The sequence below is a fragment of the Mugil cephalus genome, chromosome 13 (assembly GCF_022458985.1).
Source record: "Mugil cephalus isolate CIBA_MC_2020 chromosome 13, CIBA_Mcephalus_1.1, whole genome shotgun sequence".
NCBI lineage: Eukaryota > Metazoa > Chordata > Actinopteri > Mugiliformes > Mugilidae > Mugil > Mugil cephalus.
The window spans coordinates 25,154,562-25,290,575 of NC_061782.1; the positions used below are offsets into that span (position 1 = coordinate 25,154,562).

Sequence of the window (136,014 nt, forward strand, 5' to 3'; positions counted from 1 at the left end):
CTGGCAAGTGAGTGTATTTAGTCAATAATATCACTGTGTCTCAATATACGTATTCATTCCAGATTTTGTAAAGCATCTTGAGGCAATGTGTATTGTGATTGGTGCTATTTAAGTTAAATGGACTTAAAGTGAATGTCATTTCACTTTTGTTGATAGCTATCTTACCATTATGTGGATGGAGTGATTTGTGATCTCCGGCACTAGTAAACGCTTCGTAGGCACCCTTTGTAAATGTGTTGTTTTCTGAGTCAGTGACTTAAAAGATGCTTTATGGAAACTCAACAATGTGTCAAGTTTGTATGACAGTCATGTGTACAAGATAAAGTCATTACTTTCATGAAAGTCACTCAAACCCCTAACCTGAAACACTGAATGTGTCACAAAGGCACACAATTGCCCATTAAGTGCGGACAGTGTGATCTAATGTGTAAGCTGAACAGATACGACAGTTTCTGATCTAATAGACAGCTTCAAACAATTATCTTCTCTCGGCTCACATTTATGTAGCTTTCGTCTAATCTTTTGCAGTTTATAAAATCATTACCACTTTTGTATTTTATTGTATAGTAACTAGCATTTTTATATTTCATTCTTTTACTCATGCAAAGCATGCTTGTGCTATAGAAATAACTGCTAGTATTATTAAACAAGGGGATTTGTTCATTTGCTGTTGAGCTACTGGAAACTATGCACAGCCTACAGTTACCATCCTAGAAAGATAGAAATATCAAGCAAAAACAGCCAATACACACTGTACGACTTTGTGGGCCATCGTTTTGATTACCATGTCGAATCTGTTGCATTTATAGGAGTTTACAGTATCAGTGTTGTGCCTGCAAACACACAATGCTACAGCTACCACCACCTCCAACCGTAGTCCTCTTGGAGCCATGGTAAGGGGGCGTTTTCAGTGGATTTTCCCTCTACTGAATTTTTCCCCTTCGCAGCATCAGTAGCACAGAGCCAGCCTCCGACCAGACTACGTTTTCCTGCTTGCACATTTTTTTTTTCTAAGGTTGGGATTACGCACAGGGCCAGCAAATAAAGAGAACCAAAACAAAACACACGGTCTTTCACTGTGCATGAGCATCTCAGGCTCGCGCTGATTCCCGTGAAAAGAGGACAAAAACAGGTAGAAACTTTGACCTTTTTTCATTTTTCATGCCTCGGCGCATATCCGGATTGACGGCAGAGCTCTCCTTACTTCCCATGTCTGATGTGATTACACACATGCCGAGGATTGGAGGCCAAATGGAAAAAGAAGGGGGCGGGCGGGGGGTCGAAAGGGAAATGGGTCGTTGTGGTTAACGTCGCAATTGTACAATAACAGACGAAAGTGCTCTGCCGACTGTGCACGGAATTAATTTTTTTAACAAGCCAAATGCAGCCAACACGTCGAAGCTAACGTTATCTAGCGGCTATGTTCAATTCGTGCGTACAACACACATTTAACGCATGTCTAGCATCGCAGTGTCAGGATTTTCAGCAATAAAAATAACCGAAAAGTCCGGCTTAACGCCTGCGTAGCTACGGCTAGAGTATTGCTCGCTCTCCTGTACCGCTAAGTCCGGTACAGGAACGTTAGCCTTCTTATCTCCGGTCACGTTCCCGTCTTTTTCCATTCGCTGCGCGTGCCGGTCACCACACGCGCACATCGTATCCTACAGTTTAAACGCAAGCGGTGAGCTCGAGCCTTAATTACTGCATCCATGTAAATGACGTGTGATCCGAGCGGCTGCTGCAGGCCGCAACCTATCACACCGCTCAGTGCTGCCACTGGTTCACATGGAACCAGGGGGTGTTTACCTTTCCCTGTAACGTCCTCGGCAAACATGTACCTTGAGGCGACAAAAGTAAAACGGTGTAATTCAACAATAACACATTTGTATGTACACACATACTTTCCTGTGTTTCGCTGTCAAGCTGAGTCAAAGACACCAACCTGAGGATATGTTTGTTCGTTTGCCTAATAAAGTTTCTCCAGCAAACTATATTTAAATAAAGACTTAAAAAATAAAAAACAAACAAGAAATTCTCTAAAAGTCTTACCATCAGGATTCATTTTTCAATTTGGTTCTGGTTGGCAGAGCCTTCTGTCCAGGAACCAGAGGGGTAGTGGTTCTATCCCTGCTACACAGAGGACATGCCAGCTGTCCTTGAGCAAGACACTGAACCCAGAGTAATTAGGTGCTTTGGTGTATGAATGAACTGTGACTGTACCAATAGGTAGAAAAGTGCTATGGATACAAGAGCATTTACCACCGACATTTTATTTTGTGAAAACGTCGTTTTTTTGTAATTCCACTGGTTTATGAGACATCAAAAATGTGCACCATAATGTGTACTATACTGCGCATGACATATTAATAATGATATTTTTTAAAAACGTCTACATATGGATCACATATCCTCCCAAGATGAACCCTTCCTAGTATTAATGTGCGAAACTCAAAGTGTTTGTTATTACCAGAAATAAACATCCACATTAATTGGCATTCATTGCAGAAAACCCCATCTCATAGAGCTGTGATGTTGGAAATTGAAGTAACAACTTGTGTGTTTGTGGTTATCTCCAGATTTTCAGCCTTGACTTTGACCCAGAATCCAGAGATATTAAGTCAGTCAGTTGTAAAATTGTGGTGTTGGTCTTTGTTTCCTTGAGTCACAGATACACTTGCATTTCCCATCTGTGATTTGAAGTAATGGTCAAATTCTCTTTGACATCAAAACTGGGATAAGGGCACTCCGTCTCTCCCCAAATTCCAGCTGAAGTAGGAAACATGTTAAATATGCTCCTGTCCACTCACTCTCTCAACAATTCATTCATTCAGTTGGCACTGAATGAGGACACTTTATCAGCCAAATTGATAAGTAGTCATTCTTTCTAAACTGAGTTTGCTTCATCACAGATACACATTTCTAAGTTCAGTGTTTTTACATGCAAATACCCTATAATGTTATATGGTTATTTTGCATAGCTTTTATTTTTTCCAAATCACATTGTTGCATCACGGTGCATGGCCCAATAAATGGAGAACTATGTCAGGGACAGATGTTCCCAGATAAGTTTTAAAAGTTTAGTAAAAACTGTTTTTTTTTTTGTTTTGTTTTTTTTTATCTTTTCATTCATGATTTTTTGTGATTAATAATCTGTTGAATCTATGTGTGCCATTGTGATTTCTGTTACTCACTTGTTGCGCTCCCATTGTGTGTCCAGAGCAGAATGTCAGCCAGAGGAGGAAAGAAGAAGGCCACCAAGCTGTCCCGTTCAGCCAGGGCAGGTGTCATCTTCCCCGTGGGGAGAATGATGAGGTATCTGCGCACTGGCACGCACAAATACCGCATTGGTATGGGGGCGCCCGTCTACATGGCAGCTGTCATTGAGTACCTGGCAGGTAGGGTGGCGTCACATGATTATAGCAGCATACATACCAGCTCATTGTCTGTAGAAGTGTGTAGTTCTCTCCATACAAACACTCTATATCAACACATCAGTGTGTTGTGGCATCTACAGTATGATGTGACTTGAGGTCTGAGAAATAGAACTTGATGGGGGGTCTTATAATGTGTTGCTCCTTTTGGTCCACTCACCTACCCATCCAAAAGTAACTGGCCAATGGTGATGTATCACTGTAGAGACCACCCATGTGATGATTTGTTGAACAACTGAAACTGAAATATGAAGTAAAATTGTAAAATTCTTCAACTTAAATTAGAAAAAGTGAGGGAAAAAGATAAATTCCTATAAGTGAAAGAAAAGCGAACACCTTTTTAGTTGAGATTTCATCGTAAGTTCTTCCTTTGAATGTACTTGACACATAAACTGGGTGAAAGTGTATCATACAGTGGTGCATCATATAGTGTTGCTTTTAATGCGTTTTGTATGATGTTTGTATTGTCACCCTTATTTTTGACAGCATTCTCACTTGTAGTAGCTAAAACATTTGCACACTATTAAATCAATAAATAGTTACATATCGCAGGTCCCATTATTCTGTATTGCATATACTGTACAAAACACAAGTTTTATATGCATTTCACTCACACCATGAAACTATTCACAAAAGTAGCATTATGATCATAACTTATACAAATTCCATGTTTAAAGGGAGTTTTTGCCACCGTCGCCTTCAGGCTTGACTGGAGGTTTCAGACCAGATTCTGTCAAGTGTCTTGAGACAATTTGTACTACTATTGGCATTATATAAATAAAATTTATTTCAACAGAGTTTGAATACTCAGTGCTGCAGCGATCCCGTTTTTTCACTGGAGTGTGTTGGATTTAATGTTCTGGCCTTTGCATTAATGCTGCTGATGGTCAGAGGACTCACAATGTGGAAAATAAATCTGTTGAAATACAAGAAAACACTGCACTGTTTGCCTGATGAGTTTCCACACTCTGTTTCCTTTCTTCTAAGCGGAGATCTTGGAGTTGGCAGGAAACGCAGCCCGGGACAACAAGAAAGGCAGAATAACTCCCAGGCACATCAAGCTTGCTGTGGCTAATGATGAGGAACTCAACCAGGTAAGACAGTGCTCTACAAGAGGCAGACTGGTATTTGTGTGTAGATATGTGACAGTATGAAAATGGCATCATGATCCTAGTGACCAAACTTATTACGGTTGTGAGTATTGTTGCAGTACTGGTAACATGTGCTGAAAATATATAAAAAGCAAAAACTATCGTTGCAAGTGATTATTCCAGGTTCTAAACCCTCGGCAGAAGGAAGCAGCTGAATCAGCAGTGAGCAGCATTCACTGGCTTAAAAGTCAAATCCTTCAGCTAGTTTAATGATGTTTAACGAAGGAGTGAGGTCTTTGTTTATCTTGACATAAAACCTGTTTATTTAATCACCATTGTGCTGTTACCCCTTTTTCTCACAACGCCACTTGCTCATTAAAAATGTCCCCAAAGTTTAGTAATGTTTAGAAAAACTGTAATGAATTTATGGGCAAATATGGACTTATATTGACTGAGTTCAGAATAGTTTTACACACATGTCAAGAGGAACTCTTTAACTTTCAACGTTACATTGTTGTAAGACAAGACAAAGTCTCCAAGTCATTATGGCAAGGACAAACTCCCTTTAATATAAATTGCAGAACTCTCATTGAGGGGATTAATCTGTTCAAGGCCAGCTGGTTATCAAGATAAAACAGATGGATGTGCAACAGTAGAGAAGGAAATAGAGAGAATTGAAAAATGGAAGAAAGCAAACTATACATCTATACATCAAGATAAAGCATACATATATATATGTATGTACAATACATACAATATACTGTATGCACAATATATATAATAGATTTATAATAGGTGAGAAGGATGGATAGACCCAGCATTCAAAGTTAAAAAGCACAGTGGGTATACAATGTGTGCATAAATTTACTGTTAAAAGAATAAACAGGAGCGCTAAAGCAGAACTATGCCAGTGATGATAGTAATTATATTAAATATGTGGAGGCCGATACAATGTATGACTGTACGACATACAATAAGCGGATCTGAAAATTATTCATAACAGTTAAGTTGGAATGAACAGCTGTCAACAATGAACACTGGGCAGGTTTGTGAGGGAAGCTGGATGAGAGAAAACCTTGACAACAGATACATTTCACTGAACCCACATTGAAAAAGAGCCTTTTATGTGTGCTTGAGCATAGAATAATTGACAGCTTTGTCCGGGAGGATTCGAAATCAGGGGAAAAACGACAAAGTGACAATCAGTGTTGGGCATAAAATCCAATTATCAGTCGGATAAATGTTTCAAATGATCAATTGAGAATTTCAATGAATAATTTTATTGTATATTAAAAATATCTTTAATCAATATTCACATCAATATTCATTAAAGTTTGAAGGATTGTGGAATTCTACACAGTAGAGGTTGGCAACGTTGACTCTTGTGCAACATTAAACATATGAACTGTATTGAAAAGATAATAGAGTCACACAATATATGAAGTCTAATTAGACTGAAAACATATGGCGTGTGTAAGAGAATTTAGAGGTGTGTGAAAGTCAGCGTGATATTAGAAAAGTGGGTATTGGGTATGTTACCATCTGAATGTGCCTTTATTGAAAAATTGCTACTTTATAAGTGCAGATGTTATGACAACTAGGGTTGTATTTCAGGAAGCCTGGGTCTCTGAGAGACAATACTTTTTTTTTTTTTTTTTTTTTTTTTTTTTTTGTTGGTCTTGAGACGAAAAGGTTTGGCAATTTATGTGAGCCCAGTGCTGTGTAGAAGCAGCTGCTGCTGAGGAGACCACCCTTAATGAAGTAATGAAAACCTCAAAAGCCCTGTTCGCACGGGAGTTTTACCTGGGGACCTCCGGTAATTTCTAATAATCACAGGTTGTCTCTCATAACACAGAGGTCCTCTGATAATACTAATCACCCCTAAATCGATGTCTCTGTGATTTAGGGGTGAACTTTTACTTTTTAACGACTTTTGTTTGATTTGCGGCTTTTTTGTGCCTCTTGTCGCTTAAGAATTATTAAGGATGTGCTATAATTCAAAGTTCGGACAGATGTTAGTCGAAATGTCGCCGAACTATTCGCCTGTTTTGACAGATGAAGCCATTAAATCAATCATTAATGTGTTTGTTGGCAAAGGTGGAGCTGATTTAGATACCGCCAGGTTGCTGGTTATTTCTTCCCCGGGACAAATGGTAGCAAAAATATATTTTTTATCATCCATTATAATTTGCAAAGTAATTTAAACTGTCTCTGATATTAGGTGGAATGAGAGTTAAAGACATAACAACAGATCATGAATTTGAGTAAAACACAGTTTGTTTATCCGGTGTAAATGTGCCACATGAAACACAGACGTAGGGGGTAGTGTCTGGATCACAGGACATCCTCAGGTAAAACTAATCCCGTGTGAATAGGGCTTTGGCATATTTCTATTTGCCGTCATCTGCCAGTGTATTAGTTTGCCTTTAACCTTAGTTACACTGCCAATACTGGTTTCACTGCTGTAAACAGATGGTGTACAGCTGAGAAGACAACATAGAACAATGGTGCAGACTGTACAGTTTCAAAATATATCAGCTACATCAGAACAATAACATAATGGCATTAGATATCATATTTTGTGTCTTCTTACGTCAGTTACCTACCACTCTTTTCCTGCCTCATATGCCTCATCCCTTTTTCTTTTCACTCCCATTAGAAACTTCTCTCCTCCTCTTCCTCCGCTAGCCTACTGCAGTCAGTCAGTTCGTCTTGATCAACTTTCTTATACTGGTTTTCTTGGATGTTTTTATTCCAGGGTCACAACGCAGCGGTTGTGAGCATGCACACACACTTGTCTAGTTTAACTCCGATTAAGCCGTAGGCCTACATGCCTACATAAATTGACTTTCAATCGCATTATCTGGGTTTTAGTCGAATACGAAGAAGTGGGAGTTACGCGTTTACGTGCGCTTAAATTGTCCAGTCGTCCAGGATTAAGGGCCTTAATCATTAAGGCATTAATTCGGTTTCTTCACGTGCACGTGAATGTACTAAATACCTCCACTCCGCCACCACTAGCCATGTGTACTTCTTTTACTGGGGTGAACAGGCAGCCTGTAGATTAGTTTGAGCATTGCTGCCACCTAGTGCATGGGGGCTTGTTAAGCGTTCAAGCATGAACCTCCAATCGAACGGCCGCATCTATTTCACATTCATTACAGAACATCATTCATATCAAGTCAGTCAGTATACACCCTATCAAGCATAATATTATGACCACCTGCCTAATATTGTGTAGGTCTCCCTCCCGAAATAGTTGTGACTCATCAGAGAATGGACATGGGCCTTCTGAGGGTGTCTTGTGGTGTCTGGTAACAGAATGTTGTTAGTGGGGGTCTTTGGGTCCTATGAGTTGAGGGGAGGGGCCTCTGTGGATAATCCCATAGATACTTGAAGAATTTGGGATCTAGTGAATTTGAAGGCCAGGTCAACACCTTGTGATGTTCTTTGTATTTTTTTAGTTGTTCCTAAAGTTTGTGTGTGTGTGTCAGGCTGCATCCTGCTGCCATCAAGGAGTGTCATTGCTATGGGTTGCAGTTGCCTGGTCTGGTCTAGGTGGGTGGTACATGTCTAAGTAACATCCATACCAATGGACACCAGGTCCAAAAGTTTCCCAGCAGAACACTGAATTGACACAAGATGGTCAATGTTATTTACTTCTACTGTCAGTGGTCATACTGTTATGCATGGCCAGTGTATTTTGAATGCACTGTGACAGTACACAGTCTATAAATAGGCCTACCTTTTATTTCTGATATTTTCTCTCCATCAGCTTCTGAGGGGGGTGACCATATCAAATGGAGGAGTTCTGCCTCGGATCCATCCAGAGCTGCTCTCCAAGAAGAGAGGAAGCCGGGTGAAAGTGGACAGCCAGGCATCTGTCCCAGAGAAGCAGGAGGGACGCTCAAAGGGCAAGAAACCCATCAAATCACCCAGAAAGGTTAAAGGCAAACGAGGCCGCAAGCCAAAGGTCAGTCTGCTCAACAGAACAAACAGAATACACTGGGAGATGGAGGGTGTCACCAAGACCTCTGTATTTTTTGCAAAAAAAATTAGGATAGAGAGTTAGAATTAGCAGTTAGAATTGTTAATGGTCAGTTGCATTGATTTGATTTGTGAAGAAAAAAATGAAAAAAGCTTGTTTATCGCTGAGTTAACTGCATTAATATAGGGGAATGTTTGGCAGAGACATTAACTTTCTGCTGTAATGTCACTGTTGTGAATATCACGGACTAGACATACTACTGGCACCACTTCATCCAGACCTTCATTAGCATGTGAGCTAATTAACATATTCAGCCTAAAACAGCGGATCAAAATCCACAAAAAGATGCATAACACTCATTACCATAATATAAATATGTTCCTCGACTTCCTTCCTTCATGAACCCATTCTCTGTAGAAAACGGAGCAGCAGTCTCTGTGCAATGACCATAGACTGTACAATATATTTTATTGTGCCTTTATTCTGTCTGTGGCAACAAATAGCACAATGACAGGGAGTTTGTAACAGTCATATTCAAAACAGTGTACAGAAGCAGGTGTTTTGAAACAATGGTGAATGAGTATGTAGATGGAAATACATTCTTCACTCGACACTGAGCCCCGTAAATTGAGTTCTATGTATCTTCCTTTTCATTTCATCATCTTTGTTTTATAAATGTCACAACCCAACTCAATGACTGCACCACAAAGTGGGAACCTACATCAGAGTAACAAAAGCAGATTTATGTCTGTCCATTACATAAAAAAGTGCTGACAGATGACAAAAGTGACTGTGCTTTTACAGTTAAGAAGTGGTTTCTCTTTAGGTCTTTTCAGCAATGCCTTTTATCCACAGCTTGTCAGGTGGAGCTGGTTAAGGTCAGTGGGACCAGCCAAAGACACTTGTACTGCCACTGCAAAGCTAGTAGGGATGCAGAGGTGTGTAAACACTATCATTACTATTAAAAAGAGATTTTGCTATTCATTCAGAATCGTAGAGATGAGAATCTTGATGTGATTGATCATGTGAGTCTGTTTTTACCATTAAAACCAGAAGAACATACTTATCAGATTGTTGCATGAATAAGAAATCACCTTTTGTTGGAAAGGTGTCTTGTAGGCAAGGTCACACAGAATGTATGTTGTCTCCCCTGTGGTAACGCAAAGGTTCATGAATCTTAGGATGAACGATAGGGAATAAATTCACTCACATGGTACAAAGAGATCTCTATATAGAGAGAATGAGTCTTTATACACAATGTTGCAGTAAGCATTGTTTGAATGTTTGTGTTTGTGAGGTTTACCTCATGGTGGCATGGACTGTCTCAGAGACAGAGACGGAAATAACTCTTCATACCAGCACATGCCATTAGTCTGTATTCACTATGCAAAACCACAAGAGCAGCAATTAATCAACATGCTAGTGTTGGGCTTTTATAGGAGCACATATGGTTATTGACAACAATGAATAATAATTGACATGATTATTAATTAATACAATAAAAATGATTCATTTATTCATAGCTGAATGAATCCCTTGGCAACAGGGACTAATAACCTAATAGTAAGTTCAGCCTCAAAGTATAAGCAAGAATTTGAAAATCAGATTATTAATTATATGATAACTAGAATCAAACTTACCGATCAACAGTAAGGATTAAAGGATTTGGAATTCTACAAAGTGGGCAATGTTCACTCCAGTGCAACAATAAACACACCAGCTCATATTTCAGTCTAATCTAATAAAAAAAGGGTGAGTGAGAGAAAGAGATTGTGTGTGTGTGTACACTACCAGTTACTAGTCAAAAGTTTGGAAACGCTTTTCCATTGAATTAAATGAGAAGGTGTCTGGTAGTGTGACTGTCAAGGTAAAATAATTTAACGTTAACAGTTCACTTTAACACCACAAAGTGGTGCTGCATCTGTGGATTTCAATGACGCAAGACTAGGAAACTAGAGCTACAAACCATTGAACAGAACACCAGGTAGTTTCGAAAGGACAACACATTAAATCTGTAATAGACCAGAAAAGACTGAACATGCTAACTGTTAGACCACAGCTGATACAGGCAAAACAAAGAAGAAGAAAATGACATCTTTGATTTATTGTCAAGCAGTGCACATAATATGACTCCACACACCAGTGTGTGGCAGTGCACCGTGCCCTCCATCTGGCCCTCACACCTTGCAAGTAATTATCAATATTACAATTAATATGTGTTTAAGTTGGACATTCTGTTGTGTTAAATGAACCATTTCTCTTCCATCCCACAAAGAACACTGACAACGACAAAGAGTCCGTACCAAACTCCACAGTGGAAGATGGTCCTGGAGATGGATTCACCATCCTGTCAGCGAAAAGCCTGTTCCTGGGACAGAAGGTAACCTGATACCTGTGTTAGACTGACTAAGGGCCAGTGCTGATTCTGGTGATCTGAAGCTACTGACAGATCATAAAATCAACCCATGAGAGCACAATCATCCTAAGGCCTAAGGGAAACCTGCATACAGTATCATTCAGCAGTTACACCAAGAAAGAAAACAGAAGCTGTCTTAACACACTGTGCTGATGTCTTTGTGAACCCACAGCTTTCACTAACAGAGAGTGAACTCAGCAAAATTGGAACCATCAAGGTGGAGGCAATAATTAACCCAACAAATGCAGAGATGGACCTTAAAGACGGAGTGGGTAAGGAGGACGTGTTCACGCCTGTTTCATTTCCTATTTGCCACTTGTCAGACGTCCCTGTGCCTGTCCTAGCTTGTGCTCAGCTGCTGTGCTATTCTTTCAGGCAACGCACTGGAGAAAGCTGGAGGCCGAGAGTTCCTGGAAGGAGTTAAGGAGCTGCGGAAAGCACAGGGGCCTTTGGAGGTAGCATCAGGTACAGACTGCCTGCACAGAGTCGCCTTACTGGGAAAACTTTATCAGAAAAAAATATCAGCACAGCTCTCAGCTCCCATAGAGCCACGTCCATACATGATTCACATAGAATGCAGATAATAGATGATCATAGTAAATATTTCACCGTATATTAACTTGACAATATGTCAGTCTGGACTAGGAACTGGACAAAGGAAGCAGAATTTTATATTCAGGTTTTGACTTTAGTGTAACTGCCAAACTGCCCGAACTTGCTAAATAAATTGTTAAATAAAAAATTGTTAAATGTTGTTAAATAAATTCACTAACACTCAAAGCTAAATGTTATAAAGCAGAACGTTAGCAGCTTAAAGAGTAAGCTGCTGCTGCTGCTGCTGGATGCCACATCGACCATGGGGGCTGGCTGCTGTAGTGGCAAAATATTCATGTCACAGGTCACATGGATTATAATTAATAATTCAAAATAATAAATGAAACCTTTTGGGGGCAATTCAGGGTGAAATCAGGTCACGTGTACCAGTTTTCCACTTTCCCACCACTGAATTGTTAAAAACAATAAGACTATAATGAATCTGAAGGCTGGTGAGTTGATTGAAGGAATGAAACAGGCTGAAATGTGGTTGGCTCAGAATGTGTCTCTGCCTCTCTCAGTGGCAGTGAGCCAGGCCAGTGGGATGGCAGCCCGCTTCATCATCCACTGTAACATCCCTCAGTGGGGTTCAGAGAAGTGCGAGGACCAGCTGGAGAAGACGGTGAAGAACTGCCTCTCAGCTGCAGAGGAGAAGAAGCTCAAGTCCGTGGCATTCCCTTCACTTCCTGCTGGACGGTGAGCTCCACCCTGACTCACGCTCACCTCTGATCCTTGGTGTGTCTTACACTAGAGATCGGCTCACTTTTGGCAAAACCACTAGAGTTTATCTGCTACCGGCAGCATGACATAATCCTTTAATTTAGTGCAGATGCAGGATATGTGGTCAGATTGAGAGAAAGACTGGAGCAGCCAAAGGTTAAAGCTACTACCAAAGACATCTTGGTAGAATGAAAGAATACAATGGAATGACACAAAAAAAAAGAGTTTCTCCCAGTGTATGAACAAACCACTCACTATCAATTTAGAAATAATGGTTTAAAGGATTATCTTATATAATACTAAATGTACACCGATCAGACACAACATTAAAACCAATGACAGAACAGGACTTTTATTTTATTTGTCACATGCACAGTTCTACACAGTACAATGCACAGTGAAATACATTTTAGCACCTGCAGCCAGTAGCCAGCAAAAAAACAAACAAAAAAACAGTAATAATTCCAAACAGCAATATATAAATGTATATAAGTATAAATGTATAACTGTAGAAAGGCAGTAGAGAGTGTGTCCGGTGTGGCTTCGCTGTAGGATCTTCTTGGCCCTTTGGAGTTTGGGGGCAGGGCAGTGATCTGATGGTCCACTCCTCTGAACGGACCCCCCTCTTGAGGGCCAGGAAATCCTACCTGGTGCAGTTTCTCATCCAGTTGGTGATGCTCCCACACAAGATGAAAGTAACCGGGCACCTTAAGAGCGAACTTTAAGTCTCTGAGGGGCCTGAGGTGGTACAAGTGCTGTCTGGCCTTTTTCAGCATGGTGTTCAAGTGTTGAGTCCATGACAGGTGCTGTGAGATGGTCACTCCCAGGTATCTGAAAGTGTCAACTCTTTCCCCCTCAGAGGCACCGGTAATGAGTGGATGGAAGTCCCTCTGCTGTTTCCTGCTGAAGTCCACAATCACTTCCTTTGTTTTGCTGATGTTCAGCAGGAGGTGGTTCTCCCCGCCCCAGTCCTCCAGGTGGGACTCCTCCCTCCTTTAGGCTGTCTCGTCATTGTGGGACATTAGTTCCACGACAGCGGTCTTGAACCACCTGTGGTCTGCTGGTCAGGAAGCAGCTTAGAGACCAGTAAATGCTGAGCTGTAGTCACATCGTTTCTCTTATTAACCATCTTGTTACAATTCAGTGTTCTTTAGGAACAATTAAAAAAACATGAAGAACAGCACGAGGTGTTGACCTGGCCTCTGTGACACAAAGCTGCCCATGTCCATTCTCTGATGAGGCACAACTGTTTTGGAGACATGAGGGAGACCTATACAATATTAGGAAGGTGGTCATAATGTTATGCCTGATCTTAGACTTTAATGATCCACAAGGGAATTTGCTTGGTCACAGTAGTTTGTTAAACTGAGAAACAACAGATAGAGATTCATTCATCAACCTCCTTCTTTCCCACAGGAATGGATTCCCAAAGCAGACGGCTGCTCAGCTCATCCTCAAGGCCATCTCCAACCATTTCGTGTCGTCCACCAGCTCCTCCCTGAAAAACATTTACTTTGTTCTGTTTGACAGCGAGAGCATTGGAATATACCTTCAGGAGATGGCCAAGCTGGATGCGAAGTGAGGATTCCTAGTTTTAGGGGGTTTGTTTTTCTAATTGTTGTTCGTCACTGATGGCGTAGGTAGGTGACACGGCAGCAGCGGGGTTTTGATGTGGAATGTTTCTTGGTTAAAGAGGAAAACAATGTTTGTGCGTGGAGTGCTGTTCATATTTATGTTCCTCTGTCCTTTCAAAAAAGATTCTTTATAGAGTAGATATTTTCAGTCCATGCAGTTACGGCTCCTTGTTTCACTGATGTTTTTACATTCCGTGTACAAATATAACAGTTTTTTCCTGGCCTCTGTAGTTTCTGATACAGTTAGTTTACTAAAAAATAAAAAAAAAAATGTGGTTCTCATTCTGCTTTAAAATAAAACAAAGATGTTTTACACCAGAGGTCTACTTAGACTTCCAACGCCCATTTCTACCGTTTTGTCTGAAAACATCACAGATGAGTTTTACAGCACAGATAACATGCACACACACTGCAATACACAGCCTGGCCAAAAAAACACCTGGATTTAACCAACCATCCTATTGGATAATTACTGCATGTGCAGTTATCTTTCAGCTGACAAAAAGTTATTTAACCCCAACTGATGCAATGAGTAGCTTCTCTTTTCTTCATTAACCATGTGGAAAGTCACATCTCGTGGTGGTGGAGAAGATGTTAGTCTGTTTGAGAAGGTTCAAATCATTGGCTGCATCAAGCAGATGAAACATCTAAGGAGATTGAAGCAGATTGGGTTAAGAACTGTCCAACTCATTATTAAAAACTGGAAGGATAGTGGGAACAGTGGTCTGATGAGTCCAGATTTACCCCATCATGCCTAGTGTCTACTGTACCAGCCTGTGGGGGCAGTGCTATGATCTGGGGTTGCTGCAGTTGCTCAGGTCTAGGTTCAGCAACATTATGTCCAAAGAATGAGGTCAGCTGACTACCTGAATGACCAGGTTATTCCATCATTTTTTTCTTTCTTGATGGAGTGGGTATATTCCAGGATGACAATGCCAGAACTCACTGGGCTCAATAATGAAGTGGTTCAGGGATCATCAGAGATCATTTGGACACATGGATTGTCCACCACAGAGTGTGGACCTGAACCCCATTGAGAATCTTTGAGATGAGCAGTAGAAGACTTTGTGCAGTGGTCAGACTCTCCAATCATCAATACAAGATCTTGGTGAAAAATGAATGCAACACTGGAGATGATATCCTCTCTGAATATAGTTTGTTTTCCAAAGACTAAAAAAACAAAAAAACAACACAAATGTCAGCACCTTCTTTAGATTATATTTATTCCATAGTAAAAATTATGTTATTTAATTATATATATTTATATATATACACACACATTATATTCACGTTACTTTCCTGTTCAAGCAAGAATCTGCTCCTGATAAAGAGTCCCGTACAACAGCTAAACCCACAGCTTACATGTTGGCTTTAAAAGGCTGTAGTGTTACTGACTGACACACACACACACACACACACTACTGTACTGCAGAGCAAAATCCATCTCCTCTTACCCAGTTCAATAAATAACATTCAACACCACTTAGAGAATGCCAGGGTCTTTTAGAATAAATCTGAAGCTTTTAGGCCACATCTACACACCTCAAAGACACTGTTTGGCATTAATTGTTGCACGACTCAATTTGTCAAGATTACGTGTTTTGGTCCACAGGGCACAAGAAAGGGCATGCAAGAAAGAAGTCAGCACACATCTGGGGAAGCAAAGTCCAGCAGCTGATTAAGAACTATGATCACAACTGAATAAGCACTGCAGGAATATATATATATGAAATACTGAATTCTGAAACCTGAATGATTTGCTACTGTGGTGTTTTGGTGATTGAAAGCAGTGGCCCTGAAGTCAATCAGTGGGTTTGGTGTGGTGGTGATTTTTACTGCTGCTTCCCTCCTTGGTATCTCATGATCTCAAACATATGAGCACAAACAACGAGCAGACACAAAGATAGTTGGTGTGAGGTCACTACGTGAAAAAGAAAATGGCAAGCTCACCACAAACTTCCTTTAACTCGTCTACACTTTTTATGCATCAGGAAACGTCGCTCTGTTCCCATGAACTCGGGTGATTCCTATTGAACAGAGCTCTGGAAACAGAAAGCGGATCAAGACACCCCTGAGTTGAACCGAGGTGCCTTCGAACGAGCAAAAATGACGTTAAGGATTCAAAAAACTGAAGGTGAATGAAGGCGATCTCTGTCCAATGACTCAATGTAAATCATGCGCTGCAAATAGAATAAACACCAGAATTTAACATGGTTTCCCAGATCCTACAAAGTGGTATCAGTGGTAATCTGATTTCAACATGAAGCATTGGTGGTGTTAACTTAGTGTTCTTCTGGGTTTCCGTAGATTTCCTTGTAATAGGAGAGCATTCCATGAAGGGGGTTCTGGGGATTATTCAAGCTACACAAACATTGTACACAAATATGCGTGAAAAAAAGAAATCAGTACAGGCAATGTCTCTGTGGCATGGTCATGACCGAACATAAAATAAAAAACTGACAGCTATATAAATAAGGTCATTTATTTTGTCGTTCTGTACAATTCAGAAACAGACACTGATCCCCGATGATGTGATATCAGTAACAGCTCTGTGAACATCCGGCTGGAGTGACAGCTTTTCTCTAATCAACAACATGCACAACTCCTAACTTGTACGAATCTTTACTTTCCCAGCTAAATCTCTAGATTATTACGAAGCACAGGCATATGAGCAGAGCGGTGAGGTCAGCCTGGTCTCGTCAAGTTAATGCCTGGGGTAGGGTATCATCTGAGGAGCCTAGACTAAACCCTAACATCCAGTCTGTTATACCACACTATGAGTCGTATGACTTCACCGCATCATTTCCTCCCATTTGGTTGATAAAAGCTTCAGTGTCCCACTCTTTTAGTCCATTCCTGCTTTTGGTCATTTTAGGAGATTTTAAGATAGTAAAAAAAAAAAAGAAAAGAAAAAAAAACACCAGACTTAGAATTTAAAGCCTTCCTCACCTCGCCAAGAATAAAATTGGTGGGGAAATCCAGTTGTTATTGTATTAGTCTAAAATATACCCAACATGCTGATTCTAAAAGTGCTGGAATCAGCCACTAAATTGCTCATAGGTGACATAACAAACTGTCCCCAGGTTATCAACACACCCAAATTGCCCCTCAAAAATATTGATTACACAATGACAGCACTGTCAGTGCTACAGATTTGCTCATTTTTATTTACAAACCCACTATACTTTGATCAGAATTAGATTTTTCTGCTGAATGTTTTGTTGCCACATATCTGGGCATGTTGTCGTTATTTAACCACTGGAAATAGAAGGTGGCAAAAAAAGGCAAAAAGGAAAGAAGGTGGTCCAGCAAACTATGTCTTTAAAACAGTGTCACACGTTGAGGGGAATTCTTCCTTTAAGTCGAAGGTGCCATCATCGTCCAAGTCGTCTCATCACACATATAACATCGTGTCAGACTTGGTGACAAGCTGCTCTTGAAGTTATAGTTGGGTCCAGTCGTTGAAACGTGTGGCTGGGGGGCAGATGGGTTTTCACTTGACCTCGTCAGAAGGACTCGTGGGTCTGGGACCGGGAAGCAGCGGTACAGGGGAAGTGGCTTCGATGAGGGCAGGGTTCAGGATGATTGGCAGGGACATGGGCGGGACCCCAACCTGCAGGGGGGAGGCCAGGGGCTGCAGGATGAGGGGGGACTGGCTAAGGGGTGAGGGAGCCTGGGCAGGAGACATTGCATGCACTGGCATGGGAGGAATGGAGGGAGGGACTGGAGATGACCGATCTGGTCCTAGAAAACAAAACAACAGACATGTCAACATGTTTCAAGCTCAGCTAATGGAAAACAACTAGAAACTAGAGCAGACTTTCAGATCTTGTTTCAGCACTTGAGGGGTTTAGGCTAGGATGCAGTAGGACTGTACTGATGTACTGTAGTGTTTCAGTTCAGACCAAGTCCCAGCCACTAACATGGTGGAGCTTATGACCTATACTGCAGCCAGCCACCAGGGGGAGCTCTACTTGCTTTGGCTTCACTGTTTAGGATCTGAGGCCCTTTTTGCTACAGTCTATGGCTACAACGTTTTCTTCTTAGTCTTATCTGCCATTTAACTAAATATCTTGGGGAAGTTTTGGAATGTTGCAAGAATACAGTACATCTGATAATATTTCCTTGAGCTCTAGAGACATTTTAACCAATAGACAGGGAAGCTTCTGCACTTTTACCATTGGCACTGGCTGGGGACTCGTGGGGTGATGCTGGCCGACTGGATGTCAGAGCCTCTGCAGGGCTGAGTGGAACCGGAGAAGGTGGCTGGGCAGGTGGTGGAGACGCTTGAGGGGACTGAGGCTTTCCTGCTGGGGGTGTCGGCTGTGCGGGCTCTGCTGGGGGACTGGGCACTGGATCTACATACAAAGAGAATACACAGGAAACACCAACATCAAGCCCCTGAAAGCAAAGTGCTAATATACACATAGCATCAGGTCAAAGCAACTTCACATTGTATGGAATGTACTTTAATACTGCATACCCTGAATGACTGTCTGTTTGAAGAGCTCCTCCCTCAGATTAGGCAGGAAGCAGACGATTCGTTCCCAGGTTATTTCCCACAGGTCTGAGTATCCTGTCCTGGAGTCAGCACTGTGGAATATGCCTGCCGTGTCCATAACCAGCAGCATGTTCTTCAGAGACTCGGGGATGGCCTCCAGCTGTACATATAAACACAAATGCATCTCACATCAGCCATCGCACAACACCAGGCTCAGATCCTGCAAACTCCTTCTCTGCTCGGGTGAGTTTGTTTTGATACTGTTAGGTAGCTCATTCATGCTTAAAGAATTAAAGAATCTGTCTTTCTTCCAGTCTTTGACCACCAAATCTTTACCAGACAAAATAATGAGACATAAGTCATAATGTTTTTTTATTACTACAAAATGAAGAAAAATATCAGTACAATGAGACGCTTGCAACAACTCTAAGTACCTCTAAGTAGCTTAAAAATCTTGAAAGTTGTAAGAAGTAATCACACTAAAAGTTAATCAAAAATGGCATGTATCTCTACTACACTATAGAAGATGTTGACTCTTAAACAGCTGTTCCTGATGACTGATTAGAAGACATTTCATGTTTTTGAAATAAACTTTTTAGGATAGGAAACACTTATGCTGTTCCCTTTCATATAGAAGAAAGACAAAATACAGTGATATTAAGACAATTCTCGCTGGTTTAGCAATGCCCTCGAATGTATGCTGATCCTCGCCTTTTCAAAACCACTTTCCAGAATAACACAGTAAGTTATGTTAGAGTGTGGCTGCTACGGTATTCATGGCACCACCTTTTCTTAAGTGCCTAAATCTTTTGGAGAGCAGTATCTAATTTAGTTGTATAGTACAATAGCATTATGACTGTCCTCACCAGTAAGTCACTAGACCCTGCGTGCATGTACTTGTCCATGAAATCCAGAATAGTGAGCCAGAGGGCAGCAAAGGTTGGCAGGGACAGGAGAGGAGACAGATGCTGGAGAAAAACCTGGCAAAATAAAAGGAAACAGAGTGACAGGGGCATGAGCTCAATTACACCTCACTGGCAGATAAAAGGAGACTTCACGTCATACCATTACTATTATACTACACTCCCCAGGGCATACTGCACTACAAAGAAACCTCACATTATACAAGACAAATGTGAAACAACCAGTTCATCCAGATGTTGTATCCCTTTCATTTGGAATGAATCTATGACCAGACAATTGGTTTTAAGAGTTATATGTTTGAACATAAATACCTCCTTACCCACTGGTGATTTAAACTTAATTTCCCAATGTGAGATGCCTACTTTGACATAAAGGACATATGTGATTGTTGTTGTCAGTGAGTGGCTCTGTGTGTGGTGCTTGAACCTTTGACAGCAGTGTGCAGGCTCTCATTCTGGTCTCCTCCATACCGCCCACATCTGCTGGGCTGATGTTGTCAAGCAGCTTAGTCAGCAGAGGGAAAAGCACCTGCCAACACACACATGTACACAACTGCTAATACACACATCATCAGTTTGCAAGTTAATGCCACAGAATCTCCCATCATCCAACATTATCGGCAGATTTATGTTGTACTCTTCTTCCGTACCTTGTTGAAGCAAGACTCCCACTCAGTAGCATCGAGAGTCTGCAGGTCATGGACAAGCAGGGCTCTCTGCAGATAGGTGAGGGCCTGCATGCGAACCTGTCGCCTGGCATCACAACACAGCCAAGCAATGCCTGCACAGGGCAACACATAACGGATGTTCAAGCTTCCTTCACATTATGTGGCATACAGCTCAGTGTATACATGAGTACAAATGGTACTCTTTGTCAACACAAATAGTATTTGAGATTTTACATTTGATTCAAATAGTCTATTGATAAAATAGCAACAGTAAATGTGAAACTGGTTTTAAAATCATTTAGATTTTCAACCATTTTGACTTGTGGAACGGTATCCCCAGGCAAATATGTGTACTTCTTTTTAATAAAAGCCTATTCTAGTGTCAACGAGCTTTGTCAAATTAATACATCTATTCCAGCTGAGCATTGTTTTCATAGGATCAGTTTTATCATATACTGCTAAAGTGCTAATTTCTCTGTCACTATTACTTGGACGTCATGATCAGATTTTTGATGTTTTATCCAATATAATTAACTTTGGAAAAATAGCACAAAATAGTAAAGATTAACATGAACAAAAGCAAAGGATTTATTTTGTTTAGTTAAATAAGTGGTAGAAGCCTTTAACATTGCCTCTCTCATGAGTCATTGTTGTGCAGGCTCACCTTGGAGGAGGGGGCACCAGCAGCTGGTCCACAGAGTCTGGGAGTCAGCTTCGATCTTCCTGCCTGATGCCTCTAGATGGCGCTGCTCCTCCGCCCAGGAGCTGTAGATGCTGGCTGCCCGGGTGTGCAGGGTGTGCATCAGGTCTAATAGCTGCACCACCACCACAAGAAAAAAACAAAAAAACAAAAAAACAGCGTTTGGACAGAGGTTCCATCATTTACCACAATGATGGACTCAGTTACTGATGTTCTGTACATGTTTGTCTTTAAAATAATCAGGCAACAGGACACTACACTGCTGTATAGGCTATATAAAAATTACATTATGAAGCTAAAGAATGGCTGAACAAACCTGTGGGTTTATCCTTTAGTTTGTTCTATCCTTCCTTTAGATGTGAGGTTAATCATGTCTTAACAAACAAATGTTAATGTATGTTGCCTGCCATCTCTCAACCACATACTAGTATACTATAGTGTCATAACCAGCGAATCTGTTTGTTTATGCAAGCATGTGGAGAGAAAAAAAATCAATTTCAGACCCATTCTACACAAATGAAAGGATAATAACGTATTCTGCATGCCATTCAAAAACAATGACACTGATATGTCAATCTTATGCCAGTTTCTTTTTTTACATTAAAGACAGACCAACAGGACAAACACATGTCAGGATGTTTTAAGGTTACCATAAAGTCCCAAGCTAGCTCTAAGTTACCCAAGAAGTTTGCCATTAAATCCACAGTCCAGTTATAATTGTCACAACTGTCACCATTATCACCACCTTGTTCACACTGCATTTGTCTGTCAATGTCACTGTCTTGTCTCATTGCACAATTAAAAAAAAATCTACCATGAGTGCAGCCCAGCATGGAGAACAGTGAGATGAAAATGGAAACTAAAATGTACAGTTAAGGCATACTGCATGTGATGACAGTGATTGCAATTATAACAAGGTGAAAATAAACAGGTATCCTTTAACCTCAAATTCTCATCCAAACCAACAACAGAAACAAAGGAAAAATGGGATCCTATTGGGAGGGGTGTAATAATGACTTCATGACTAACTGGATTGTAAATGCTTCTTTGCTTTATAATGTGTGAATGCAAAACTTTACACTTGGCAACAATAAGTTACACCCATCCTAAAAGTCCCTCTGGTACCCAAAGTCATTCCCAAAACCATCTGGATGCCACAGACACCATCCATCCATACTGGGTAAGAAACATGCAGGATGATTTTGGGACAGCTGGGTATAAATGGACGTAAGGTAGAAGGGTAAAGAGGGCCGTTGTACTTACATCCTGACTAACCTGTAATGACACAGTGTGGTAGCTGGCTGGGACACCCTCCTCCTCCTCATCATCGCTGTGGGAACGTGCTGGACGGTGGCTGGATGTCCGGCTGCTGCCTCGCCTCGTACCACCTCCATTGTCCTTGTCTTTCCCTCCTACTTTCTTTCTCAGCCGGGACTTGGAGGAGTCGTACTTGTGGCTCTTCTTCTTGTCATGGTTCCGGTAACCTGACGAAGCAAAATGTTGTGAAAACTGTCATTTAGGATCTAAAACCAGAGAGGTAGTCTTGACCCTCCCATCCATCTCAGCGTTGATGTTTTCTGATATCAAGTGTTTAAGGCACTTCCACAGACCTGTTTAATTCCTCTGTCACCATCTCCTCTTTGATTCTTTCATCAATGTTTATCAATGTCAGTTTAGATCTGCTATACATTTGAACCCTTTGGAAACATTCAAAGTGTTAGTCTAGGGATGCTATAATATCTCCCATTCATATCTCCCCTTCATGTCTGACACTTCAACAGGCCAGTAGCACTTCTTATATTCCAAGTGGAGTAACAATTCAAACCTTTGTGTGTGGTTTTAGTTGTCTACAATTATTACAGGAGAAAAATAGAAACTTAATCTTCACCGACTGAAGCACTGAAAAAGACTTAATCGCTAACGGAAAAACATCAATCATCACAACACCCTGTTTAAATGACATGAGGCAATTGCCTACAACACTATGTTAAGTGCTACAGTCTATAAAGGGGCCATTGGCAAAACTTTCCATTTACACTGAAATCATCTTTTACAAAAAGATTTGAAGGCAGACCACAGGAGCTCAACAGAGTAATAGCAGGTTTTGCACTTTCTATAAGTGTCTCATACAGATTAGCGCCATGCCTCAGCCCAGCGCTTTGATCGACCCATCGCTCTTGTTCGTCTGTGTAAAGCTCTGTTGACAGAATGGATCCAATGGCCTAAAGCACTGGGACAAAATGAATAGGCCATCACCTATGCAAAAAGAACAAGAGCGCCAGTGCTATTTCTCAACCTTAATCCCTGCCTGACTGTAGATCAAATAAACAGCACAAGGAGGAATGAATGGAAACAGGGAGAAGAGGTTTGAAGGGCAGATAACACGGAGGATAAAAGGCAGAGAAAGGAAGAAGAAAAAGAAGAATGTGGAGGAAACACAAAGGAGAACTAATAAAAAAACAAAGCATTTTATAAAGCCCAACCAGAGTGCTGAATTTCTAGATCATGTCACTTAACAAAATGACTGTATGTCATTGTATGTCAAATGTTTATGCAGAGAAATGAACCAGTCTAGGGAATACTTAATTTATGAAGGATAATAGTGGCTGCAACATTTGATTGTCTTGTCAAAAATGGGTTTAATACTTTGCATGAAGTGTAAGACATTAGGCCAAAAGCAAGACAATTCAAAAGGCCATTTGAATTGTCACAAGATCTCAGCTGGACATGAGTATCATTCTTATGTGAAAATGAACAACCTGTCTGGAATGCTACAGCTTTATACTGCAGCATAGCAAACTTCAACCTTTCTCTGGCTTTAATATTTCATTAGCGGCCTCTTATGTTGTTTACGTCAATAAAATAATTGCATCAGGATTGGTTTGCTACTACTCACTAGTGCCATCCCTATATCATGGTGACCACGTTCTTGCGTTATCTCATTTCTACATTTCTACTAAAAAGTTTCTATTCCAGTGCACTTCGATGTCTCACCTCCATTGAGGCTGGCCTCCACAAACACTCGTATAGCTCTGACACAGAGTTCAAAGTTGTCTGGAGTGACATGGGCAGCGTCACGGACGATGAAAGACAGCGTTTCCACACATTTGATCAGAGATTTAGTATCGTGCTGGCCCAGGTCCTGACCCAGTGTCAGACTGTACTGGTTGACGAGGGGGTGATTGAGTTGAGCTTTACAGCTTATTAGATGGGTCTTACTTGACTCCAGGTCATCTTTCCCAACCTAGAAAAAAGGACAAATCCCAAGAATGAAACGCGCATAAGAACTGGATCCTGTAGTTGGAATATTAGTCTTTAAAAAAAAAAGAAAATAAAAGAAAAATGATATAATATTCTTAAACAAAAATTAGAAATAACAGTAATACAAAATTCTTTTCTGCCGTGTTTTCAAAGAATATAAAAGGTTATGCATATTTCTTTACAGTTAGAGTAACAAATGTATGTATGTTTAGGCATGTGATACTGAAAACATATGACTGGAAAATACAAATACAACAGGGAGTATCGTCTATCTAAGCACGTGTGTTTGCTTACCACAAGCCATCCACTATTTGCCACATCCACATCAGTTGTGGAGCGAGGAATCCTGGTCTTGTTGTGCTCTGTGTATACTTCTGAGTCAGATGTGTAGCCCCGGTCCAAACTCACTTCACTGGGATGACGAGATGACAGCTCACTATCTGACTGAGCACCTGCAGACACAAAATCCACGCATGTATTTTCATTCATTCATTTTCTCTGACGTTTCAGCTTTTCAGTGGCTGTGTGTTGTCTTTTATATCCCACTCAGAAATGTACTTGTCATCTACCTAATAAATTACTTGTCAGAGCCATCTGCTGAAAAATTAGACAAATTCTCCGTGTGATATATTTTCTTATCTCCCTTTCAATGGTAGGAATAGAACTCTGGTGAATAATAGGGATTCATTTCTTATTATTCTTTTGTGTTTATCAGCGTAGATGTGGCTCAAACTGTGCACTGTCCAAAATAAAGTTGCAAATTCATTTCCAAGAAAACCTTGATTCCAATGATACTGAGAGAAACACTCAACCTGTGTCAGTGTCAGCAGAAGTGGAGGTGAGCTGGAAGGAGGCAGGAGGCTTCACTCCGGCTCCAATGCACTCCAGCAAGGAGAAGAGCGTGTACCAGTCATCTGTACAGTGGATGTTGGCTGCATTAGTCTTTAAGAGCTCATGAAGACCGAAGGCCACTTCCCTGCTGACCCGGGACAGGACATGAGGTTTCATCATCAGTAAGAGACGCAGGGAGAGAAGAATCTGTGGGGTAAGAGACCATCAGTGTAGGGTGAATATTTTACAGTGTTAACACACGGGTTTAATTTGATAGTGATACCATTACTATTAATGCTAATGTAGTGAAACACTGAAACCGGCAACACCACCAGAGTAGCCTTCAACCACGGTGTCATGACTTAATGAGGATGGGGCATTTCAGTATGCTTCAATCTAACTTTACATGGTTAACATATTTCTGCTAATTCTAGTCTTGCTTTCTTTGTATTTTTCTGAAGTGCTAAACCAATCTGGTTTTAACATCACCTGCATGTACTATTGTATAATGCTGTACAAAGACATAGAAACAAAATATGAAACATTTTTTATCCTCATTTACTAGATGTATTTAATGTATTTTTTACTATAATACAAGCATATGTTTAAATTGGAGGTGACTAATTGGAAAAGTCAGATCCTCTCTTAAATGTGTAAAGTAAAATAAGGGAAGTAGTCACTCTAAACTCTTCTTCTGTGAAACTGGTTTCAACCAAGCAAACAAACTAATTAGGTTCAGTAATGGTTCGAGGAACACAATTAAGTTGAGAGGTTGATTTCTCCAGATATACACCGATCAGACATAACATTATGACCACTGACAGGAGACATGATTAACACTTATTATCTCTTCATCACAGAATAAACTAGGCAGTAAGTGAAAAATGTTGGGAGAATGTTGGAGAAATAAGCAAGCATTAAGATTAGATTGAGTTTAACAAGCCAAATTGCCATTCAACTGAATCTCCAAAACTACAGCTCTTGTGGGGCATTCCCAGTCTACAGTGGTCAGTATCTATCCATCTGCTAATGGCTCCAAGGAAAGAACAGTGGTGAAATGGCAACAGGGTCATGGTGAGCCAAGGCTCATTGATGGACTTGGGAAGCGAAGCCTAGCCTATGTGGTCTGATCCAACACAGTGCATCACTGTTTGCTGGATACGGGGCCACAGACCAGCCAGGGTGTCCACGCTGACCCCTCTCACTGCCAAAAGCAGCAACAATGGACACCTGAGCATCAGAACTGGACCAAAGAGCAATGGAAGGAGATTTCATGGAAACAGTATTCTCTGATGGCTGTGGCCTCTTTCAGAATAATGCTCCCTGTCATGAAGGAAACATGGTTCAGGAATGGTTTGAGGAGCACAACAATGAGCTTAAGGTGTTGACCTGGTCTCCAAATTCACCAAATCTCAATCCAGTCAAGCATCTGTGAGATGTGCTGGACAAACAAGTCTGATCTATGGATGCCCCATCTCACAACTTACAGGGCTTGGATCTGCACCTTCGGGTGTCTAGAGGAGTCCATGCCTCAGTGGGTCAGGGCTGTTTTAGCAGCAAAAGGGGACCAACACAATATTAGGAAGGAGATCATAATGTTAAGCCTGATCGGTGTAAATCCATTCCAGCCTCTGTGGGATGTGCCAGACAAACAACTTGCAGGACTGAATGGTTACCACAAGAACAGCCTGCTGAGCTGAAATGTTTTGGTGTCCATGAAGGTCAGTGCATGTATGTGTTGTGGTGTACCTGAGAGCTAATGTCTTCTCGTCTTAGTAGGCGGATTGCAAGTCGAAGGAGTCCCACCACAGCCCTTTCCACCAGGAAGCAGCTCTCGTTGGCATGAACGCAAAGGTGGCAGAGGTGGTCACGTACTGTCTGCCACACACAGACCACACGGTCTCTGCACATACAGACAGACAAAGAGATGGTTACTGGGTCAGAAATAACAGTCACCTTTTTTGAAAAGGTACGCCACATGCTGAAGGATCCTTGAGCAAGACAATGAACTCCCCAGTGTGTGAGTGAATGGGTAGATGTGTCTGTGACTGTAAAGCGCTTTCTGTATCAATAGGTAGAAAAGCACTATATTAAGACCCTTTACATTTACCAGCTCTCCTACCTGTTTTCCAGAACAATGCGCAGCAACATCTCTAAACAAAAGGCAGCGTCCTCTTCGTCGTAAGTCTCTTCGTCTGGAGTGACGGATATCAGAGCCTAAGGAGGAAACATAAATGTTACATAAATGTTGTTTATTAGATTAATTTTATCTAAAACAGAGCCCTACACAGATCCAGTTTATCAATGCCTTGCAATCACATTCAGTATTATAACCAAAAATATGTCACACTCATTTAAATGAAGATTAAAAGCATGGTCCCCAGAGTCACATACTTTAAAGTGCTGTATTCTTTTTTTCACAAGAGAATCTCAAAAAAACAAAACATCAAAGTTTTGATGGAAAGCAGTGAAAATGATTGTGTTTCTCACAGGTTTTTTTATACATCTTCAAAATTAAGGTCCATAAAAAAGCTTCGAGCCATAGGTTTATTGGACTTTAACAGACTCATATAACAAGTCGCACAGAAATACAGATTTGAAGCATAATTATTATTTGTCCGATTATGTAATTTGTTCTGTTCCTTTTTATTTCTTCCTATCTGCTTACCCACTTTGGGGAATTGCTGATATCATATATATGTTAATATTGATTTACACGTTACACATTTTTGGAGTTACTCAGCAGGTAGGAGTTGTAGGATTATTATCATAAGCAACATACAAGGACCTAAGAAAAATACTTCAGCTTCATTAGACAAACAGCACACAGGTATTATATAGGTATAATTAAACGTAGATGAGAAATAGTGGTAACAAATCATAAGAACCTTCATTAGCTCCTGGAGAGATTCCAGTTGCAGGAATTTACTCTCGGTGATCAGCTTCTCTGGGTCACATTGCTAGAAAGAAAGAAGTACAACTGTATATTAAATAAAATAAAATAAAAGCTTCTGATAGCATAAGACCATTGGGACTGATGTAAAACAGAACTAATTAACAACTAATTCTACAAAGAATTAAGTATTACAAAAAGGTCTACACTGTCCATGAAGACAAAAAAAAATGCTGTTGCAACTGGTAATGATTGGAATCAAAAGAGATCTATTCGACCAGAGATCAGAAAAATCTGTGGGTGATCCTGACCTAGAATTTAAGGTTACTACTGCACAGAAACAGGAAACAATAAATGAGAACAGGGATAAGAATTAGTGGCACAAAGCCAACAAGGTTCTTAAGCTCCACTGCTTGGACCACAAAGTGTTGGGTTGAGTTTGTGTTTTTAGTTGTGATAATTCTTAATAATTTCCTCCTTATTTACTAAATATCCATATCAAATATGTCTATTCAAAGGATAAAACAAAGGATAAAATGGATATATGTCATATATATGATTATACGTCATCTTAAGTTCAGATAGCGGTACAGAGGTATCGTGGTGAGTGTTCTGTACCTTTATGCAGTGGATGGCAGCCTGCTTGGCTTCCTGGTTTTCTGTGGATGGTCCTCGGAGTCCTGACTGCTCAGCTCCACTCAGTGTCAGCCAGTTGACGAAACTCAACACAGCTGACTCACCACTGATAAGGAGGAGAAATTAACTTTTACTCTTGACTAAACAATCATGACCAGGAGGCCAAGAATGATGTGGAAATTTCTTAATATAAAAGTCTGGTCTCTTTGAGAATGTTAATAAAAACACTTAGTTCAGCCAAGCATGACTGTATATGACTATACTTAAATACACACAAATACACATCATCTCTTTAGGATATATCTACAGATAGAGGATGACTGCATACCGATTTGATGGCGTTTCCTCTCTTTGAAGAGATATTTTCCCATTTGGCTCCACAAAATCCTCCACCTGAGGCAACAAACACAATACTGGATACTGAACAACAGAGGGCAGCACAATTAATGAAATACTTTTCCTTTTCACAAACTGCCACCCACAAACTATATGTGCACTTTTACCACAAAGCAGCCATTGCTCATTCACTGACAGAGTGGAAAGAGTGTTTAGAATTTAGCAATGGAGTCCTGACCTCAACCATGGCTTTGGGCAGGAGCTCTGCTCTGAACAGCTGCAGCATGGAGTCCATGATGTTCTTCCAGCCCTCCCTCAGGATGTTGCCATGCCGGTGGGCAAGGTCAAACACGGTCTTGGCTGCTGTCTGTGCCTTACTGTTGCTGCCAAATACTGTCGGAAGGTTTTCCACAGACTGGAGAAAGACCAACACTTAGACATTCTGATACATTTTTTTTTAGTTACAGAAAATGAATGATATTTACGACACATCATTCTTTTCACGACTTTATAGATAAACCGATTGTCTTCACTTCAACACAATGTGCAGTTTTTACAGCATGCACATCATTACGCCATCATGCCATGTCTACATAAAACACTGATTCTTAATTAGGGAAACAAAATACTTAGTGAGGTAAACACTTCCTTTCAGATTGCTGTTTCACAGAGGCACATGCAGCATAATCAAGTTTGCTCACAGAATAATGGAAAAGACTAAATATTGACTGGCTTATTTATTAAAACAATAGCTTCTTTGCTGTTACTAGAATTCTTTGTTTTGTGTCGCTAAAGTATATTATCAACATTATCAAATTATTAAAAGTATGGAATCGGCCAATAATCAGTGTTTGCTCTCTTTTTGAGTGAAAAACAAACTGGATCCTGTTACAAATACAATGGTGTGGCTTTTTTTAAAAGTGTCCTTACCTCACTACTCAGAGTGGTGAACTTGCAGAGGGAGATGATCAAATTGTCGAACACATCATTAAAGCCATAGTGAGCTGCTATCATTGCGCATTTTCTGCAAAGACAGAGACACATGACTGAGCACCCTGAAAATACACAGAACAGAACACAACATGCTATCCTGAAGATTTAATCACATTTCATTTAATATTTCCCAATCTATAGTTCACTTCACAAGTCACTGTGGAGTTTTAAGCAAACTGCATTCATTGCAACACTCATTTCTTAAACTGTAAGCTCCAGTGGGTGGGTTTGTTCGATAATAATGGACAGGCAGCCAACTTGTAGACCAGGACATCTGACAATGTTTTACGCTGTCTGGCTCAATTTTTAAATCTTCATTCGAACTATCTCCTTAGAAGCAAAGTTGTCCTTCATGTACCCTGAGGCCAGCCCATGCTACATAAGAGGTGACTCTGTTGAAGCCTTCCATAATCACATGTACTGGTCCTGGCCCAGTCTCCAAAATGAATGGAGAGAAATCCTCCATACACACTAAATATTACACAGTTGCTGGGTATTGTGAATTGCATACCTGAAACCGGCAATGGCCTTCTGAATGATGTTGTCATCTAGGCTCTTGTCAAAGACATAGGAGAGGGCAGCAATGGTAGGACCCCAGGTCATGGTGAACAAGTCGTGGTCGTAGCTGCCAGGTGGCAGGTGGAGGAAAAGACCTTCTGGTGTTGCGCCGCGGTGTAGCAACACACTCCACACGTAGTTCTCCTTCACTAAACCTGTCTGCTCATCTGGCATCACAATCTCCTCGTTCCTACACACAGAAAACCATCTCGGGTGTGACTTCAGTTCTCTTTTGTCAACAAAGGTCACTTTCAAAATTTCACTTTAATTCTTGGCAGAAGCCAAAATTCCAAAATGTTCAATTAATTTTAAAAAACCTAAAAACAAGCAAAAGACCTGAAATGAAGAAGAGCTGAAATGATGATGTCTGTCCAACATGTATCATTTCCAGCATCTCCATCTTTATCAATGGAATATCTTAACAATTCGATCATAACAGAAAAGATCAGCAATTTGAAAATATTTTTTACAATTTTGAGAAAGGACGAGTAATGTGGGAATGTTAAGGTCAAGTGAATATTGCAGAGAAATCATCTGTTACAGCAGTACATGGGGGCAATAACATTTGTGATAATACATGACAGATAAAAAAAAAATGCAAAAACAAGATAAAATGCTCTGTTGTTTTGGTTGACTAAATGTGTCAAAAATCTAATCGCTAAAATGTTTCTACATCTAATTAATGTTTTTGTGAGTAGATTGGCAACATCATACTTGATAGCATTGTAGATATCCTCCAGCATGTCCTGGTCAAAGTCTTTGTTTCCATTTACTCCCTTCAGATTTTTCTTGAATTGCTGTTTAAAGACACAAAACAACAGAGTTACAGTATCTGGAGAATGACACACCTTTGATTGCAGCCAGGACCTTTATTCAAACTGTCATTTCCACTCTCCACCATCAACACGTCAGTCACTGGACATCAACGCGAGAGCTTAGCTCAGACACAGAAGCCTCTGGCATTTAGAGCTTTGTTAACTGAGCATCTACCCAGCGAACAATTAAAGTGGCCTCGGCCAGAGCCCCACATGTTATGTGTCACTTAATATGCTTTAGTTGCATCGTTAGGAAAACATGGATTAGAGCCAAGAACCTCCTGTAAATAAACATAACCACCTGGTGATGACTGACAACTTCAAGGCTTGGCAGGGTTTCTCCTGCTAACAGGTATAGAGGGGAAACAAGAGCTCCTCTACAGGGACTCACAGAGAAACAAACATTGGCAAAGACAGACATAGGAGGAGGCTACTGTGGATCAGGCAGCTATGTATTTGTCAGGGGCACGTACTCTCAAACCTGTGCATATAGTCACACTAACGGTCACTTCTAGTGAGAGTTGCTTTGGGAGGAACACGTTGTGTTTTACAGACCATGTACCACATGTAAAAAAAAGTCATGTAGTCATGGTATGTCATTGTCAAAGAATTGCATCTGATTTACAGGCAGTGATGCTGGGCATAGCTTTCCCATTTCAAAAATAACCCCAGTGCCAACACATGTTGCGGTGGATGCTACACATTGCAAGCTGCTAAGTAAGTCAAGTGCTAGGCGCCACTTTTATTGGCCCTCTTCAGTCTATAGCGTGGAAGCCTCTGCCTGTTGTCTGAGGCTGCAGGTCAAGCCTTCTTTACCAAACCGCAACTGATCTTTTGGGAATGTCTGAGGATAATTTAAACATAACAGAGGTGCATGACTCAAGGAGGATCAATTCTATAAAGTATGTGTACAAAAAGAGAACAAGACGGACAGAAACAGAAAGCAAGTGGCTGCTATTGTGCGTCAGTGAGAATGGCCCACCCACAACTGTTCACAAGCTGCCTACACTGTTTAGTCTTCAGTCATTGTCAATCAAATACAGAAAAAACAGAGATGGCAGAAACAGCAAGAGACAAAGAGAAACCCCGCCTCTTCGTAGGCCCTCTAGTATGAGCTCACCACTCAGACGGACCACCACTGGCTACAGCTGTTGGCTATGGGCTTTCTGAGCCGCCAAGTTGCACCATTGCAAATGCAGGCAGACTCAGAGGAATGTCACACCATCAGACACAAATGGTGGCAAAGTTCCAGTAAGAGAAAACATAGATATATGATCACAGTGCAGTTTTTTTCTCCCTAGCCTGAAGTAATATGCAAAATAAGACTTTTATCCTGTGTACAGCGTCTACCCTAGCTTTATTCTCAAACCACAAGTACAGGATTAGAAGCACCCGTGAAAGCTGGACCACAACAAAATACAATGAAGTTCAATAAAACTTCATTTTACTCCAGTACTATTTAGTTTATTGAATCCAAATACTTACAGGACAAAGATAAAATAATTGGTACATTGGTATAATTGAAAGGGTGTACTGCACATTGAAACTGGAAATATATGTATGCAAAGGAGGAAAAGCAGAAGAAGCAAATAAATAAATGCATAAAAAGAAAGGTTTTGGTCCAAGTACACTCATAATAGCCCTACAATAGCTTGGCGACTATCGGGGCACACATCTGTGCCCCTTTAGGGATAGATAAAATTGTGAAATGTAATATTAATCCAAATAATGATCGATCAAACCAGGATAAAAGTGATGGGCCTAGTGGTAATGGCAATAGCCATAATAATATGTAACAACAGTATAATTATGTATAAAATATTATGATAATGATTAAAAATGTGATATTGGTGTAATTTAACAATTACGGACCATAGGAATAGAATATCATCAGTGGATAATGACTGACATTATACCATATTTGCTATCTTAGATAAACAGCTTGTTCTTCTTGGCTGGTGAGTTTAGCTAAAATCTGACCTTTGAGAGTTACACCTGTGTGTGCATGTGTGTGCAGTCACATGCACACCACATGTACACACATCTTCAGAGCTGCGTTGTACTAATCACAGACACACGTGTGGGACTTTTAGGAAATAATCAAATGTTTGTGCCGTGACCTGAGGTAAGGACGTGACCAGAAGGGAGAGGGAGAGAGAAAGATCATATACCTCGACAGTCATGGGGATATTCTGCTTGCGGACGTTGTGATTATGCTGGTCAGTGTTGAGCATTATGACAGCGTAGGCCAAGGCGAAGCCTGCGTCGTTGGTCATGAAAGGAGAGCCATTCACTTTCTGAAAGCAGAGTATCACATAATATATCACATGATTAACAGTTAAGTTTCTCAACCAAACACCAATCAGTTTTATATGTTACATGACCGCTAACGTTAGTTTCTAATCGGAATCTGACCTTGCACATTCTGCTGATATCATACTGATTTATGATTTCACATATACTGCTTCAAAGCTGCTATCTCTATGCAAGAGGCTGGCCTTATAAAAAGACATTACTAGGAATAGTTTCCGAGTCACATGGTTTCTCAGGCTATTTTGAGTTAGTGAAACGTTCCCCCCAGTGGAGTGTGTCCTTTAGCCATCATTACGTAGGTGTGTAATTCTGTGTTAACAGTTACTGAGAGCATGACCAACTTATTGTTTTACAAATACAAGTTTGTAGAGGAAGAAGTCATACACAACTGGGTCCATACACAGCATACATTTATGCTTTAGGAGTTACCACTTGTTGACGTGTAGCCCCTTTTTTAGGGGTCAAAAGTAATTGGAGTTTCAAAATTAGTTTATTTTCCAAGTCAGTCATGAGAAGACTTCATGACAGATATACAGAAGACTCACCATAAGGAGCAAACATGCAAACGTACATTTAAATAATGCCTAATACAGCATGCAAGGATTCCATAGACATTGGGCCACTAGCAATAGTAATGTGACAGAAGACAGAAGCACATTAATGGTGAGGTGCTTAGGAATATAATGTCTGCACAGAATCAGCAAAAGGGATCAAAGCTAACTTGACAGCTTTTTATAGTACAGATGGACAATGTCCCCAAACCTACCATGAAAATAACTCATGAGCTTTTAAAAGCAAAGGAGCAGGATATTCTATAATGGCAGAGACACTGGTTTTCAAATCAACTGACAATTTATTTCAACTAAAAAGAGTAATAGCCACAAAACAAGAAGTGAAATAGTGGCTTCCAGATGCTTTGCAATATATCACCATTGTGTTCATTGCCTGCAAAGGACTTTCAACAAAATATTTAAAAGTAACATTTGAGACCTAAATGTTACCTAATTGCAAATATGGGGCTGTGTGGTGGCTGCAATTTCAAATGGCTTCTGTGTTAAAGCTCAACTGTGTTGTGGTGGTATACTGTCAAAATGATGAATAGAACACAGGAGTGTTCAACAAACTATTGTTAATGTTGATGAATCCACCATCAGAAGTAAATAGTCATGGTGTGATGGCAGAGTGGAAGGACAAAGCCACTGGTCTCCAAAAAGAACATTTATGCTGGTCTGCAGTTTGAATAAAATTCATGTGGACAAGCCAAGAAGACTAGGAAAGGGGAAATGTTTTGCTCGGTTTAAAAAAGAGGTTCACGTATGGAAGTAAACAACACTGGCGCCCAGCATTAGAACCTCATCCACCATGAAATATAGGAGGAGTAATGTCCTTGTTTGGACCAGTTTTGCTGCATCTGGGTGGGGAAAGCTCACCATCATTGGTGGACCAATGAATTCTGACCTACAAATTGGCACTGTATATCCAAAGTTATAAAAGTTTCTTACATGCCAGTTGTCTGTGAAAGTTTCCAGGAGTCTCTGAATGACAGGAGCCTCTCCTGGTAGTCTGAAGGCCTCCAGGTAAAGACGGAGGGCCTCATCAATACGAAGACCCTGGAAGGTGAATGTGCTAAAACAAACAAACAAAAGATTCATATTTAGAAGTGTGTCTTCCTAAAACACAAAATGTATTCATAGCATTGAAAAGACCACTGCCTAATGTTAACCAAAACTACTATATCCAAGATCATATAGTATAATAATTATCAACAAAAAAATTCCAGTTCTGTTTACTTCACAAAGCTGTCCAAGAGTTCCATGTTCTTGCGATCGCTGATCCACTCGCCAATCATTTTTTTATCCAATCGGGGGTTTTCTCTGAGCCACTGGGCCACCTGGTTGTTGTCCATGGGGTCACTGAGCAGGCCTTTTTCCTGCAGGAACTGGATTCCCTTCTTAGGCTTCTGGTTAAACTGCTCTGTGCCTGTGATTAGAAGCTGAACACCACAAGAAAATCAGATTGACAGAGTGGTTGTAGTTTTTCAAATTGGCTAAGGGTTGCAAACTAAGTCTAGATAAATTTATATCACTCACCTTTTTCTTTGTTCTAATTTCCATCAACTCCTGAGAATCGGGTAAACATGAAGAGAAACGTTGAGGCTTTTTGAGAGTCCTCTTCTCAGCTGAGCAAGGGAATAAAATGTATATGTATATATTAAACATCAATTATTTATTCAATACTTATGTAGTATTTGAAGAAAAAAGTTTTAAACATCTAAATCTAACCAGCATCATTGTCTCCTTGATCCTGTCGACCCAGTCTCATCTTCTCTGCCATTAGATATCCACTAGTTGGTGGACCCACTGGCGCCTTTTCAGCTTGTGGACTCAGCACATTGGTACTACCCAGTCTATTTAGATCTGAAGAAAGCATGGAAAGACCATTGCAGTAAAGCACAAGTTGTAACCTGTTAAGTGACAATAAGTCTTATAGATATGTGCAGGGGTATGTATACCAGTAGCAGAGTCTGTTCCGTTTTTGGTTGAACCTTCACCCTCTGCCAAAAGTGTATCTGACGGATCTTGGTGAGCAGTGCTGTTGAGCACCTTGGTCTGGCAGTGTGCTTCAGTACTGTCAATCACTGTAAGTAGGGCTTCCAGTGACAAGAGGTGGGTCGTGTACAGCTGGCCTGACACTGGGAAGGCGTTCTGTAGATTCAAGAAATATAATGTTACTCTTCACTCATGCAAAAGTACAGTGTTTTTTTAAATTGTCACTGCCCACTTATATGCAGTCTGAAAACTGGCATGCATACAGAAATCAGTGCATAAAGTGCAATCTTGGAATTTAATGTTGAAATAGCAAACCTTTATACAGAAGTATTTGCATATACTGATTTCCACAGAATTACTGAAAATTTAAATTAATTAAAACTTGATCTTTGCTTAATTCAACATTTGTCAATCAGGCCTTCATGAGATTCCTACTGTAGCATTAGCACCACTACTGCCTAAGACTTTATTTGATAAGTAGATAACAAAAACAAAATGTTTTGTTACATTCCTTAATAAGTTTGCACTGTTTCTTGTTCTACAAAATGATGGTAGAAAATATTTTATTTGCACTGTCTTTCTTCTGACAGAGAAAGAGGTTGGATACACAGCTCATAAAGGAAAAGCCAAAGCAACTCAAGGGCCTATGTACAACAAATGTCTTATGTATAACAAAGAAATACGTTTTCAATATTAAGTCATTAATAGATTATTAGTACTGTTAATTTCTCATGAAGCAATCTCATGACTGGATACTACCTTGGACAGGAGCTTGGTGAGGTCCTCAAACAGATTGGAGCAATAGAAGTCACAGTCGTAGTTTATATAGAGCTCCGTTACAAAGCTTGGGATCCTCCAGAGCTGAACCAGTGCCTCTAAAGCCATCTCCTTCATCTCATAAGGCATCTTAATGTTCTCTGACATGATGATGTCCATCAGTTTCTTCAGGTACATCTGTCAGGTTAGCACATGGGTTGATGATTATTAAGTCATCAGGAGGACATTACCATAAATCTGCATTGATTGGAACTGTAGCAAAATTGGTTGCGTGTTTACCTCCAGCTGAAACTTCAGATGTCCTCTCATGCTTTCGAAAAGCAAGAAGCATGCTCGTATGGAGGAAGCGTATAGGTTCATACGGTCCACACTGAGCAGCTGAGGAACAACACAGACATGATAAACCAACAGAGACATTCAAATATTATCCATTTTGTTTTTATTTTGTCCTAATGCCAATTCTGCCTATTCACACCTGGGTTGCATCTAACTCTCTTGCATGTTACAAAGACACTGTACAGCAGCTGTAAAATGCAAATATGTCTGAAAGTTGTCAGTCAACCAGGTCATGGTATATTAAAGACATCATGTAAGTATCTAGTCCTTAACAAGCACTAGTCATGTGAGTTTCTGACGTGTGACACCTAGAAATGTTCCTGTTTTAACCTCATCTCACCACCAGTGCTGAAGAACTGAAGAAGCTACTCAAATGAAACGTCTTCAAGAAATTCAGCAAGTCCAGTTGCCTTTCTTTAAAGTTTTTGGGTTTAATACCAATAAATCTCACAGGCATAAATTCAACAATACACAACACAGGTGCGTACATACAACCTAACCCTTACAACTGTAAAAATCATATGTGTCTAAATTCTACTTTACCTGAAAAAGATGTCTACAAAGCTCATCCTTGACCAGTACTAGTAAAGACTGGTAGTTAGCAATGTGTGCCGACTCAAGTGCTACAGTCAGCAGCTGCAGACCCATGTGCATCATGGTGTCGGTGTTATGGCGATCATGGGGGTTGGTCAATGAGATCAGAAAGCGAAAAAGCTCCCTCAGACATGGCAGGCCGTAGGGGATAAGGGATGCTCCTACAGTCCAACACAATTGCAAAGGTAAGTTTTCTCACCATGTAAAAAAACATACAAAAAAAAAACCACCACTAATAAAAAAAGGTTTTATTCCCTTCTGACAAGAACCACAAAAATGGGAGCCGACGTAAAACTGTATCACGATAAGTTTAGAAATCACAAGGTTAAAATCCTTCAGTATCCTTACCATCTTTTTGTGTGGACTGTGTGAAACGGACTCCTCGAGGATTGACGTAGTCCATGTCATGGACAGAGGCGTTATCTGACTGTTCTGTAATGGAGTCCTTGTCTTCTAAAACCTCAGGGATGGACTCTACTGAAACCGATTGAGCTGTTCCAACCTTCCCATCCTCACACTAAATGCAAACAGAAACAGAGCACAAGCTGTTAAATACACAAACAGGTTCCACAGAAAAGACTTAAGATGTCCCCACAATTGATTAAGTACATAAGACATTACATAGTTAACCAATTATGGGGACATCAGCAGACAGAATTCCGAAAGGGAACAGAGGTATATAAAAACACATCTCCACCTTCCACTCATGCGGTAGATAGATGTGGTTTACAACAGAGAACAGCTCCTGAGCCTTAGTGTACGGTCCATCCTGTATTCTTCATTTTAATTTTTCATGTTGGCTACAAACAATACCAAAGCGGCTGCATTCGGACTTTGTAATAACAATATTAGCCAACAACAGAAATTGAGTGAAGCACTGTACCTAGAAGATATAAAAGTAAGCCTACTTGTTGCTTTGAATTCTGTTTTTATATTAACACAATGCCAGGACTGCAGCTAAAAGAATATGCATAAACCGCCACAGACACAACAATACATCAGTGCAACACATTAGTTTAATGGAATAATTATATTTGTGTAAAGTCAGAGCTACTACGTCCTTAACTATGGTGCAGAAACTATTTAGTAATAATATATACTTGATCTGATGCCTCAAACATTCCTACCTGTCCATCCAGAGAGCCAGAACGAGGGAGCGTGGAAGCAATACTAGGGGTGGTGGCAGATGAGCTACACTGTTCCAGGTCAGACAGGTCTTCTCTTGAGGTGGCTTTTGAACAGGTATCCAGACCACTATCTGTGGTTGTAGGGCTGGAAATGGATGAGCCAGCACTATCTGAGGCTGGAAGGTTAGAATTGGACAAGCTTGGCTCAATGAATGGGACACCACCTAAGGGAAACAAGACACCGTCATACAGTGGTGAATCATGGTGTGTCTCCATTTAATTGTTGAATGTACAATAATGAAAACTAGAAAATTCCCTCTGGGACATTTTGAAAGGGCCACAGGGGGCTACTGCCATGGGTACCGTCACTGTCAATATGGGAGTTAGCACACTTAACCCACATTTAGCACAGTTAGCTTACAGTTAGCATAGTTAGCCTACATTTACTACAGTTAACCAACATGTCGTTCAGTTAGCACACTTAACCCATGTTTGTAATAACATAAAGTTACCTGAGTGTTTGTGTGTGTTTGTGTGCATATGTGGCCCATTACACGTGTGTGTGTAATTGTAATAACATAAAGTTACCTTTGTGTTTGTGTGTGCATGTGTGTAGCGTGCGCGCTTGTGTAACTGTATTAGCAGAGTTACCTTGGGGGGAGGAGTGTGTGTTGGTGTGTATTGTTGCAACATAAATGTATGGGAGACAGGGATCAGCAGTATTAACAGCAGAGACATCAAGAGGAGTCCCTGATTAATGAATTGGTCTCATCTGTGACTCAGGCCTGTGGGTCAGGGGTTGCCTGGCAACTCTAGGTGGTCGTCAATGACGACAGAACCGCACTGAGCCAGGACACAGAGAAGAGGTGGATTTTGTCCCTCTTGGCTGGTCTCACATTTGGGCTTACTGTGACAAAACGGTAGCTCCTATCAGAAAAACATGCAGACCGTGGGGGTTGTAAGACCTTCCTGATATGTCTTTTTTCTATCTAGAGTAAATATTTTGGAAAATCTTTGCATTACAGTCAATGGAGAAGAGACAGGGACTTGACTGCGAACAGAGGCTCGCAGTTTAAATTCTGTACATCTCACTGCTTTGCCGAGCACATTGTGAGAGATATTTACGTGTTGTGAGATACATTTTAAAGTTTAAATGAAGTGTCTTTATGAAAGTATGCCTGAGAGGTAGACCATTCATTTTCAATGGGAAATTTTTCGCAGTTTTTCGCGACTTATGTTGGGAAAAATTTGCGGCCATTAGCCCCGTGCCCCTAACACACTGTAAGCTCAGGAAAGGTGACTAATGGCTGTGAAATATTAACAATATTGTGCGTCTCTTACCTGAGAGGTTGTTGTTACTGAGAGTGTTAGGTTGGCTTGGGTCAATCTGGCTGGAAGGACTCCGAACCATGTGTCGAGGAGGCCTCGGCGAGCGTTTCTGCTTCTTCCATTTTGATGATTCACTCATTCCACCGGCACGCATCTTCAGCTGGAGGAAAGGGAGCAGATTACTCAGTATGGCCTCTCCAAATATTTATTAATGCTGATCCTTCATTACCTATTACGGCCACAGTCAGATAGGAAGGTTAATGTCCCTTGAAGTCCCTTGAAACCCCCCTCAAACATACATACATAAAATGAGGTCCATATGTTTCCATTTTGATTTTATTATACATGAAGGTGGTGTGGAGCTTCATCTGAAAGAAAGCTATAAGCTTGGAGTAGTATTGAATATATTAAAAAAACTCTAGCATCAGGTGTGTGAAAGTTCAAGTAAGTTGGATGTGAAGTCCGAGGGCCCGTTCAGACCTGGCATTAACATGTGTCTGGAGGGATTTAACTAGCTGTAAGCAACTAAGATGCATTGAGGACACATTTGGACATTTTCTTGGATTCTTTAAATAACGTGAACAGACTGTGCATCCTGACCACAATGACAGCTCTTTTGTGTGACGTGTTGACATTTTGCCTCATTCATTCAGAAAACAACAACCACTACTATATTTGATTGCTAATTGACTGAAGACAAAAGCCCCAGAAGTGATATCTGTGAATTAGAAGGGAAAAACTTCCCAAGTATTTTACAAAAATTGCCATGTGGAATTAAGATACATATTTCTTCATTAGTTACTGACGTCCCTATTTACCTTTACTGCAAATATGGAAGCTTCAAAGCTTCAGATATAATCTGAGTTTTAAGCAGGTCTTGAAAATAACTAAAGCCAGAACAGAGACAAACTTAAAGACAAACCGATGGACTTTACAGCTTATTGTGTCTGATCATTTCCAACAAATAACATGATCTCATGTAGGGACACACACAAAACAAAAAGTGCTTTTTTTTGTGGCCCTGTATTGGTTTTCAAGTGGTATGCATTTTAATGCCAGGTGTGAACAGAATACTCCATTGTGAATCTGACAGTGCTTTAAGAATGCAATGCAATGCAAAATATGTGGTGTCCTTTTTAAAATAAAACACTATTTCAAATTAAACACAGTTTACACTTATACCTGCAACCTTGTACAACAGCTATTACCAACATGAAGAATCAAATAAAGGGAAATCTTTTGCTCAAGCAAATGTGTTTATCATCACTTGTCATAACCATATGGAAATTAACATTCAACATGCAGAGACAAAGAGGGGTAGAAGCACATAAAAACACCGTTCATAAAAAGGATATTCTTAAGTTACTAGAGTAACTTTGGTTCTCCATGAAGAATGTAGTATTTCACTTTGAAGAGATACTTAAATAAGGACGAAGCTAAAATGAGAACCTTCTATTTGATCTAAGTCCAGAGGCCTGAGCTTCAAATTAGCCAGCAGATCATATTATAAAACAATGAACAGAAAAAATAAAACATGCATGCAAATTCTGAGAACTAAGGGTATGCTTGGTGCTGACATTCCAAAAGGCAACGTTCATCACGTTTAAGTTGGTTCAAACCATATAATATAGGAGAGTCATTTAAACATGTTTTGCTACAGTTGAGATAGTGTGTGGAATGATATGCAGGTGAGATGTATGTATAAGAATGTGAAGCCAAAAGAATTCAATTAATAACAGAATGCAATAATAAAACAAACGCAGTAAGAGTAATCACAAGCACAACTAAGTCACAGAAAATGTAACATGATTAAGTCTGTCCACGAGCATCTACACGGATTGCTTTAATCTTCAGTAACAGATGATAACTTCTAAACACAGTACATGCTATGTTCCTCTGTCTAGCTAGGTTTACAGAATAAAGGAGATTAAAGTTAGTGAGGTGTTAAAAAAGAACAGAGGGAGGGTTACAGGGAGAGATTATCCAGCCTAAATAGCTGAGGTCATCTTCCTTACCTGCACACGTTTGTTTTTCCACAAGATATTGTAAGCCTCAGAAGAGAAGGGGAGCAGGCAGGTGCCCATGATTAGTGATGGGTAACATATCAGCAGTGGGATTGACACATAACACACTCAAGGACACACACATCTATGTAAAACAGGAGGGTATAGGATCCAAACAGGGCAGAGGGTCTTGAGGCATAGGCACAGCCACTAAAGGCTTTAACCACTACAGAATGAACAGCCAGCTAATACGCAGGTAGTGTGAGTGGACAGGCAAACAGACCATGCAAAAAGTACAGCTCAATATTCAGGTCTCACATAGTACTACATAAAAGCAATAAGACAGCCATTTACACACAACCGCAAAACAGGGAAATTAGTTGTTTCATTCAAGGCATGGATACTGTTTTGAAACTCTTTTGGATGTTACTTAAGTTAACCAGCTAGTCCTCATCTCTGAGTCTTTTCTCTTGTAAAACCAAAAGGTTAAGTTTAAAACAAAAGGTAAAAGATAAACCTCTGTGTGCCTTATCCAGGCTTGTTTTAGAGTGTGGAATAAGCTGATTGCTGACCCTTGTGACACTTATCTACTATTCTCACAGATGGTATAGACACTACATAGGGGCAGCTATGAACCAATTCAGGTTAGCTATCGTCAATCGGTTGGGGCAAAAAGGCCACACTTTAACAATTCTATGGATAAGCCATGGAAAGCTGGGAGTCATGCTTTATCACTCATGCTTTTCACCCAGTATGTTCTGGTTTGACAAGAGAAGGCTTCAATGATGATAACTTCCAGTTCACACATGGCATTAACAAGTGGACAGGTCTAAGTACATGTATACACATCTGGCATGTTTATTTATCACCACCCCTGTTTTAGTTCAATAAGAAATGGAGAAAGCTGAGATTAATTAAGATTAATTAGAAACATCCACAGGTACAGCAATGTCTCTGTCACAGTCTGAGCTATTAGATATCAACGTGTCCCCAATGTTTGAACTATGAGGAAAAGCAGTGATTATAAAAGCTCATAGATTATAGAAGAAATCAGGTGGCTCACATTGTTTCAATAAACTACTAACTCGCCTAAATCCAGGAAAACACTAGTGGGCTGTTATAGTGGCTACCAGCTGTCATAAATGTGTTTTTATGAAGAAAGCAGTATCTCTTGTTGACACCCTACAACAGAAGAATGGTAGGTGTTCACAGCAAAATCCACCTCAAGAGGAGGGAGGCTGGCAACCAGCGACCAGTCGACAGGCTTCCTGTTGAATTTGTACTCATGTGATCAGACGGCCCAGGTTGCATGTTAATACCAGGTCTGAACGGGGCCTCAGAGTTCATTGCATCCTTCTACATCTCTAATGTCTGAGTCCATTCAGTGGAAAACACCTGAGACAGTCTTATCCTCTGCACCAGAGTCACAAATGCTCCAAAATTCTAACCAGGGTCTTACACAAGTATACATAGCAATTTGTGATGCTCAGTGTATTCTAGGACATGTCTTTTTTAAAAAAACAAAAAACCCTTTTGTAGTATTTGTTTAAATATTTCATTTAATTTTTCCTCATTTAACCATGAGATATGGGTTATCACCTCAAGTTTGGTTGAAGCGGTTGGCCTTTAAAGTCAAAGTAAGTTTGGAATATCTTTATGGCAAACACACCATCTCATGGAATTTAAAGAGAAGGTGAGTCCAAACGTTTGACTGGTATCATATACTTTATGTGACATACGTACAAGTGATACAGAATATGTCTAAGTAGTTCATAAACTTAACCCATGGCACACGCTAGAATACACTGTGGTAGAATACAGAAAAACAGATTAAAGTGTTGATTATGGATGTAATAAGATGAAAAGGTGTGAGGAAAACCATTGTTATCTCCTGAAAACCAACAAAGTTAAATAGTAGCCCAAGGCACCCTCATGCACTCCCACCAAGAAGCCATGCTAACCCTGCCAATGACAGTGAACCATGGCTGAGGGGCAATCAAGTGGGCCTGTTAAGGACCCTCTCTAGTACCCTCTCTTTCGCGTTTATACGCTGCTTTGCACAAATAAGATCCTGAGTGTCCAGTATACAGGATGGGGTCTGTGGGAAGGAAAACAGGCACACGTACAAATATAGAAAACTGAAAAAGAAAACTTGAAGTTCCAAAGAACTGAAACTATACTGAAAATAGAGGAGTTAGAATGGCACAGTTACAGGTTTTATGCAGGAGTATGAGAAGCATACAATGCATATCAAAAGTTCTCTCATATTTTGCCGTTTTAAAACTTTTTTCCTACACAAAGTAGTGCTTTAAAAGCTTCTAGTAAAAAGTGTTTGGTTACTACTTGAAGACTGAAATAATTAATTTACATAAATACTGTGACTGCTCACTTGTCTGAAAAGATGATCTCAAATGTTCTTAGAATTGACCAACAAGCTTAACAGTTTTCTTTTGAAATATGTCCTATTCGTCTGATGAAAATCATTTAAGTTGGGATGTGTAGCATCAGTGCACTTTCAATCAAAGCTCTGACTGGACCCTGCAGGACTTTCACTTTGAAGTTTCCCAAAGTCACTATTGTGTTTTCTTGCCATTATGTCTATTGTCTAAATGTAAATCTTGTGCCTGCCTGAAAACTTTTTTCTTAACAGTAGTTTGTGTACTCCAACTGACCTGTGCCTTGATTATCACAAACTGACTCATTTTTGCTCTGACTTCATGTCAACTCTAAGGTCTTACAGACGGGTCCTTAACTGTGCACAAATAAAGTTTTCTGAATATGAATCAAATCAAGTACACCTGAAGTGCTGAAACAAGGGGTCTGAATACTTATTTAAATAGATATTTCAGTATTTTATTTTGTAGAAATTTACAAATTACTATGTACCGAGTACAGTACATATATTAATTCTCTTTTGAGATGAGTCCAAAACAAAATGTGGCACTATGTGTTGTAAATAGGACCGTTGAGATTTATCTAGTCTATGACCCCTTAATGATAAAATGAAAATGCTTCATCATCAATTTACTGAAAATATGATGAAGAGAACTAGTGATTACATAATGTAGGATTGTTTGTTGGCACTGTGCATAGTGCTCACATTTCTTGGCCAGTTAAGTGCTACTATTCATAATTAGGTGTAATTCACAGCCACAGACAATATGTTCAGACAGGCATCTAACTCAGCCAACAATGGGAAACACAAAGTCAGTCAAAGTGGAGGGAAAATAGGACAATGACAATGGAAGGATCAAATGCACATTCAACATCTTAGTCATGTTACCTTCTTCATGTTGGCACCAACAAAACACTTGGCCTCCTCTTTGAACTGTGGGAGTCTGGAGGAAAAAAAAATCAGAATTGGTAAAGTCAGAAAATTCAAACCTGTTCATGTGTAATAAAACAGGAGGTTTGGTGAGGTTTGTGAGCTGTAGCTGCACTCATGTAACGCAAATAGTTTTATTTGCATCATTAACTCAAGTACAATAAATGTGGTGTACACAGAAAAAATATTTAGGCTGCCTCCTCAACTACTGATTTGCTAAACTAGTTCAGTATGAATAAAGCAGTCACTCCAAGTCCTGGGTAGCATCATAACACTGTGGGACACTGTGTGCCATTCACACAATTTCTTGTGGCAGGCTTAAACAAGGTGATTACGTTGTATTTTAATCTGTTGATTTACAACATATTCATTCAAACTTATTATTCAAACACTAACACCGAATTAACCACCTCTACCTAAGTGTAAAAATAAACAGCTAGAGTGCACATTAAAAGTATTTTATTAACTAAAAACATATAACACTATTAATACACAGGAATGGTACAAAAGGAATGAAGAATGTATCATAAGCTGCTTAAGAGCCAATATCATGGTGGGAAACGACAATTTTAAGAGCCCCAGATTTTCCAGTGTTTGCTGGCTGTGTGTGAGAGAATGTGTGTTCGTGTGTGTGTAAGAAGAGGTTTCTGTGGACACCTACAAAATGAGATGTCACTGCCACACACACATACACACACCGACAAACAAAAAGAGGAGCCAGCAGTTCCCCCTGACATTAACTCCACGTTAATAGAGTGTTGTCTTGCAAGCATGATTATTGGATGATCTGTGGGTCCAACAGATTAACATGCCTAATACTTTCAGCAGGCAATCTAGGACTCTCTCTGAAGAGCCCAACAGAGCTGCTGCTCATTATTGTCTGAAGAAGGGTGGGGGCCAGCCCAGACACACTCACATCTCTATTATCTAGGGTTTGTGGACAAGTGGGGGGTGGGCGGTAGAACATGAGCAAAATGAAATGTTGGTCAGTGTGTGTGTGTGCGTGCGCGCGAGTTCATTGACTTTACTGGAGTCTTGATGGAGACATACATCTTTGGAGAGGAGGTGAATAAGCGTCATTTTCCTTTGAACTCTGTTTGTTCTGCAGGTGTGCTCCTTCACATTCAGATGAGCTTTTTGTAGCTGATTTTCCTGATTGCTTCTGTTTGTCATCACTGGCGATGCTGATTCTCTGTGTGTGTGTGTGTGTGTGTGTGTGTGTGTGTGTGTGTGTGTGTGTGTGTGTCTGTGTGTGTGTAGGTGGATATGCTTCTTAGTATTTATGGAGTTGGAGGTTTGCTGTTGAAAGAGATCAGCTTCATCTATATGCAGATCATACGGAGTGCAGCTCAATTGGCTCAGCCCCTTGTCTGTGACTGAATGTGACTGGCACTTTAATGCATGAGGACTGGGTGGTTTGCAGGGACAGGTTTTGTGTGTGTATTTGTGCAGAGTATGGGTAGGAGTCAGGAGGATTTTATACTAAATGCCAAAGGAGAAATCATGTTATGGCACTGGTTAATGAGTGGTCCACCGAGCAGGTGCAGAGTTCAAAATTTAAATGCTGAGCTCCAGGGGGAATACTGAAGACTAAGACAGAGATGTATGCATTTAATCTCTAATCTCTAATCCTGAGGTGTTGAAGGACTGCAGCAGCAGTTTGACCTGCTCCTATGGTGAGCCAAGTTAAGACTTGGAGTTTGAAACTACACTCTGAAGCTATAATCCCATTCACTTTTAGAGTGTAATAAAAATATATAATATAGAATATAGTATAATAATAATAATAATAATAATAATAATAATAATAATAATCAAATATTCTACGAAAAAGAAAAATCTTTTGTCAGCGTTTGTTGAACACGACAATAACACGTACAATTAACTGGACTCCAGACACATAGAACAACTAATATAAATAAGGTGTACTATGAATCAGTCACAACATCAACAGCCAGCTTTTAACAGCCAGCCACATTTAATTCAATGAAAAAAATAACACTTTGAATTCATTTAGTATGAGCAGCTGCATGGGATTTAAATACTTTTGAAACTGAAATTGATTCCAAGTGGAGAGAGCAGCAAACTCACTCTAAATGCTCTTTTTACCAGTTTATTATAGACTCGAGAGACAGATAGAAGGAAAGTCTGGAAATGAAGATGTAGGTTCACCCAAATGGACTAATCACATATATTTACCTTAAACATATAGCATTTTTCATCATCACTATCCCTTACACTTACCTGGAGAACAGCAGCTGTACCATTTCAACCAGAGTATGTTCAGCTGACTTCCTGAGGAGCTCTGCAAACGCAGGCACATGAAATAGACATTAGCATCAAGACCAAACAGAAAGAAAAAGAGGAGACCTGAAGTGTGACTTAAGTGTCAGGCTAAATGAGTGCTATGAGTGTAGGTGTATGCAGGCTGTTTAGAATACAATACTTCTGAACTAAATAACACAAGCATTCAGTCATTGTGACCATTAGATGCCGATAAGAACACTATAGCATCCAAACATAGTGATTGAACAGAATTAAGAATAATAAGAATAAAAATTCCTCTTTTTAATCTGTATCGGAGTGGGCTTTAGTGTTTGTTGAGTGTTAAATGTTACTCACCACTTAGGCGCATCTCAAAGCAGATCCTGAAGCAGGACTGCATGATCTCACAAACGGACTCATTGGTCAGATGGGCTCCAACTGGTGTCAGCAGCAGAGTTCTCAGGACCTGAAGCAGCATAATGGCCGTACTAAAGTCCATACTTTCACAGTTTCAAGTGTATCAAATATTACTAACATTATTACTATAATAAAAACTTATATACTATCAAAATTGCAGAGGAAATACAAACAGTACTTTGAAAAATGTATAGTTAACTGACAACAAATATTTAGGGAAAATACAGCAATCACGTTAAAGTGTGGGCACTTATTTGTGGAGGAAGGTAAAAGAAAGTCAAAATAAAGAAAGTTTGCAAATATTATTTTGTACATCAGTTTGCTTAAGATGCCTGCATGGTTACTACATGTCTGTGCCGAGTTAAAGGGATTTAGGGTTAGACAGCTTTGGGCAAAGCGGGCAATTCTTTACATAAAGAAGTGATGTTTAAACCAGACTCAGTGTTTGCAAACTAACACAATTACTATAAAATATTATCTGATATTATCATCTATTTTAAACTGTAAAAACATATTATGAATTCAATTATTAATATGGGCTTAAACAGAGCAGACTTTCATCTTTAATTTGAAGGTATTCACATGCACATTTGAGGAAAGATAGGATATCAGATAGGTCATACCATCTGATACACAGTCCATTTTTTTCAGGCAGTCAAATGTAATACAACAAATTAACATAATCATGAATACTCACTTTTGATACTTCCCCTGCTTATTAACCATGGACATCACCAAAGAATACATTCCTCCTTTGGGATGCTTTGCCTTTACTCTACCTTTAGTGTTGTTTTCAGCCAAGAGAAATGAATGGATGATTCCATTAACTTTACTTAACTTGGCTGAATATGAACTGAATTTATATCCCTATACACTTCAGAAATCATCCAGCTGCTTCTGCCTTCCGTCATATCATCAAATATGACTAGTGCCCCACATATATGTATACTGGATTAATTTAACAACATAAAGCTCATTTGCTGGGTCATTTGGGTCAAGCAAGATCACTACAGCAGTACTAATAAACATGTACCTGGAGAATTTTCATAAGGACGACTTCATCACTGGCAGGGTCCGTGCCCACAAATCTAGCATGTGTGACTGCGTCGGCCATGTTCTCAATGGCCTCTGCTGCTGATTCATGGTTAGAGTCTGTAAACAAACAAGAAATTTTTTTTGTCAAATGTCTGACTCAGAAAATTTAATAGCAAACTCCAGGACAAACACCATCAACTTGTGTATGTGTCACAACTAGACTGCAGCATATTAAACCCCATTCCAGTTGTTCTCTATACTTTGACAACATCCCATTACACTGACAGAAAACTTATTTTAAATACTTTGGTAAATTACGTGAGAATTATGTGAGAACTATTCACACATTAATCATGTATTCCATTTTCATCTGTGCATACTAAGGTCAATGCGGAGCCAATCCCAGCCTTCATCCCAAAGGTCTTTGGGTCACGCTCTCCTATGGATCTGGTTACGTTTAATCCTCCACTTTTCTCCTCTTGTGAGCATCAGCGTTTGTATACTCTGTGTCCAGTTTGTGCGTTGCAAATGTATGAATGGAACGCAGAGGCAGAGAGCGTTTTAGATATTGTGACCAGTTATTTGATTTCAAACATCTTTCTCATGGATAGTGGGGCCTACATGATCATGGACTCTCTTTGAGGGAGTCTCCGTCACTGGGCTTTGGCCTGAAAAGTTTCTGAGGGAGGAGGTTACCCCATCAACCCTGGCACACTGGGCCCTTGGTGCAAGCTCTTCTCAGAGTATCAAGTCTCACTTCTAAAGGGCTGCCGAACCACCCTCCTTGCTATAGAAGCGAGGAAGAGGCAAGTTTGTTCTGAATGACAACACGGGAGGTGCTCACATGGCAAGGATTATAGTCATGGCCTTAAGTTTTCAGTGGCATTGCATGGGATGCATGTTCACATTAATGATGCAGAAGTTCTGATATGATTTCATTTTGTTTCAATATATACATTACAAAAATCGTCTGTTTTAACGTGGATGTGTTGATTTTTTTTAAGTCCACTGTATGTAAGTGCAAGAGTCTAAACAAAAAAAAAATCTCCATTCCAGTGTCAATGTGAATGTAGATTGTGAGAGGGATAGTAACTAACACGTGGGGGCCAATGATAGTCAGTAAATTTAGCAACTTAGGTCTCCAACAACTCAATGTGTGCACAAAACTAGACACATCTAGTATGGTCCACATTGTCCTTCAAATGCTGGGATCTAATAACCAGATGGGGCCCTTTGTTGGAGGCATACTAGGACAAATTGGCTGTCAGAGCAACAGGAGCCGTGTTTTTGAAACCCGAGCGGCTGGGCGGCTATCTGCCTGGAGCCAGCCTGTTTTTCTTTCCCATCAGCCTCAGCAGCAGCAAGTCATTAACTAATAAACAGACGAGAAAATAGGAATGGAAGGATGGTGGGAGAGACTGAGGGCAGGAGGTACAGATGAAGATTCTTCACGTAAAGAAACAATGCAGCCAGTCAACATGACTGACACATGGAAAAGATGGGCAGCTCAGGGTAATCTTGGCGGTTTTATGTGTAGATGAGGCTTAGACAGTGAAATGCAACCTCCATTTGTGCTGAAAAGATCCAATGTCCCGATGTAGAAACACATGGGGAACTAGGATAATGCCTTCTTCTGGCACACAGTCCATACAAGCTGTGTCCAAAGTGAGTGTGGGGGTGGAACACGGATTGTTAAAATAGCACTGTGTGTGTGCCTGAGGGTATTTGAGCAAAGTCAACAGAGGGCTGGACCGGCTGCAGCATTAAGTAATGTAAGTATATCAAGCTCTGGTCACAAAAAATAAGGAGTAAGTGAGATAGGGCAGAGAATTGCACAAAAGCTCCCAATGCCTCCAACAGCCAACAAATCTTTAGAACCCAAACAAAGGTACTCCTGCTTTGTTCATGACCAGAGTAGAAAATGAGTGTGTCCACCTGTTCATTTTCTGAATAACACAAGATCACCTTTCAGTTCAGACAGCCCTGTTCACAGCATTAGCTACAGTCAGCTTGCACAGTGATCCTTTACTATGGGATTTTGGTTTCTTAACTGCATTATCTCCGAGATGTGTTTCAATTTTCTAGTAAAAGGCAATGTATGCCCCCTGTGTCTTTTAGCATTCACAGTTTTTTTCTCCAAGCAGTAACCACTGAGACACCGATTTGGAGAACTAGTTCCTAAAAAGGCCACTTGAGACTGGTTCCAAATGAGACTTCATCCCCATAGAACCCTAATGTTACCAACTCTACACAGAAAAGCATGTTGTATGAGATGGTACAAAAATGTTTTAGTTCCTACAGCTATTGTTTTCTTTGTTTTTTTTTTTTTTGTTTTTTATAAAAGTCACCTTAGTTATGCATGATTTAGGGAATGGCTGACAGATGGCTACCGTCAAATTTTGTTAGCCGTCTAGGAATGCCCCGCCTGCTGCCAGAGCTCCACTTTAACTTCACCTCTTTACCTACTTTTGAATTAGCAGGGGTTGGGCTCCCCTATTTGTTAACCTGACGCAGAGATGATGGAAAGATGGAAAGACCTAATAAATCCAGTGGTTTAATATATTCAAACTTCCTCCCAATCAATACACTATTTTTTACTGTTATGATATGCCTTTATAATTTTTTTTTTTTAATTTATTAAAGAATGAAAATTCATTCAACCCTGAAGTCACAGGCAGACTACAGCTGGATTCTAAGATCATCTGCTGTGGCAGAGACTGCAGCTTAAGCCTCAGCTGAGCCACACGCTGAGCCCTATGAGGTCTAGTGACTATAAGGCTGCTAGCTGCACAGTGAGGGACTTTGCTGACTGTGCTGTGTAGTAGAATCAGAAGAACAAAGGAGGAACAGGGGAGGAGTCGTAAGCAGTGAGGGAAAAAAATAAGGCAAAGCAAAGTTCTAAATATCTGTCAGCTGAAAGAATAACTGGAAGAAATTATAAATATGAAATATATGTATGTTGTCCTTTCACATTGTCTTGGGTTTACAGACACAAAAAAAAGGGTTGTTGCAGGGGACACGTCAGCAAGACAAGAGGGAAAAGCTATTCAATGTGACACACTAAAGAGGATCACATTTAACAAAACATCCGGGGTAAAGAGGAACACAATCACAGGGCTGGCTCGTTGCAGACGGCTAGAGAGATGACGGTTTAAAGTTTGACAGTGCAAAATGATCCTGAGTATCAACACACTAGCGCTTTGTTAGAAGCAAATGGCAACACCTATTATTGGAGTGTCAAATGAATAAAGCAGATAAATCATGTCCAAGCACAGAGGTGCGTGCAACATCAATCTTATTGTAGGTGAATTCATTTGAAAAAGTGGTACACAAGCACACATGATGCCAAGAATAATTTTGAGAAAATCTGAATTTATACAAGATAGGCATTTTTAAAGCTTTTCATCTCTTTCCAGCCAGGAGATGGCAGTACCTGACAGGACCAGTATGGATTGTGGTTTCTGTCCACTCATATCTGCCTTGAAGCAAGCTTTCCTGCTTTCCTTTGGTGGTTTACACACACACACACACATATATATATATATTTGTTGAATTTTTACATATACATATAAATGTATCCTGAGCTGCAGTTGTCAATCAACAAAAGTACAGAATAATGCAGCACTCACTTTTATTGGAATTTTTAAACAAAGAACTAACTGCCAGCTTTTGATATTCTAAAAAAAAAAAAACATAATATAGTGCAATAAAAACTATTATCATACCATGAACTACAGCATAAAAACTGGGCGTGGACAGTGCAGAGACTTTGTTGAACTGACAACTTAAAAGTGATGCTTAGTACAATTCAACTCTGCCTGAAATCTAAATCTTAAACAGTTATTGTACACTATCATGAGAAAATACACATTTCATCTCCTTTGGGGGCTTCTGGCCAATGCTTCAGATCAAGTTTCAATATTTTTTGAAGACACATTCAATATTGTGCGCTCCCAGAGTCACCCAACCCCCAGTACTAGAACAAAACGGACATATGTCTAAGAAAAACTCGGGGAGAGGCAGCAGCGTTAACTGGCAGCTGGAAAATTTGTGCGAAAATTAAAACCAAGATGCAGCAGACTTACTATATTTGTTGAGCTCTTATTGTAAACCAATAGTTTTAACCCAAGCTGCATTGCAGCTGTTCTGTATTCAATAACAGTGTTGATAAGAAGCTGGTAGAGGTGCCTTGGTATCAGAACGAAGGGTTGTAAAAACTAAAAGAACTGGTGTCAGCTCTGGAATAATAGACAGATGCTCTGAAACGAAGCATATATGTGACGGCCCTTTTAACTTGTACTCTTCAGAAAACCTCAGTATGAGCCAGGAAAGCAGTGTTTGGGCTTCAGTTTGACTGAACATGCACAAATACTTCAACACTTCAGTGTTGTAGAAAATGGTCCACTTGTACAGTGCATGCATGGCATTCGGTTTTAAAGAAGCTTCGATTCCAACATGAAAACTATAAAAATATAAACAGTTTAAAAGACTATGAGGGGACACTCCTGGTAGAAACAGTGTTACTTACACTGCAGCTGTTTCACCCAAATTGTAACACTGACTCAACTCCTGCTATTTAGGCTAACATCTGGTGATGCATGCTCGTTTCACACTTAACAAAACAATTGGCAGACAGTGGGCCGTATTTCCTTGATGAGGCTAACGAGGACAGACAGTCCTGCTTGTACCCTAGCACAATTCAGCTTCTGCATCAACTATGAGAACAGAACATTCCTTGCATTCCTGGACAGATGTGACAATGAGCAATAGCGCTGGCAAAACAGCACAGCTTTCAATTATGTATAGGAGCACTTCTAAACAGACATGGTGTTGCTGGGTGAAATAAATCATGTCTAATTTTTGTATGATAATATTACTGTATGTTTTAATTAACATACATTTTAAATTGTCAACTTAATAGGAGTTTTGCAACATTCATTCTTTTGCAATTTCTCTTCATTAAATAGAATTTGAATTTCTTCCAGGTTCCAGACCTCTTTTTGTTCGTGAAGATAACGAATAATGCCTTTTAGTGGATGGGCCTTAGCTGGAGGCAAAACAATCCACAGGAATATGTGACTTAACGTGGACTAACAGCTTCTGACAGTTTGTTCTTGACAATGGTGGATAAAAAACTAAACGAAAAACTTAAAGTTAACATTTAAAGATGGGGCTACATTGGCCGAAGCAAATGCAATAACACAAAGGATGCTACTCAGACAGACTTACCAGGACAGGATCTGGTGGTTCAAATGTTCATACTCTATTTGAAACCACATGCCAGAAAAATTCTGTTCAGTACATACACACAAAGATAGGGCAGTGTAAAGATCCCTTACCTATAAGGCCATAGGAAAGAAATTTGTTGACAGAAGTAAGAGCGAGGCCTGTGATTGGTCCAGTGGTGTCCTCTGATCGGACCACTTCGAGAAAGGGCCTCAGAAAAACGTTGGGTTCAACATCCGATAGCTCTGAGGAAGAAGAAATACATTCAGAATTACAGCATGTAGCAACCGTTTGAAGAAATATTAAAACAGATTACATGGATACTTCGAATGATGATGACAGTTAATATTCAACAAAAAATGAAATATGGCACAAATCTAATAGTAATTTTCTCTCTCTTTGTATCTCCTTTTCCTATGAGGTTACTATGTGGCTTTAGTCTAGGATATTACAAAAAAGGAAGAACACAGTGGTCAATAGTGCACTCTATGGTCTGTGTGAACAGCAGATCAGCGAGGACATAACGGAACAGAAGACTGGAATCTCTGTGCTGCTCTACAGAGAGACAGTGGCATGTAAATGTAAAAGGGTTTTATAGGAGCTGAAGTGTAGCATTTGTAGTTCAGAGATATGCGGAGGCATCTCAAGTGTGTTACAGAGTCAGGATGTAGTTAGTCCAGACTGGAACATGCCACACTTGTAGAACACATACATCAAGTATCCCAATACCTTAATAACTAAATGAGCAGAAATGATTTGTGAACAAATACATGACAAACTTGTTTTAACAATTCAACAGTTTAGGTTTTTTATTAAGTGATACTTGATCCAACATTAACCTGATATCACACTATAATGGTGATCATAGTTAAACCTTTCATACATCAGCATTATTACTATTGTACATAGCACTGTTATACATCCAGAACTGACAGCCTGATGGTGGACCGATTAAATGGAGTAACTGGGCTGATACACACAGCTGATGTGGTCATATACATGTGATAGAAAAGAGAAAAAAGGTCTGCAGCTTTTTAGCAACAAACAAAAAAATCAAAATGAAGATAATGAAGTTAAAATGAATACATTTTAACCTTAAATACAGTGCCATTAGTGAAGTGCCCACAGGAAAGTAGCAACCATTAGCAGCAAAGTGTAATCGTACGTGTCATTATAATCTCAAGTCACACCAACTGAGTCTTAATTCTTAAACCCAGCTGAAGAGTTGCTGGAGGTCCCTACTCTCTACTCTCTACTCTCTTTCCACCCTGGGAAACCACATAGTCCAATCCACTCTGACTTCAACAGTCTCTCCCTCTACTGAACAGGGAGAACAAGAGTGGAAGCAAAAATACAAAACAGGTAAAATAACAACAGGGAAAATTAGTGGAGTCACGCAAGCAGCTGTGAAATGTTGTGCCAGATAAGTGCTTGGCACATCAATACCGTGAGGATTATGGCTTTCTTAAGAGGAGCTCTACTACAGAGAAGAAGAAATAGCTTGGACATCCAATGAATTTCCAGAGGTGCACATGGGACCGATGTGCATTAGTGTATGATATCCAATACCCCTGAATGAAATATGAAATTATTTAGGAAGTCACACAGTCCCTTTTTTGGCCACCAGATTGTTTTAAGCCTTACTCAAAACCAAATCTCTCCACAGTATTGAATATGTCTTCATCTGGTGTTCCCTTTTTAAATCTGAAATATGTGATATACAGACAAAAACTGAAACTTAAAAAGGAAGCAAAATAAAAATCTTATTAACTTTAGACAGTGAGACAGCTGTTGGTCTGATCGGACCATGAGCTGCGAGAAAACTTTTAAAGAGGGTTTTAGTGTCCCATTACTTTACAGTGTGAAAAAAAAACATGTCGTATGGGTGGAAGGAGACTGCTCAAATGAATCTGTCAATAGATCCTGATGAAGACTTCATCAAAGGCGATCACCCTGTAAGTGCCATGGCTGCGCTTCCAAAGACCACAGAATGGAAAACTCAATTGTGTTGTATTGATCCAGCTGGCCATCGGTGAACACAGGGCTGACTGGATTGGTCTGTCTGTGGCCAACACCAATCTTCTTAAATAAAGCCTAAATACAGGCTCTACACTTCAGCTCAATCTACGGGGCTTGTGGACTGATGTGAAATAAATAACGATGGCCGTGGCAAGGGTGAAGCAATCATTCTATAACTAAGTTGACCTCTGGCTGACATTGACCAAAGCTGAAAAAACGGAGGATTAAAGAGGCTCACCCAGAGGTACACGCTGCTATCTAAAGGCTGAGCTTGCTACGTAGAAGACCTGATGTAAGAGAGCATACAAGTCCAACTCAAGTTAGACTTAATTGGTTTAATATATATATATATATATATACACACACACACACACACTCGCATGCACGCGCACACACTCACACGCACGAGCGCTGACATGCGTTGACACGCGCACACACACACACACACTGTGTTTTGTGAAACAGTGAGACTATCCAGCCATGTGTGGATTACCTCTCAAAATGACCCCGGGAAAGAGAGGGAAGAGAGACAGGGGTGAACCTTTGCCCCCAGGAGAGAACCTCGAGATGAGGCCAGCTCACTGCATAACAGCAGCCATCTTTAACACATGCACATTTATTGGCACTGAAGCAGAAAAGGCTTAGTACACATGGAGCAACAAGGGATGAATCTGACCTGCAGACATACTACATTGTTCAGACAACAGGAGACTAAAATTGCAGAGAACATCAACTAATGAAACACGAACATGCCTTCCAAAGAGTCACGATATAGAGGAGCTGAGCACTGGAAGTCAATTTTACATTCATTAGATACGGTAGGTACGTTAACATAGATAACAACTGTTGTTAATCATTGCATGGCCTATTACTACATAGTGCAGGTTAAAATGGACTTTCTTCTAGGACTAGGAGTGAAACTAAATAACTCAAATCTTCTGGGGCTTCACCTCCACAGTGTCAAGCACTGAATTATTTTTGTCTGGTTTGTATATATATTGTTTATTTTTTTTTTATTTTTTTTTACGAAAGTGGGCTCATACAGTCAACATAGTTCAGTTTTTGTGGTGCTTTCTCCCCACATTCAAATGTTCCTTCAAAACATGTAATCCTGACGCTACTTGTGCTGTTCCAAAAGTTCCTTGTCACAAATGTAATCCTATTCAAAATATTAAACTTCAACTGGGTTCCCAAAAAAGGTAACATACATTAATAATGAAATGTTTGTGAGGTGGGAGTCTAAATGTAATTGATGTGTGTGATTGCCAATCATCCTTTTTTTCTTTCCAAATGGATGTACAAAAAAATGAACTAAGTGAAATTCTTTCTCACATCATATAAATACAACATAAAAATATAATAAAAATAATCAACCAAACTAGCTATAGAAATGATCGTGCATGTTTACACAATGGAGCAACTGCTTCAGGAATTACGATCACAGTATCATAGTGCTGATGCAAAGGGAAACTAGTCACAGTGGGTTTGGCAACTCATTTGTGCTTTATTGTGTGTAAAACTGAATATGCCACTCTAATGTGTCACATATCTGCTTCACTGAACTGCAACATGCATTTCCACCGGACATGAAATCCGACGTTTATTCACCCAGTCAAACCAAAATGCTGTTCTTTTGCCATTGTATATCCAATACGATGAATGAGGTCCTTACATTTTTGGACATTGAAAACATTGTTTTGTTTTGCTGCCAGATCAGTTCTGACAAGAATTTCTCAGCTTGGATTGGCATTCATGGCATACAAGGCTGGATTTTATCGATGATAGGAGAGAAGGCAGAAAAAGCTAGATGAATTCTACTATGAAGGGATATGGTCTGCTCAGATTCAGAAAAATACAGCAAAGACAACGGAAGGTGCTTCAGGGTACAAAGATCCAGGAAGTTTTTGTTCAAAGAGAGATCAACCCACTAGACGATTAAAAACAAACTAAAGGCAGAATGACTCAAGACTGCTGCAGTAAAGGCCTGGTAAAGAATCACAAAGGAGGAAACCAAGCTAATAGAAGCCTTGTCCAAGGGAATGTATTGATGCAGAATCAGGATCAAACTGTTAATAATGTGTTATGTATTGCATATCAAATAGATTTCACAAATAAAATCCATTTATTTTCCATAAGGAATCCATGTTTCATAATCAATACAAATTCAAATGGATGTACTTTTTACAAATTTCCCCACCCTGAGTATGAAGTAAGAAAAAAAGGAAACTGTTATATCTCTGAGACATCACAGTCATCACAGCATACACTTGCCCAGCAGATACACACAGATCTCAACACTGACACAGATCACAGGCTTCTACAGAAAATAGACAAAATGGAACGACACTTTCCACTAGGTGTAACAGAAGCAGCGAAAGTAGACGCGCATATAAGGGAGGTGTGAATCCCCCCTCTCTGACCGACGCAGTGGCCCAAAACCAAACACTGATGGTTATTGATCTGGACTCCTTCAGCTGCTAAAATTAAGAGTGAGGGTCCTTGGTTGCAATGCCAAGGCTTCTCATGCTGCGGAGAAAGGTGACGCTTTAACAAGACCAGCAAGGCTAAATGAAATCCAGGGAGAAATCGGCTGTTCATCTACTGAACAAAGTCTTGCATGACAGTGTTTTTATCCATCTGTTGGGAGAAGTTTGATAAATGTCAGCCCTCCTTAGCCTCCTCCGTTGTTTCACTCATTCTTCTTTTTGCCCTCTGTCTATTCTGCCCATGGTCCCTGAATGAAATTGACACTTGTAGAAGGGGGCAATTAGGATGTAACAATGCTATGGAGCTCTATATGGTCATTTCATGGGGCCACAGTGGTATTTTATAGATGCACGGAACAACCTAAACAGGCAATTTGAAAGCCCTCGAGAAATTAAAACTTTCAAAACGCTGTACTAGCTACAGTAGGAGAGTGTTTCCTTAAGGGCTATGTTGAATATAGTTTGCATTTTTATTAACAAGACCACTCTTTCTGGGTTGTTGAAGGAAGAAGAAAAATCCACAAGCAGAGAAACAAAAGAATTCTAAGCATAGGCTTTTAAATGTTTATCTACTTAAACTAATTACTGACCTCTGTAAGTACTCATTAAGGTGAAAATAGGAGAAAGTTTTTGTTTGTAAGTTCACTTGTTTTTTTGTGTTTTAGGGCGGCTGTGGTTAAGTAGGTAGAGCAGGTTGTCGGTTAGCAGGTTAGCGGTTCAATCCCGGAATGTGCCACATGCCGAAGTGTCCTTGAGCGAGACACTGAACCTCCAGTTGCTCCCAGTGCACGGTACTGGTGTGTGAATGTGTGTGTGCTTGTGTGAGAGAATGGATAGATGCATCTATGACTGTAATAGGCCTTGTTTACTAATAGGTAGAAAAGCACTAGATAAAAGCAAGAACATTTACCATTTACCATGCTTATATTGGACCCCATCAGTTGATTTTGTTTCCTTTTTTTTAATGAATACTGTGGACTGCAAGTGATAAATAATCCTTTAAGCCAATCTATTTTTTTCCATTAAATTTAGTTTAATATTTATTAACTTAAATTCAACTGTTTCTAAAGTAATATTGCAGCTGTTCTAAGATGCCTTTAACATTCAGGTCAGGTGTTCAAAAATATCCAGTAAAAAGGTGTTTCACCTAAAATGTTAGATTACAGTAAAAGACAAATTCTTCACTCAAAAAGAGTTTAAATAATGGCAAATGGAGTTTTGAGAATTTGTTTCGCGACTCACCCGACTCATCCTGAGCTTCCTCAGTTCTAAGGGATTGCTGGGAAGTTTGAGGTTTAAATATTCTTTAAGTAAGTTCCTTAAATGTGTTTCACCTCAAAAAGTCCAGCCTCAATAAAGTGGAGCTAGTAAAATAAAGCAAGTGCATTCAAACAGAATGACTTCATTACCAAACCTTGCCTGGGCCAGGGCAGGCCAGCCACTTGCAGCTTTGCACCTGTTATCCTGTACATAAAATGTATTTTCTATGCTGCATACTTTGCACAGAGATCACATTATTCCAGCAGGGAGCTGGCTGAGCCCCAATACTCACTAATGTGTTTCACAGCCTGCTGTCTTTTCTGTGATGGATTGGCATACTTTACGCTTAGTGTACTTATAAATAACGGATGTTTTATTATGCTGAACCTTCATGTGTGGTGTTTAGGAAGGTAATGGTTTGTATCACTATGAACCTGACAAAGTCATTTATCAAGATATCATGTAAAATAAAATTATTCTTACACTAAACATATGTCTTTACTGCAGCTGACAAAACATTAACTCGTTATACATTTCTTCAGATGACCTGACTTGCCATAAATGCAGCCATCTAATCCAAATCATTCCATTTCATTTTGATGCACAAGTGTTTGCTTATCGTGTCACACTGAGGTGCCCTTCAGATGAGGCAGGCTCATATTATCACCTCTATTTCCAGAAAAACAAACAGTGGAGACCAAGGCGCACAATTTCCATCCCATCCTTTAACCAAGTACCCTTGCTAGTGTCAGCATGCGTCCTGGTTAAGATGCAACAAAGGAAAGCAAAAGGTGGAAAAACAAAAACAAACAAACAAACAAAAAAAAAAACAAGAAAACCACCAAAGGGAAACAAACAGCTCGGGTAGTGGGGTTTGAAGGGCTTGATACTGGGTACACAAGAAGGTGTGGATGTCCTACATTCAGCAGAATGAACCAGTCTTCATGCTCAAGCTCTTGATATAACCACCCTGTTGAAGTACCGCAATCCTTAGCAAGGAAACATTAAGAAGGCCGCAAGTATGGAGAGGTAGTGATGGAAAACTGCAGTGATAATACTTTTTGCAAAATGCGGTTAATATAGTAAATTTGACCACCTCATACATAGAAATCAGGAAACTGCCCTGAACAGCTGAACCAATTAGTTAAAATTTGATGGACAAATTTAAAAGTGTGTAATGTACTTTAAAAAGCAAACATTGATATGACTGTTGGCCATACTGTGAATATGCACTTGAGTTTTGTGTTTTATCGGTTCCTGGGTGTAACGTGAATCAACTTACAAGTAACTGTAAGTGCAGTTATATTTTAAAAGGTCTAACCATTTTTAAAGTACACCAAATAAAATGTATGCTCAATCAGGGGTGATCACGTGTTTTACAGGTGAGATGTTCTAGAGGCCCATGAATAATTTGCATCTTGTGACAATCTCTTTTTATTTGCTCTCATGAAACCTTCTCTTTATGGCAGATGCAAATTAAAGCCAAGCGTCTGCACTTTCACATCATATCTATCTTAATCAGAATATGTTTTGGAATAGATTTCATAGTTGGTTACTACTGCCATTCACGTAACCAGACTTATCAAGTCATTCTTCTTTTAACACAGAAATTAAACACCCAATAGTAGTAGAGTTACAACTTTAATGAGAAGTTAAGTTAAGCTTCAGTGCAAAATCATTTCAGATAATTTTAAGAAGAAGACATGTATCAGTGACCTCTGTAGCTTGTCCTGAAGCTAAATCTGCTTTCTGTGTCCTATTTAATTTCTTTCTGGTCACTGTTTTTTTCTGACTTGTGCTGCTCTAACATTTGAATTTCTCCAATAGGGATCAATAAAGTATTATCTTATTTATATGTAAATATAAAACAGTTCCTCAAGGTTAGTACCATCACTATTTTGGCTGTGTCCGATAAAAAGGGTTATCAAAGCTAATGTGAGTAGTCGTAGTAGTGAGGAGATGGCAGCTCTTACCTTAACACAGGAATGAGGTGGTCATCCAAAGCCATAACTCTGTAATAACCCTCTCTGGAACATTAAACTTTTCTCTTTTAAACACAGCAGTCAGTATGTTTTGAATGACGATCTCCTGCTACCATCTATCCACAGTACCATATTTTGTTTTCATGTTTCTTGCATTTTTAATATATTTTATATTGTTATGTTAGTCTACTTGTAATTTACCTCCTTGCAGCTGTCGCATTATGGCGGCAACTGCAACTAAACAATGCCCTTGAAGGATTAAGTATTCTGATTCTGACTGATTCTTGTCAAGTCTGACTTTTCAACACAGCAGACACCTCGTGATTTTGATTCCTTTCCTTTGGTTTTTAACAGCTTTCAAGTCATGTCAGCTGCCATGCAACTACTTCTGTCTACTTCTCACTGAAAAGCGTACACTCAGAGAACCATATTGGTTCTGAGATGTAGAAATGTTCTGCCTTGTATTCAGTGAGATATCTATGGCAATGGCAGGAATGACATGTGTTGCAGACACAGGCACTTATTTGGAACCGATGGATTCACAGCTATACAGGGCTTGTATAAGGAAAAATCCGGGCAGTATATTAAACAAACTTGAAAAAACTTCTATTAAAATGGGTATAAATATGACAAATTTAAATTTCATCATTTTGGACAAAGAGGAAGGAAACACATCCGCAACAGTGATAACAAGCAGAATCGGGGAGTTGATGAAAGAAATATGACCAGAATGTATGAGATGTGGAAAGAGAGAGTGAGGCAAAGCAATGGACATTGAGACAAAGCAGTGGGGTCTACAGTGTGTGTGTGTGTGTGTGTGTGTGTGTGTGTGTGTGTGTGTGTGTGGGTGGGTGGGTGTAGTAGTGGGGAGTTATCGTCCTTATTTGTTTCACCTGCTGCACTCCTTCAGCTTCCCACTAATGACATTCCCATGGGGTGGGAGAGATTCCACAAACCATGCACTGTAGGCCAACTCTACTGTGTTCACACAAGACACAACACACCACTGCCACAGAGGCTCATACTGGAATGCCACTCTATTGGGAATTACACATGCTATGAAGGAACTGATATGATGTTTGAAAAACTGCTGCTGGATAGATACAGTCTCCTCACAAAAAAGCACTGCACCATCAGAAGGTGATATTTATAGCTCACTATCAGGCCACATCTCATGCCATTTTTACCAGAAAGCAAGTACAGATGATTCCCTGCATTAGGACACGTGCTCGCTTTTTCTGTGACATATGGCTAAAACGGGATATTTTACTTTTAATCTAAATTCTTTTTTAATTACTAATGATTACTACTAATGAAACTTGAGATGCTTGTAGAATGTTCTCGAATCAGGCCTATATGAAGGAAAGCAACATTCACTGGAAAACCTGTCACCCCATTCTATCCTGACTAACTGTGTGAACCCCTCATTTGAGTGTAACCATTCACAGCACTGCTCATCAGTATTAATAGGCTGATAGACGTGATGCTCACTTTATACCCACCCAGCATTGACAGCAAATCCTTTGTGTGTGTTTAATAAATCGCAGCAGTTTGGTGGGATGGCTTAGTCTCAAGTCACCTAATGACTATATTATGAGCCATAGCATTAAGAGGGATTAATACTAATCTTGGCTGTTTCAGTTTACCCTGGCCTGAAGGGGCGGGTGGTTTGAGGGGGACAACAGAGCAGTGTGTGTTTCCCTTGCAGGCAGTTAGTCAGCCACTAGGCAAGTTTGTTTTGAATACCGATTACTGCTAAAAGAAAAGACTGGCTAATGATCTATCTCCAGGGCCTGGTGGTTCACAAAGTTTCATCTGGGTCAGAAAATCCAGAAGTGGGAATGACCAGGATCAGACAATGCATCTTTCTTTTGTACCAACACTGCAGCATCGAACTGGATCACCCTGACATTTTGTCCTTATGAAGTAAGATCACAACCAAAACTACATTACGTTAGAAAATCCAATTTGACAATAGGCAATTGTACCATTTCCTAACTTGCCTCATTAAGGAATGGCACTTTAAAGTTTTTCATGCATCTTTTACAGCACAGTTAGAATACATGAGTTTAAACTGACTGGCCTAATGTGAAGAAAGACTCATGCAAAGTCGCTTGGCAACAGGCCGTGAGAGATCTGCAGATCTGCCTCTCTTTAGCAAAATTTCCTAGTTACTCATGAGGGGTCCCAAGTGGTTCCCCTGCTAGTTAAGATATGTAATCTCTTCAGCAAATTCTGCGTCTAGACTGGGGTTTCCCTCTAGCTGGGAGCCATGGATAAATAACTTTGAACTGTGCTGCGTAATGCTCCAAGGGGAGGTGCCCAAAACTACTACTTCAAGTACACAACCTATCACAACCATAGATCAACTGCTGAAGCGAAAAACTTTCCACTGTACACGGGTTGGGCCAAGTGTAAGTGCAAGCTTAATTTCACATTGACGTTAATCAAGCTGGGGATTATCCCAGGTGTAAATTTAACATTTCACGTCCTTCAAATTATGAAACTGGACAAACGATTTCCTAATTGCCCTTTGGGGATAAATATGTTTTTTTTTCCTGATTCTGAATCTGAAATTCCCTTACCATTCCCTTGGTGAGGATAGAGCTGCTTGTACTGTCACTAGGCAGCTCAAGGCATGCCAGGAGATAATGCAGATGGATTATTCCCCTCAACTATTGGGACCGGACTAGTAATTGTAACCAATAGGGATAAAGTTACAGCTATGAGGAGGCTGAAGAAAAACTGAACATTTGGACCAATAAACAGGAAATAAAATCAGTTGGACTTGATATCAGCACTTTCCAAAAGAACACAAGACTGTCTCGAATACAGTCACCATATTTAACAGATTGCCTTCTCCATGGCAACACATGGTGACTTTCAAACAACAGAGGCTTACAGGGTACATTGCTAACCGCTGATGCTACATAGACTCCATGGCCGGGAAACATTAAAGCCTATCGGGTTTATCCCCACAGGGGCACTGAATTGCACAGCTCAGAGTGGTTGGAGATGTCCCGGGTTGGCTTAACAGACCAAGGCGACAACTGTCATAAATTACTCCCCTGTGGGCGTGCATATCTGTCATACTAGAAACAGCTTTAGGAAAACTCAGGGACAACAGGGCTAGAATTGAGAGAGCACATGGACAGCCTGTAGTAGCCAGACTGTTGCAGTAACTATTGTAATAAAAGTGGTCGATCACAAGCTACTCTTACCTACTCTTCTGCTTCCATGAAATTAAAGTTTCCTTGTTTTTCTTAGCGGGTCAACTTGAGGAGGGGCTGAGTGGCTAAAGAGAAGAAAAAAGTGGGCCACTTCTCTGCTGTTCAGATGGCAGCTCACTTCCACTGATGTATAAAGTGCACTTCCCCAGGGTTTGCTGGTTGTCATAAAACTTCTTTCAGCACATAATTTAACCAAACTTGAGAGGCAAAGAGAGGAAAAAAATGGAATACAAACATAATTCACTAAAAGGGGTGTTGAGCTTGAGTTTGTTTGCCAGGAGTGCAGTAACTCTAAACCAAGCTGCAGTAGTGCTTCCTCAAAAGATACTGTGGGGTAATGTCAGACAGCTGAGCATATGGGATGGGATCCAAGGAGTGCATTATCTTTATGTATTCATGTCCACATTTTGAGATAAAAGTAACAGGGGTGGGGGCGTTTGTAAACACATCGTCATATCATTGTGGTCTGCTCTCAAAAAAAGAATGTTGAAGAGCTAAATGTAGACAGAATACGGCAAGCCTAAATGTGCATTTATTTCTCTCATTTAACATGTAGCTGTAATATTAGTCAAATGAAAAGAGAAACATAGTTTTATGGGCTTTTCAGAAAGAGGCATAACACTTAAACACAACATCTGTAAATGTAATGAGGTAAATTAAAGACGAACCTTAAACTGAAAATATATCTAACAAAACAGATGAGAAAACTAAGTAGATGGCTTCCCGTTATTTTGACTTACACTACTGGCTTCACAAGGACGAACTCTCAACCACAAAACAGTGGGCCTCTGACTCCCACAATGTTCTACACAACAAAAAGTGAATAGGTACCAGTGCCAACAAAAGCCTGAAAACTACACTGTATTGCTTTAAAAGCATACAAATACCAACACTCACTTGTGAAACTCAAAATAATGCAGAAGACCAATAGATGTGCACAACATCAAATATGCCAGTTGTGTTCGTAGTTCTTTCAAACATGTAGACAAATTCTTTCCCATAAAGTTGGTTTCTGTAGTGCAATGTGTATCCCTCGCACCAGGCTCGTTCTGCACACGCAAGGCTGCGCCTATCCAATCTGACTGGCATCACGGCCATGGAATGCTGAAGTCCACATTTTTCCCATTCAGCAAGGAAAAACTGCCTTTCAAAGCCAATCAGCTAGAAATGTTGCTTTGTTTTTATTTTCGACTGAACTTCCTGGAACCTATTATGGAGCTGTCAGGGATGTATATTTAGCTATGGCAACACAGGGCCTCCTCACCCCTTTGCGCCACTGGTCATGTCACCTCTGATAAACAGAAAAACAATTGGTTATCCCTTTTGTCACCTTTAAAGAAAATGGCATGGTAGTGTGACTGTGGATGTAAGTGACAGATACCGCCTGGACAAACCTAACATCTATGTAAACAAAAAATAGTGTGGGATGGGATTAATGTATACCATATGCAATCATGTCTTTTATCACTAAATAGATCAATACAATGATAAATGACATAAAGACAGCTGAAATTCTCTTTAAGCCTATTCTACAATGGTCACATAAATCTACATACAATGTAACTCTGAGTCTATTAGAATAGAAATCTGTAAAGCATTAAAGTTAATAGGTAGTATAGCACTGTGTAATCATCACATTACATTAGCACTTTGTAAGGCAAACACGGGCCAACAAAGAAAATCCAGTTAGTTATATGTTTGTTATTAACAATAACTAAGATCCCAACATCAATCAAAGAGAGTAAAGGTACTACAGATAGTAAAAGCAACGGGAAGTTGACAAAGAATGACAAAGCCAACAAGGAGCACATTAAAAACAATGGCCACAACACATGATAATTCAGTTATTGTGCTTGAGCCCAAGTGGATACCATGACTAACTGACTAGATCTGCCATTCCTATTTCAGAGCACTGATAATTGCATCTGATTTTTCTGTACTGGCTTTGGCTCCGTTTAGCCTAGCTGCTGTAGATTAACATTTATTTTTTATTATCCTAACACTGGAACACAATCTCTGCAGAAATTCCTTCCATATAGGAGTAGCATCTGCAACCAACAAAACAAAGCTAAGTAAATCTAAGTAGCAACCTTTATGTTAACCACAACTACTAATAGAATAATTGATAAATGAATCAACTTTAAACTGTGTTGCAGTCTTTGTACCATCCAAAAGTTACTGGATATGACATCAGCAAACTGTTGTCACAACTTCGATAGTGCAGCATTAAATAGCACCTCTTATCCTTTTTTCTAAGAGCACATACAATATAAAGCCCAGACCTATACATCTGTGGTGTTGAGTTTGTTCTTTAAGCCCTGGATTAGAATGACCTATACTTGACTTCAACAGTAATACTGATGCCTACTAGTTCACAAGTTCATTCCCCTTGACCTCTGAGTCTGACCCTCTGCCAAGTCTAACCACCCAGAAAGATTACTGCCACCCACACACGTCTTCCAGGTCATAAATTCTGTAACACATCATCACTCATGCTCAGTCCCTGCCAGTTTTGCAGGAATTTTTACAGTTTAAAACCATCATATGCATATCTGCATAGCTGGGATAGCTGCTACCTGCCTTGAGCATGCAGGCATTGGTCTGACTGGCAGGAGGCAGCACCCAAAGTGTTCAAGCTCTCAAACAAGGATTATGAGGCACAATGGACAAATCCAGGGATAAATATATCCAGCTGCTAATCACTACATTATTTTCAAGTGTGGGGACATAGATAGGCCAGATCCATTTGTTGTAACTTGCTATACTTCAAGTTGAATTCACTTTATTCTTATTTTTAATTATTGTACAAAAAGTGATATTTTGCACTGATCATTTGGATTTAGACATGTGTGATAGGGATTTGAGATGAAAACTGAGCTGATACTGAATCGATATTGGAGATTTTCTCTGGATATTAGGGTCTATCACTGCTTCTTAGGAATGAAATTCTGTCCTTATGTATAGTCTCCCACCTCCGTCATCCACACCACCAGTTAACGGTGGTTGGGTAAGCAATCAGATGTACAATTATGAAGGAAAGGGTGTTCTTTTCCACCAAAATTGTAATTCAGACTGATAAATCACTAGGTAATATATCACTAAGTGTAAGATGTATTTCTGCAAAGTATTAAAAACAAAAAAAAATGTTGTTTAAAATGTCTATGTTGACATATCTGAACAAAGTCCTGGATTAACAAATTAATGTCAAATGTCAATGTTAAAGTCATGTCTCTGTGTTGTCCAACTCCTGAGAAAAAAAATCAGAGGGGAAGCAGGGAGTGAACATGGTCGAACATATTGCCAAGTCTATTTTGCTTTCAGAGCAATCAACACCTTCTTGTTGTCCCAGGTTGTTAGCATGTCTCGTCGTCAGCTGCACTGGGCCACAGCAGTCTGCTTGGCTCCCTCCCCTGTCAGCAGGGTGGCTTTTGTCAAAATTTGTTATCAACGGTGCTGATCCTACTCTATTTAAGAAGGGATGCGTCAACAGGTTTAAAGCACTCCTGTTGCATGTGTCACCTCTTTTTGATTCAATATTTGTGCTTTGAAATGTAGCCAGTTGTTTAATCACACTCACCCATACATGCACACTAGCACGCCAGTCATCTTCTTCCCACCAGTCACCCTCCTGTCGTCCCTCAACAAGAAATTTTTGACCCATGTCACCTTTACAGCATACACTCCTTTCAAACCCCCAGCTGCAGCCCAGAAATAGTACATCTTTTTTTAATCCTGGGTGTCCACTCAGGGGCGAGTGTCTTGTGCCAGTGTCCCGTTCCAGACTCTAACAGTAGGGGGATGACAAGCATGTGGATGTTGTTCAGACTTTCTCAAGGGAGTTCACTGACTGAAATGGAATCCAAGGATCATCCTTTCCATATCCAATTATTGACTAACTTTTTCCAAAACAACAAAATAAAAACGCTACCTTGACCCCTAAAGTATAGCTGTGTGTTTATTAATTTCAGTCAGTGAATGAAAATGTATGATAAATGAACCAACTACTGTTTTAATGGCCTGTCTCATAGCAAAAGCAGTAATCATAGGTGGATGCATATAAAGTATAATCTGAGTTTATCTGATCTAGTGCTCAGTACATCTGAAATGTAATCATCACAGGTGACTTTAAATTTGGAGCTTTTTTGAAGTGAGACTTCATAAAGTACACATAAATTAACATCTTTCAAAGAAATGCATTACCAAACAAGTTTACATGGTGATGATTAACTCTATAAGCACCAGGGGTACATTGCAGTATACTAGAGTTTTAAATATGGTGTTTCTGTGACAACATTCAAGTGCTAGCACACAGAATGCAATGTGTGTCATGTCAGCCAGCAATGAAGTGTTGCAGAGGTGAAGACGGGTACAATGATACTGAGAGTGGATGGAGTAGCAAACAGCAACTAAGAGTATGGTGGAAACTGGAGTTGCAAATGTAACAAAGGTTTTATTAACTCTGGAAAATATAGAAACAGAACCTAAGAAGTGTACAATGAGCTTCTGATTTTCATGACAAAAAAAGAAGCACATTACAGTCTAAGAAGGTGAAGCAATCCACGGAAAGAAAAAGTATTACAACTGATGTGACTCTTCCTCGTTAGACAGAGATGAAAGCAAGACAGAGACTAGGGGACTGTAGACATCATAGGCATGTGTTGACAGTGCTTTTATAAGTACTCTCACTGTCAGATGGGTCAGACAAAAATTACACACAGTAGCTTCAGCATTCTTGTACATTGTTGACAATGGCAGCCTTATTGTTGATAACGGCATTCCATTTATTATACTCAACTGGCTCGACTTTTCTCAAACTAACATGGTATACAGTTTTAATCACACCCTGAACATTCTCCAAACAGCACAAAAAAAGGAATATTTAATAATAAAATTAAATCTCATATTTAAGAAGTGACTTCATTATTGTGTGCTTCAATGCCATGTTCCAATAACTAAGTAAAGAATACTAAGTAGCTAACCTCCTCTGACTCACAGTTGCTTCAAAATTCATTGAAATTAACACTGTATCTCTATTGCAAAAGCAAAAACTTAACACACACAAAGTCTCACACACACAAAGTCTCTCACACACAAAGTCTCTCACACACACAAAGTCTCACACAAAGAAAGCTACAGAGGCTTTTCTCTTTATTGAAGCTTGAACACAGGCTACTGTTGGTCACGGCCCACACCAACACCATAAACACCATCAGTCGGACACTTCTAATATGACATACCCTCAGCTCTATCATAACTTCCATCTCTTGCATGGTGCATTCAATGACATCAAGGACATAAAAGAGTGACTACACAACCATAGCAACAATGTCAACTAATAGAACAGAGCCGAACATAAACACATGAGCTTATCAATACAAAGTGCTGCGGAAATGTATAGGCTATATAAATCCAAGGACAGCAGCATTTAATGGGACAGTGCAGCCGGGATAAAAAAGTGGTATTTCTCCGAAGCTAAAGGTCTAATAACTTTGACAATTAAACTCAGCATTGTTGATTGCTGTAGCTTGTTTTTTCTGTTACTACCAAGTCATTAATTGACTGTTGTCAAGAGGATCTCAACTGATCCTTTGTCAACATTAGTGGATGCCCTTTCAGATGAGTACATTGCAGTACATTTGTTGTATTTCTGGATTTTGCATACGGCCTTCTTCTTTTGTGACGTATTTCCACACACATGATGAACGGCTGCTAGTTTGCTTGCAATGAGCCACTGGACTCATCACCTGCCTTCTTGGCGGCATCTGTGTTACTGTCACTATCACTACTCATCACTCGTTGACTTGCGCCATGGCACAGCAGTCAAGTCATCTAATCAACTATTCACAAAGTGCTTACTTCAACAGGATCTCATTGTTGAAAGCCATTTCTCAAATAAGAGATACAAATCTAGGGCATTAGATATACCATATTACACAGTGAATGCATCATTAATCATCAACAACTGGAGAAAACTACTGTAAGGGCTTCTCCGCACGTAAAACACTATCTCCCTATTCCTCATCTTTATGACTGTTCCCCACTCTTATGTAAAACACCTTATGTACTTTAAAAGGCTCTATATAAATTCAAATTCCTATTCTTCTTCTTCAGCTAGCAGTTAACAATTCAATCTCTGATCAAGTATTCTTGAACAAGACACTGATCCCCCTGTTTCTCCAAGTTCTTGACACTGGTGAGTGACTATTAAGCACTTTCAGTACTAATAGGCAGAAAAGAATGACATAAATACAAGACCATTTACTGAACAATGTGGAAAATAATTTCTGGTCTAATGAGACCACGTTTAAATTTCTGTTAAAAATGGTAAAAAGTGTATAAGGCACAAAGTCAACACAGCAGTCTTCTGCTTTAGCGCTGCTTTTCTTCAGCTGGAAGTGAAGGGGAAGGAAATTATGCATCTCTGCCAGTACCAGTTCAAACTTTCAGTTTTTAGCATGACAATGATCCAAATCAGCAAAAGAAGGACAAAAAATAATGTGTTTGTCTTGGAATGGTCTTGGTAAAACCCAGCTTTGAGTCCTAAAGCAAATATCTGTAAGGAATGAGGGCTATGCATATGAGCTGCACTTGCAATTTGACATATTGACAACGTTTTTACAACAAAACATCAGAAAAGTTTGTGCGGCAATAAATAAATGTGCGGCAAGTTGTATAACACAATAAAGGGTGCTTCAGACAAGTATTAGTTTAGGTGTGTACACATTTATGCAGATGGATTATTCTGTTATTCTCCATAATGTGACACGTTTTTTTTTTTTTTCAGGATTAGATTAGATACTGTAGTAGAAACAGATATGAAATTTCTATGATAAAGGCAAAAAGTGAGATAAGTCTTTGCAGACTTTAATATCTGGAATGGTGTTTTAAATTTTTTGATTAATTTATAGTCTTGATAATTGTTATCTGAGCCACTTTCATCATCATGCAAATTGCCTACATTTTTTTATTTAACGTCATGTGTTTTATAACTAAAATACTGCTTCAAATAAAAATCGCTGCTTCACAATAAAAGACTAACAACAATATATATTCTCTGTTCAGTACAACAGAGCATATATGTATCTGTGTGAATCCCAGCTTGAGACAACATGCGATGCAATGCTTAGCTAATTGGATATGTGTATTACAATGTCTGTGGTCACAGCTCCCTTATGGGGCATGAAATAACAAGCAGCTGTGTGTGTATGTGTCAAGAGACTATATGTACGTGTGTGTATGTGTTTGAGTGTGTTTGAGTGTGTGTGTGAGACCGAGAGAAAGAGGGGGAGACGCGGCTGCTGAGAGGTTTATTAACCCAGCCCATCAAGGCAGTGTGGGATTCACAGTGAGACACCAAAGGCTTAAGGAAGTAAGCGCCACACAAGCAAACCAGCAAGCCAGTTCCTCTCCAAAATACTAATATAGGCCCTTATTTTTGACCACAACAACTCTACCACACCCTCCACCCCCGTCCAAATCCAAGACCTCCATACCAGCAGTGCATCCACCGCTAGTGAATTGTGTGCTTTGATTTGGCCGGCTTTGCCGTCTTATTGGAGAGATTATCAACAACAGCCGCAATTCTTTACTGCCGACTTTGCGTCGTGACTCCAACTGCGGAAAATCACATTTATAACAATGATCAAAAGGTGAACAAGTGAAACCTTGTTTATAGGACTCTCTGTATATAACTGTCAATAAGGAATTAAAGGGCTCCGTCGAAGGTGCTGTGGATTTAAAGGTCCCTATTTTAGTCCTTGCTTTCACAAACAGGTTTTACAACCAGCAGTGCAACATAGTACATATCGGCTAAGACTTCGGCACTGTTCATAATCCAACTCCCCTCTCAAGTCAAACAGCTTTATGTGACATTAGCATTATAATTTATGTCGGGTTGTTTTCAGGCATTATACTGTTAAAATGACTCATTAGTAATGTGCCACAAGCTACAGTGTACTACTGTTTAACACAGTGAAAACAGATAGTACAAAAGTTAAGAATATCCTGAACACAAAAGTGCCAATAGCTAAGAGCAAAGTTTCAACAACTCGTGAATGGTGCTTGAGATGAAAAACAAAATCCAGACAAAGAAGGTAAAGTAAGATGAATGAAGCTGCTTTATGTGGAAACAAAGGTGTTTTCATGATAGGAAGATTCCTTTCACAAAGCAGGATGACTTTTTGATCAAAGTTCTGACTGTAGCCAGATTTAGCTTGTAACGTTATACTGATAAATGAAATAAGGTTCAGTTTGTCCTATACAGTATCATATTTGCTAATGATAAACACGACACTGATGCTCAATTGTGCGGTATAAAAACAATGGCAGGGACAAGGTAGGGAAAAAACAGACAGCTGACAGCTTAAAATGAAATAAAATGAAAAAGATGCTTTTCTTTTCTTTTCATTCTTTTTGTATTCTCCTCACTCGTGTCACTATACTCCAAAAGAATGTCTGGTTAAAGTGGTATTGCATGGCTACATAACCACACATTTCTGGTGAAGGAGTGTTCTGCGGAACAGAAATTCTAAATTACTCCTGTTTGTTATAATATTTTCATTTGGAATGTTTCTCGTTTCATAGAAGACTGACTATTTTATTTTAAAACAATCTTATTTTTTGAGAAATAATGCACCTTTGTAAGTGCTGCGACAAAGAAGACTTTGAAAACTTTGAGGAGAATATTATGATGTCACAGTGAAGTTTGACTTGTTGGATATATTATGACGTAACTTCATAATTTTATCTTAATAGCATGTGAAATAATTAGGGCTGGTATAGAGGAACAATAACTACAAATACAATAAAACTTCAAACAATGGAATAGGAGGACATAATTCATAACCAGTAAATTAAATAGAGCTTTTAAATAATAAATAATCTTCAAGTTATAGACACACCAGAAATATACAAAGATATATACTGCAGGTCAAGTCAACAAAATTTGCACGGTCACTAACCCTGCCTTGGGACTAAACTTAGAGTCCCACAGTAAACCTACACTTGACGCCTTCAGAAATTGTAAATGCCAACTTGTATAGTCAATCTGGAAAATGCTTTTCAGCCAATCAACATGTCACTGCATACCAACCATGAGCCTGTATTTAGAGCAGACGTCAGGTGAAGAACTGGGTTCAGAGGTGTTGAAACGTCCCAAACCCTTAATACCCCGTTTTTTATTGCTCTTGGCTCAGTGGTGAGTAATTAAAGCAACACTGAGCTCAGAGTACATTAGCTGAGGAATAAACAGCAAACTGGCAGTGGGCTTGTGGATAGGGTATCTGTCTTGTGATGAACCTCCATTACCACCTCATAAGAATATTATTATTAACAGAACACTGAAACCCAACGCAGGTTGCACAGACAAAAATACTAAATCCTCACCATCTAGTCTGTGCTGACAGCACAGAGAAGGTCTAGACCTCAACTGATCCTGTCTAGACACAAGGTACAAGCCTGGGAAACAAAATAGATAGTACCACTCAATTGTTGTCACTTATTACAACTTGAGTTTTGTTTTCTTAGCTTGGTCAAGAGGATCTGTTTAAAAAAAAAATGAAACAATTCACCCTTTGAACATAGTGGTATTACCAAAATAGGTTGATATGGTCAAAAAACACATACAGTTAAAATAAACTGCACACCTGAAACTGTTCACACCATAACATGACTAACAATATATGGGTAGTAATTTTACTGTGTGCTATGGCATTATCTTCCACATATGCTGGACATATTTGGGGTTTGTTTTCTACCTATAAGATCATTTGAATACTGGTGTTTGTTGCTCGACTGGATGCATTATTACATAATTGACGGTGGCAAGAAAAAAAAGAAAAAAACTCTCTTTTAAAAGGAAGAAACCTTGAGCAGAAGCCAGCTCATATGGAGGGACCCATCTGTCTAAGGCCAACCAGGTAGAAAAAGAAGATAGAGAGAAAAGAGGAGCAGGAGAAACCAGATAAACTTCTGTCACAGATGCATATAACGGACTGAAGGAACCATGTAGAATCTAATAATTAAAGAAATAGCTGATGAGAAGAGGAATCATGGGCAGGTTGGAGAATTGTTCGCCCAGGTAAGAGTGGGTAACTGCATGCCATAACTGAAAGGTTCACCAGGATTGAAATTATGAGTGTGCATAGCCTAAGGAATTAAGTAAAATGAAGATTTATGTGATATCATTATGTTTATATTGATATCATGCCATTAATCTGAAAATTAACTGTGTATCTTGTCAGATAACTTTAAACTGGATAAAAGAAATAAAATGATACATTTCAACATCACAAGTAGCAAACGCCAACAAACCCCAAAGTCATAAAGCTTTGAACAAGCTGATCCCAGCCAAGCTGACCATTTTTGTGTTTCCTCTAAAAACATGTATTTGAAGGATGTTTCTATCTTTGCTGTTGTTGTAGTTAATGTTTTTTTTTATGAGCAATTGTACTGTGTTTCTATATTTTTTCATGTTGTGTTTTCTTAGGTTGCAGTGTGCTGAGCTCTCTTGGCCACTTTAAAATGTAGCGTAAAAACACAAACAGTGAAATAAGTTTAGATTGTGACAACAAGTGCTGACAATTGTTTCTTAAATAAGTAGAATGTGTTATCATTGTGAACAATGTAATACAGAAAACTGAGTCTGGTTCAAACAAGTTCAAAACTCCATGCATGCTGGATGCTTTAATGTAAATAGAAAGCATGTTTCCTATGTCATGGCCCAGGCCTCCTCCTCCCTCTCTTGCTCAGGGCTCATGGAGGCTAGTTTGTTTTGCTCATATCTTGCCCACTGTTCCTGTCAGCACATCCAGATCCTCTGTGGCACCTTCAACCCTCTCTTCTAGCCCTCAGTTCCCTCTGTATATGGACCCGACCCCCCACCCAACAGACACCCCAGCCAAGATGATTAATAGCCCTCTGCTGGGACTCTACATCTACTCAGCACATTGTTGAGAGCCTCTGAAACAGAACAACAGTTGCATCCCCTCTTCACACTGGGCCTAAGCCTTTCCTGTCAGTCCCCGGTTAGGGCACAGTTAACTGGCCAGATTTACAGCTACTAACCAGCACTAGGTGGCAGCCTGTTTGGGGAGGGGGAACCACTCCGATTATTCACAGCTGCTTTAATGGGAACTTTTAAAACCAGCAGGCCAAATGCCTGTTACTGTATATCACCTGTACACCGTGACTGTGGATCAGACAAAACAAGCCAACAATCACTAAATCACATGCCAGATGAATAATCAAACTACTCATTCAGGACAGAAGCAATAACAGTTGTCTGGCGTGTCCATAGTGGGTAAATACATGTAAGATGTACTAATAAGATGACTTGCTATTTGTAAACATATATATATATATACATATATATATATATATATATATATATATAGGTAGGTATTGTGCGAGTAAATCTGATGAGACATTAATGTAAGTGATGACAACTCCACCCGCTCAGTTTATTGTCTTTTGACCGTGTCATAAAAATAACACTGACAGCAGGAATGAGAATCTAACCCATGATCACATGCTTACAGCTACACGACACCACCGCCACACAGCAGACATGCAAAGCATCGCTATGGGCCAGATTCTCCTTGCTCAGAATGCCTTCATGAGTAAACATATTTGCATAAGTGGCTGAGCGACATGAATTATGGTTCCTCTTCCTCTGCATTTGCCAGCTGCCTTCTACCGCTTCAATTGGAAGTGATATATGTGTGAAGATCAGGTGGCATGGAAGAGGACGGGAGGTGTGGGGGGTTGGGTGTTATGGATGGGGGCGGGTTGTTTGGCGGGGGTAAAGGCCACAACGAGTTTAGGCTACGACCCCCAGAGGCCTGCCAGCGCCCGCCTGACCACAGCTGGGGACTAAGATGATACAAACACACACATACTTCACCTTGAAATGAGACTAGGAGGGACAGCATGTGTGCATTCCCTCTTGATGACTGACATGATGGTAAAATGTGACGAATTAGTGAAGTTGTCAGTAACGTATGGATTAGACCATGTGAAAACAGATGGACAAAATTTCAAAACATAAGTCATACTGTAATTGTACCGTCATGTTATTGCAACAGACATAATAAATGAATGAGCCCATCCGATGTGCATTACACGCTGGGACCTCAAACTACAAATCAGCTCTGCTTTGTACTTTGCTTTGGGAAAACCAGGATAATTATTGTAAAGGTCAGCTAGTAATCAAATCATCCTCCACAATCTTCAATCTACAAATCCACTGCCATGCCCCCTGACGTCTACCTCTGGTGCTGTGCTGGTGTTTCGAGTCAATTAGAGGTGTGCTTGTGAATTTCGTTAGTGCCTGGATGAAAAGGAGAAAGCTGTCAGTCAAAAGGCCACTCTGGCTCTGTATCTAGGGGCTGCAAGGGGCTCTAAACCTGTATTTGTATGAATAAAAATGAAGGGATTTAGGAGCAGACTGTTTCTTCTGCAGACTTGTCAAAAATCTGACCTTCCCCGCAGCAGAGGGGTTTGACGCAAGAGGAGGGTGAAAGGAAAGAATTGAAGATTTGAGAAGATGAGGCTCAGTGACTTCTGCATAAAATGGGCAAGTGATGAGCGGGAGGAGAAATAAAATACATTTCAGGAATGAAAGCCTGTTCCCCGTCTGCACTCTTTTACTCTTGAGGTATAGTCAAGCAATAAAATAAGTCCACAGAATTATTCAACAAGAGGCTGAGACAGATTTGTCAGTATAATGACAATCGTATATAGGAGGGACCCCCTGTCAATGTCATGTAAGAGACAAAGACACAATCTGCAGCTCAAACAATGTTTCATATATTAGGAAACCAGATACAAATAATCCTTTCTGGACATTACTGAATGAATTCTTGTCATCTGCCATGAAAAATATAAAGGTGAAAAATCTCTCATCGTCTGATGATTCAATCTGCTTAAAGAAAACGAAAATAGAGGTCATATGCTCCAGCAAATGGCATCAAGCCATTCCATGAACCCTTACACCCCTAAGTTAGAAATGTCCAGGACTGAATGACTTCATGCAGGTCCACATTTTTTAACATACTACTTTGTTTTAGAAGTTTAAAAACATTGTGTGCCAGAAAGAACAGACTGTATTTTTTGAAAAACGGTACACATTTAAAGAGACCATGAAGCTGTGGAAAGCATTCAATGTAATAATTAGTAAGAGGTTAGGGATGGGGCATTAGATACCAAGCCAAAACCAAACCATTCGATTTACATCAGAGAATAGATTGCAGCTTCCTGGACTGATTTGCCTGGCTGACTAAGCAAGGTGGAGCTGAGGCATTACAACACATGGTTCATCATTTGCCCAGATTTTTTTGACTGTGGTCTCATTGTTTGGGAGTGGAGAGTGGACCTTATATTTTCCAGGAGTTGAAGGAAAAGAGAGACAACACTTCCTTTCCCAGTACAATTTATCTCTTTGCTTGACAAGACTCCCTGCTATATTTACTAAACCAAAATTGCAGATGATATACTTCCAGCTGCACTACTCTCCAGCTCTACGGCACATGGTCCTGTCAATCACACTAGTTACAACAGAACAGAACCTCCAGAGGAGTAAAACCCTCAACCTGACAGAATGAGCTACGGAAAAAATCATTGGAAAGAAAGAAAATAAGAGAAGAAAGAGAGGGGCCTTGTGGGGACTAATTCATATTTCCTTTGCTGGTTGGCTTTTGTTGTTGGAGGGAGAGGAGATGCACACCAGAGTGAATGGAATTACTGGGCTTTCATTAGGCAGACAGCTGGGCCACTGTGAAGCCTCAGAGCAGCAGCAAAACGCAGCCCACCCACAACATTTCCTACCAAAATATTGCTGTGTTTCTGTATTAGAGACGCAGCTAGAGAGATATCTTATGCTGCTGCAAAAACAAAACAAATTGATCAGTCTCCGAGGCACAAAATTCTGCTCTCTTCTTTTTGTCTCTCATCTGGACATGGATGTAACACTTGAGAGCCTAGGTGCACAAGAGATTTGGGCTTAAGAATGGAACAATGCCTTCAAACATCCTTGACATGAACTCATTACTTCATGCAAATGTCCTAAAATTTAATTTTACATTCAACTTCCATTCTGGTAACTGTAATAGAATTAGTGAGGTTAGAGGCTTTTTGTCGTTTGATGGCTGGAGGGAAAAAGGTTATAGGGAGAGGAAAAGGAAAAAGGAGGGTTAACCAGTGTGGTGGATTCCTCCTCAGCCAGCCGCGCTTGTCCATCTCACAGTGGCAGAGGCATTCCCTAGAGGAAGGCAACAGTGGTGGGGGCTTAGTTCTGCACAGCTCCATGTGTTGCATCTTTCCCATTGCTCATAACTTCTACAACTGAAGCTGTAGGGCTGTAGGCCTGTGGGAGCTGCCAGGGCTCATTGCAAAGGCATGACAACATGCAGGACTGTTCTCCCAGCCTGGGTCTCTCAGGGGGGGATGGGAGGACTATTACACAGCACCACAGCATTAACAGACACTTGAACTAACAAAAGCTTAGTTACTAGGATTTGATTGGAATAAAATAATATTTAATCTGAGCCCGCATTTGAGGAGGCCTTGATTGAAAACATGATTTTTTCACGGTGTAACATGTGATAGCATGAGAGTTACAAACGTTTACATGTCTCGACTCAAAACGTTGTGCAAACTTGAATCTAATAAAAAAAAAAAAGATAGAAGTGTGATTAAAGAAATGAAACTGCAGTTATGATGCAAGCCCAGTTCAGATATTTGTCAATTACGGTAGCTTGAAGAGCATTTGTAAGACCTGATTCATATTCAAACTGCGTTTTAGTGTGCTGGTTAGCACTGACATTTCAGAGCAAGACATGCTTGTTCATTATGACCAAACTTGATTGGTCATAGGTGTGAATGTGACCTTTTAAAGAATAAACTGTAATAGGTAATGAATGAAATGTACTTCTTGTACATTTGAGACAACTTCAAACACTAAATTTAAAACGTTGATGTCATTTAGACTGCTTCCCAGCTACACTGTTACAGGATGTTTTACCCACAACTGCTCCTTGTGTCTTAGATATGAACATACTGTCAGGTAATGTACCACACAGAGTTATGATTGTTGAAATGTAAGCTCAGATCAATCAATCAATCAATCAGTCAGTAAAAACCTATGTGACCATTTTAACAGGAATGGCTGATTTCAAGAATTTCAGCAGGAATTTGAAAAAGGAAATTAATAAAGTGGTTGCTTTATAAAAAATAAAGTTCTGGCAATGTTATATTTCAGTTTTTGCTACTCAACGGCAGAATAAAGTAAACAATTAGATTGCTGATTAGGGTGATAATCTCAACTTGGTTTAGGGGAAAACGTTAGATATTTGGACTATTGCCTGGTGGTTGACTGGTGGTCAGACCCTGGTCATATTGTGCCCTTATCAGTGGCTTTATCAGAACTTAACAGAGACTCAAGAGCAGAACAACTTAAATTTCCATGAAAAGTCTGCTGTATAGATGTGGCAGTACCCATAGATGTGGTTGGCATCACAGACCGAAGGTTCGGGGTTATAACTTGTTGACTGTTGGCGATTGCTCTATGTGGAATTTACATGTTCTCCCTGTGTCTGATGTGTTCCTCTCATACAGATATACACGTTAATTTAACTTTGAATGGTGACCCTCTACAACATAGGTCCATGGTTCAGCCCAGACCCAGAAGTTGTTACAATACAGACACGGACCTGCAGCCAAAGCAGGAGGTTTTGATTTAAAACTTGATGGGGCAGCACCTTAAGCTACCGTTGTAGCTTTTATAGTGTCTATGGTAATGGTTTAGTGGATGAGGAAACCCACAGACCAAATGCATGCGAGTTAAGCCATCCCATGTAACACCACCACCAATCAATTCTGTGCATTCCAGGTAAACACTGCGGCTCAGTGCAGACAGAGGACGCAGTTAGGGCTAGTTCAAACCTCTACATAAGATCAGATCTGGGGAATCCGATCACAAGTGAGCAGCGTAAAAGACAGGTGTGAACAGAGCATTATTATTATTATTATTATTATTATTATTATTATAAATATTCTCTACTTGTAGCTGTTAACTAAATAATAAATATATCTAAGCAAGAATTAAAAAAAATTAATTATTTAATATGAATACACTAGCGTTATTCAAGAATGTTTCATCATGTGACCAATTATTGCTGTGATAATGCTGATGTATAAGGACCCACATGGGTCATATTTCCTCAAGCACCGTTGTATTCATTTACCTTATTACCAGAGGTAACGGTGCGTGGAAATGACCAGGGTTAGACTCATAACCTGAGTGGTGTCAATATTTACTTCCATACAGAACATGAAACTGATCAGATCCTTAACAGAATCAGATAAGGAGAGTTGGATTGGATTGGAGATGCATGTTAATGAAAAGTGTGAACACACGTACCTATAGCTTGTCACTTGTGATCAGATAACCCAGAACAGCTGTTAATGCAAGGCCTGAACAGGCCCTTAGAGGCAAGTCACACATGAAAGACAGTAGAAAGTAAAAGGAATAAAGCGACACAGGTAGAGAACACAAATGGAGAGATACAGATAACTGAACTGGAGTAAGTTGAAAGAAAAAGATGAGTGAAATGGAGAAAGCGAGAGAAACAGACAAGTGTTTTATTTTGAAGTTGTGCTGAGATTTGTAAAATGTGTTGACTTTTGAGTCAAGATGTGAAACAGAAAAGGGGAAATTCAAGCTTTTCCTCCCTTTATTAGTTAAAACATACTAAACATATGCTAATTAATTAATTGCACTCAATGAAAAAGTTTCATTGAACAGTATCATTTGGTAGAACTAAGTTTAAAAAGGTTCTTCATTCATATTCATTTGTGTTCAAATATGTCGGCATTATGTTCAAATAACATTTATTAAGAGAAGTTCTGTTATATTTTAGCAGCACTGTAATGTGGTGGAGAATCTGATGGTTTTACAGGTTTTGAACGTAGTAAAATATCCTTTAAACTGCCTTTCCAACAAGCATTTGTCTTTTATGTCTTCTTTTAGTATGGACAATTTAACAGAACTAACCAACAGAAATGTGTATTTCTTAAAATGATCTACTGAGGATATTACTGTAAAATGCTGTAACAAAATTACTTCGCAACTATCCTATTCTCTGCATGTCAAGTATAGTTTTTTAGTTTTAGTCAGTACACAGCATTTAGTCATGAAAGATGATTCTCAGAAAGTTTGATCTGCAGGATTAAAACAGGCACAGACCTCATCACTTAATACACAGCCTACTTAAGTCCAGTCTAACATACCTTTAATGTTGTTGAGTATGTCTTTGAGCTGACCAAAGCTGTGGAGTAATGGGTCTTGTTCTTCATCCTGGTAGAGAAGACATCAGAGAATCCATTTGACATTTTGAATATTTTGCATCTTAATAACTGTCCCACCTGAATCAAGACAGTCACACCATGTCACTTTATGGTACTTGAGGCATAAATATTTTTTCCTCTCCTAAATCTAATCTGCTGTATTCTCATATCCACCTATGACATTTTTTTGGGAATCCACCAGAGCACTTGTGAATGATTCAGACTTCAAAATATCCTCATTTATATTGTACTGTTTGTTATGCAGATCTTCATTTCAAATGCAACTTGAAGGCCTTCATTCCTACATTGCCACATTCTTCTGATTGTCATGTTTTGTGGACTGAAAGCAAAGCCTAATCCTACCAGAAACATGATTTCTTGTTCTTGATTGGAAATGGCAATTTTCCAAATCCATAAGTACATGTTTGAGACTGAATCTGATCTCATTCATGACCATTGACGGCAAGATCTGCATCAGCAAGGATTACAACAAGACATGTCTATTAAATATTACACTCATTAAATTCTTATTGTGCGACAGCCAGTATGTGTGGGCTGGAAGACTACTTGAGAAGCGTTAAGGGAATTTAATTTTACTGGCTTAGTTTTTGCAAAAACGTATTCTCTAGCCATTAAAAATAATCTGTGATGAACTGATGTCCATTTTACACTAAAGAAGGAAAAAGCCATTATGTGTGTAAGTGTTAAAAGCAAAAGCAGTCTGACCAATGTTTTGTGTGAACATGTAACATTGTGACATTATATGTAAATAACAAAAAAGGAAAGGCATAATAAGTCCCCTTTAAAACTCAGTAGATTCACTTGGGTTTAACTTACCAAGGGATTGTGGGTATTCCATCTGGAATTCCTCTTTATGGCTCCAACAACAGTGCTAATTTCACCCTGGACAATGTAGATATTCTTGTCCACCATGCTGGTTTTCTGAAAGAGTAGAATAGTACAAGAGCTGGTATGATTGGCTAAAATTCCAAACAGCGATAGGTCATAATTCACTTTAAGTCCACCTGTACAATAATTTGTTCGTATGGTTAATTAGCTTACAGAGTACGCTGAAGGTAAAGGAACCAGAAATGAACAACAGAAAAGAAAGAAAACAAAATTTTCTTTCTGTATAGTCATGTAAACTACTTTAATTGACTGTATTTCAGTTATCAACCTGGTGAAGACTACTTTCTTGCTTATGTTTGAGCTTCTTGTCAGCTGTACCAGACCAACTGAACAGATTCTGGCTTAAGCAATACAGATATTTAATATTCTGAGTGAACTGGAGGTTGGAAAAGAACCCTACAAACCACCTGATTCAAAAGAAAGATGATGAGTTCATCCTAACAGATATTAATGATACTTATGTACCAGAAACAAATCTGTACCAATGGTAGGTTATAAGAAATAATAATTGTCAAGAATCTATGTTACACTGTACACCAATAAAAATTCACCATAGGTCACACATCACAGTGTGTGTGTGTGCGTGTGTGTGTGTGTGAATTTAAGTCAAAGTCTAAGAACTTTCACCCTAAAACGCATATACATTACCATATTTACCTTGGCAATGCCTAAAACAAATATGGATAGCCAAACAGAATCAAAATGAGATGCTGTTCATATTTGAAAAGCAGCATAGCTCAAAGTGGTTGGATTAACCTTTTTCCTTGTTTCATGAAAGGCCAGATAATGTTCTGACTTTACAGAGAGATTTGAGTGCACCTACATAGTGGCTGACCATAATATTTTAAATTCACAGTAAGCACTAGGTGCCGGCACCTAGTTAATATAAATACAAGGATGAAGGTATAGTGGGGAGAGGATAGAATGTAGGGACACAGTGGAAGGCTTCAAGCACACAATGCTGTAGAGATGAAATAAAGATGAAATGATTACATTTTTGACCCACTAAACTCCAATCTGTATCAGTGATGTTGAGCCGATATTATATGGGTTTATAAATCACTTCCTACCTATGGGTATGGAAAGCTCTTTACAGGCACAGTGTCCCATCTACGTTTTCACTCACATAAGTACATTCTCACTCCAGTGCACTGGTGACAACTGAGGGTTCAGTGTCTCGCTCACGGACACTCCAGCATGTGGCATGTTAAACCCGGGCCACATCACTAAGATTACAGGTTTGATTCAATTTTATTTACATAGCGTAAATAACAATACAAATTGTCTCAAGACATTTTACAAGATCCGGCCTGAAACCTGCAGAGCAGCCTTAAGGAAATGATGGAAAGGAAAAACTCCCTTTTAACAGGAAGAAACCTTGAGCAAAACCCAGCTCATATAGAACAGTTTAAGATAAACTCCCTGAAGAACTGGCATACTTGCTTTCTTGACCTGGTTGGCTACTGCTGTAGGAGTTAGTCCCCCATCCTCTCCATCTTCTTGCCAGAGTCTCTGGCCTGGAGTTGTGTGTTTCTGACCTGTGGAGCTCTATACTACATCTGCTCTCATGGTCTCATCAACCTGCTCAGTGTTCATGGCCTGCAGTTACCCACTCCTACCTGGATCAACAATTCTCCAAGCTGCCTATGATTCCTCTTATTTTCTCAAACTGTCAGGTAACATCATCAGGCATATTCTGTATTTGTACCATCATCAGATTCTACATGTTTTCTTGAGTCAGCTGTATGTATCTATGACAGATGTATTTTATCTTGTTTCTCCTGCTCTTCTTTTCTCTTTATCTTCTCTGTTTCTACAAGGCTGGCCTTCGGCAGACGGGTCCCTCCATATGAGCTGGGTTCTGCTAAAGGTTTCTTCCTGTTAAAAGGGAGTTCTTACTTTCCACTGTCACCTTCAGGCTGCTCTGGATGTTTCAGGACAGTTTTTGTAAGGTGTCTTAAGACCATTTGTGTTGTTGTTAACGCTGTATAAATAAAATGAAACTGAATTGAATTGAATTGAATTGAGTGACCCATCTGCCTAAGGTCAACCAGGCAGAGGCTGAAATGAGAGAGAAGAGCAGGAAGAAGATCATGTATATCTGTCAGACTTCGATACATCTGACTAAAGTGTAAATGTACAATCTGATAATGATACAGATACAGGATGTAGCTGTGGTTTACATTTCCCCAACATATTCAAGGTTCATTTCAAGTGTCATTTTGTGGAAGTAGACATGAAGCCACCTCGACAAGTCATAACAAGTGTATTAATTAAACACAAAATCAGTGGCCGGTCAAATAGGTGTTATACATATATATTTACATATATATGTATGTGTGTGTGTACTCAAAACGCACACTTATATGCACAGAGTAGTGGCTTGATTGGGAATGGTCACGATTGATTACAGGCCTGTCTTTGCATGATTAACGTTACATGAACTCAGCTAAGATGCGACTGGCTGCTTAAAATGCAGTGACAGCCTTCTGGGCTAAATGAGACCATGATGTCGGATCCCATGAGTATGGTTTAGCTGACATTTATCAACATATCCCAGCCTTTAATAGCTAAACCTGTCAGCTCAACCAGCTAGCCTTACTAGCTGGGTCCGGCTAGCTGAGTATCCGGCGTTAGTCCGCTACGAAAGGTGGCTTTATCGCCTCGATTTAAAGACAAAAAGCACGCTGACAAACTCATTACTGACACTTTTTTTTCTGGTATTGCAGAGGTTAACATTACCTGTGTGCTGCTGCTACTTCAAAGATGGAGTCCTGCTGCAGCTAAAGCTAGGCTTGCTCGCCGAGCTAGGAGGCTAGCCGAAGTGAATGAAGGAAACCAAAGTTCAGTTCAACACGACCAAAGGATAAGCTCAAACAAAAAAATGCTCATTCCACCGCGTGGTAATGTTATACTTCCAGACAGGACTCATTCAAAAACGCCCCATAAGTGAGTAAAGGGAGCAGCTTCCAGGCTACAGCTGTGAGTCTGGTCCTGGTAAACACACTGACGTGGAAATGCTCTGCACTCTCAACCCACGTTCACTACAGCCTTTTGATTGGCACGCAGCTAAACGGGCAACTCAAGCTGTTTCTAGTGCTTTAGATACAACCATGTGTCGAATAATAGAAGCCAACTGCGTATTTGCGCTTGTAATATTTGAAAAGCCATTAAAATAAGAGGAATCTTCTAGAAAAAATGAAGTATTACTTATGTTAGATCGATAGTGGGGCGGGACTAAGGTAGCGGTAGTGGAGTAATGGTAGGTTGCACAGGGTTGATGACGAAAGCACGGCCTGCCACTCCACTGAGGGAACAGCTCCGACTGCAAACTGCACTAAGATCGACTCCTGATGACGTACACTGATGTGAAAAAGAAAGTGTTGGCCCCCTTCCTGATTTCTTTTTTTCTTTTTTCTTTTTTTTTTTTGCATGTTTGCCACCCTCTTGATGTTTCAGAACATCAAACGAATTTAAATAATAATCACAATAGCAAAAAACGCACTTTTTTAACGAAGGTGTTTATGATTAAGGGAAAACAAAATCCAAACCTACACACCCTTAAGTGAAAAGTGATTGCCCCCTAAACCATATAATTGGTTGGGCCACCCTTAGCAGCAACAACTGCAATCAAGCGTTTGCGATAACTTGCTACGAGTCTTGTAAAGCACTGTTGAGGAATTTGGAAAGAACTGTCTTTTTAAGGTCATGTCACAGTATCTCAACAGGGTTCAGGTCAGGACTTTGACTAGGCCTCTCCTTCTTCAGCCATTCAGGCTTTGGATTTGGATTTGGATTTGGACTCTGGATTTGATGGTGTGTTTTGGATCATTAGCTGGGTTTATATGGAGAATTTTTTCTCATTCCGATTGAAGGTTTCAGGTCAGCTGTTTACGTGTGAGGTGATCTATACCGATCTGATGTTTATTTTCTAGCGGTTCTGAAATTATTCCATGCTTCAGTCTATCTCGACTTTAGTTAATTTTAGATGTACCTTTTTAAACAGTTCAATATTTCTATTTTTATTTTATTTTATATTTTATTTTATTTATTTTTTTGATGTATGCGATAATGTCTAGCTCTTTTACAGTTGTTGTTAAAAACAAACTCTGCAGAGCCATAGATCAGTTGAGGAAACCTCACTCGAACATCACTGTGCATTTACATTAAGACAGAGCATGCGCAGATAGAACAGAGCCTGACTTCTACCCCTGTGAAACCGAATGAAATTTCATTCGGTTCGGGCCTGTCTATTCCAGTGGGGGCGCTTATATGGAGCATTTTCATTTGGTATGGCCCTATAAACCAATTGTAATCAGAATATATAGCTCCACGTAAACCCAGCTACTGTCCAGCCTCAGAACCCAAGTTCACTTCACCTTGAGGTCATGAACAGATGGATGGACATTCTCCTTCTGGATTTTTTGGTAGACAGCAGAGTTCATGGTTCCATTTATCACAGCAAGTCTTCAAGGTCCTGAAGCAGCAAAACAGCCCCAGACCACCACACTACCACCACCAGATTTTACTGCTGGTATGATGTTCTTTTTCAGGAATGCAGTGAGATGAGAATTTATGTTGCTCAGTATTGGTTTTCATCTCGGAACTCTGAACTTTAGCCCAGTCTCTTTCTTATAGTGGAGTCATGAACACTGACCTTAACTGAGACAAGCAAGGCCTGCAGTTTGTTGTTGTTGTGGGGTCATTTGTGACCTCTTGGATGAGTCGTCTCTGTGCTCTTGGAGTAATTTGTCATCAGCCAGCCGCTGTTCCAAGTTTTCGCCATTTGACGATAATGGCCACTGTGGTTCACTGGAGCCCCAAAGTTTTAGACTGAGTTTTCCAGACTAACAGATCTCCATTACTTTCTTTCTCATTTGTTCCTGAATTTCTACTTCATTGTCTACTTCATTTTGTCAGGGAGGTCCTATTTAAGTGATTTCTTTATTGAGAACAGGTGTGGCATTAAATATTCAGCATGTTCTATTTGGTTAGTTGGAAAATGTAAAATAAATAAATAAAAACAAAATAAGCCAAGACAAAATGTATGTAATAAACCTTCTCACAATTATAGACATCAATTATATACAATTTTCATATTCACTGTTCCAAATTTGCTAACCAATGACCAAATATGATTGTTTTTAAAGCCATATTAAAGCCCTATTTAAAAAATATTGAAAGACGTTTAAACCCCAAAGTGACCAAAAGAAGAATTTTGTGTGAAAAATCCAATATTGCCTGAACTTTCTTTAAACCTTGGAGCCCTTTTATTTTTTGGTTATTTGTTGTATTTTTGTTTCATCTGTATTAGTTTTGCAACTGCATTTTCTGACCATATTTGCATTGTTGTACTTTTTCTGTTCATATCACCAAGTAGTATTAATATGCACCTCTTCAGTACATGATGCTTTGTAACAGCTGTTGAAACTTGTTGAGACTTATCACATGATCCAGTTCAAAATCAATGGGATAATATGTGTTTCCCAAAATAAGCTCCAATTTAGGGTCCTCACCGGACCATTGCACTATTCATCTGATGTGTCCACCTGTTTTTTACTGAATTTACTGGGTGTTTACAAGGGTGCACACTTAATCATATAAAGTCACAAATGAAACCCCATGTCAAAACACAAAATCCAGGAGGTCTAAGGAGCTCCCGAGAGGTGTTCAGTGTTGCTAGGAGTACAGTGCCCTCAGTAATTGTGATGTCCAGAGATGGGCAAACCTACTGGAAACGTGACCAGCAGCACTCTGTCAATGATGGAATATCAGATGAAAGGCCTTCTTAATAACAGGCACATGAAGACTGTAGGTTTGTTCATCCAGATTCTTCTCTTTGGTTAGCGTTAGGCAACAATGATTGTAGTCTTGACTGAATGTATGTAAACTAGTTGTGTATCAAGTCACAGTGGACTTACATTGTCAGCAAACATTTTACTGATTCAGTCAGCATCTTCATCTTCATCCTTTTACATCACAATTGATTTTTCCATTTGAGACATTTTCCAGTGTATTGTCAGAAATCACTTTTGGCTCAATCAATTTTGGCAGTGAATCGTCGCCAACACAGATTTCATTGAGATGTTTGGGGATATCCGGATTGTCTTGAACTGTGAATACACTCTTCATATGTATTTCTCTCACCTAATGCTGTGTGTGTAGGCTCCTTAATGTCTGTGATGGTTGTGTTGAATGATGCATATGGAATATTTTGTTGTCAACTTCATAAGTGGGTGCACATGCTTCGGAGCAACAGATGCCAGAAGGATTGTTTTTGTTGAAAAAGAAAATGAACCTGCATGCTCAGGTGTCTCGTATTATTTTAGAGAATGTACAAAAGCAATTCAATGACTCGGCATGTATGTCTGTACATGTACTTTATAATGTGTGGAGGGGTGCAGAGATTCCACGGTCACAATCCTAAACCATCTTATCGCACTGTGCAACCAGAAGCCACCATTTGCTCAACACCCGCACTCAAAGTACTGCTCTATGTTTAAAGCATGTAGAACTTACCTGTGTGGTGCCTTTGTTTGCTCATTGCAAACTGTTTGATCAGCTGTGGGATTAATAATTGCAACAGTTCATCTGCAAATATATGCACGTCATGTTCCACAGTAGCAGATATGTTTGCGCCACTGAGGCACTAACAACACTTCATATATTTGTCATGCTCTTCCATACGTTTGAAATGCTTTACCAAATCAAAGCACATCCATCATTTGTGGAACACAAACCCACCTTCGCAGACTTATTTAATTGTCACTTCCGAAGGGGATGCTACTAATTAGTCACCAAAGAAAGAACAATTATCCAAGAAACTGTCTTTATACAATGCTGCATGTGAAACAACTAATTTTCTCCAGGTTATATTTCACTCATCTAAACTAAAAATATTTCTGTTAGCTAGTGTCTTGTACATGAGTGTATTCATCATTAATTACAGACCTCAGATGAGAATTAAAGCAGAGTGAGCCACACATTCTCTGGTAAGAGGACATTTATTGAGCATTTTGGCTTTAAAAACATTCTTGTCTCCTGTTTGGCAAATATATTCTTGTTTGAAAGATGTGCAAATGTCAAACTGACACTTGTTTATCATCAGTTCATTTAACATTCTCGTGGATACTTCTGAGCAGCTCGAAGCTGCGTGTTACAGCTTTAGGCAACGTCATTTCTAAATTCATCCTAAAATGATCCTGCATCAAACATGAATGAAGCGGTAGACAGAGCTTTCAGTTTTCAGTGCTGTAATTGTTAACCTCCGTTTAGAGATCTAATCTCGTAATGTAGTCTATGGAAGATTTAAGAATGTGTGCATCATGCAGCTAGCCTTCTGTATCATCTGACCTGCAGAATGTTGAAACACAGTTTATCAGTGTAGGCATGCAGCGTGGGCTTTTCATGCACCAGGTGTGACAGGAAAACAAATACACCTGCATTTGAGTGTTGATCATTTTTCATACATAACTCACTCTGGTGGCCGAGTTTGCAAGCCTTCACGTTCCAGCATCACATGACAAACGCTGATGTTGTGTACATTCATATATCTCAAAGCCCACAGCTGTGTTAAGAACGTCTTACACCACACAAGTAACTGTAGGGCAATTACTCCCTTACCCTCTCCCTACTTTTCTTCAGACTTCCACTCCCTTATATCCTGTTGCGAATGAGTTGTGAGTTCTGTTTTTAAGTTCACATTTGAGTAGGTCTACAGATACACTGGTGCCTCTACTTAGGCAGAGTGCTTTGTTTTAGCTGATGTCAGCATGACAGTGTGTGTATGTGTGTGTCTGTGTGTTTGCGGTGGAGGTCGTCATCTCTGCAGTGACCCTTGTCACAGTGAAAACATGACTAGCTTATGTACTTGTTTGTTGCTGTTTTTGCTTTGTGCCCACATTTAAAAATGGAACTGACTGCATATGAACTTACAACTGGACAGCTTTCATTCTTTACAAGAGCTCATCTGCTTTAAGCTATGCAATTCAGTCACATTCTTAGGGAGAAAATACAACCATTGTCAAAACTGCTAGAAATGCATTATCCTGTCCTTTGGCACTGGTGCTATGATGCATCCGATGTACAACTGACTCTGATATTAATCTGCAACATTTTGGGAATTCTTCCACTTCAAAACTACAGACAAAGTCCATAGAAGGCAGTCTTTTGTGGAGTCATCAAAATTATTTCATCTGGATTTGTTTTCACTGAGTGTTAAAACCTCCTGGGAGGTGGGTTTAACATTCAGGAAAGAATATGGCTCTGGGTTAATATAGACCACCCTGTAGAAAGACAACGTATTATTGCCTGAAAAGGAGTGACAGCAACAAGAACAGCACAACATTTGGCTACGGTCTCGTGGCATCTAACACTGCAGAGGGTGGGTTAACACGGGAGTCAGTTACAGACCCTCTCTGTCCGTACACCAAAGGGCACCTTGAGTGTATTTCTGCGAAGCGGGCTTACTGATGACACTTAATATTTCTAGCTCAGTTTATCAGTTACACTTAGATCAATTAAAATCAAAAGCTTTCAGTCAATGAACTTGGACAATTAATTGAATATTTTGCAGCCTTGATGTGTTTTGCCTTTAAGTGATATTTGTCACTGTATGTTGTACAAGTAAACCGAACTAAAGTCAGTTTAAAAGACTTGAAACACTCCTACTTTCATTTAAGTTTTGTCGAAGACTAAGTATTAATTTTATTTTATCTTTGGAGATGGAGTTGTATTCATGAACCGTGAGGATATGTGGCCCTCCTTGTATTTTATTCTATAGGCTGGTTTTGCTTAAACTCCAAAGCATTTAACTGAACTAAAGCATTTGGACCGGACATGTCTCAAAGAAAGTTGCACTTGGTTCCAATTACATTTACCACTTCTGTTTCCATTGACATTTCAACTGCTTCCCTCACGGTCATTTCTCAAACTGTTCTTGAGAACTTATCTACCTTTAGCAATCACTTGGATGTCTCTGTTTCTTCCATTAACTTATTCCCCAACTCCATTCACTTACACCTAAACGTCTCCCAATACTAAACCTTTATCTGTCATTTTGATATTTTCCAGCCATGGCATGTCCATTGTTTATTCAATTTACTCACTAGGATTTTAAAAAGTATTTACATAACGTTCCCTTAAAACTGTAAATCATCCACAGCAAACACAGATAATTTGGTTCCTCATGTTCCTTTTCTAGTTTATTTAGTTCCTTTTTCAAATCTTTAGGCTTCTGCCATAATGGAAAATGACGATGAAATCAGTATGTGGACCTGTTCATTTAAAACAAACAAACTAATAAAAAACAATAAATAGGTGTGCACCTGGAGTCCGTGCCGCAAGTCCCGGCGTCTTTGCAGTCTGAATTAACAACAGCGCAGTAAAAAGCTGCAGCGTGGAGAGTGCAAGTAGAAAGAGATGGAGAGAGCGTTTGTAGACATAATGCCACTGGGAGGGGATGGGGATGGGGGGGCGTGTGCATGTGTGTACGCGTGCGTGTGTTCCCCATGTGTTCTCAACGAAAGAGAGTGGGAAAGAGAGAGAGAAAGGGGCCGTCCTTTCTACAGTGGACCTGTCACACACAATATTTAGCATGGAGTTAACCCCCTCCCCTCCCCTTCCCCTATACTCTGTGGGGATCAAGCCTCACTCCTCCACAGCCTTCATGTCTGACAGCACAGAGGGCAGCAGAAGAAGAGCAGGAAGAAAAAGGAAACTGAGTGGCAGGCATCTTTTTGTGACTTTCTGACGCACCGGAGAACTTTTTGTCCATGTCACCAGCAAACCTGGGCCCAGGACACCCATCTGCCCGAAGCAAAGCTCCTTTCCTTTTCCACGGATTAATTTAATCACGTCGGGATTCGACGTAAGTGAAACTAACCACATTTTTCCCCTTTCTCTTCTTCTTCTTTTTTTTTTTTTTTTTTTTAAAAAACTTCTCTCTTTCTTTCATCTCATCTTGTGCGTGCGCGTCTGGGCTCCATCCCGTAGTCTCCAATTTTATTTGTGCGTAAAAGCTGCCAAAATAGCACGTGAATGGAATGAGGGGCTAACTCTCTTCTAAGTTTGTTACAATTTGCAATTTGATTCTCAGTGTATAAAGTGGCAATATCACTATCACTTGCCATCGTCGTTCCGTTGCTGGTGTGTGTGTGTGTGTGTGTGCGCGCGTGCGTGCGTGCGTGCGTGCGTGTGTGTACGTGTGTGTGTGTTGTGTGTGTGTGTGTGTGTGTGTGTGTGTGTGTGTGTTGAGAGAGAGAGAGAGAGAGAGAGAGAGCGATTCCTCGGAATTATCGTGGAATCTGGTGTGGTTCCTGCACAATTTCGCCGTGACGGAAATGATTAAAAAATATTCGGGAGGACTAAAAAATGTGGGATGTGAATAAAATTGATAGGTGGCAGGTGGCTGCGGCGCCAGGAGACAACAGGGGAAAAATTATGTGCGCACCCACCACCACGCGTGCACACACAATCACACTGACTGTACCGACAACTTCGGTCTCACTCACGTTAAATGTGCATCCATACTGCAAAGACGGATGGACAAAAAATGCCGTGTTTTTTTAGCGTTTTTCCCAGAGGTGATCTTCAATCTTGGCCTTGGAATTTGACTAGAACATCAACGGGATAAAAGTATAATTTTACACAATAGCTGTGACTCTCCGCTGCATCCCGTAGTTTTCTAGAAAAAAAAAATCCAAAGATGTTTAGATAAAAATTTAATTTGAAAATATTCTAGTTTCTTATTGCCGTTGACGTTAATACGAAGCTAGTGCATTATTAAACATGAGGCCCCAGTCTTTCAAAATAAGTAGAATAAAAACCCTGCATAACCTATATGAAAAAAAATAAATAAATCGAATTTATTTAAAATACAGTTAATAGGCCGAGACAAATTCACCTTGCGCAACTTGTAAGTCAGAAGCGTTACGTTACGTTTATATTTATGTAATGTTTTCTGAATAAAAGGCCTAGTTCACATGTAAGGGTTGAACCGGTTTCGTCCAACAAACTATTTATATTTTACCTATAAGTGTGTGTTATAAACCTCCTATTAATACAGGTATTAAAAAACGATAAAAATAAAATAACGTAAAAATAAATAAATAAATAAAAAGAAGAAGAAGACCAATTTACTTACCAGGAACACCAGGATAGATTTCCTCCCTTGGGCCTCCAGTTTATAGCTTCGTTTGCATCTGTTCCAAGGCCAGGACATATGAAAATAGGATTTGTTTAAATTCACGTTTGGCCTCGGGGTAATGCAATGTTTATCACCAAACCGTGCAGAGGCGCCGGCTGCTGTGCTGAGGCCAAGACTGCAACAGTCAGTAAGTTAAACGGGATGACAATCGAGATGACACTCTCATTGCACTTTTAGTAGGGGAAGCTTATTATTATTATTATTATTATTATTATTATTATTATTATTATTATTATCGTGATATTATATAACTTTTGTTTGACCTTATCTCACAATTGTGTTTGTTAAAATAATCTTACAACCTGCAGCCAAGATTGTGCATTTGGATGTTTCAAAGTCGTAATATTTAATTTACACAACTATGTTATTTCTACAAATTCTTAATAACTATTACTAGCAACCCCTTCTCAAAATCTTATCTAAAATTAAAGGTACCACTTTTAATAAACACGCAGCAACTTACTACCATGTAAAATGCACTGTGAGTGGCGGAGTGATTGTATTTCGAAATTACAAAAGTTGTTGGGCTCAAGCCTGAGTCCAACCGGTGAATTCTTTTTTCGATCAGCCGTAATAAATTCTTGATGTGGAAAGGCTCTGTGTTAATCACTGCTGAGGACTTCCGTGGGCTTGCACAGCCAATTATTTCCCGGTGATTCTGCTGCAGGACTGCCTCGGCCTCACTCCCTCAATCATATGCAAATGGCTGTTCTAGGAGGGCAGAAATTAACATCTACAAACATTGGACTGAAATTCCATCTGCCGCCTCTTCGAGGAGGCCCTTAATAAGTTCTCAGACAGCAAAGTGACACACATCTTAATCAACTCTTAATCCCGGGAATTAATTCTCGACGCGTTTATGAATAATTCCCGGGCTAATGCCTGCAGTCCGTGGAAACGCAAGCAGTCTGCGGCGCGCACCGCCAGATGGACCCGGCAATCTCCCGAAAAAATGAAAGGATTTTTTTGCTTCCATTATTAATTTTTATTATTATCGCCAGATATATAGCCTGTTTTAATGAGATCGGTGTCACCGGGCTACTCTTTATGCAAAGCGCTCCAGTTTATGCAAACCGTAGACTCTCATCTGGCTGTTGATTTGCGTTCACACACATCGTCCCATCCCATCAGTGTTTAGACTTCATTTAAATGTAGTTGCGTCGGAACAGCATGTTGGGAGGACGTGGACTTAAAGGTGGCTGTATTGAGTGCCACGAAAACTCCAGGAAATGGTCTGGTCCATGTGAAGCCCCTGTCCAATGAAACCGTATCAAACGGGCTCTTAAATTTTACGAGTGAGCTCATTGGGTGAACTACTGTCACACAGATCTGCAGCACAGTGGCCAGTCTTAGTGCTCAGTCAAAGCTCATTGAGCAGAGGCAGAGGGGGTCAAAGTGCTCTTAATTTGAGCAAAATGACCGTCTGTCATCAGGCCGGCTCTCTCCACCGCTGACATCAGGCCGTCTGTCCATCCATCACTGACATAGTGGTTATAGTACCCTGGACTGGCTCACATTTGGATTTCTGACAAAAATACTGGACCCTGCAGACACTATACCTGGGTTGTGTGCTCACAAAGGGACAGCTGTTGCTCTGCCAGGCAAGTACCCTGAGCAAACTGCTCCCGCAGCCATTTGGGGCCCTTTTGTGGAGTGTTATTGAATTTTAAAAATCAGAGAAGGGACTCAACACGTATTTACATCGAGTTGTCTATTTATTAGTTATACATTTATCATTAAATTGTTTTGCAGTATGTTAGTGCTGAGATACATATACTGAGATATGAAACTAGTTTATTGTTCTTGAGGAAAAGCAAAAGCAGTACGCACTTAGATCAAGCATGCATCTGTTATCGTTTTATGGTGTGAACACAGAGCATTGCTCTGTCACGTAAAGCTCACTGAAATGTCAGATCAGGGCTGTTTAAAAACAAATCAAGCACAAAATGTGACAAATGTAAGACAAATATGAATATATTAATAGTCAGATGAGGGTCACATTTGCTTGGTACTGTATGCGTTCGCAAAGGAGAGAGACAGATATTTCCTGTTACTGAGTGATTCCACTTAACCAAATGAAAAAAGAACAATATTCATGTGGTTATGAACAAGAGGAAAGCTGATCTTTCTGACCCAAAAGTCAACTTTAACCCACAAATCCATATCAGAGGTTTATTAATCCAAAGCCCTTACACAGGGGCAGTGTGCTTACTAGGTAATCTCTCCACTGGGAGACTTGACCTTATCCTCAGTCTTGCATCTTTTTTTCCCAGAGATGCAGCAATGGTCTCTGGATGACTGCAGAAACCCCCCTTTCCTGTCCTCTAATCTTTTGTGAGACGTTACAGTCATTCTCACGGATGCTCAACAAAAAACAGATGAGGGACTTGTCTTTGAAGATGTTTGCAAGTTTTACTTGTGACGAGATAAATGTGAATTTGAGGGCTTGAGATGCTGTCCGTTTGGCAAATAACACAAAAGACAGTGGCCAGGAGGCGTGTTTGATAAAAGAAAATGTTGATTCACCTATCAAATGTCACAGATGTTCAGCTGTAATAAGGTGCTAAACCTTTAATCAGAATAATGCAGGTTGACCTAATGCTGCATTATGCTGCTTTGTCAGAGCCACTGACACATTTTAAGTGTGGGTTAGGATGAGTCTAAGAGAAAACATTTGTTTATGATCAAAAGTAATGATGTGTTAACTTTTGAAACCTGTGGATCAACACGTATTTACTATCATTCTCAGATTTTGTTATAAAATGAATTCTACTAAGTTTCTTCACTCCTACATGAATAAAATAAAAGTATACATCTCATACATCTTATCATTTTCATGAGAAATTGAATCAGCACAATGATGTTTTGAATGAAGGGTATTCCTGCAGTCAGAATGTTTGTTATGCGCTTGTTACTTTAGATTGGTTGACTGCATACTCCGTACTGTACAAAGTTCGTATCACAGCAATGTAGACCTCTAAATGATCAGAGGTTGAAATAGGAAAAGTCTTTATTGTCATTATATGCATGATACCACCAAATTGCAAAATACCCATCACGGCATTGCTTTCAAAAAGAAGAAAATACTCAGCAACATGCACTGACAAACAATCGGGCTTTTTTTTTACTCACTTTACTTTGACTTTTGCATGAATCTTCAACAGAGCTGCAGATGTACTGAGGACAAGTTCTCCTGGGGCGAGGAGAGGTGAGGGCTGGAGGGGTGGTGACAAATATGCATTCCCCCGAAAATCTAAATCTGCTGCTTCTAAGTATAAAGCTTGTAACCACAACGGCTGCACACAGAGCGACTAGCAACATCCAAACAGTCAAGAGGGACGGTTCAAGCCCTGCCCTGAGGGAGGACTGGAGGTCTATCACATTTGAAAATCTTTGATGACATGAATGCATTGTAGCCCGTGGCAGCCTTAAGACCTTGCTCTGAACTAGTAGATTTTAGATTTACTCAGTGGACTCCTGGAAAATGAAAAGTAAATAGAAATCAGGGCTAAACAATGGCACAGTGCTGAACCCAGGCAGGGTGCTTCATCCCTTTCAGTTCTTTGTAAGTCTTTGCTTTCAGTTTAGTGCTTTGCCAGCATTAACCTGACATCACGTTACAACAATAAAGTAACTGGAGGACATCACTGGACATATTTGCATGCTGCATCCTTGGCTGTCGTCCTGAACAAGGATGTTTTTTTCCTTTTAATCATACACCTAAAGTCAAACTGAGACTTTATTGGGACTGAAGCCATGAATCATCCCACACCTCTCTCAGCGTATGCCCCTCCAACATCGTCAAGGTGTTTACTGCTCTGAGATAAATGAAGGGAGAGTTATTTTGAGGCGCTCCATTGAGCAACACGTCTACCCCTCTGGCTTGAATTTGGCATGGAAATGTCATCGTGTATGTATGGTGTATTTTGGGACCATATTGCTCTCCCATTGTAACTCAAAATAGAGGCAAGGCAAGTCTGATTATAGCTGCTTATGTCAGCCTGCTATAAACGGGATTGGGATGACAATCACAACCACGGGTGAATGGAAAGATCGAAGAGAAAATAGAATCAGAATGTGCCAACAAATAAAACAAATAGATCCAAACCCACGTCAACTAGAGCCTGTATTGATTTAAATAAACGGACCCTTTCCCCAGATGGAATGAGTCTCGGGAGGGACAGAGGGACACAAGTAGGACAGGTACCCCCCAACCAAAAGACACCAAATACTCTTAAATTAACACAGGAGGAATTTATTGTTTTGATTGAACAAATATAGAAATGCTGTGGACGTTATTGTGCTTGTATGTGTCACCCCTGCTTACAAAAACATGTAAATGTGTTCATGTTAGAGCTGCTGTTGTAGGCCTGTTTTGCATTGTGAATCCACTGTCCTTCTTTCTTCTTTGTCTTTTATTTGTCTTGTTATGAGATTTGTTTTATTTTATTTTTTATTTTATATATATATATATATATATATATATATATATATATAAGAGAGAGAGAGAGAGAGAGAGAGAGAGAGAGAGAGAGAGAGAGAGAGAGAGAGAGAGAGAACTGGGAAGTGTCCTGTGTTGTATTGGGAAATAAATTTTTTTTTCTTTATTCAACACGAATCTTCACGGAAATAAAAATATTAATAAGCATTAGGCTATAGGGTATCACAATTCTCTGATGAAGACAAATATCGGCCTTTTTATAATTAGTACTTTCAACTGGCTGTCACTGAGTGTGAGAGTTGGGAGGAAGACGCCTCCTGATCTGTTCGTGTCTCTGTGTATCTGTGTGTCTGTGTGCAGAGCCTGGGGATGGATTTTAATCTGCTGACGGACAGTGAAGCCCGCAGCCCGGCGCTGTCGCTCTCAGACTCCGGAACACCGCAGCACGACCAGGGATGTAAAGGCCAGGACAACAGCGGTCAGTTCAACCGAAACATTGCTCATGTCTTCTTCTCATGTCGTGTCTGAATGCGCGAGAAAAATCGCAAAAACATTGACTTGTTTTCGCACTATATTTCCGACTATTTGTGGAAAATATCGGACTAGGTTAATTCTGTGCATGCATGAAATATTCGATACTAGCCACTAATATGATTGGTATAAATAAATAATGTCTGTGTAAAGGCCTGCGGTATGGCCCCAGAACCAAGAACTTGTTATATTATGCTTTAATGCATAATGGACTGTTGCGCTCACAGCATTTAGTCTGCTTCAAATGACTAATAGCTAATAGCTAATAGCTAATAATAATAATAATAATAATAATAATAATAATAATAATAAAGATCCCCCCTTTTTATAGGAATGAAATAAAATGAAAGCCTTTTTAATTAGAGGCTTGCTTGTGTCCCATGTTATGCGGCATCCTCATCAGGCCAGCGAACGTGGGCCGTAATCAAATAGAAACCCTTCTGACCTTGAATATGAAAATGAAATGCAAAAGAAGGAAACGTAAGAAACGAAATTCTCCTGAATGCGACTCTGAGGCCGGCGCCGTGACTTCATCCGGCGTAGACTACTTTAAAATAAAACCAAGACCTACCCCTTCATCGGTGGGACACCGCAGGTAGATTTATAATAATCGAATAACACAATAAGTTAAATAAACACAGCACAGGGTTTTTTTTTTTTGTTTTTTTTTTTTTTGTTTTTGTTTTTTTTGCTGTAGGCCTAAAATGTGTTTAGACAAAACAGCAGCTCAATGGCCACTAAGCTTCATCTCAAGGCCTTCATCGGGGAATAGATTTCACGAAATTACGCAAATTGCCACTCGTGCCTGTGTACACGCTACACCTGCGTGGATGGTTGTTTGGTTGGTGGTTTGGGCGCATGATTTTCTATTGTATTTCATTTTTAATTTCTGTACTTAACTCTTTTATTTCCTGTGTGCACTGCCTTTAAACTGTCGGTTACGTTAATCATCTGGATCTGAAGGTTTTCCTTTATGCCTCGTCCAGCCTGTCTCCAGCCTTCAGTCTGTTTCTGGTGCAGTGTGAGTGAGTGTGTTTATGCGTGCGTAACCCAATCTAACTGCTAAGTGAGTGTGGCTAAGGATCCAGTCCTAACAAACTGTCAGACACAAACTATTTTGGAGAGAATTGCGGTGCAAAAAGATGCTTTACAGTGTGGAGGGACCTTCTTTTATGCTCATACCAAATGTCTGGACTGATTCTAAAACAAGCCCTCAGGGTATATTCATTTTTTTCTTTATCTTTATCCTATTTTCTTTAAATATAAATGTAAAAATATAATAATATTGAATAATATGAAAAATATTTATTCTCTTATTTGTGGTACAAAAAAAGTCCACATTTGAACTTATTTGTACTGGTATAGCGATCAACACAAAGTGATACACTACTCTGTAAGACAAGTAAGGGATTCATTAGGGATGCCCTGACATGAGTGACTGGATAATCCTGGCTGTGGCCCGTCTCGTTCAGCTGTTTCACACACAGAACATTGTGTGAAGTCATGTCCTGGAGTCACTTTAAAAATAAATGGGATTGCAAAATGATGTTTCTGATGAGAGACAACCTTTGAACCTATGATTTTTGACGTTTTCCTCTGGAAAGAGTTGCTCACGCAGTGAACAACTCTTGTGTTATCCCTATTCTTCATTTTTTCAGAATTACATTTCTTACACTTTAAAGTTTGCCTTTGCTCTCCTGTCTTAAATCCAGGCTTTATTGTTCTGAGAAACAATATCGCTGCCACACCTTACCACAGCTGAAGCCTTTGCTGGAGGCAATGATCCATTACTGAATGGCCCAAGTGTGTTCTATTATAATAAATGTTTTCTCTGATAAAAAAGGAGCAGATCCCATATAACCTGACTTTGGCTTATTCTTTGAGAGCGAGTGTGGTTAGCTGCCTATGAGAGCATCAGTTGGGACAAAAAAAAAATGAATGCGATATGGGATATGTGGTCATCATTGCTTTTTAAATTTACACAGCCTTTTCTGTGAATGCGTGTCTGTTCTGACCCATGTTGTTTTTCCAGGTTTTCTATAGTTATTTGGTTAAGAGCCTCTTGAAGTTGTTTTCCACATTAAAGCACCCTGAGAAGCTGACCTGGAATGGCTCTGTCATGTCGGCACATTATCAGTCAGATTGCTCCTTTTGTTGGTTGCGTCAAAAGACTGCCCTTTCCTCTGTATTGTGATATAGACTTTGGCCTTAAGTGACAGCTTACCCAGTGTCAGTTTACTGCCAGATAACAGCCTCAGCCTGGCCCTTATTGGTTTTGCTGGTGGCCCTGTGGAGCCTCTTTTTAAACCCTGCTGATCATTTCGAACTGCTCCCAGAGAGCTAAGCCCTCGCCAAACAGAGCCCAACCTGCCCCAGTCACAAAAGCCTGATCCACAGGATTAGCTGGCCAACTAATTTCACTTCTTTCTGTGAGGTCCTCAAATTGTGGGAGTCAGATCTGGCAGAGAGGAGCACTGGCAGACATAACATGAATGTGTGGTCCTCAATACTCGCTGGGGGCCACATGCAGTCACTCACTGCTTCTGCACATCTTTAAATGTAATGCAGTGTTTACAATCATTCTCTCGTGGCAGTGTCACACTTTTGTCATTTTCCAGCAGGATGGAGGGATTTCAGAGGATGTTTGAGGTGGGAGTATTGTTTTCAAATGGGACTGGATATCACTGATTCTATCCAGGGTGAAAGGTGTCAGAGTAATGCGCTGCTTCACATGTAAATGTGTTTGGGCTTACCAAGGGTTCACGCTTATGTTGCTTTCTGCAATAAATTACATTCCGAACTGTAGTGTCCCACTTGTCTTCAAAACCACAGAGTTTAGATGCTTTTGAATACTTTATTGTGATATTTTTCTGAAAGAGGATTCGACATGCCAGTGTGAATCATAGAAAGAAGGAAATGTACAAAAATATTTCCAGGTAAACCTCCAGCTATTTCCATATGTGACTGGACTTTATGCTTAAATTTGTCTAAATAGATTCTTGTCAATTATTGTTTTACTGACATATTAAACTGTCACAAATTCCACCCAACTCTACATGCTGTGAATAAATTTCAATACAAATTCAGTAAATTAAAGGACTGAGTGTAGATTACATTTCAGAGGGAAATATTGCATCCACCACATTTATGCAGCAGTAACATTAGTTCGTTGATTAAAAAATGAATAAAGAAATAGTGAATTCCGTTTTTTGGTCTTTACCAACACCCGATATTAGAAATGTATTCAAGGTAGCACCACTTTGTCCCATGGACTTTTTCTGTATTATTCTATATCGTGGTCCCACCTCAGTATCTATATGTGAAGACATTCTTTCATAATTCTTCCAGGTACAAACACTGATAAGACTGAACCTATGTCCTCTACAATGACCACTGACGCCCATGAAATGACACAATTAAAACACTGGTTTTATAATGGCTTTAATTGTTTAATAATTAGCACAAGAACTGTGGAATAAATGATCAGCAGATCAGTCATTTATTTTCTTCAGTTGATTCACATATGAACAAAATATATTTTAATTTTCAGTATAATAAAACTTCCTTCATCCATCAGCTTTCACACAGTTGCTTGTGTCACATGAGTACCATGACGCTGAATATTACTGTGCAGTAAAACAGATTTACAAGCTGTGGCAGCATATCTCACCATGTAGTTCCAATAACACATTTCTTCATTTGTACATTTGTATGTTGGAATATACATTAAAAGCAGTGGTTGTAAGATTCTTGCTTTTGCAAATATTTGAACACCAAGTAAGTGTCTCACTCAGCTGATGTTGTTTCACTTGTCCATGGAGCAGAGGGTTAGTTGCTAATCCTTGGAACATGGACCGCATGGTAAAGTGTCCTTATTCACTAGTGTGTGAATGGGTGTGTGCTTGTGTGAACAAATGGGTAGATGTGACTGTGACTGGGAAGTGTTTTGAGTACCAATAGTCAGAAAATCACTATGTAAATACAAGATGATTTACTATTTACCAAACATATATTACACAGTACAGTCACATAATTGTAATAACTAATATTTCAGGCATTATGTACATATCTACAAGCATGCAAACGACCCAGTGATGGAATGATATAAGTTGCATTGTTATTTCAAGAATTATATTATTATGTGTTACGAGGACTCCATCAATTAGAAAGTATTAATGAAGATAACCACTCTGTTACTCAAGTTGAAAAGATTGCAGTCAATACAAATAAATAGATATTTGTTCTCTTTGATTAACATAAAAAGTCTAAGCTCAAGGTTATCTTTGAATTTTACGGAGCTTCCAACAGCACATCTGCATCAGTAGATGGTGTTTGCTCACTTGTAATGTTGCCCAGTTTTTACACAATTGTGGAATTTGTGGTCATGAAATTGTTTAAGCTTGAAGGTTGTTTTTTATTACCATTTGCAAGTCACGCCACCCCGTCTACTCTCATCCTCCCGTTGTCCATATACTGAGAACGTTTTATTTGTCTGTGTGCAGACACAGAGAAATCCCACCAGAACCAGCTTGATGAGTCAAGCGCTGAGGACGGCTCTCTGAAGAAGAAGCAGCGCCGGCAAAGGACACACTTCACTAGCCAGCAGCTCCAGGAGCTGGAGGCCACCTTCCAAAGAAACCGCTACCCAGACATGAGCACCAGAGAGGAGATCGCAGTGTGGACCAACCTCACAGAGGCACGGGTCAGGGTGGGTACACAAGCTCTACTACAGTCTGACTAGAATAGAGAGTCCTGACTGAGTTATATTTTCTCTTTTCAGTGATGACATGATTGTCACATTGTTTAGAATGCCTGTGAAACACGGCTACATGCAGATGGTCTAAGTTTGTTCTTTACTTTCAGTTCCTCTGATAGAGCCATTTTCCTTTCAGCTAGTGAATCTCCTCTCAGGTTCACTGACTTAAATGCTGCAGAAAAAATTCTGGTGATCTCCTTCATTTTAATGTTGCCAGTTTGTCTGCGCAGCAGGACAGTGAAAGGAGGAGCCAAACAGCACAGGCAAACAAATCATACCAAGCTTTTGCCAGAATACAACAATATGCCAAGACTTTGCATTGGCCAGTACATGTTTCTGTGACCTTCTGTCTCTGATTTGTAGTTGTTTAGGCTTCAGTCAGGTTATAGAAATCAGTTACTCCTCGTGTCATTAGTGAATGGCATGAAAATACAAATATTTTCTTGAAGGTAAGTTGTTTTATTCACCTCTGCCAAAACTTGATTTACATTCTAAACTTAAATGTCAAAGGTACACCAGAGTGTGGCCACACCCAGTGGTTTGGTCACTGTAGCTATATGGAGCAGGAGGACACACATTCTGATGGATGACAATACAATCGGCAGACTGCCTGACAAGTAATGGATCAAATTAATGTTGGCTGGAAGAAAGGTCACATAGCACGCACTCTTCGTTGTTATTTTGAAGGGACAACAGACTACACATTGTCTCATTCGTGATGTCCATCAGTCGCCCTTTTAATGCCCTGCATTACTACAGGGTAGGCTACTAGATGCCCCAAATACTCAGTTTGATTCTCGTGATTTGTCAAGGAGCTGCAGCGTGATCAAACATAAGGGTAACACTATGTGTGGGGTCTGGGATATGTAAACTGGAATGACAGTGAAGAGCTTTGAAGCAATGTGTGATTTTTTTAAAATTTTTTAATTATTATTAAAATCATGTTATAGATTATTGAGAATGAGTCACACAAACTGTAGCTATGCTTTTTGGGGTTTGGGCTCTGTAGCTAAATCGAATTGCAATTGTGTTTGAGTAAAGTAGCATTAATATACTAACACTGTGGAGCTATATTGCAGATAATGGCCACCAACCGACACTGTCTTTTTATGTGTTAGAAGGCTAACAGTTTAATATGAATTCTTATTCTTGGGGTCCAGCTAAGACAGATAATGGATACATGAATAGAATAGGCCAAGAGCCCCCCAAAAATTCATCCATCTCCTCTAGTTATTTTGCTGTTTTATAATATATGCATGTGGGAAGGTATTTGCATGACAGTTTAGGCAAGTCCTGCATTTTTAACCAATGATTACCATCCATCTAAATGTCTAAATTTATTTTGCACTCACGTGGATTATAATATCTCACATGAAACTGTGTTTCCTCAATTTGTCACCAACTAAAATATATTAACGATTGTTCGGCACGGAGGGTTTAGTTGTTGGACTTAATGATCTGGACTGGGAGGTTGGCGGTGGCAGGGTTCCTATTTAAAAGGCTGCTAGATGTTGAACCAGTGATGGAGCTGTATACAGTCACTCATTTTGTGGCAATATGTTCACCCCATGCCAAGATTTTTCAGTTTGTTCCTAAAGTTTTGTTGTAGTAATTGAATGTTTGTAATAACTGAAGAAAAGATGGAAAAGTCAGTGGAATATAGCTACATCTGAGACATCAGATAAATGTTACATTAGTATTCATTATTCCAATGGAATCTGAACTGACAGGAAGTGATTTTAAAATCAAACAAACTACAAATATACAGTATATGACATGTTTTATAGCTGTGTGTATTCTAGTGTGTATCTTAACAGTGTGCTAAGGTAATCAAGTATGTTTTACGTTCATTTGAAATGGGCGCCTGAATTTGTCGGTATTTCAGTATTAGGACCTCTGAATATCAAATGTTCAAACCAATCTAAATCATTTGTTCATCAAGTTGTCCTCAGTTACTCTCTTAAGGTAGTGACAGGCAAGATTTACACTCACCAGTCTGTCATTCTTTAATCATTCACAACAAATACATTCCAGAGTTTTTTTGGAGAAAGCTTTTCAACCTATTTTCTTGAAGTTTTTGATCGTATTCCACTGGAACAACCTTGACATTCAGTGTCTTACTTGAACCTACTAACAGCATTGCCTCCGTGTCACGACAAAGATTGGGTAGCTTCTGTCCTTCAGCATGGGGTTTCCCCGGCTGTCACTGAGTGTGATGGAAAACTTACAGTCATGCACTTTATACTGACCATATTAATGGTCAACAGCATTCTGTTACTATAATAAAAGTGGATTAAATGATACACAGCCTGTATGCCAAGGGGGCGGCAGAGTGTCAATATAACAACAATGGTCTGTAAAACTCTTTGATGGATTAAAGAGATAAAAACTTCTGATACCAAATCATTTTAATATAAAACACATATAAAAGAGAAACAGATGACTGCAGTGTGACTCTTCATGTTAATTTCAAAGAAAAAGTTTGTCCAGAACTTAACCCACAGTGGAACTTGGCTCTGTCATTTTTAAAAACCCTCAATTTAGATTTTCCATTAAACTTTAATCCAATTCATATCCTCTAAATATAGGACCATAAAATGACAAATGTGAAGATTGCCCTTTCCTGACATTTCTTTCATGTGGATCTCACTATCCAAATAAGTGAATGATTAGTTTTAATAAGCCTTCCCTAATATGACTGTTTGATGATACACTTCAACTTACTTTCTAGGATCATTATGTCTTTCAAATATTCTACATATGCACACAATATTACAGAAAGTATTTGAGTGGGGTTAGGATACTCTGACTGGATGTGTTTTAGAATTAGACTTTATTGACTCCTGACAGTTGCAGGAGGAAAAACTCATTTGGGAATAACTTCTTCAGTCATTCTATTTTCTGCTTGTGCTCAAAAATAAGATTAATTCAAGAGATTGGCAAGAGATTTATTGTCATTATGTGTTTGTACAATGAAATTGTGCTGAAATATTCACTTGTGCAATAGTCATAAAGCAAAGAAAGAACACTATTAAAATTAGCATAGTAGTACACAATACTAAAACAGATAAGAATGCTACAATTTCTGGACACATACGCAGTGTGTGGTATGATATAAAGTTACAGGAATTAAATAAAAGTGCTATTAGAACTTGCAGTGATGAATAATACAAGGCCTGTTCAGGTATGGATCGTACTTGCGTTTAATGGTTGCGGTTCTTGGTCCAGGATGGGTGTTAGGCCCAGAGAAGAATGATGGACACCTCTATCCCGTAGACTGACTCCAGAAGTATCCAGGCCTCAGTTGCTTAATTTATTGTGTTAAATCTGTGGAACAGGTGGCTCAGTAGTAATTCTGGTTGGTGTCTTGATCAGGTGAAAATGATAGGGCTGATGTGTGAGAGCATCACTTTCTTGAAGCACTTCATGTTTATTGGCATAAGAGCAAATGGCCATTAGCCATAAGACTCTGACTGCTTGTACACCATACAAACATTTGAGGCATGTTGGAACAGAGGCGCATGCATTCAGTGTTCATCCAGTCACTCAGTCCGGACGGACGCAGTTCCTGGTGTGAACTTTCTGAAGGTGTGAAACCAGTGCCTGCTTACCAACAGGTGGTGTAGTGTGAGGAGCAGCTCTTCCATCCTTAGTGTGAACGTGTGCAAAAAACTGGTTCAGGAGGTTAGGAAGGTCTACGGAGTGTTCTGGTATGTCTGTACAGACCCGGCCCTAACTGATGTCATCCCTTGTTATAAGTTTTACATTTTATATATTTAGCCATCCCTGTCTTGAGACATATCTACAGTGTAGTGGGGGCGCATCAGCTGGCTGTTAATATCTTTATGTAACTTATTTAATGCGCATTTAACATTGTAATGGGAGCACATTTATGTTTTATATCATTGTACATGAGCTTGGTAGAAATAATGAAAGTTGTCAGATGATGGAGAGGAAGTGAAGTTGTGAAAACATCTATACACCAGTCAGTTTCTGAATAAATGCAATTAAAGGCCATCTACTTTTATGCGAGCCTTTATTATTACTATTGACTACTGCCAACGTAAACTTTATAAAACTTTACATAAACACTTCATTCTAAAGTAGAATCTTACACTGCTTGAGAGCTGGGTCCTTTACTTTCATAGTTTTTGCCATAACTTCAACCGTTACTGTTACAGTATGAGAAGTGGCTGCATCAAGCAACCAGACATTGTTCGAAATTAACATAATAGCCAGGGTAGGTGCTGGCTGACTAGTGGAAACAACTTAGGTTTCGTTGTGTTGGTATGCCCACATTATAAGTCAAAAAGGGATAGAGTGCTGAGTAATTTTTTTCTGCATTTTCGTTTCCTAGGTATGGTTCAAGAACCGCCGTGCCAAGTGGAGAAAGCGGGAGAGGAACCAGCAGGCAGAGTTATGCAAAAATGGTTTTGGTGCACAGTTCAATGGACTCATGCAGCCCTATGATGACATGTACACGGGATACTCCTACAACAACTGGGCGACCAAGAGTCTAGCAAGCAGCCCACTCTCTGCCAAAAGTTTCCCATTTTTTAACTCAATGAATGTAAGCCCCCTGTCATCCCAGCCCATGTTCTCTCCCCCCAGCTCTATCCCCTCCATGAACATGGCCTCTAGTATGGTTCCCTCTGCGGTGACCGGAGTTCCTGCTACTGGGCTCAACAACCTGGGCAACCTCAACAACCTCAACAGCCCCACGGCGCTCAACTCGGTAGCTGTGACTGCAGCCACTTGCCCTTACGCCACCACAGCCAGTCCCTACATGTACAGAGACACCTGCAACTCTAGCCTGGCCAGCCTGCGGCTCAAGGCCAAGCAGCACACCAACTTCGCTTATCCGGCAGTGCAGAACCCCGTGTCCAACCTGAGTCCCTGCCAATATGCTGTGGACCGGCCAGTATGAAGTGTTTCTTGTGTTCCTTGACACAACCAACTGTCCGCCGTTATCACCATCACCCCACTTCACATCTCTTCAGTGCTCCTGTGCTACCAGATATGCAGCACACAGGCAGTTTGTGTTTTGATGGTACAAAATGAGAATTATCTTCAAAACTGACACAACAAACAGACATGGTCAGATGGACCACCGCTTTTCAAAGGAATGCTCTCCAGTATGTGAGACCTTGTCACTGAACTGACCAACTGCTTTAAAGGATTTCTAAAGATTATTATTCACATTATTCATATTTTTTTTCTTCTTTTGAACTGCATGGCTAGGGAAATCATAGAAACCAAGGGTAAATACATCATGGAGGATTCAACTGGACTAGTGGTCAACAGACTGGCCCAAAATAACATCAAATATGAGCTTTGCTACTTTTGCAGGAAAAGGGACCTGTGGTTGCAATATGAAAAAAAATGGAGGATGTATATAATGAACATTTTTTTGTTTTGTATGTGATAAAAACATATGAAAATCTAGTACTTTAAAGATGAGAAAAGCATGTACTTCAAAAGGAAAGGCCCTAGGTTGATGTCCTATTGGCACATTGTTTAGGAACTTTAAACTTTGTTGTGAATTCCTCTCCCCTTGGAAGGTCTTAGGTCAAAGGTCGGATTGGATGGGTGAGAGGAAGGCAGTTCTAGAAAGTGGACACAACGTCAAGCTTTAAAATGAAAAGAAACAACAACTCAGACACACACATATATCAGAACAACAACAAGAATTTTCAAGTGAAACTGAAAAGCCATTGAGTATAGATTTGTGTGGTGTTATACAAAAGGAGTCCATGACTGTAAAAACATGTATGTAAGAGTGCAGTTGTTATAACAAAAACAAGCTTTTTTTTCTCCTGGTGTAGCCTGCTTTGTCTCATTAAAAAAACAATTAAAAACTTGTTTCTATGAACTACAAACAGACTTTTACATTGAACACAATGGCACACACCTCTCTACATCTCTGATCTATACATCTATACCACTGTGGCGTGAGTTGTGCGACATGCGCCAAAACACGATGTTCTCAACACGGTGAGCATGGCGCCATGGAAACCCAGACTCACTTCCATGGCAACACTTACGCAACGATGAAAAAAGGTAGTAGGCTGGAGAGGGGAGAAACTGAGGAGATATAGATGTTCCCGATGACTGCTCACTGATATGTTTGACCTACACTCTGAGTGGTAACCACAGGCTATCCAGTAACTCAGCAGGAATTTACAGACGCGCGGGCTGAAGCGGTGCCAGGTTTACGTAAGGGCCTTGAGGAGAGATGTGTCCCAGCAAACCCACAAACGAGGCGTTAGCAGCCCATCAATCCCCATCAGCTACTGTTTATGGCTCTGACATTTCCACTGTTCCTGTCCTCTGATTTCTAGGGAAACTCAACTAAGTCAGATATATCTTCACACTTGGAACAGCTGAAACTGAAGTTCTGCTGCTAATGCTAGCATACCAATTTGACCTCACAAAGCACAAGTACACAAAGAAGCACAGGAGAATTCTTTATTGTTCGTATAGATGTTTTGGTATTTATGGGATTTTGAGGAAGTAAGTGGGAGGACACATAAGAGGTGACAACATGAACAGATGTAGAAATTGAACATATTTAAAAGTCATCCTGTATGAAGGTTAACAAAACCTATTTTATAACTCTCATTATTTCTCATTACTTGTCATTAAATAACAAAATTATATAACTAGCTTTAAATGTATATTATTTTAAGAAGACTCTGAAATTTTCTGAAGGTTTTATTTTCCAACTGCTAGTCTTAATTTTCTAACGGTATTATGCACTATGAAATTAAAACTTGATTCAGTTACCTCAAATCAAGATTCAATTTCACAGTGTAACTAATGTAATAATTTAACCCAGATTGGAGAAATAAACACAGAGTAGCATTTTTGAAACAAACAAGGAATAATTAACTATCCAAAATGAGCCAGAATCATGAGAGGAGCTTTTAATCAAAGTAAGCTTTCCTGTCAGATATCCACTTTGCTTTAATAATTCATTCTACCCTACATTTATTGGGGTGTAATATTCATTGTATGTTCAGACTGGAAAATGAATCCTTTTAAACCACAAACAAAATTATACTGCTAGCAGCCTACTTATAAAACTATTACCAGTACTAACAATAACAATAATCAGAATAAACTATTTGTGTAGCACTTTTTAAATATAGCTACTAAGAACATGGTGAACACATTTTCCATTATTTATTTTTTTATTTCCATTATTAGACATTAGTTTGGTTATTTTAAAGTGTTAGGAAAATAAGTGTCAGTGAACCTCTAACAGGCTGAGATTATTTTAATCCCTTACACACATTTGGAAATGCTAAAGCTCTGTATTATTGTTGGCACCTTAGGATACAAGGTCCTCATTAGTGTCTGAGCTTCAGCAACAACAACAAAATAATGGAGTCAAATAGTAAAGGCATTACCACTTCATTAGACGCAGAGCAACTGTGTGTTATTGTATTAAACAAACCCCCAGTGAGAAAGAGGGATGATTTCAAACTCTAAAACAAGCCGTGAGGAGCTTCAAATTCAACCTGCTGATCCGACTGCAACTATTCTCCTGGTGGCTCTTTACAGACCTATTTTGTGGAGTGAGGTGAAACAGTCACAGTGTGTGCTCTTCACCTCACTAAAGAATCAATATTCCACCGAAAGGGGAGATGTGTGCCAGTCCCTGATGTTTACTCACACAGCAAAACTACAGCAAGCGAGGAAAGAGCACAGACCGTGGTCTGGAAAAAATACAGAACCCACGGAAGTTCTAATGATTACCTGAGGGAACAGAGAGGAGAAAAGACAAAATAACAGAGGGAGGAATTAGACATGAACATACATGTTTCCATAGGACACCAGCTCAATTAAAATGTTTTATTGTAACCTTTCTTTCTTTCTTTTTTTCTTTCTTTCTTTCTTTCTTTCTTTCTTTCTTTCTTTCTTTCTTTCTTTCTTTCTTTCATGCAGACACATTTGAGGAAATGAAATGTTCCATAGCATATACTTTAAATGATAACAGGGGGTCGTGATGCATGAAAATCATGAACAACAACAATATCAAAAGGTGTAATAGGCAGACTTGTGCAGTTTTCTCTTTCTGTGTTGACACCGAGCCAAAGCCTCAGAAATGATATGATAGGTCTGTAACCTGTCAGAACTTCTTCGGATTAGTACTACTGTAACTGTCACCAGCTTAGTATTGAGGTTATACAACATTTGCAACATTGCACTTGCATTTGCATATATAACATTTCAATGCATCTAATGGCAAGGTAGGGAATTTTGCAACTCACCATGCATTGTCTCACAGCAACCTTAAGGCAGCCTATCAGCTAACACGTCATGACTGAGACCAGCAAGATGCTGTAATGGAGATTTACCTTATTGTACTGTTACAGGACACTAGGTTTTACTTTTACACGTAGGTGTTACTATACCTCCACTACACCCTGTGGTGCTCAGTGCAATGTTTAAATGTGCATATAAAAACATTTAATATTTGAGATATATATATGTGTGTATATATATATATATTGTGCCTAGAAACCTTTATCGGGCATGAAACTACATTTGGTATATAGGCATATCTGTGCCTTTCAGTGAAGTTTAGAAGCATGAGGTGTTCACACAGCCAATGAGAAAAGATCAAGGAAATATTCTGAGGTCAAATGTGGTCTGTCAGGTCCACCTCAGCATGAACACAAAGCGTAACTCATTTACCATGGGCAAGTGTCCTAATGTTGTCTAATGCGATAATGTGCCTGAATCAGCTCTTATGTTCCAATGGTCTAAATACATGTTTAGACTTAGTCAGACTTTATGTTCCACAAGGGAAATGAATTGATCATAGTAGTTTAATTGCTACAAAAAGATGAGCTGTTATACAGCTGGATAGAATATGGAATGAAAGAGTTCTGTAGCGTTCTCTATGGCAGAGGTTTTAATTAATGAATGAATTTAATTATATGAGCAGTTCTCCCTGAAAATGTTCTTGGTCTTTCAGACCTCAGCCTTACAGCGTCCCTCCATGTAAAATGACGTTTCTTTATTGTATTAATCACTGAGGTTACAGCTGTCTGAAGTGCTCTTCAATCTATTTATGGCCTTTTTCCTGCCTTGTGCCCTTGAATTATTTTCATTTTTAAAATGGTAGAAAACTCTTTGAAACAGACAATGGAAGATGATTGCTCCAACAAAGTCTGAGAAGTTAAAGCTTCGCAAATCTGCAACATTTAGCCTTTAATCACAACAGCAAAACCTTGGCAAAAGTTATCTAATATTATATTTAAAAAAATACTGCAAACTTTTTGTTACCCTTTAAAATATGTGATAGTAATATTTTCTGTACTAAAATACTACAGGCTTTTCTAACTTAAGTAATTTGTTTATTTTGATAAAATTTTGAAGATGACATAGAATAAAATTTCCTTAGAGACCATCAAGCATTGTGACGAACATTTTAGGAAAATCCCACATAATCAATGAACTGTTAATAATTACATGTTACTGCAATATAGCAATAAAGCACTGCAACAAAACACAATGCTTTAAATAAAATAAAATAAACAAAATCAAGCCTCTTACCTTTTTGGCTTATTAAGGAATGACTTAGATTTGGAAAATACAAGTCAATGAAATGGCTGTTTAAAAAATGAAAATAATAATAATTTGTAATTTCAGGTAGAGAGTGGAGCAGGCAGGGATGGAGGTGATCAGAATGAAGCTGGAGTGAGCTGGCACGGTGGGTGAATAGTTCTCCTGGACACAGTGATGTACAGGGTCAGAATGAATGAGTGTGATGTCCTGGACTGGTGGACTGTGGACATTAGGAGGCTTACCGGCGCCAGAACTGACAACGCACTGCCTCATCCAGACACACAGAATCACAAGACAAACACATGGATGGAGAGAGAGGCATGGCTGACGCAGTCACAGGAAAGACCGACGGCCGTGTTTCATCTCCACAGGATGTCATGTCTATTGGCTCATTTGTGCTGCCCTTTGTTCAGAAACCTGCAACAAGTACCTGCTTATAGTTTTAAGAAGGAGCACCTATTTGCATTTCTTTATTCCTTCTATGTGATAGATTATTCTTACAGAGGAGGTGCACTACATAAAAGCCAGCAAAGTGATAAATATAATTAGGCGTCAAGCAGGAACCACCTTCATGGTAATTATGGATGAAATTGAGTGTCTGTGTAATTGAGCAGACTATTCTTACTGTTTGTTCCTGGTAGGGGATTAGAAAAAAATTAGGCCTGGATGATACACGCTTTTCAAAGTTATTAACTAAACAAAGTGACTTTTGGTGATACTTTTTATGAGCTATTTGCTCAACCTACTAAAAATGGAATGAGTCACATGAGTTAATTGCTCCAGCTGAATATGTGAAATAAAAGTTACATGGAAGTTATGATGAAAAGATCCCTCAACTGTGGATGTTTGTTGTAGGTGGGTGTTTTCGTGTGACTGTGGTAAAGAAGTAACTTTGTGAACTGAGGCACATGCTGTAATAACACTCATTTCTGAATGAGCAACAACCTGAAAGGTAGCTGGACAACATTCAGGACGTAGTGTGGACCATTCCACATGACAGAGCTGTCATCTCTGTGGGGTTAAGGTCTGGTCTCTGGGTCACTCCAAAATTGTTTTTTTTTTTATTTTATTTTTTTTTATTTGAAATTATGCTGTAGTAGATTTACTAGACAGTTAATGATTGTTGTCCTGCTGTGCAACTAACGTTTGCTGAGTACAAGACAAAGCTTGTAATTTATCTGATGTCGTTATCCCTTTAAGTGTTAAAGTGAATAGTGTTTTTTTCCATAATTGCATCTGACCGGAGACCTAAATGAAGAAGATTCCAATATGTTTTTGCCAATATATGAGATTATAATACTTATTAAAACCACTTATATGTCAATAGTATTTTACATTACGATACTACTATATACAATGTAAAGATACAATATACAGTTAACTTGGTGGTTTAGCCCCTCCACAAAGTCACATAATAAATCCGATTCCAAGAGGATTAATATTAGAGGAAAATAGGAAAACAACACCTTCCACACAAAACTTTTTTTCTAATCTTTTTTTTTTCTATAGGTATGACAGTAGACTGATAAACCCACATCAAAAGACTGATTTAAGAGAAGTCAGTGGGACAGCATGTCTTTATTGTCAGTTCAGAATTAAAGCAAAACAACATGTAAGTCAGAACATAACACAATGGCCTTCCGCTCACAGCAGGTGTGAGCAGCTACACAATGAATTCTACCCTGCAGCTGACAGACACCAATGACACACCTGCTAGGACATAAGGAGGACACCTTGTCTGGGGGTTTGATCAGAACAAAGCGTCCCTTTTTATCATCAACGGAACATCTGTGGTCAGTAAAGAGAATTTATGGAGGCTGAAGTTAATGGCGGAGTATCTTCAATACATACAGCTGTATGTGGCTCCTGATATCAGGAAATGTGACCATGTTTGTGACACCACCACGTACACCTACACTGCTGCAAATACAGAACTGCAACTTTTAAAATACAATACTACAGTAATAAGAATGTGACAGTAATATGTCTTTGCAGAACATGTGTTACGCCAAACCTTCAGATGTATTTACCTTACTTTCTGGCAAAGAAATGGTCAGAATGAAATGATCAGAAATGCATTTTTTAGAACTGGGGGTCACAGGAATAGAGGTCTACATAGAAAGTAATGGATGTGGTGCTGCAAATAAATTCCGGACAAGTTTATGAGTGAAGGAACGCATTCAAAACATCCAGTTTAAGTGAAGCAGAATCTTGGTCTGTAGCTAGTGTAGAATTATAGTGGGTGTACGTTAATGGGTGTGTAGTTCCCTTCATTTCAACCACAAACACACTCTACTTGGGAAAGAACTCTATTAAACTTCTAATTTTGTCTCAGGACCTGGAGGCTCAAATGTCTCTAAAGCACAATGCTGTTTTAGGGATTTGAGGAAATTGTTGTCCATATGCCAGATGGCGGAAAACACACACACACACACACACACACACACACACACACACACACGCACACACACACACACACACACACACACAATGCAGACAATTAGTAACCACACTTTGAGTTGCGTTTTTTCTTCTCTCCTCTCACCTTGTAATTTCTCCCCTCTCCCTCTTTTTCTCTTTCCTCCTCCTCATGCCCTGAAGGCCCAGGTCAGCCTGTGGTCTTGCTCTTCCTCCAACTGTAATACATTAGGAGGATTAACATTCCTACAGTAAGCCACTGCAGTGCAGGCCCAACCTACCGAGATTTTCTGTCCTTTTCCTCAGCTCCTCCAGCTTGTGCTGTCGTGCATGTAATTTCCCGTTTGCCTTAGAACTCCCCACCATCCAAATAATGGATTCCAATATGCATGCCATGCACACGGGTCCAAGTTGTTTGAATTTGTGAGTCTGGGCTGCATCTATTACAGCAGACGCACACTGAGATAACAGCATGGGTTCTGCTTGGTTTCACATTCACATGTGAAATAGTACATATATATATTTATTCAAACGCTCACAGCTTCATGTTATCTTGAGCTTTGCTGTAATGCATTGTAATTACCAGATCACATGCATTCGCTGAAAAGAACCCAAAAAGCATAAGGGCAAAAAATGAAAACTGCAAACAAAGACGCAAAGATATCATTCTAGATTTTAATAATTATATATCAATCCCTGTCACCAAAATGCGCCATAGAATTACTTTAACAACTGCAGATATAAATACATTAAATTCCAGGCTCCCTGATCACTGCTATTGATAATAGCAGACTCTGATACACAAACAATACCTGCTGATTTGGCTTTTATTGCACTTATCTTGTGGCAATATAGGTGATATTACTTTCAAGCTATGACTAAATGTCATAAAATGTAATCGTACAGGAGGATTCTCACACACACATGCGCACACACACACGTACACACACACACTGGCTGTAGCTGCAGCTCATGCCTAAGACCTATCCCAGACACCTCTAATTGGCTTGTATTTATCCAGGAGCCCAGGAGAGCATAGTGCACAGAGGCCTGTTTTCACATGGGATTAACCAAGGTCCAAAGCCCAGCACACTTCACAGACAAAAACCCAACACTCTCACTGCATCATCTGGCAAAGATTGGCCCCCGACAGCCTGTTTACCCAATCTTACTGCTCTGATTTAGCTCAGTGTTTCAGAGCCGCGGATCTTATGGCAGGCAATCAGTGTAAAAGAGCTATACACATTATTTTATTCAGAAATGCCATGATGCTGTCAAAGTCAGTGCAAATATTACAGCAGCTTGTGAAGCATTCATTTTAGACTAACCAATGGGAAATCAAGGTTAAGATCTACATAATGCGTACACATGAAATAAGAAGTCCAACATTTTTTATTGAGGGCTTAAAAAATGACATAATTTTATTTGAGAGGGAAATATACAATTTCACAGTAGTATTCAAATGTTTTGTTCATTTAGTGTAAATGTGACAATGAAGTGTTTAAATGCATGCAATTTTAATAGAAGAGTAGATCTTAGACTGAATCTGCTTGAACAGAGGTGTGACGGAACATGATTGATAAAAAGGGAAGACTTACCGCATACTTGCTCTCTAATGCCATCTATTGGACATAAGGGAAATGTCCAAAAACTAAAGAAAAACATGTCTCACATATCACCATCATCAATAGTTTAGTTTAGTTTAGTTTAGTTTAGTGGGCTCAAGAGGTCAGTCTGCTTTTCTTCTCTTATAACTAAAAATTATTGCTATATGGGCAAAGATAAGATACAATGTTTAAAACATTATCCAACTAATAATGATATAACACTATAATGATATCTGCCTGAATTTGAGGAAATTAAGTGTGTAAGGATGTACGCCATTTAAATTAATTTATTTTTTTTAAAGGCATTATTATTTTGAGTGTAACAAAGTTATCAAGTCACAGGAAAGTACATTATATATAAAGTACATATACATATTTTCTGAAAGGGCTGTGTTCTTCGTGAATGTTTTCTAACATTCACAATGAGACTGAAACTGAATTGTCCCTTTTATCAATGTTGTGTCTTGGCAGGTTCCCATCAGTTTGAAGTTTTGTTAGTAATAAAATGGATTGTCCTTGTGTGGGACTTTAAATGCATTAATTACACCATTTATAATGTATTTTTATGAGCTACATTTGGATAGACATGGGTGGATGCCATGTCTGACATGATGTTGTCTAATATTATGATGTTTGCATGAAACAAACTGTGCGTGATTCTCACACTGAGGTGTGAGGAAATGAAAATCAGGACTGCCATATGAGCAGGCAGCTTTCCAGACCACACTAAAGTGTCCCAGAAATGTTCTCACCTACGTTAAATCAATAACCAACAAAAGAGATATCTGCATGCTTTTTTTTTGTTTGTTTTGTCAGTTAGCAAAATAAGTCACAGAACTGATAAGCTTGTGAGCAGCTGTGAATGGTGACATCAGACTCACCCAGAAGCTGACTGGGTTGTACACTGCTGCAGATTAGTTCTGCCATCTGCTGATACAGAACAGAGTGACGATTATGAAATCTTGCTGGATGAAGATATCTACATGGGAAAATATGAAAATTTCTCTCTCGAGATCTGCTTATGAACACATCTGTTCAAATATTATATTTGGTAAAGTCATGAACTATGTAAGAAGCATGCACACTTGTAAGTAATAAGTGACCTTTTGTCCCCTGCTTCCCATAGCATATCAGTGTTTCAGCCACCTGTGTGTTTCCCCACTCCTACGTGGGCAAAAAGGCAGGTGACTGGAGTGTTTGAAACAGAGCAGAGTTCACTACCGTCCTGCCTGATCCTGAGGTGAGTACATTGCAGGATCATGTTCATTTCTTTGTTTCATTTTTACCAAACCCAATATTTATTTACTTATTCTCTGTGTGTGTAACAGATGTCTCTGATGTGGACTTTGGGTTTGTACTGCTTCCTCATTGGCGCATCACATGGTAAGATGACTTCAATGTTGGGATGCATTTTCAGTGAAAGGAAAGTGAGCATTAGAGTTAAGATATTTGTCCTACTTTTTCTCAATCCAGGTTTCTTATTTTCTGCATTTGAAATCTCTTAGTGTACTGGTGCTACTTCGACTCTTAAAACATTTCAATTTATTTATTTTATTTTATTTTTTTCCAAAATTAAATCGTATTCCACATTGTCTAACAGCATCACATAGTAAATATTTTGTAGTGGCAGCTTTTCAGGGAAGCCTTGGAGTGGAGCGAGTAACATACTGCAAGTAGATGTAAGTATCATCATCTAAACATAAAAATAATTTAAGGTCGAATGAAAGGCACTTAACCCCAAAGCAGAGCTATTAACAGAGCTGCAGTATCATCAGGCTGTCAGCTCAGTCAGTTCCAGCAGTTGTCCAGCACAGAGCTATTAAACCAGCTTCTTTGGTCTTCTCTCCATCTGCAATGATGCAGACTTACACAGAATTAGTCTCTGCTGAATATACGTGGACTCTCAGTGTTTTTACAACATGATACTGGGCCATAGCCTCACTGTGGGCCAGAGGAAATACTCTGCGCCCGTTTGTGAGGTACAAACTGTGACCTTTATGAGGTTCAACACAAATCTGTGTGCTGTATCCATGTCAGGATCTTGGTCTACATTTGTCTGTGATTTTTTTATTTTTATTTATTTTTTTTTGTTTTGTTTTACATTTGTCATGTCATACTTTATCCATATTGACACATTTGTCTTTACTGTTTGAGCCTGCATGGCTATGTGGCTGTCACACTGAGCTTCCATCAGGCTATCTTGGATTACATTGCTGATACATTACATGCATTTTTAATTTGCCTAAATTTATGAAAACAAAAAAAGAATAAAATGAAATAATTGGGGAACATACTGTGAACCTTACAGTGCAAATCAAGCTTCATGAACTCCTGCCACCAAGATAAGCTGTTGCTGCCTCACCCTATATTTCTTCCTCAGTGACCTGCACATGTCAGTTTGAGCTGTGCTTTGTCTGAGCTGTCAAAATGAATATAGAATTGTTACGATCATTGTAAATATTTTCCGTTGGTTTTCACATTCTCCACATCAACAGCGGCCGAGGTCTGCTATAATCATCTGGGCTGTTTTAACACCTTGCCTCCCTGGGGGGGCACCATCCAGAGACCAGTTTCCGCCCTGCCCTGGCAGCCTGAAGAGATGGGGACACGCTTCCTCCTCTTCACCCAGAGAAACAGCTACTACCAGGCAGGAAGGCTCTAATTCTCTCCTCCTGGTTTGACAGTTCAGATTACAAGGACCTGATGTATCTCACCAGTGTCATATACACATGAAGACCATGAGTATGCTTATATCCTGTATAGCCATACAGGCAGCTCAGTTAAAAGGAGTTAAAAGGATAGCGTCTATAGTAGGCCTATATTAAATGAATGATTGTTCCACTGCCACATGAATGATGGCCCCTTCATGTACGGTACCATGTGTTTATGCTATGTTTTGTATTAAGTGGAATCTTAACACAGTTGGTTATAGTAAGGAGCATTTGTAGACTGCAGTGATGGAGCCTTAATGTTTCAACCATTGATCCATTGCTTTCACTTTGTCTCCATTTCTCACATACCTTAGCTTTTTTAGCTTTCTATTTTATCTCTTCTTTTGCTACTTTCGTAGGTATTTCATATTTTCAGTAATTCATCTAATTCAGGCTGCTGACATTCAAAATAATGACTATGAAAGAAATATTACGAAAATGATATGAGATGGGGTAACATTAAACACTGTAACAGGTCGGGGTTGAAAAAGACAACCTGTAATTTAAGATCTTTTCAAATGATTTTCAGGAGATAGAGCCAGACGTAACCATCGATGCATCCAACTACAGCGGGATGAGAAATACTAAATTTATTATCCCTGGTTATTTGGTAAACGGAGATGAGGACTGGCCTCAAGACATGTGTAAGGTAAGAGGGTACATATTGATAAAATATTCATGAAAGAAATATTTAATGGTAATGAACTGTAGCAAGAAGAACCCATTTACTTCTCAGAGCTTCCTTCTCTTCCTGTTACCAGTTTGTAGCTACCAGTTTGTTTACATCAAACAGATGTTGCCTCCTTGCAAAATGTCTTCTGTTATGAAATAAAGATGTACCATCTTACAGTCCCAAGGAGTCTTATACCCTGATATGCTTCTAAAAGGATGTTCTCCCAGAACAGTGGCCATAGTGAACCAACTGACATTTCTGTTCCTGCACAGTCTCTGACATGCTGTACTGTGTTGTTTTGCCTGATTTTTATCCTGGAGTTAACAAATACAAGATAGAATATCTATCCTACAAAATACTTCAACATTTAGTTTGGATTCACATTTTTATTTAGCCTGACATTCATCTCATCTTCTACTACCGCTTATCCTCACTAGTGTGGTGGGGGTTGCTGGACTCTATCCCAGCTGTCATCGAGTGAAAGGCCGGGTACACCCTGGACAGGTCTCCAGTCTATCACAGGTCTAACACATAGACAGACAGTCATTCACACTCACACTCACACCTAGGGTTAATTTACAGTCACCAATTAAAGAGCATGTCTTTGGAGGTGGGAGTACACAGGGTGGCTGAAGCTTAATTTATCTGCAACTGGATGACGTACAGGGTATAAGTCATCTAAAGGCAGTAATATCTTTGCATCTCATATTCTTTATACTGCATTTGGAATGTTGTCATAAATTGCTATAAAACTTAAAATAATAAATACATTTCCAGAAACAGAGCCTTTCATGCTCTGGACCTGTCTACCATCTACTGAGCACACTGCAAAAATATTTCTAATTTTCTAACTGAAGACACTCAGACAAACAAAGCAAGCAAAATTGGACTTTGTTAACCACAAAGAAAGCAAAAGGCAGTTTAAAAGTTGGACTAGTAAAACCCAAAGGACGTCCAGTTGGCAGGAGATGCAACCACGGTAAGAGGTTCAGTGGCTCAAACGTAAATGTGAGCAGAAATAGACACTTTTTTTTCCTGTCTTTTTCAAAGAATGAGTACTGTTCTTGTAAAATAAATGCTAATAAAGTTGTTGTTGTGTGTGCTGTAGGTCATGGTAAAGAACGAGAATGTGAACTGCATTGCTGTGGAGTGGAAGAATGGAGTGAAGTCTTGGTTCAGTCAGGCTGCCAATAATGCCAGGGTGGTGGCTGCACAGGTGGCCTTCATGATAACATACCTCATGGTATGTATAATGCATCACTACCTCGCGGGGACTAGTTTAATGTGTTGGTTACAGCTGCAAAACAGAACATGCAGTGGAAATATTTTGCGTGACTCTGGCCTGCAGAGCTGCAACATGACATGTCTTTGCTCTCATTCATTTTTCTTCTGTATCTTTGAATTAAACATAAATGTCACTTGACACAGGGCCACTTCCGACAGAATGCTGGTAAGTTCCACCTTATTGGACACAGTCTGGGAGCGCACGCTGCAGGAGAGGTTGGTAGCAGAATCCCTGGCATTGCACGCATCACAGGTGAGTCTGCACAACTACAACAACAACAATAATAATTAGCAAATGTAATTGGATAAAACTGAATTTATAATGGGTGAAATACTACAGTGTATGTCTGTACATTTTAACTGGACAAAGCAGCACCCCTGTTTAGCACCCTTCGTCTATTTTTTCCACTAGGTTTACCTACAGCAACCTGTATGTGTCTATTTTATACACGCTTGCATATTGTCGTAGCGAGTCTTTGTGTAGGCTGGTTAAGATGAACCAGAACGTCTTCCAGGCAGGACTTGTCCAAGGCATAATGTTTAAATGTCATTTCCATCTCAGTATTAGTTTACATCTAGTCATAAGACCATCATCACCATAAGAACATCCAGCTGACCTTCAACTAATGCCACATAGCGTGTACCACTTGCTCAGCCCATCTAACAAGTGTCTATTATCAGTATCTGTATTTCTCTAATCCTATGCTTCCATAAAATCCATATCTTTGATTTATTTAGGACTGGACCCGGTTGAACCTTATTTCCAAAACACTGATGTCTCTGTGCGTTTGGACAGCAGCGATGCCACATTCGTGGATGTCATTCACACAGACGGATCTCCATTCGACTCCAGACTTGGTATTACTGATGATCACGAGCATTTTCTCACAGTCTTCATTTTGCTTTCTAAAATCTTACGTCTCTGATTGCCCTCCTGTAGGTCTTGGGATGTCAGAGCCTGTGGGTCACATTGACTTTTACCCTAATGGAGGAGAACTGATGCCTGGTTGCTCTGCCAACAGAGGCGACCCCACTGACCTCGACAACATCTGGGAGGGTAAAATCACGGCACTCCTCCTCTTCCACTCCTCACACAAACTTTAGTAGACAAAGTGGAAATACAATAGTCACAATGATGATCCTGATATTATTCTCACCAAGTTAGTGAGTGTAATTCTCCACACTCCATTGTAGGTAGTGTGTTTGGCTATCTTTACAAGCTATGTCATGACCAACATTTTGCTGCTTTACATAATGAGTCTACTGGTGAGCCTCTATTGTGTTGTAAGTTTTCTTGAAAATGAGGTAGTGAAATTAGCACATAATTAACTTACAAGAACACTGGTCTCTGTGGTACACATCTGGTGTTCTCAAATCTAGACTGAGCTTCAACCCAGTTATCGTTGTCACTCATGACAAAAAGACTCATACATCCTTTTTTCTCAGCCATGTAACTTACAATGCAGAGAGCCCTGTGGAATATTGGAGTTGTCCCAATGGAATAATTTTTAAATACGATGACGGCCTTCTTTTGATCTTTTGAAATGTGCCGCTGAGTAGTGAGGCTCAAGTGGCAACATTGGTGCCATGCCTGCGTCTGCGGGGTGGTGGGGGCGGTGGTTGTGGGGGAGTCACAGCTGAATCTGCCACTTTTGATCCTATAGATAAGAGAGAGAGAGAGAGAGAGAGTGGGAGCCAGGGCTGCATAGCTGGAGGTCCTGGGGCGCCTGTTGTTTGCTCTGTACTGGAAAAGAAAACAAAAGAATCCCTGACCTCTTTCTATGTCTGGCTCTGCCAAGACTGTCTCACATTCTTATCTCTGATTCTAACATTCTTATTATTATTGTGCTGCAACTTATTGCTGAACACATTTTCGGTTCAATTTCATGCTAATATTTTAAATTATAAAAATAGTGTGCATTCATATCTCTCCCCTACCTTATGCTATCCTCCTCTAACCCTCTTCTAACACTGTGTCCCTCCCCCTTCTCCTCCGCTCCCCTGTTATCTTTTCCAATCTTTTGCCAGGTATCTTAAAGTTTGACCCCTGCAACCATGCCCGTGCCTACAAGTACTACAGTGAGAGCATTGCTACATCCCAGGGCTTTGTAGGATACCCCTGCTCTGACAAGGACAGCTTCGCTGCTGTAGGTCTTTAAATGCTTTCTGTTTCGTTTTTGGTTCAATGAATTGAGCTTAAATACTTCAAATGAACATGAATGTTAAGAAATATAACATTCATGACTTGTTCCCCTGTTTCATTTGCATTCATCTACAGTTAGTCTGTGGGAATGAAGAACATGTTATAAGGTGAACATATGAAACATATGAGCCAACAGGTTCAAAAGTTTTGCACTCAATAAAACAAACAAACAAACAAACAAAAAAAAAATAAAACAGCTTAATCACCAAAGTCATGACACTAACAAGTGGCTTTGAAACAGAAAAGTCACGCCAGCTAGTTTAAAAGCTAGGAATAACTTTGATTCACTGCCCCCATGAGGGAACAACACATATGTTTTATTGGTAGCAGCCGTGTTATGGGACTAATCTGGCCCATTCGTAGTTAAAGTCCTTCATTTAACATGATCAAAAAGCAACAGGTATATAGCATTGGTGTATTTGATTGTGTCAGGAAGCATTTGCACTGCATTTCTAGTTACTGTTCAGCAATGATGTTTAGCAAATCTGCAACAATCACAGGTCACTTTACTTGGGTGTTTTTGATCTGTGCTATCTTCTGAACTTGTGTCCCAAATTTTAAGTAAATCAAAATGACAATGGATGTAGTTTTCACAAACTTTCATGTTTTGAGCCTTAAGACCTACAGTCTGGTTGATGGGGGTTCCTGTTACGTCACTCTAAACTTTGAACACCTTTTCCAGTGAAGCTAAATGCTTCTAGAAGCTCAAAATATTGCATTAAAATTGGTTTTCACCATATTTCTGAAGAGCTATTCCACTCATTTACCAGTTCAGGTAAACCAGTGAGACAAATATAAAATAATCATTTAACTGCCATGTCTGATCTAATGCTAGGTTAATGTTTAAACAGGAAAGTGAAGTCGTTTGTGTGATGTAGTTTGTGGTGACGTTAAACTGGATTCAATTAAGCACCCAAGTGTTTCTGTTTTTTAGCCTAGCTCATTGACTACAATGACAAAATACAATTCAATAAAAAAAAAATGATGTAAACCACTGCCTCAGTAATGAAATCACACTTGTGTATCTAATGAAAAAGCAAGTGGGTGTATTGTCACAAGACAGTAATGAGCACAAAGTAATGATGTGAGCTATGTGAGTTTCTAACTGTTTTCGGTTCCTTATAATAACATAATATAATAAATAACAACTACACTCTGTCTATGGAAGCTGAACGTGTTCGAGGACTGATTGATTTACTTCACTCTTTTGAATGAATCTACTGCTTCCATTGAAATAGTTGACTTTTTTGATGCCAAAGGCTTTGGTACAAATATGAATATTTGTGCTGTGAACATTTAGAAAATAAAAATGAAATGTGTACAGTGTAGAGAAGGCTTAATGATCCTAATAAAGCTTCTAGTGATAGAAGCTACAAAGGAAGGATCTAAGAGGAACTCAGTTTAAAGTGAGACTCAGATCAGATCAAAAAAAAAGAAAGAAAGAAACAGAACAGGAGGAGTAGTGGCCCACCATCCCAGCGTGTGTGGGAGACAGCCACCTGTTGGTGCTGTATGACACTGATATGGCTGCAAACCATTTATTTGGTTTTAGAAGTTGATTAGGCAAGATTGGATGTGTGTTCCAGTGGATGGGGCAATGTAAATGGTCTTCCCTCACGTCTTCCATGGAGAGGGCTTCTAACTGCAGCTGTTGGCTTTAATGACAGTTTATCCCTGCTTTGGACACATGTCCCGATCAAAGGAGCCAAGAATGACCTCATGTGACTATGTCCCTGTTGAGAGATGACAACACCTCCTTGTCATTCACCTCATAAACGCTCTCTACTGTTATTCCTGCCGCCATAGTTGATGGCCACGCTGTCAGCCTGTGCAATTCCAGTGCAAATTCACTGTCATATTTATAGGGTGGCAATCTGCATCATTTTAAGGGAGTATAAGGGGAAAAGTCTTTTACGGTTGTCACTTTTCCCCTGACTGTTCATTGACAGGAGAAGACTCTTAATCACAGGGTGAGATCATTCTTCACACCTCAGCATGTCCTTGTCTTCACAGGGAAAGTGTTTCCCATGCGCAGACAGCACATGTCCTCTGATGGGCCACTATGCTGACAGGTTCACTCTGACCGATGGCATTTCAAAGACGAAGTACTTCCTCACCACAGGCAGTTCAAAGCCCTTTGGCCGTAAGTTCCCTGCCTTCCCTGTCCTGATAAAAATAACAGTGTGACTTACATGCGGGGTGGAAGAACTCATTGTTTAGAAAACAGTGTGAAGAAGCCGTGATAACTTTTCTTATCTCTACAGTGCAAACTGTTTTTCATGAGTTCAGCTCAATTGAAGGTAACCATACTGCCCAGTTTCTTCTAAACTGGTAACATGCTTCATCAGGAGTAGGATGATAGAATCCTTTGCTACTGAGTCAAAACTCCACCATCATCCATCCATCTTTTATAATTATTATTATAAAGATTTTTATTTAAGAAGTGATGGAAAGATTCAATGTTACGTTGTCCTTGTCTGGACTTTTGAATATATAAAATGTATAAGTTCTGAGAGTTAGAACAATGCACATATTGAGAATCCAAGACTGAAGGATGTACTTACCATTGCTGCTAGAGGGCTGAGTGAAAGTAAAACAACCTAATTATACAGTCTAATGTATCAGATTGCTATATATATGTGAATGATTGGGTGTGTACAGTATGAGAACATGACTCATCCTTCTGTGACATCACCTCATCTTGGTGCATTAATGGTACATAACAAACTTTGTGAGATTTGTTTGTTCTTTTGTTCACTGATTTCACATCACCAACAAATCTTGCTGTGAGTTAACTATGCATGTATAATTATGCATACTATTTTATTTCTCTTTCTAGGTTACAGCTATAAAGTGGCACTAACCCTGGATGGTCCCAGCTGGCCTAACCTGGGCATAATGTATGTGGCTCTTGCTGGAGCGAAGCACTCCACCAAGGAGTTCCAGATTCACTTGTAAGAATATTACTGCAATGTTATTGAACACTCAAAACAGACTTATGGACATGACCGTCATTTTAGCTGTGGGAAACTGTTGTTGGCCTTAACCAAGAACGGTGTCAGGCTCAAAATCATCATTTGAAAATAGATGTTTACATACATAAGTTCAGGGATCACAGCAGATTGTTCCTGGGCCTGACAACCCAGTGATGTATAAGATTTTGAAGTTTGATGTTGTTAAAAAAACAAAAAACAAAACATCAGATCAGAGTTCAGAGTGTACAGTCTGATATACGGTGTTACTATACTACCTATCAGTATTACTATACTACCTATACTATACTATCTATCAGTATTACTATACTATCTATACTATACTACATATCAGTATTACTATACTACCTATACTATACTACATATCAGTATTACTATACTATCTATACTATACTACATATCAGTATTACTATACTACCTATACTATTCTACCTATCAGTATTACTATACTACCTATACTATTCTACCTATCAGTATTACTATACTACCTATACTACACTACCTATAAGTATTACTATACTACCTATACTATTCTACCTATCAGTATTACTATACTACCTATACTATACTATCTATCAGTATTACTATACTACCTATACTACACTACCTATCAGTATTACTATACTATCTATACCATACTACATATCAGTATTACTATACTACCTATCAGTATTACTATACTACCTATACTATTCTACCTATCAGTATTACTATACTACCTATACTACACTACCTATCAGTATTACTATACTACCTATACTATACTACCTATCAGTATTATTACGCTACCTATGAGTATTACTATAGCACCTATCAGTATTACTATACTACCTATGAGTATTACTATGCAATCTGTCACTATTACTATAGTACCTATCAGAGATGGGATCAAGTTACCCATGTGCAAGTCTCAAGTAAGTGCTAAGTCTTTTTTTGGGGAAGTCAAGTCAAGCCAAGTCAGAGGTTATGTCAAGTTACTATCTTACATCCAGAATCCGGCCTTAATAAAGAGAAAATATAAGATATTATATACTATGACTCTATAGTATAGTAGTCTATGACAGAATGACTCTTCAAATGCCGGACAAAGTTCAATGTTGTAGACAGACAGTCCAAAATCATTGTTTTGCACGTTTTGCATTCTGCAGTTCACCATTTGGTAAAGACATATGGACTTTCCCACTCCCACTGACATGATGATGATGATGATGATGATGATGATCGTCTAATATGAGAGGGGGGCATAACAAATAGCAACAAAAACTGATCTGAAGTGTGTAATCATGTACAATAGAACATCAAAGTGTACAATTTTTCAGATCTGTGAAAGGCCCCAGGCACTTTACACTAGTGATGATATGTGTTGTTATTATGTGCCACCGATTTCTGTAAAAATCAGCCTGGTGTCGGCGATACTGATCTGTGTAAATACACCCTAATGTGTCGGGGACCTAAAAAGTAGTGTATTACTATAAAATGAAAACTTGTGTTCTCCTCTTCTGTCCTCCTCACCGCATTCTGTGTTGTTGTTTAACTTGAGGTGTTTTACAAGGTTTGTTGTGTTGTCACGACACAATAGTGTAGTTACTTTCCACTGTTACTATATGAACTCATATGACTTAAGTATTGAAAGTATATCAGATATCAATATTTTGATTTGAGAATCGATCTTAGAGCATAAAGACCTAGTATCGGATGTATTGATATTTCAGTATCACTACTTTGCACTAATAAGCAGAGTGAGAAGGTAAAATGGAATGATTTTTAAGGTGATTCAGTGTTAATGACAGTCATTGTTTAGATTAACAGCCAGACAAGCATCAACAGATCAGAAGTAGGCTGTAATATTCCAAGCACAGCAAAGTAATGGAGGGGGGCAAAGAATTCTTTTACTTGCCTGTTTGTGATGTCTTTTTGTAAATCAGTGATTTAGAACCCATGTTTATTCCTGTGAGATTTCCTTTCTCACCTTGTTTATGCATAGATAGCCGTTAGCTGGAGCAGGACTGAGGTTTTGGTGTTGATGCAGGACTATGTGGAGAAAGAGAACCGATACAACAGAAGTTGACAGTACATTCTGAAAAAAAAACAAAAAAAAAAACATCCATGAATGGCCAATATACTCTCTGGACAAGCAAATTAGTAATAAAAGTGTTTAACAGGATGCTGCAGTATGATCTGAGCATGCACAAATGACATTTCCTTGGAAATACATTTTGTAGGAAATACATATGCTGAAGTTACGTGATATTTTCCTCATTGCAGTACGTATTTTCCGTTTTTAAAGTGAAGTAATATATTTCTGTAACATGTTGAATAGCTACATGTAATAAATGAACAAATCATCCTCATGGTCCTGGTGCTGTGACATGTTTTCCAGGGGTACACTGATTCCTGGACAGAGGTATGAGATGCAGCTTGAAGCTGAGGTGGATGTGGTGGAAGTGACACAGGTGAAGTTTCGGTGGAACAACCACATCATTAACCTGCTGAACCCCAAGTATGGGGCATCCACGGTGGAGGTGCAAAGAGGAAAAGACAACAAGATGTAAGTTTGTTTTGTATCTGTAAATACTGCTGTCACACCTCATAATCTAAGCACAAAGAGTGCAAATCAAACACACCTAGCCAGTGTTGGTGCATATAAACAATGATTTCAAGCTAAACATATTACAAGAACATACAGATGCTCCAGTAAGGACTGTTCCTTGTTAACTTGAACTGAAAAAAATGATAATAATAGAAACAAACAAACAAAGAAACAAAAACAAGCCACGGTCTACACATCCAGGATGTCAATATGGGACCTAAAACATTATTCTTGTTATATATCAGTTTCGTTTTTTAACATTTAGTGGAGGTTTTTAGTGGTGGGACGCACTAATGAGCTTTTCTTTCATCTCACAACTGTGTTTTATGTTTGAAAAATGTTTCACACACTGGATGCTCATGAGAGGTTTAAATTAATCAGTTTCATCATAATAGAGAGGTATATTTGCTGTTAAATACAAAATGTTCAAGTAAAAAGAAATCCTTGCTGGGTGGGCATGTCAGTGCTAGGATTTTCCAAACCTGGCACAAATTAATGAATTCAACCTCAACTAGTCATGATTTTTAAGTTCCAATTCAAACAATACAATTTAATTTTAAAGAGATTAAGGTTTTTAGATGCTGACCAGAAGAAGAGTAGCCTCAGTAATATAGACCCCTCCCCATCCTGTGGCTCTTCATAGAATCATTGCTGACATATATTATGTTTTTTTCATGACCCAACCTGGGCTTTGAGACAGCATGGCTATGTTTTTATTTCCTCTTGTCCGGACTCTAACCTTTATACACAGTATGTGTGGCTGTGTTTCTGTTGTTGAGTTGCAGCTGTTCCACAGTGTTCACAAATGAGCTTTGTCCACTAGAGGGCAGCAAGTGACTGTCTCTAGTGCCCTCTAGCGGCAATGACAGCTGAGGAGTGGGGATGGGTAGGCTCCATCATGTGTCAGCACCTTTCATATCTTTACAGTGCATCTGTATATAGAAATAAAACGAAGGGATTCACACAACATTCAATGAGAACTATTTTAATTAATAGATTATTTATTGGTTTTGAGTAATGTGCGTTGATATAGGTCAGATCCTTTCTCAGTATTATGTCTGAGTTCGAGGCAATGCCATACGTACATACATACTTGAACACCAATGATGATTCAGATTCTCTTCTAGTGTGTCTCTCAGTCTCTGCCTCTTTTCCACTCCATTCTTCCTTCATAGCACTGCCTTCTGTGGGACAGAAAACGTGGAAGAGAACGAGATCCAGTCTGTGCTTCCATGCCAAGCTTAACCAGCCACAGTCACTGAGTCACTCAGGGTCTTTCAATAAAGAGTTCACATTTAAAAGCATTCAGCTATCTCTGTTTTCATTCTTTGTGCTGTTGTGCAGAATGTCGCCGCTCTACACAATGATCAGACAACGAAGGGAGTGTGATGAGAGGACTCACATTTTCAGCTCAACTGTCTGTTTAAGTCTGTTCACGTCTCAAGATTCACAAGAGCTTTCACAAAAGGGGCCTGTTAAGTTAAATGCAGCTTTACAGCATTTGGACAATACTGTTTTTCATTCAAGGTAGGTGGGAATAATTCAACAAAGAGTATTAGAGAAGCCAGTTTTACACAGAGTTTGAAGACACGTCTGAAGCAGACTCAGTTCTGCAGTCACCGAGCTGAGAGGCTGAGAGGCTGAGGGCAAACCACCCAGCAACTATAGACAACAGTTTTAGAATTCAATGAAATGAAAAAAGAGAAATATTACAAAGAAAACACAAAGTCCCCCCCGCCCCCACCCGTCCCAACAGAAAACAACACTGAGAGAGGACACCCACAAACAAATACACATATATATGGACAAACTGTAAGGTCTCCCAAAATCCATAAAGTGTCATGAAATCGAGGTAAACATCTCTGAGCGCAAACATAACGATCATAATTCATTATTTATCTGTCTTTGCAGCAGCGATTTCAAACCCATCCCTGACAACTTCTTTCCTATTTCTAGTCCCACTAGTGCAGTGTTATTACTGTCAGTTTAACAGGCTCAGCTATAGCAGCAGTACGAGGGATACTTCACATGTCCAACTGTTAACGACCCTTGTCTTTCTCTTGCTTCACAAAGCTAGCTGTTCCTCACTGCCAGGGCCTGTCAGGACAAGGAGAGGGTAAATATTACCCTTATTAATGTTGAAAGACATCAGGCTCCATTTGTGCAAACACAAATCAACAGTAAATTACATGGTGGGGTCTTTGCTTTCTCCTGCTCATTTGGATACAGAATGGTCCTGGAAAAAATCTTGTCTAATGTGTCACATATATCTGTAATTCCAAAAGTCCTTTGCATGTACTTTTGTACATGTGTACGCATGTATCTGTGTGTGTGCATGTGTGTGTGTGTGTGTGTGTGTGTGTGTGTGTGTGTCTACAAAGCACTTATTAATCTGTCCGTGGCCTTTCCTGGGCTTATGAAGTCCTGATTGTGTGTCATTGTTTTGGCTTCATTTATTTGAACACACACCCCATAATCACGCTTGCAAATATACGGCTTTAAAAAGGCGAGCTGCCATTTTCATCATGGCACTAACAAAGTGCATTTGAAATCACTCTGACTTCCCCTGAGCTGAGCCATCAGTGCTCACACAATACCAATCAGAAAGAAAACTCTTGGCTTCAAAGCTTGAAGCTTGACTACATTAATAATATTAATAAAACAGCAAATTGAATGTGTGGGCTAAGAGGTGGGGGGAGAAAGTGTCTTGAAATCCTCTAAAGACATCCGTCTTTGTCTCTGACTCTTGTTTCTCTTTTCATTATTGACTCATTGAAAGTGAAGGCTAATGACAAAATAGCGGGCTAATTCCTGTAATTATGTGTGTTTGTCAGACGAAATGTGCGAATGACAGCGCTTCTTTTCTGATCTTTAAGCCAGCAGCTTCGGGGGTGGCATTGTTACTAACAAAGCATTTATAGACAGGTTATGAATTACTGAGGTATAGATGTAGGTGGCAAAAGAAAAATAGCTCCCCTGAGGAATGCTTACACAACAAACTTAACCCCTGGCCGTTTGTTAGAGTTACATTGCCATCAAAAACAGTTAAGAAAAATATCACAAGGCGGCTGTTAAGGCAAAGTTGAAGTGAAATCAAGATGCAAAATCTGTTACATGTTGTTTCAGTACATGGGGTAAAGCTAAAAGCAGCACAGACACACCAAACTGCCAAAGGGTTTTAATGATTTGTTCAAAGTCTTGCCAAAGAAGTCATATGAAGAGGTTAAGTCTATTTGACTTCCATAATAAAACTATTTTGAATACCACAATATGTTTTGACCTTCATAATAAATGGATTCAGCAACAATATGAGAGTACACAAAGGCATCTATTATCGTGAGCAGGAGGGAGGTTGAATAGAGACGGCTCTTTCAGACAGGGTTGCTGCAGACTTTTTAAAGCAGAAGCTGACTGTTTTGTGCTGAGGATGCTTTGCACTTATACTTGGCACTTTTGCAAATTATCAGAGCTTAAACACGCACACACACACACACACACACACACACACACACACAGTTTTTCTCAGTCACTCAGTCTCAGTCTCAACTGCACTTTGTGTCTCTCTCAACCTCATAGTATTGTTTGCAATCACCACTGCACAAATGACTTCCTCTGGTTGTGGAGTAAAAAGAAGACGTCTTTACGCCTCTGTAAGGTTCTCCTGCAGTCATATGTGGTGCAGAGTAAAATTACAGTAATGTCCACTAAACATGAGATGTACTGCATAAGCCCATAACAGCGCTTCCCACTGGTAAATTGCTGCAGCACAGAACCATACTGTAAAAACTGGCATACTGGTAAATCTTGCACATCTGTTCTCCAGACGAAACTGAATTTACAGTGGTTCTCTCAACATCTGGCTGCACCCTTCGACCAGTCCCAGCCATTGTGAGGCCGTGATTCTCTACATGATCCACAGTTGTAGCTCTAATTTCATTAGGAATCCGCCTATGTACTTGGCCTCCTCTTCCTCTTCCACTGTTTTGTCCCCCTCCCCTTCCCCAGAGGTTGACCTTCCATTTCTGTGTGACAGTATTGTAGAAATGGTACACACTACGTCCTGCTTGGTTCCCTTCTCATCAGTGAAACCTGAGGTTTCTCTGAGAGAAATTGTTCAACTTAGAGAGACATTTTCAGGAAAAATGAATGAAGTGTATAAAAATTGCTTGGCATATTTGATGACTAGTTCAACATTTTTGTATGTAATGACTCAAGCAATGAAATGGGGACTATTAGTTTTACAGGGAATGACTATTCAGCATTCATAAGTATAGTTCATTTTGACATTATATAAGCAAATGATAATGTAATAAAACAGCAGAGAATTGTATTCATTTGTTATGTTGCAAAATGTGACGGAACAAATAAATGATGGCAGCTTGTATCATGATGTTACATCAAGTTTTTAAGGCATCAGATAACAAATTAGAATGACAATCGTCACAAAAATTGACACTTGAACGTGCCCAAATCCCTACCACTAACATGGAAGGGGGGCGGAGCTTATGACCTATACTGCAGACAGTCACCAGGGGGAGCTCTACTTGCTTAAGCTTCATTTTTGGAAGTTTCATAATTATAGCGTAGGTGGGTGGGGAAGTGAGAGAGTGTGTGCGTGGATGTTAAGTGTTCAGGTGTACCTTTACACCTGAACACTTAAGGAGGTTACACAAATATTCAATTCAAACAAACAAATTTTAATGAATTTACATTCTGTCTGTTTTCAGCCGAGTGAAGCTTTAACAGGCTCGGAGCGTGTCAAGCTCCCTGTTACTGTCCTATGATTTCATTGGTTAGTCATGTAGCTTTGAACCCTACCATTAACTGGAAGAGAGCGTGTATGTGGGAGGGCAGTCGAGCTGCTAACTAAAGGGCCACTAGAAGAGTTTGGGTCCCTCCAGATTGCCGTGGCAACTACTGTACTTCATAGTTATTTGAGGGAAATCGGCCACACCTATCCAACCCTCTCACACTATCTCCACAGTCCCCTTCCCCTGACCCTGATACGTACACATACAGCACATCCATGCTAAAAACAACCTTGCCCTGTAAAAGGTTGAGTGCCTCTCTACCTCCACTTCTGAAAGAATAATACACTCAGTGTGTAAATGTATTCTGGTTACGAAAAAGTGCCCGTGTTTAGTTTCATATTCTGCTGGGTGAATCACTGTTGGGGGTGTTCAAGGAGAACTAACAGAAACAAAAAATTGTGAGTTTAATAGAAAATGGTTCCTGCAGAAGAGTTTTTAGAACCTACAAAGAGAGATTCCTTTTTATTTTTCAGTTGGGTCAAAAACCGACTTGAAATTTACCAGAAAAAAAACAACAAAATAAAGGCAAACAGAGGATCTTTCTATAATGGTCCTGTCCCAAGATTATACATTATAGAACAGCACTTTTAAAACACCGTCAAAATACTGGATGAATGGATGTTATATGTGGCGCTTAAACATGTCAATGCTGCTGTTCATGAAGAAAATGTTCTTTACAAACCAACAAAGAGACAAA

The 136,014-nt window shown here is 39.5% G+C and overlaps 4 protein-coding genes across 10 annotated transcripts; 3 read left to right on the top strand and 1 right to left on the bottom strand.

Annotated features, from left to right (window-relative positions):
• Positions 1 to 943: 943 nt before the first annotated feature.
• LOC125019250 (core histone macro-H2A.2) lies at positions 944 to 14,194 on the top strand. Of its 3 annotated transcripts, none has more exons than XM_047603874.1 (10): positions 944 to 1,132; positions 3,218 to 3,395; positions 4,419 to 4,525; positions 8,298 to 8,495; positions 10,786 to 10,890; positions 11,099 to 11,198; positions 11,302 to 11,391; positions 12,042 to 12,216; positions 13,100 to 13,217; positions 13,657 to 14,194. In XM_047603874.1, exons 2-10 carry the CDS (start codon positions 3,224 to 3,226, stop codon positions 13,765 to 13,767), a joined length of 1,176 nt encoding a protein of 391 aa, XP_047459830.1. In that variant the 5' UTR covers positions 944 to 1,132; positions 3,218 to 3,223; the 3' UTR covers positions 13,768 to 14,194. The 3 variants fall into 3 exon arrangements, with proteins under 3 accessions (XP_047459830.1, XP_047459832.1, XP_047459833.1); XM_047603876.1 differs by having other exon boundaries at positions 3,223 to 3,395; XM_047603877.1 differs by lacking the exon at positions 13,100 to 13,217 and having other exon boundaries at positions 946 to 1,132.
• An 882-nt stretch (positions 14,195 to 15,076) lies between these two features.
• Positions 15,077 to 86,531, bottom strand: gbf1 (golgi brefeldin A resistant guanine nucleotide exchange factor 1). Of its 5 annotated transcripts, XM_047602773.1 has the most exons (42): positions 86,257 to 86,531; positions 83,443 to 83,547; positions 82,549 to 82,615; positions 54,399 to 54,530; positions 49,058 to 49,176; positions 47,965 to 48,073; positions 47,587 to 47,647; positions 45,301 to 45,355; positions 42,030 to 42,065; positions 40,027 to 40,174; positions 38,686 to 38,909; positions 38,010 to 38,075; positions 37,907 to 37,964; positions 37,508 to 37,719; positions 36,908 to 37,006; positions 36,611 to 36,805; positions 35,815 to 36,007; positions 35,585 to 35,719; positions 35,393 to 35,481; positions 35,093 to 35,295; positions 34,805 to 34,928; positions 33,161 to 33,286; positions 30,889 to 30,971; positions 30,128 to 30,364; positions 29,554 to 29,647; positions 28,862 to 29,038; positions 28,616 to 28,680; positions 28,270 to 28,393; positions 27,647 to 27,718; positions 26,881 to 26,975; positions 26,508 to 26,661; positions 24,740 to 24,965; positions 24,222 to 24,379; positions 23,661 to 23,910; positions 21,930 to 22,150; positions 20,631 to 20,781; positions 19,949 to 20,079; positions 19,726 to 19,827; positions 19,242 to 19,355; positions 18,358 to 18,535; positions 18,053 to 18,232; positions 15,077 to 17,618 (listed from the first exon to the last, which is right to left on the bottom strand). In XM_047602773.1, the coding sequence occupies exons 2-42, from the start codon at positions 83,536 to 83,538 to the stop codon at positions 17,368 to 17,370; spliced, it is 5,610 nt and encodes a 1,869-aa protein (XP_047458729.1). In that variant the 5' UTR covers positions 83,539 to 83,547; positions 86,257 to 86,531; the 3' UTR covers positions 15,077 to 17,367. The 5 variants fall into 5 exon arrangements, with proteins under 5 accessions (XP_047458729.1, XP_047458727.1, XP_047458726.1 ...); XM_047602771.1 differs by having other exon boundaries at positions 21,942 to 22,150; positions 37,907 to 38,075; XM_047602770.1 differs by having other exon boundaries at positions 37,907 to 38,075.
• Positions 86,532 to 93,145: 6,614 nt separating this feature from the next.
• pitx3 (paired-like homeodomain 3) lies at positions 93,146 to 110,310 on the top strand. Its single transcript, XM_047602192.1, has 4 exons — positions 93,146 to 93,382; positions 99,522 to 99,639; positions 104,195 to 104,400; positions 108,806 to 110,310. The coding sequence occupies exons 2-4, from the start codon at positions 99,531 to 99,533 to the stop codon at positions 109,373 to 109,375; spliced, it is 885 nt and encodes a 294-aa protein (XP_047458148.1). The 5' UTR covers positions 93,146 to 93,382; positions 99,522 to 99,530; the 3' UTR covers positions 109,376 to 110,310.
• Positions 110,311 to 119,204: 8,894 nt separating this feature from the next.
• Positions 119,205 to 131,810, top strand: LOC125018391 (inactive pancreatic lipase-related protein 1-like). The gene is made up of 13 exons (XM_047602223.1): positions 119,205 to 119,292; positions 119,381 to 119,435; positions 120,548 to 120,699; positions 121,293 to 121,412; positions 122,545 to 122,679; positions 122,865 to 122,973; positions 123,459 to 123,578; positions 123,661 to 123,777; positions 124,749 to 124,867; positions 126,937 to 127,066; positions 127,763 to 127,877; positions 130,297 to 130,464; positions 131,682 to 131,810. Exons 2-13 carry the CDS (start codon positions 119,381 to 119,383, stop codon positions 131,749 to 131,751), a joined length of 1,410 nt encoding a protein of 469 aa, XP_047458179.1. The 5' UTR covers positions 119,205 to 119,292; the 3' UTR covers positions 131,752 to 131,810.
• The last annotated feature ends 4,204 nt before the right edge of the window (positions 131,811 to 136,014 follow it).

Bases quoted from the DNA above. Each gene is read 5' to 3' on its own strand.
- pitx3 (XM_047602192.1), top strand. From the start codon at position 99,531: ATGGATTTTAATCTGCTGACGGACAGTGAAGCCCGCAGCCCGGCGCTG. The intron at 99,640-104,194 runs GTCAGTTCAACC...GTCTGTGTGCAG, and splicing joins TAAAGGCCAGGACAACAGCG to ACACAGAGAAATCCCACCAG. The intron at 104,401-108,805 runs GTGGGTACACAA...TTCGTTTCCTAG, and splicing joins TCACAGAGGCACGGGTCAGG to GTATGGTTCAAGAACCGCCG.
- gbf1 (XM_047602770.1), bottom strand. From the start codon at position 83,538: ATGGTGGACAAGAATATCTACATTGTCCAGGGTGAAATTAGCACTGTT. The intron at 82,616-83,442 runs GTAAGTTAAACC...CTTCTCTACCAG, and splicing joins GGAATACCCACAATCCCTTG to GATGAAGAACAAGACCCATT. The intron at 40,175-42,029 runs GTAAGGAAGATG...CCTTTCCTCCAG, and splicing joins GGAAAAACAAACGTGTGCAG to CTGAAGATGCGTGCCGGTGG.
- LOC125018391 (XM_047602223.1), top strand. From the start codon at position 119,381: ATGTCTCTGATGTGGACTTTGGGTTTGTACTGCTTCCTCATTGGCGCA. The intron at 119,436-120,547 runs GTAAGATGACTT...CCACATCAACAG, and splicing joins CCTCATTGGCGCATCACATG to CGGCCGAGGTCTGCTATAAT. The intron at 127,067-127,762 runs GTAAGTTCCCTG...TTCTCTTTCTAG, and splicing joins CAGTTCAAAGCCCTTTGGCC to GTTACAGCTATAAAGTGGCA.
- LOC125019250 (XM_047603874.1), top strand. From the start codon at position 3,224: ATGTCAGCCAGAGGAGGAAAGAAGAAGGCCACCAAGCTGTCCCGTTCA. The intron at 4,526-8,297 runs GTAAGACAGTGC...TCTCTCCATCAG, and splicing joins ATGATGAGGAACTCAACCAG to CTTCTGAGGGGGGTGACCAT. The intron at 12,217-13,099 runs GTGAGCTCCACC...TTTCCCCCTCAG, and splicing joins CCTTCACTTCCTGCTGGACG to AGGCACCGGTAATGAGTGGA.